This window comes from Strix uralensis, chromosome Z, assembly GCF_047716275.1.
Source record: "Strix uralensis isolate ZFMK-TIS-50842 chromosome Z, bStrUra1, whole genome shotgun sequence".
In the NCBI taxonomy this organism is placed as follows: domain Eukaryota; kingdom Metazoa; phylum Chordata; class Aves; order Strigiformes; family Strigidae; genus Strix; species Strix uralensis.
This window is the reverse complement of record NC_134012.1, coordinates 68,195,791-68,339,969: the sequence shown is the minus strand read 5'-3', so window position 1 is coordinate 68,339,969 and position 144,179 is coordinate 68,195,791. Positions and strand designations below refer to the sequence as shown.

Below are 144,179 nucleotides of genomic sequence, written 5' to 3'. Positions count from 1 at the left end.
TCCTGCTGGCATGGGGCACCCATGGTGAGGTGTTACCCAAGGCAGTTAGCATTTTGTGCCACCAGCCGTCTGTGTGCTCCTTGACAGGCAGGGTCCTGGCTGTGCTGCTGACCATGGCAAAGCTTCCCTGGAAGCAATGGAGTCCACCAAAACTGGCCTTCAGCAATACCATCAGAGCAATGATGCAGCGTCTATGTCAAAAATCTGAGAGTAGCTGCCATATTGCTCTCATTAAGAGAGCAAGGGACTGTTATCATAGAGTAATGGACTCCTGCTGGTCCATTAATGTTGAAGCAAAGCTGGAGGCATTTATGGAAACAATGTGAAAGCCTGGTATTTATTCTCAGAGCAGGCAGCATTGATCCTTTCTCCCAGTGTTCTCCTACAATGTCTTTATTCCTGTTCAAATGGGGGAATATTTATCTAAAGATTTCCTCTGCTGGATGCTGGTGCAGGGAAACAACAGATGTTCTTGACTTCAGCATGGCAAATAGTTTAGAAAGACATCTTGGGTGAATCAGCTATCCAGGTCAGTTTACCCACAACACTGTGTGAGAGGAACCATGGAAAGATGGCAGAGTGTTGTTTACTGTCCTGTGATTACCTAGCTCATTAGCACAAATTTAATTCCAAATACTTTCTGGTTAAACTCAGGAGTACTTTACTGCTAAACTGTCTCTTACTCTCTCCTCAACTCATGCAAGTTCAAAAGCATTATATACACTAGAAGCAGCTACCTCTTATTTTCTAGTTTTCTCATATCTTGCACCTTAATGTATGTTTTGTTATGTTAATGTTATGTTTTGTTAGGAAGCAAGTTATCAGTTCAGATTACATTCCTTAGAAGCACCACTTTTACTTAAACAAAAGAAACTTAGAGCTTAACCAAGTCAAAAGGGCTTGAAAAATCCTCCACCACTGAAAGCCAACTTCTCCTTGGTGTGTGTTGAGACCTACTTAAAAATTTCTTCAGTATCAGAGCTTCCTTAGGAGCAAAATGTTGCCGGTTCTTATATGCGTAAAAGAAATACCAGACGATGGCGTGTGTCATCTTCCCAAATCTGCAGGTAGGTCTGCCAAAGTCTCACTGCTGCCATCAGCTTCAGCAACCATGAGAAAACTGAAATGAGGGAGGGCAGTTACTAACATCGCTCCATTTCAGAATTATGCAGACAAGAGAGGAATAAAGTGATTTTATATTGACACTGCTTGGGAAGCTGAATCTTTAGAAAGATGCTTCATTTTTATTAACAGATATTATTAGTTAAAGTTTACTAATTAAAAGGTGAGGAAGACTGAAAAAAAAAAAAAAAGATAGGGAGGATGGGGAAGATCTCTTCCACATAATTTTTCCACAGCAATTAGGGGGCTGGGAGATGCCCAAAGAGTAAAACCCGTTCTTGCAGCAGAAAAGAGGTCCTTCCAGGGAGATAGAGAAGTTAGAATATCTTTTCCTTTCCAGAGGCTATTGGACAGTGGTGCCTTAAATATTTCACACAGATAATAATGAGAGAACCTGGTCTCCAGGGAGGGTGCATGAAGGTGAATTAACAGTAATCCCAGTACCTGTCTTCTTTCGAGCCAGCTCCATAGAGCATCGTGGTCTTCTCACCCATACATCTCCCTGCATCTTGCAAGATATACCAGATCTACCGCCTACCAATGGGGACCATCCTCTCGTTAGCTAACAGATGGTAATTTTTCAAGTTTTCTCTATTTTTCTGTGACTCCTCCACTGGGTCTCGAAAAATACAATGAATCAGTCCCATGCATGCAAAAAATCACAAAAAATAAACAAGAATTCACTCTCTTCACTGGGTGCAAGTGTCGTCACATTACATGCAGGACTTCAAAAAGGATGCTTATTGTGGAGTTCTTGTTTGTACCAGTCCCACTGTGGGAGCCACTTATATAAGTCATTGTTAAAGTTTGGGGAACATCTGAATTCAAAGATGGGGCAAACGCATTAAAACAATGACGGATGGGGCAAACACATTAAAGCAAGGATGCCTAAGCTTGACAAGAAAGTATAAAGCTTTTTCCATAAACAATTCAAGGTATTTTGCCTCTTAGAGAAACACAACAATCCTTGGATTGTTTAAAAGTAGAAGAGCTGCTGCATGCAAGAGATTGTGAGTGGTGCTAAACTGTGGGAGGGTGCTGGCCACCTCTGCCAGGGGCTGGTGAGGCTGCGTGAATGGTACTCGACGGGAGGCTCAGGACCTCTGGAAACAGATGCCTGAATCTGAGACAGGAGTTATAGCCCTGAAGGAAATTCAGTAGGAATCAACAACCTGAACTCTTGTTGAGAATTGGAACCCCAAGGTTAAGCCCTGCTTAGTTACAGGCTCTCAAGGAGGAAACACTGGGCTGATATGTTGTAAGTGCAGTGACAGCCATCATCAGGGCTCTCCCCTGCACGCAGAACCCTTTCCTCTGGGGTGTGAAAGCATGTCGGCTGCCCAGCAGAAAAACCAGATCATGGTCCAGAGACCTCCTGACACTAGCACTGGTAACAACCTCAGCAACACTACTTCTTACAAGGGACCCAAAGACCAACAGCATGGACCTACAGCACCTCGCTAAAGGGTGTTTGACCTAAACCAGCCATGGGTTCTTGGATGGTGACAATACGTATCACTGGGCCCTTCTGACCTCGCTCATGCAGGAAAGTAAAATAACTATCAATGAGATATGGTCAGGCTTTCAAAAAGCAGGTGAAAACAGTTCTGACCACAGTCACTGCTGACATTCTTGGCATGAACATTTATGATCTTAAGTCTGCATGTGCCATCTGTGTATGTAAGCACATGCTACTGCTTGAAACCTGCCTGGAATCGCCCACGATCTTCAGAAATGTGCCCTTTGCCCTCTACTAATAATCCACAAGTATAACTGCCAACCGAGGAGGGTTTTATTTCTGTTTAACAAAAATAAAGTACCCTGTGCAAGAACAGGTAAATAAAACTTGAGCTCAGTTGCACTTTATGAAGAGTACATGTGGTAGATCCCCAAAAAGCAGGTCTCTCTGGGCAGAGCCCAGGAAAGCAATTTGGTGGCTGTGGCTCTGGACTGTCTCACCCTCCTCCATGTGCAGAGGTCCTGCGGGAGGAGGGTGAATCCTCAGCGCTGCACCACACCTCTCCAGAGCCGCCTTGCAAGGCAGGTGTGTGTGAGACCTCTCCCTCCTTCCACCCCCTCTCGGCCACAGTGCAGTTGAGGTCAGTTAATTTTGGGTTGCATGGGATGTGAGAAACCCTCCAAATGCCAAGTCTCCTTTCATGAACCTACCCACCTCCACCTGCTTTCCAGTAACCTTGTAAGGGTAAATGCCAGCACAGCACCTAAGATTATGGAATCGCTGCTTTTGATTTTAAGTAGCAACAAGGATGCGATTAGATACAACCCAGCATCACGGGCTTCTTCCCAGTTCTCCTTTTGTTATTTTATGCAGGCGCTGGAGCAGGGGGCCTGGCAGCTTCTGGTCCTCTAGGCTATCTGCTGCGGCATGCTTCAAAGTTAACGAAGCACAAACCCAAAGATGCCAGGAAAGCATGTTGTCATCTGACCCCAACAACGCCTGTCGTGACACAATCTTTACCAAAGCCTGCAGTCCCTGATTCCATCAGCTGATGTCACAGGCAACCAAATCAAAGGGGATAAGCAGCACGTTCTGGTTCCTGAGAGGCAGTTCATTGAAAATCCAGTTCCAAACTTAGGCTTTAAAATAAACATGTCAAGATAAACAGGTTGGTCTTTGTTTCAGGCCACACAATCAGCTCAACTGTTTTTTTTCTTGTTGATGTTCTTAAATGTTTTTAATGTGGGATGCCACTTCCTGACAACTGTCTCTGCTCCAAAACCCTGTGCTCTTTTGTCACCTTGACTTTCTTCTGTCTTTTGGGGTTTATACTCCCAGGTGATCAGTTTAACACCAGCTCAGGGTAGCCACTAAGGCTTTCTCGTGATCAGCCCTGTTAAACAGTCATTTTACTCTGTCCTGCACTTGCAGTGAATTACTGCTTGGACTGGCCATTGATATGAGTGGTCAGCATTGGGTAGTAATTCTTCTTTTCCCAAAATGGGTGAACAGTACCCGTAGCAAGGTTAGGGCAACCCCGCTCTTGCAATAAGATGTGGTAGATGTGGAAGAAACCTCCTCCTTCTATCCAGGGAGGGAAACACACAGAGGCCACAGCAGTCCGGCAGGGTGAGCGCTGCAGCAGACTCCTCTCCAACCACAGCATAATCTGGAAAAATGTCATTGCACATCCCAAGGCAAGAGGGACACAAATTCTGTGCAATTTTCTATCTGAATTAAGCAATCCCTACAGTCAGCTTGGAACAGTACAGAAACATGCTGTGTTCTGAGTTAGTGGAGGGAAAGTTTTAGACAAAATTAGGAAATTTCCACACTCAGGACATTAAATCACACTCCCTTTCATTTAAGGGAGGAAAAGAAAATCTTTGGCCTTGTGCTTAATTAGTGAAAAAGAATAGGTCGACCTTCATGTGGGATGTTCAGAAGTAGGTGGCATTGAACTTATTGATGCCTGCAAACATACACTTTTTTAAACACCCTGCCAACATTTACACAATTCAAAATCAAGACTCAGATGAAAGTGGGCCACATCTTTTTAACACAAACTTACACATATCTTGCACGTGTCTGTCTGAATTACCCAGAAACATTGCGACCAAGTTTATTTTAATGAAAGATTGTGAAAGCAACCTGTATTATTTCAGCCCACATTACTCAAGCCTTCTCTTCCTGGAACCAGTGAAGTTCTGCCATTTATTTCAAAGAGATCAAATCACTTATCTGCTTTTGAAGCTCTCTTGTTCTCCTGTTTCTAATAAGGGATGTAATTTTAATTTTGGTGTTGGCATCGAGTAATTCTGAGCTTGAAACTTCGACCTGGAAAATACTGCATTGCTTAGGAGATCCATAAATTAACATTTACACCAACGGGAAACAAAAACAACTGTCTGGAAAAAACTGTCCAGAGACCTGCATGCTTCCACATCAGGGGCTTTCTCCTAAGACTAAGCTAGAAGGGAGGTTTAAACCTAAAACTGTTGCTGTTGGGTTTGGATGCTAGTTCCTAAAGTGGTTGTCAAAGAGACTAGAGCACGTATCCTGCATAAAAACCACAGTTGGGAACTGGCAGCAACGCTGTGAGCGTGGCCGTCTGAGGCAGCTGTCATGCAGCAGACCACCAGCCCTGCACCTCGGGGTAGGGAAAGTGACTCCTTTCCCTTTACAAGAAGTAGTCTCCGGGCATCCTCCTAGTATTTCACCAGCCTTCATCTCTCCACACTAATCGTTTTTGTACCAGTGGTTCCCGGCACATCTTCTGCCAAGACATGGACTTTGTGCAGAAAAAAACCTATTCTCTAGTGCCAAAGTTATTAATCATTAACATTTGTAACACAAAACTGGTAAAACCAGTTTGCTAAAATAAAGCCGGGCATTTTATTATTTTTTTAGGGTTTAATTTAGTCATCGTAAGTTACTCGGGCTCGTATTCGCAAGCTACGCAGGGCAGGGACTTCACCCCTCGTTCCGGAGAGCGGCCGGCAGCGCCACGGGGCAGCCGGGGGGGTGCGCCGGGGGGGAGGCCGCGCGGGGGGGGGGGGGGGGGGGGGGGGGGTTGGGCCGGTGCGACAGCCCCCGGGTCTCCCCGCGGCCGCGGCGCCGGCTCGCCATTGCCCTCTGGAGGAACCGGGCCGCCGCTCCCGCGTCCCCGCTCGCCGCCGCCGGGGGCTCGGTCCTTTCTTCGAGGTTTCCGTGAGGTTTTGCTTTGTCTTGGGGTTAATTCCGCGGGTTTTTTCTGGAAGGTGTCCAGCATCGCACCCGCAAGTGCCGCATTACCGCCGCGCCGTCCGCCCCGTCCTGCGGGGGGCTCCCGCCGGCACCCAGAGGCAGCCCCGTTCCTGCCTCCGGCCCCGCACCCTCGCCGGGCTCCGCCGCGGGGACCCCAACACCCCCCGCGGCGCTCCGCCGCCGTCCCGCGGGCACCCGCTCCGCTCGCCCCCTCCCCATAGACAGGCTGCCTGCGACGAAAAAGCCCATGAGCCAAAAAGAGTCCATTACCGGCCCAAACTCAGGCGCGTAAAGAATCCCGCCGTCGGGGCGCGCTTCAGAAAAAGGAAAAAAGGAATAAAGGAAAAACAAGAAAAAATAATTTTAGAAGGAGAGAATTGTAAACAAAAGAAAAGACGAAGAGACGAGAAGAGAGGAGAAAGAGGAAAGAGAAGATAAAAGATACGGACAAGATCGGCGAAGGCACCGCCGGCCCTGGGGCCGGGTCCCTTCTCGTCCCCCGCTCCCGGCGGGGGCGCGCGAGCAGCGGCGCGGTCAGACCCCGCACGCGCTCTGCCTCCGCACGGGACCGCGGTTCTCAAGCCAAGGGGCGCGCCCGCGGGAGCGCGCGGGGCGGGACACGCGGGGCGGCCCCTCCCCTCCCCCACCGCCGCCGCCGAAGGTGCGCGAAATCCCACGGCGCGCGCCCGCCACCCCCCATCTTACCCCCCCCCCGCCTCCCGCGCGCTGGCGTCAGCACTCCGCCTGCGTCACGCGGCGCGCAGTGGCAGCGCGGCGGGGCGCGGGGCGGGGCGGGGCGCGGCACTGGAGTCCCCTCCGCTGCCTCACCCCCGGCCGCGCGCGCACCGCCCCCTCTCCCCACGTGTCGTTTGTTTTTGCCGTCGCCCCAGCGACGGGGGCGGGGCGGCGCGAGGTGAGGTTATAAGAAGGGCGGCGGCGGCGGGGGCCGGCAGTGCCGAGCGGGGCGCGGCGGTGGCGACGGCGCCAGAAGAAGAGGGCCGGCCCGGCCCCTCCCTGCCCCCTGGCACCACCGCGCCCCGTCCGTCCCGCCCGGCTCCCCCATGGCTGCGGCTCCCCGGGAAGCACCTTGCGCCGCCGCCCTGCCGATGCCGGAGCCGCGTTGCCGGGCGGCGGCCGCCTCCCCGCGGCGCCACTAGCGCCCCGCGTCCCGCTCACCTTCCTCCCCGGTAAAGCACCGAGGAAGGGCGCTCCCACGGCACCACCCCGGCGGCGCTGGGCCGGCTCTCCGCGGCTGGACGGCTCGTCCGTGCCACCCCTCCTCCCTCTCCTCCTCGGCGGCGCTCGGGACGACGACGACGGCGGCGGCAGCAGCTCGGCGCGACGCCCCGGCGCGGATGCGGTGGGTGCCGGGCGCGGCCCCCGGCCCTCCCTCGCCGCCGCCGCCGCCGCCTGACGCCGCTGTGCTCTCCCCACCCGCAGGCAGCCCCCAGGCGAGTGCGAGATGGCGCTCAGCGGCACACTCCTCCCCTCCATCGCCACCTTCGCGGCGGGCGCCGCGGGCCGCGAGAAGGCGGTGCGGCCCGCGGGCCCCGGCAACGTGAGTATCGGCGTCGCGGCGGCGCGGGCCGGCCGGGACGGGGCCGGGACGGGGGCGGCGGCGGCGGGCGGCTGGGGCGGGCGCGGCGCGGCGGCGGGACGGGGGCTGAGCCGTGCCCGTCTCCCCGCAGCGGTGGCGGGAGGAGCTGTCGCAGCTGAAGCGGCCGCCGCCGGCGCTGGCGGCGCGGCCGGTGGAGGCGCCGCCGTCGGAGCTGGAGGCTCCCGCCGCCCAGGCGCCCCGCCGCGACGCTGAGGAGTTCAACGAGCTGCTGGACTTCGACTTCATCCTCTCCAACTCCCTCATGCACCAGGAGCCCGCCGCCGCCGCCGTGGTGGTGGCCCCCGCGGCCGCCCCGGCTCCCACCGCCAGCCCCTGCCCCGCCGGGCCTTTCGCCTACCCGCTGCCCCGGCCCGAGCCCGCCGGCCTCCTCTACGGCGGTGGCGGCAGCCGCGAGGGAGTCTCTGCTGCCGGGCCGGCCGCCCCCTTCAACCTGGCTGACATCACCGACGTGTCCCCCTCGGGAGGCTTCGTGGCCGAGCTCATGCGGCCCGACCTGGACCCGGTGTACCTGCCAGCGCCCGCGGCGCTGCCGCCCCTGGGCAGCCTGCAAGGAAAGTTTGTGGTGAAGGCCGTGGGCGAGTACAGCCACCCGGGGCTCAGCCCCAAGAGCGGCCCCGCGGCTGCCGCCCCCCCGCCCGGCACTGAGGGTGCTGGGGCCCCCTACAGCCCCCTGCCGCGGATGTGCCCCAAAATCAAGCAGGAGGCCGCCCCGCCGTGCACCCTGGCCCCACCACCACCGCACGGGAGCGGCCCCCGAGGAGCCCCCCAGCACGACTTCTCCCTGGGCCGCCCGCTGCCTGCCCGGAGTACGCCGTCGTTGGGGCCCGAGGAGATGCTGAGCGGTAGAGACTGTCTCCCCACCACCCCGGGGCTGAGTCACCCACCGCTGCCGCTGCCCCCGGGGTACCCCCCGGTCCCGGGTTACCCCGCCTTCCTGCCCGAGCAGCTGCCGCCCGGCACACTCCAGTACCAAGGTGAGTCCCCGTGCTCCGGCGGCGGGCGAGCTGGGGTGCCCGCTTCGTGCACTGCCGTGCTCACTCCTCCCTGCCCGTCTCTAGAGCTGATGCCGCCGGGGAGCTGCCTGCCCGAGGAGACCAAGCCCAAGAGGGGACGCCGGTCATGGCCTAGGAAAAGAACAGCTACACACACCTGCGACTACGCGGGCTGCGGCAAAACCTATACCAAGAGCTCTCATCTCAAGGCGCATTTGAGAACCCACACAGGTTAGTCCCAGCACAGGCTCAGTGGGATACCCCGCCTTGAGGGGCATGGGGTGAGCCTCTTGGACAGTGAAAAGGGGGAGCACAGGAGGAAGGCTGGAAGGAACATGTCATAACCTTTCTCTGCTGGGTTTCTGGGCTTCTTTTCCTCTCTCCTTGGCTACTTGAAGTCCTGTGCAGTCTTTGCTTACTGGCTCGGCATTTTGCTTAATGGTTCAGAATGGCTCAGATGTGGGAGCGGGTGGGTTTCTTGCCAAGGCAAAGTTTGTAGCTCTTCTCCTGCTATGTGGCTAGCTAATTAGCAGGTAGTTGGAAGTCAGCTGGGGTTTGTTGCACTAGGTGGTGTTGGCCCACTTCTGAGAACAGCGCAGACCTCTCCAAGATACTGCTTTCTTTGCTCCTGGTTAAATGCTTCGCACATGCATGCTGCTTGTCTTGGCTTGCTCTCTAGTGCAAGAGATCGTGCACCTCTGCAAGCTGCTGTTCCCTTTCTAAGGAAACCGTGATGGGCCCCTCGCGAGTGGGGTTTTAGCTGTGTCTGCAGCACTGATGGGGTACCTCACCTACATGTGGGAGCACATCTTCCCCTGCTCCAGCACCAAAGAGGCAGTTTAAAGGTTGATTGACTGCTGCTACAGTTTGGATAAAATCTTCCAAAGTGTGTACGTGAGCCCAAGTTCAAACTTTAACCTTGCAGCTGAATGTGGTGTTGCAGTAACTGAGCTTGTGAAAGCAGGTATATGTGTGTGGTTTTGCCAGTGCAGGCATTCCATAACAGTGATTAAATAACCTGCAGATTTGCATAATTTAAATCCCTGGATTGTGAACTTGATTCAGAACTTTCTCCTGAAGAGGAGACAGGAAAGGGAAAAACTACAATAGTACAGTAGTTAGGCTACATCTTCAGCTAATAGTGGGGGGGAAGGGGGGAGAAATCTTTTAAGTGAACAGTGTCTGCCCTGAGTCAGTCAGCACCGTCTCTAGTATGTGTAGGACCAGGAGCTTGTAATTGTCGAAAAAACTTGTCTTGCCGTCAACAGTGGTTTTGTTATAGTGAAGACTGTAGGATTGAGTTCTTAATCAGGCTGAGCTATAATGAAAAAAATTTCCAGCTGTGTTTTAATTCTTGAGACCTACAATTACCTAAATACATTATGTCTGCTGAGCTATTTCTGGTTGTTATTTGATCATATAACATTAACCAGCCAAAATAGACTATTATCTGAACTTGTGTGCTCTGAAGCCTTGTGTGCAAGACAAGCAGTGGAAATGAGCATTTTAGTTAAGATTTCAGTGACGCCAACATTTTATAGTACCTATATGTTTTGAAAAGACAGTCTGTTAGTCTTTGTAGTTTGCTTGCAACTGCTTCAAGTTGTTAATTGCATTTTCTTTGGTACTGCCCTTTTTCTTACCCAGGACAACATGTGTTAGTGATTCTTGAAAGAAAAGTGTTAGAGTTTTTTCATGACTACCATGTCTAACTAATGTGCTTTATTTTCTGGTTTGTTTGAAGGTGAGAAACCTTATCACTGTGACTGGGAAGGCTGTGGATGGAAGTTTGCCCGATCTGATGAACTTACTCGTCACTACAGAAAACACACAGGCCACCGCCCTTTCCAGTGCCAGCGGTGTGACAGAGCATTCTCCAGGTCGGACCACCTCGCCTTACACATGAAGAGGCACTTTTAATTTGAAGCAGTGAATCTTTCCCCAACTGCCGTAGAGATTCAGTATTTACAGCACAAGGACTGTCTTCTGCAAGATGGGGAGAACACAGTTTAAGCACTACAGATAATCAAGGTGAAGTCTTCTAAAGAGTGGAAAAGAGGGATAATTGCATACAGACATTGCAACTTTTTTTAGATACATACACTTAAAAGAGAACCAAAAACATTGGGGTCAATGACTGGATCTTCTATCATTCCATTTGTAAATCCAACTTGAATTATTTCCGGACTACGGAATGCTAAGGAGTGACTGGAAGTCACGGATATCAGGGTTAAACAGACTGTGTGTAGTTCGGAGGGTGGGGATATTACACAGGGAAATGACATTCCCTTAATTTTCTTTCAATGCAATAGTAGATGTAAATGTCATCTTGTACTTTCCTTTTTTTTTTCCTTCTAAAAGCCATTATGATGTTAAAAGAGGAGGAAAAATTCAGGTACAGAATTATATTTTAAAAGCCTATTTCATGGTGCTTAGTGACTGTTGGTTCTAGAGGTACCAAAAACAGGAAGCCAAAGTTCTCAAACTGCTGCATATCTGACAAGGAAATATTTTTGTCTTCTGATTGCCGATTATGACCTAAATCAGGTAAATAAACCTGGTTTATTTTTTTTTAAAGAAAATAACTTTATGCAGACAGTCTGTAATGCACTGTGGTTTCGATGTGCAATAGTTTGTACAATGGTTTATTCTCAAATATGCCTTAAGCAGAACAAATGTTTTCTATATAGTTCTTTACATAATAAATATGTAATATAAATTTAAGCAAACTTCTATTTTGTATATTTGTAAACTGCGAACTAAAAAATGAACATTTTGTTGGAATTTGTATTTTGCATATTCAAGTGCAAAATAAGTTTTAAATAAACCTATAATATTTTATCTGAATGGCTGCTCTAATTTTCATCTGTGCATGGATATGTCCAAAGAAAGTTTGTTGAGTTTCCCAAGGCAAGGTGGGGTGGCATTGAAGGCTTGTAGTCTCAAGACTCTTGACAGATAGGATTGTGTAAGTGCAGTGATGATTTAACACAGCTTTTTAGGGAAAAAGGTGTACTGAAAATTTTTGCTCTGAATATTGAATAGCCATTTACCTCACCTGCATGATGAAACTGTAATTTACCATTTTTAATGTAACTCAGTTTGAATTATTTTTAAGAGGAAGTACATCTGTTGGGGACATTAGACTTTGCATATTCAAGGACAACAGATTCTAATAATTTTTTTGTAGTGGTCTTTTCAGCATGAAAATTTTCTAGCTTCATTTTCTTGGGCTTCTCAGATGTGCTGGTGTAACCACTTTAATGTGAATGAAGGAAAATCAACTGAGTAATGTCACAAAGAATAAACTTGACTCAAGGAATAAAGAGTGTGTGCATATAACATCTTTTAACAATAAACTACATGGAGGTGCTTTGTCCTGGGAATTCAGTAATTCAGCAGTATCTGAAAAGCCAAAATTCCTGTAGGAATCCTGGTATGCAGACATAAGTTGGGAAGGCTGACCGTACAATCTCTTCAAAACATATAGCTGTGCACTCAAGGTGTGTTGCTGTAAGGTCCCCAGCATACCTTCAGTTGCACTCTGCTGCAGTTAAATGCAGTGAACCTCCTGCATGCCTCAGGTTGTTACCATTTTTGTTGTAATTAGGGTCCTCACTGCTCTAGTTTCTTTACAGATGTGGAGCAATAAGGTGATTTCAAAGTGAATATTGATGAATAGGACCTGCTTTTCTCACAACTCTTTGTAAACGGAAGAAAGAAAGAATTCTTCCACTGGTTTAAAATGTCAGTCACCTAGGAATTTGGATGTATGTAGCATTCAATAAAGCTGAGCATGGAAAACAAATTACAGCAAAAGCCATTCACATTTTTTCAGTAGTAAAACAAGAGTGGCGATATCAACTTTTTGTTCCCAGATGTGCCTTAGGAATGCTATTAAATGTCGCATTTTGATGTGTTCTTTGTGGGGTGACTGGTGCCATTTCTTTCTAAGTCCATGTAAGTAACATAATGATGTAGAAAATATTTCTCACCTCTTATCTCCTAGGCATGCTTTGTTCAACTGAAAACTATCTTTGTTGGTTTGGTTTATAGGTAACACAGGGAGTAGGGAATGTCTTGTTTGGTTTGCAAATAGCAAGTATTTAAAGCTAAATTAAAGTTATGAGTCATCCTTTATCTGAAGCTTTTTTCATGTGAAAACATTTTACAATTAAACCAGTCATTTTCTACCTCCTCTGTGGCTCTGCCTGTGAATTCCGGATGAGAGATCCAAGGTCAATGTTGTAACTGGCAGGTACTGTGTGCCTGAAGCATGTTGTCCCATCTTGGTAATACGGGAGCATGCTTGGCTAGCTGCAGTATCACCTCTGTCTGTACACCTGCCATTTAGAACCTTTTACATCTGTGCAAGGTCTATGTCCTAACACATCCGTAAGTACTGAAATCAGAAGATTTCATCTGAGAAACTTGTTTCTTTTGCTTTTCAAGTGTTCTGTCATTATGCAGCCTTAAGAATTTTATAAGATTCTCTAGCATTTAGTAATGCATTATCTGCTTCAGCCAACTTCAGTTTCTGCTTGATGGTTTTATAGATCCTAGGTTTATAGTTGCATGAACAATAGCATTCTTGCAACATGGTTTTGTTCTCTTCTTCCACTCGGCTTTTTTTTCTTTTCTTTTTTACCTGATGCTAACCAAGCTGTCCTCATGTATAACTTTATTTCCACACGTAAATGGGCATGGTTGTAGCTTGGTATTTAAAAAGAAATACTGCTGTTCCTTTAACCATTTCCAAAATGCTACTCCTATAATTCTGGGACAGGAGCCAACACAATTCTTGCCATGCAGCCCATGAGAGGCAGTCCTTGTTCTTAAGGGGAGGTCTCTGGGGGAAATACTGAAATGAGCAGTTGCACCAGTTGTGCTCCGATAAGTTAGAGCTAGAAGCAGCATGTTGTGTTCGCCACCTGTTTAATTGTGTCTAGTGTCCTGGAGTTGCACTTAGGTGCAAGATCATACACAGATGCAGTGGAACAATATATGTATCAAAAAGCGTATCTCGTAAAAGATATGTAAAACACCAAGTAGTCTTATAAGGGTGTCTTGAAAAACAAGATTTGTTTAGCGTTACTAACACTATATTCATGTGCTACTTTGCTCAGGCTGGGGCATCTAAAAACAGGCTTTGAGGTTATTAGGGTGAGCACCTCCAGAGCTGCCCCAGAGTACTATTTTAGCTACTCAAGGGAAAAGCTCTCGTGGCAGAGAATGATCTCTGCAGTCAAACTACAGCCATCCTTAATCCTGCTTACCCCTAGCCTGTATCTCTTTCAAGCATACTTAACATGTGAGGATGGAACTGTTTAAAACAAGATGGCACTTGTCTGCCTACCAAGTGCCAAGTATTCAAAAGTGGCATTGAAATAGAAATCTTCTCAGAGCCGCAGCTCCTCCGTGCATTTGTCTGCTGCACACCACAGGCTGGAAGTTTGCACATTTCAGGCCTGGCCATTGATTGTAATCCAGTACAAATGCCTTAAGCTTTCCCCTGCCACATGAAGGTGTACTTGGAAGAGAGTTGCTCTTCTCCTGTAGAGTTTGCCAGATCCTGCCACTACTGAAGTGAACTGCAAATCTCACAAGGATTTATATTAAGCTGATATGAATCAGTGCATTTCATTCTCCTTCTCTTTAATAAGGGGAGATCAGAGACTCCTGTGGTTAATCACCCCAAGTGTTAACGGTTCAACTGAATTAGTTTACACAGGTTTCCTATGGGAGTGTGCTAGGCATTAGAGCTAGCCTGCTGCCACCGAAGACCCTGGCAAACACTTTAATGGCATTTGAGTGCAAGAATTTCCAAATTAACCCAGTTGCAAACTGTGTTCGTTCCTGGGCTTTCCTCCTTCCTGAGTGTGACTGGGTTGTGTGCTCTAAGGCAGAAGGAGAATAGGAATGAGTTAGAACTGTGGACAGACAGACCAGTAGTTACACTGTAGGGCTCTGGCAAGGGTCTGGATGTGGTAGGAATGCTGGCTGGAGGAAGTAAACCCAAGGTATGGTGAGCAAAACTCAGATGAAGAGGAACACCACTGCCACCGTCACCACTGCACCACCACATGTTGACTCATACTTGCCAGGAGAGCTCCCCAGATTAAATAGCTGTGTGTAGGCTCAATATCTTTGGAGACCAAGGAGATGAGTATGTACATAAAAGAGGGGAAGGCCCATCATTCACCGAAATTTAATTGAGGTCACATTGGCTCGCAGCCACAGGGTAACACACCCACATTCCCCTGTCTGCCGTACACCTGGATGACTCATGTTTTGTCTGCCTTTCACTGCTGCTGTGACTTACCAGGGGACGTTTTCATTAATGCTGAGGGCATTGCCACCAAGTGCAGAAGTCGTCTCTGTGGCATGGAAGTGGGTGGTGGTTGTGTTTCCCGCAGCCTTGTTCTCCACCTTGGCTGCATATAGGTAGGTATCTGTTAGTCTCCTTTTCACCTTTAGATGCTTACCTGTGAGCCCTCAAGGCTAGGACCTTAATGGTGTGAAAGACAGGAGGAGAAAAAGTGCCTTGTGCTGTATTAATGTTTATTCTATATGTGTGCCTAGAGTTTTACAGAAGACGAGTGGCCTTAGTAGCTGCTCACAAGACGTATTAGGCAGCTGAAGCTTTTCCCCTTGGTGATGCTTTCTGGACTCTTGGAGCTGTGACTCCTTTTGTAACTGAGATAGTGATTTTCACATAGACTTGGTCAGCTCAGGCTTGGTCAGCCTTGTGACATGCTTATTAACAAGAAGTTTTAGGGAACACAAGCAGCTCCTTTCACTCTGAATCTTGGGTGAGCAGAAAGGTAATCATGCTGCTATCACCACAGCCATCTTGCTGCAATTCTGAAAAGTTTTGCATGGTTTTGCTTTGGGTACAGCACGCTTGTTTATCAAGCACAAGCTAAGGCTTGCTTAAATCTTGCCATTCAAGTTCTCTGCTATTAAAGTTTCTGGCTTTATTCAACAAAATGATACAGCTTCCCTGTATTGGTTGGCTGAAGACCCTTAATTTTAGAAACAGATACCCCGCAGTTATTCAGAATGACTTCCCCCGCTGCCACAGCACTTAGAAATGGTCTGATGGGCAACGTTGCACAACCAGCACACGGGGGTTTATTTACTGGGAGTCTCCTCAGTGGTGTTCAGTGTCTGTGCACGTCCTAGTGTTGATGCCTTCATGGCTGACAGGATCAGAGTGTCAGGCCTGCTTTGTCCTCCCACCCCTATCCAATTTTGCTGGCCTGGGCAAGCAGGCTAGCAGTTGCCACATGGAAAAACTTGCCTCCCCAGGCTTTTGCCACTGGCCTCCCTGAGTCCATCATGTGCTTCCTGCCATGTAGAAATACTGCAGAGAGGGCTTTGCTCACACTTACAAAAACCTGTTTCTCGAGGTTCCTGCATGAGTTTGATTTGCACATCGGGCCTTTGGGAAGGCACCATAGCACCAGTGCCGTTTGATGTCCAGATCTCAGCAGGAGTCTTCCAGCACGAGGGATCTCCTGGGGGCTTAGCATCCATCATCTTATGTTCATCTTTTCTGATAAAAATGAATATCATACATTAATAAGTTAATAAACTACTAGGGGCAACATTGACGGTGATTACTGAAGCATGTTGGAATTTACTCTCTAAGCTCTGGACAAGGTTTTATTCTGTATTTAGGCTCCAAACACACTGAGTCAATAATGCTGTTGGCTACTCAAGGAGGCTACCCAAAGGGATGTGTTTGTCTTTGCACTGGGATATACTAGGTTTGGCCATCCTTTCTCAGTTCGTGCATCACACTATTTCACCAACAGGCTCCCCTGCCTGAGAAGCGATGGCTGAATTTGTTGGCCTTGCAACAGATTATTATTTTTGTTTCAAAATACCGAAGTGCTCTTCAGTAGAAAGCAAAATATTTCACTCCTTTCAGCCTTCCTGCCTCCCCAGTAACTGTGATCTCTTCAGCCTTAGAGAATATTATTATGCTGCTGTCACCTGTACAATATGTTTAACTACTTTTCTAACCAGCATTTGCTTTGACAAAGTTCCCATGTTCACAATGTAAAACTTATTGGCAAGGCTACATATGCAAAGAGACCAACTTGTTATGGTTGGGGCAACTGGGTTTCCTTTTAAGCCTGCTGTGGAGCACAGGGCAGAGCAGTGGCCAGTTTAGCCTGGCCACCGGTATTCTGCTTCAGCCACTGGCCATAAACATAACTGTAAGGCACAAGTAGCCCTGTGATGGGCATCTCTGAAGTGATCCCACCTCACTCTCCCTGGAAAACTCCATCCTGAGCCCTGATGATTACAGGTTTGTTCAAGCTCAGAAGCTTGAGGAGCACAGATGCTTTTCCAGATGTGTTTATTTTACGCTGTAGCTCTACAGATTCCACTTACTCAATAGATATTTGATCCTCTTTGATGCCTTCCTGAGCTTCTGGCTTCAGAGAGACCTTGTGGCAAGGAATTCCACAGTTAATTATGAACTAGCCTAAAAATAGAGGGAGAGGGAGAGGAGAACAAAGTATTTCCTTCTGTAGTTTCTGAGGCTGCTAGCTTCCAGATTCCTGCCATTTCCTCTTTCCTACATACTACAGAGAAGGGAAGGATCTAATCTTCTGCTCTACATCAGCCTTGATTTTGTTGTTTACTGCCAAAGGCTGGAAAGAGTCAAGTTCGTTTGTATTTTTTAATGAATTTGGGAAGAGAAAGTAAATGAGCTTTTTACATATGTACATTTTTACATATGGATGAGTTCATCTAGTCTGTTGTACACTGGAAGAATGCCAGGAGAATTTAGCATAGTACAATATTTCAGTCAATATTTGAAAGATGTTTTGGCTTACTGGTTTTTTAATCGTTGGAACATCTGAGAAGCCCTCCACCATCAGTTTTTTTTGTTTAAGGATGGGTGTTTCTTCACATTTTCAAAACAGAAAAAACCCTACTTTTCACAATCTTCTTTGGATTCATGAATCTTAGCAAGATGTAACACTGTTGGTTAAAACATCTTCCACCTCATGTACCCAAACATCCACATGGGTTGGAATTACTCATTATTTATTTGTACACATTTATTACTAAGACATTGTTAATAATTGTTGGGTTTGCATATTTGCCATAGCTACGTTATTGTTACACGGAAAGGGAAGCTGACCACATCAGTGTTTATTGGTCCAAATCTAACTTTCCCAATATTAACTCCAGATTTTTCTTTTTGATTACACTTTCAAAACCCTTTTTCTGCATATCTTTCCCTGTTGTTGTGTCCCAGAGCAAGTGTCAAAAAAATGGTGTGCCTTTGTACTGGGTACTGAAATTCATTCCAGGTGAGAGAATTTGCTTTCTAAGAAGTGATCAAGGTGTGTCTTAGCTGTCTGGGAATCCGACTACTTCATTAGCAAACCAGATTCGGATGGTTACAGGCAGATCCCCTTGGTGAGATGAGGTTAGGTTTTATGCTGATTTGGGGCTACGCAAATGAACCGCATAGGCAAATCCAAAGCATTATAAAATAGGTAGCACTTTGAAAAAGTTTAAGATCTGAATTGTCATGGTCCAAAACTGGAAGCCATGTGTGAAAGAGTCAAAGGAGAAGGGGAGGAAGGCAGGGAGAGAGGGGTTATGGGAGAATACGGAGCAAATGAACAATTCAATTATTGCCCAAACCACTGGGTAGGTCAGAGGTTTTCTGTGACTGGCTTCTCCCAGCATTTTATTTTGTGCTAAATATAAGGTGCCAGAATTTATATTTAATAACTCTGCCCAAGTTAGTCATTTAAGCAAATATTGACTGTCTGTGAATGCATCGCACTAGGGAGCACAGCAGCATAAGACAGAAATGAAATCTCGTCCTCTGCAGATGTGCATCATATATAAAACTTGATATATGAAACAGCCAAGCTAATAGTTTTGTTTGGGAGGTCGAGCTCTCACTCCATGGCTGGGTACTGTACATTAAGATCCAGCCCTTAGAGTTCCATGGCTCAAGTGAAATCGCAAACCACATTGCTGGACAGAGGAATTGAGATGAAAGGCTCAAAAACATGACAAGAGGAATTGGAAATCAAGTGGCAAGGGGACCTCACTGAGCAGCTTGGCAGGTGCTCTCCATGTCTATTAGATGCAATGATAAAGCAAGCCACACATCACCATACAAGGCCCTGTAGGGCTTCATCTTATTTCCTTTGTTGCAATGAAGAAAACGTATAACATGGACAGGATTTTCAACTTGGGGTGTGTGTGAAAGCTCAATTCTTTCTCCAAATTCAAATGACATAAAAGTTCACAAGGTTCCCAGCACTCCAGAGCCTCATTATTTACTATGCACAAACAAGTTCTCAGCTGATGAGGATTCACAGCAGCAGCAGGAAGGAGAGACTGGAGAATGCAAATAAATGTGTGCCCACCTTCTTGAGGGTGACAGAAGGAGTGAGTCCAAATGAGCACTGGGGCCTATGTCAGAAAGAGGCAGTAGTGAGCTTTTCTTTCTTTAAAATGACGGACTGTGTGGAAAACTCCAGGCAGGTTTGTTTGGTTGGTTGGTTGGTTTGGGTTTGGTTGGGGTTTTATTTTTCCGTACTCTGCTGCAGATGTCTGGTTTTGCTCTGTGTTTTTATTTATTTATAGGCATTTCCATGGCACTCATCACCATAGTATCTGGGCAAATCTTCTTTCCTTTCTTGTATCATGTAATTAAATCTATACAAAATACATATGTTCTTGGCAGAGAAAAAAAAAAGTTAATCTCTGTTTTTGGAAGGGATTTGTGCTTTGCAATTAAACACTGCTTTTGCAATGCTGTATCTTTTCACGTACATGTGAGTGGGGAAATATAGTCTTGTTAAGGCTGTATGCTCACACATCCACTACCCTGGTGTGTAGGATCGCGGCACCTGACTTGCAGCCAGGTGTGTGGGTGGCAGGGGTAGCAGCAGGGAAGCAGGCACTTTTGGGATGGTTGGATTTGACACCTGACTGAGGACCCTGAGGCATGCTTCTGCCTTCCTCGCTTACCCAGGCACCAGTTGCATAACTAGCAGTAGGCTGAAAGGGCACTAACACATGCACACTAACCCTAAATGGGGAAGTACTGAGTCCCCATGAGAGAGTAGCTTGCTATTTTTCTTATATTTGTATAGCCAGGGCTCCTGGAAAGGCCAGCGCATCCCTTCAGTCCAGGGTTTGCAGGAGGAGAAGCAGCACTGGGGGGAGGCTGGAGCTTTCTAGGAGCCAGCAGCATGAGCTGAGACTGCTCACCTCCCCTCCATGTGTGACTCGTGTCCCATCCTCTAAAGGAAGGTGACTGTACCCTCCTCTGTGGAGTATTTCACACTGAAATGTCTTTCTGGTATCTGGTATGATGGTTGTGGGTGTTCTGCAGAGCTGACCTGAAGTACTGTGAGGACAAGTCGATGACAGGTCAAGCACAGATTTGCGCTGGAAGTTGGAGCGCAAAAAAAAAAGTTGAGTCTTGCCAGTTACACCAGTCAGCTCTGTCCCAGCAGGAGCCTGAATTCAACAGGGCTCAGGCCAGCGCAGATGCCTTCTGCAGCACCAGGTGAGGGAAACTCTGCTTTCTTATAAATATACAAACAGATCTGAGCAGGTTGTGCACCAGCTACAATGACTGTCCTGAAGATGCTTCCTGACTCAAGCGGGCGACCAGTGCAGTGGTGCCTGGCATGGCAGTACTTAGGGGGCCATATTCATGCTCAGGTGTTTAGAAATAAGAGCTGGCTCTTAGAGACTGCCTCCCTTCAGCAGAGAAGTCATCCTCCTCCCCAGGGCTGACTGGTATACATCTTAGGTAGGCCTTTGGAGGATGTGCAGAGGTGTGAGTCCCATGGCACTGCCAACTACAGCCAACATGAACACGTTACACATTCCTTTTGGAGGAAATGGCCCTTTTCTCTTTTTGAGAGTGGTTTGTTTCTCTCATTTCAGAAAGAAATGATAGCTACACTGTTTTGATGCTTGAACATCATCTTGTAAAAAAGCCTGGATCTTCAAAAGCAGAGTAATCAGCCACCTCCATAACTGCACATACCTCATAGCACTCTCAGTCTCTAGGACCTCCAACACAGTCAGTCATTTGTGAAAACCTTTGGTTGTGTTTGTGTTCTCCTCACATTCTGTTTTAGCAGGCACATATGTAACCCAGGGTTTGTTTGTCATCCACCAGGTACTGCTCATGTGTTTTATTACCTGGCTGACTCAGGCCCTACAGAGACACAGCTGCCCCTGGTTTCTAAAGGCCACATGAGCAGAATTCGGCTCATCTGAAGCTTCAGCAACAAACAAAGGAAGGTGGGAAAACCCATATGCTGATTTTCAGGAGGGAATAACCACAGTACTAATTGAATGCTGAGAATAATCATGTTTCCAGATGTTTGAGTTGTTGGGTTGTGTGTGGTTGGGTTTTGTTTCTTTCCTTTTAAAACTATATATAAGGCAAACAAGATGAAGTATTGCTGCGAGAACATGAAAGAAGGCATTAGTATGAGGTACCGCTTTCTGGTACTTGGAAGCTGGATGAAAGCCTTTTAGCGAGCATTAACAGATCAGGCAGCATTCACATCTGTCAAGCCCAGAAATACTGAGATATTCCAGAAGCGTAAGTGGGTTTTAGAGTAGGTGCTGACTTCGCCCTAAAAGTCTCTTGCTGCTGACAGAGGAAGGTGCTACAACCCGAGTGCGAATGCCGATCTGGCCGAGCCGGTACCAGCGAAGCTGCAGAGGCTCGGCAGCCCAAGAGCAGCAGCAGCAGCAGCCCATGGGCTTGTCGAGCCCTGATTAATTGTTTTCTAGTGCCACCGTGAGGACTGCCGGCTACGCCGGGCCACGGCGGGCAGCGGGCAGCGCGCCCGGGCGGGGAGCGGCGGCGGAGCGCTCCTCCTGCCAAGACAGTCATCGCGAAAAGCCGGGAGACGCTGGAGGGTGACAGGAGGCAACACCTCAGCACCAGCGATGCGGTGCGGCTGGCCGCGGGGAGCCGTGAGCCCTTCGGGAGCCGCTGCTCCGCGCCGGCGGGGCACAGCAGGGCCCGCAGCAGCGGCGCCAGGCGGTGGCGGCGGAGCCTCCCGGCCGCGGCGGTTCCTCCGCCCGCGGCTCCCGGGGGGGAGGGTCGGCCGGGCTGTTCTCCTGCCCTGCCCGCGCACCACCGGCAGCCCCACGGCCAGACGCGACCGCCGGGGGCCGTGCCAAGGCGTTTTATGAGCATCGGCACCTTTCTCCTTGCCAAGGCGGGCGCCGCCAGCCCCTGCTGACCATCACCCGAGGCGGGGTGCTCTGCCAGCTCAGGCTGGCGGCATCGGTTTCGGTCCCAATCAAGCTGAGTAAACAAATCGATGCACAGAGCTGGCTGCGTGGTGCAGCTGGTGCTGGAGGAAATCTCTGAGCAACCCCAGCACATTCGTGCCTTCCAGCTTTAGAAACCTAGGAAAGAAGATCAATACAGCAATAGGCTACCTACATAAGCCAGTGCCATGCCATAGTTCTTGGCTTTCCGCTGTATGCTCTGCTGATACATAAAAAAAGAGATCCTGCAATTATGCATATCACACAACACAATCCTCCATGAGCACGCATTCAGGCTTGTATCTTATTTAAACCACTTGGAGGATGAAATAAAAGCTGTATTTTTCATCTTACCCTCCAAAGCTGGCCAAAACAAGTGGCAGACTTGTAGTCATTCAGGGATATCTGGTGTATGTAAGTATGTCCAATGATGTTTTGGGAAGAAGTGTGCAGTAAGTTACAAAGAGGTTAAGGCATAGTTTGGAACTCTGGAGACCTGGCATCAATTTCCAGCTCTGCCACAGACTCCCAGGGTGACCTGAAGCAAGCTATTTCCCTCCCAAAACACTTTCATAGTCAGAGAAGGCAAAATCCTACTTCATGTGAGTTTTGCCTTTGACTTCACGGAGCCAGCTCCCACCCACGCGTTTCAGGGTTTAAAAACTAAGTACAAACTTAAGCACCTTGCTGAATCAGTGCCAGAACTTCCCTGCATCTCAGCTTCCTACAGCGAGAAGAGGAACAAAGATCACTTCCCTGTTCCCACTCACTTTGCATGCTTAGGCTGAAGTCTGTTTGTCATAGGACTGAGTGTAATTACTGGGACTGTGCTTATGCACCGGCCTGTTCCCCTGATAAACTGCTGCTCGATCGACAACCAGACTTGTCAGAGGTCTCACGTTTGACTGCCTTCATTTGCACTTGTATGCTGTTGTACATTCCCAGCTTCTTCACACAGAGAGGGGTCTTTCTCCACTGCCAGCAGATAACTGGGAATCAATCATTTGCAGCCCATGTTAATAGAGAAAAACCAGTGTGTCTTCTTAGACAAATGGTTAGATTTCTAGTAAGGGGCTCCCTTAGTTACAATGCCTCTTCATTTTTTTCATGGAGTAGTCTGTTGTGACAGTAGACAGCTAAGTTTATATAACTGGCACCTTAGAGCATTCCCCTAAACAGGATATTCCTGTTGGTGAAGGACTGCGCATTTGCTTAAACCAACAGTTGTAAGTTTCAGCAATCTTGACAGGTACAAACAGGGAACCACACTGATAGCTGAGGGGAGGAGGGATTACTATGCTTAAAAAGAAATAGACTTTGGCATTTACATGCATATCACGGATACACTCTACAAGGTAAACAAATATGGCATAAAAGCATATTTGGCTACTCAAATGACCTGATTGTTCCTATTATGATGATGTCTCCTGGCATGTATTTAGTAACATGCTGATTGACTTTGCATGCATCAGGAAGAAAACTTTTCACTATCTGTTTCAGGATGGTTTCTGATGACATTTTTCTTTCAATGTTTTTTTATTTATGTATTTGGGGGGACTGTTTAAAATTAAAACAGATCTTGGGTCTTGCTGACACACTAGGCTGCTTGTGTCAGGGCTGAGGTTTACTGGGTCACAGGCAATACAGCCAGGCCTCTGCAGGCTGCTGTGAGCAGTGCTGGAGCAAAGTCAGGCATTTGAAGGTCTCTCCTCCAGGTCCAGATCCTCTTCTTGCCCTGACAGTTGATGCACCCGTGGTGGCTCGGCTGGTCCAGGCATACAGCAGTGACTTCTGAGCAGCCTCCACTTACAAACTGAATATGCAAAGCAGTAACCAAAGACAGGCTCCGTGAGACTTGGGTTATTTAAGCCTCGGATACATATGCATGGCTCCAACCTGACGGTTACAGCCAACATTAAGTCAACGAGCACAACCAAGGCCCTCCAGGACATTCAGCAAACTACTCACCCTCCATACTAGGTTTTTGATTTCAGCACTAAATGCATCAAGCAGTTTGTTTAGCTCTTCTGAAGAGGAAGTTAAAAAGTCCATGGGGGAAGCAGAAAGCAAACAGGCCATTCAATTCAGCAGCTTTCCATGCTGGGGATGTGCATTAGAAGAGCAAACGAGATTTTTAGACATCTGACTGATATTAATTCTTCTCTAGTTATGAGAATAAATTTGTCCTGGTCATATGGCGACAGTTGGCAAGCTGAATCATAAGTAGCAAGATAAACACTTGTGGTAAAGTAACCTTTGCCCCCACATTCGAGCTAAGTGGGTAAAATGAATCTAATCAGTCAATTTATTTTACCCTTATTGCGTCTACAAAACTTCTGGGAACTCACACAAAATTTTCCCACGTACTAGTTGTTTAATGTGGCTTGGGGGTTATCTTCATGGAGAAAGTCAGGTAGATGATCTGCAAAGGTTTAGAAAGCACAGTGTTTATTGACTGTGGGGTAATAGAGAGGCCAGGGCCACGCTTCTGCTCCTGCATAGCTGCCGTACCCAGCCAGCCACCACAAGGACCACTGCAGAGTGTCACACAAGGGAAAACAGCAAACAGCCTTCCCCCCTCCTTGGAAAATCACTACCTGAGCTACCTTGTGGAGGTGTACAGCTTGAAATTTCATCAGCCAGTACTCAGGCATGCATGCAACTCCCTTCTCTCACAGACAACAACGTTTTATACTTAATCATGCTAGCAAAGTCTGGTAACATGGTAATTCACAGGTACCCCACAACAAATGGATGTCAGAGGCACATGACCTGAATGAAAACTGTCTTTCGGCTAGTACTTGGGTGGGGCAGGGGGGTTGTTAAACTCCATTTCAGGCCCAGAGTACTCTAACAAGCATGCAAAAAATTCAGCCCTGGTTTATATAACTTGGGGATATGCTGGTAGCTTGCTTTTTAGAAATAGAGCAGAGGTCTTGCAGCCTCTGAAGGCATAACCCATCTTTATCCATAATTGTGGGTGCTTCTTAGAAACGGAGAGGCTCCAGGTACCTGCCAAAATGTCCCCTAGTGCTCCAGGTTGTCCTCTGGGCTGAAGCAATGCCAGAACCCCAGCAGCGCTGCCAGCCCCAGCAGGGACCAAGAAGAGACCCCACACTGCTGCTACCTCTCTTGCTGCACCACGGCAGGCCTGGAATCACCTTTAACATAAGGAAAATGCATTTAGAAAGAAAGTGGGGTGGGGTGGAAGATATGGGGGAAGGAGTTAAAAGTCTGTCAGTGTCTAAGAATGGTCCTCTGAAGCCTACTCAAGTCAGTACAGCCAGTAGCCCAATTTTAAAAGATGCAGCACACTAGCATTTTTGAAAGTGAAGCCCTTAAGTGGCAAGAGCTGTGCATGGTCAGTGGGGCCTTGATTTTGTCTGGGCTTGAAGGCACTGCCATCACATAAATAATCACCAAACATTTCAAAGTCTTTGAAAACATTTCGTTTAATTTAACATTTTAATGCTAGGAATGGGCTAGGGTTTAGGTGTGGTGGTTTCACATATTTTTGGAACCTGTTTATCCATCTTTTATTAAGACTCTGAGAAGGCAGCTCAAAATACCTCAGTGACTCCAGTGATGCTGTAATTTCTGCTTCTTTGTTTTCTGAATATGATTAAGTTAAATTCCTGTCTCCATCTCAAGCTGCTTCCTGGAATGGCACTTAGATGCCAGCATCACAAGGCTTTGTTTGGTTTGATTTCAGATCAGTGGCTGAGCTGGTAAGCAAAGACGTGAAAACCTATTTTATATCTGGCATATCTTAGTCTTACACTAACAACCTACCTTCCAGCTAAATTTTGTATTTTGTCTTCTTTTATTTAAGATGACAAGTGAATAATTGTTAATAAAGTATATCCTGTCCTCTCAATGCTTGGTGTCCTTTCACAAACTGACATATTTTAACGGTAGAAAATTAACAGTGGAAACATCACTCTGACTGGCAAACTTTAAGCCCACATCTCATCACAAGGGCAGGGTTTTTCCCTGGTCTTTGGCCATGGTTGCTCCATCTGAAGCAGCCTGAAGGACTTTAGCATTAAGATACCTGTTTTTTTCCTGCCCTGCTGCTTCTTCCAAAACAAAACGCAAGTGGCAGCAGCTCAGCTTTATTGGCCATCTCAGTATCCACAGAATCACGTGCTTTGAACGGATATTGCTGTCACCATGTCTCTGACCAGCTGTTGATAATATGGATCAGTATGCACAGTTGGAGGCTCGTTACTAAAGCTTAAGAAGTAACTTCATGTGCTGTGCAACACAAGGAAAATGTAAGAAAATATAAAGAATAAGAATTTAAATCTGGAAAAGTCTTCCTCTATTAAGTAATTTTTCTGCCAATATTAGCATAGAACACGATTATCCATTCATCAATCATGGATCCCATGCTACTGCCCACATCACAGATCTGGACCTGTTTGTGGCTTCATGACTAGTCATGGACATAAACCACCAAGCAGGTATTTAAGAACTTTAGCTGTCCTGTGTCTCATTGTTTTACAATAAGTAATCCCAGGTCAGCAGCTGCACAGATACAGCCTCTCATGCCATGCACATCATAAGATGTTTTTCATAACATGGTACATGGCCTTCAAGTGTCACTGTGGATGTTTTTCAACAAAGTACTGCCCACAGGTATTACCAACTCACAGAAACTTTTCCTCCTGTCTGAGGCAGGATATGTACAAAACTGAGATTCTCAAAAGACAAGTTTAAGTACTGCCCTGCTATGAATTAGGACCTTTGATTTCCTAAGACCTTTGGTTCCCTGCCTACCTTAGGTTTGCCAGTAAAATCATCTATTTTTTTGTTGTTGTTCTTTTTCACAAATTGCATCCAATACACTAAAGGGACATGGCAGCTTGCAGAACTCATAACTGCGGGTTGCCACATCTTGGCTGGTGGGATACTAGATCCAGTGGAGATTATTCTGAACAAGAACTGGCATTTGCAAATGAAGAATGAAGTGGAATACATTTCCAATTCCCTCCACAAAATACAGTGTTTCTGTCCCTACACGAGTCACTATAATGAGAACAGACGGTGCAGATGGTGTAAATAAAAGATCTTTATTTTTTAGTTTCCCCTCCCTGGGACGTGGGCAGGCCCAAGCAGAAGGATCTCCTTTTCTAATAACACTCCTTGGAGCAACAAAATGAGACAGTGACCACAGTGTCCCGTGCATCTTTGTGTCCCTTCCTCACTTTGCTCTAAAAAGGAATAAATGAAGGAATAAATGAGTTAACAGCCTGGGAGAAGGAGCCCTCAGCACTCCACAGTGAGATCCTTCTTCACTGAGATGAACAGGACAGTTATCAGCTCACCAGGACAGTGCAGATTAACTTCTGCAAGGGCTTCCCTCTGTGGACTTTCTTTCCTCCCACCTGCTTGGCTCTTTGGAGAAGAGAACACTACCACCTTCAGAGAGTTGGTGGTAGAGCATCTGGAAATGCACACGAGCTGTCTCCGAGACTGGCTGGCTGCAAGAGCTGAAATCAGAACACTGGAGGCTGCTGCTAATTCTTCTCCTTCTGAGACTGGGTGTCTTTAGCTAGCCCCATGCCAACCACAGCAGATCTCTTCTGATCATTCTAGCTTTATGATCAAATGCACTATCAAATACTATTTAGGGATTTTTTTAAAAAAAATTTTTTTTTCTTTTTTAATTTCTTGCCTGTAAATGCATGAATTCAGTTTGAAGGGTATGGGCTTTCCACGGGATGTTTAGAGCCAGTGATGAAAAAAGCCTAAGCTAAAATAGTCCAGCAGCAGTCTCACCTCAGCAAAATGAGATTTCTCTCTGTAGAACTCAGTTTTCAATGTGAACTTTCATGTTCTGTTGAGCTATTTGTTTTTTGTTTACTGTGGTAAACTCTTGCCTGCACAGCAGTGCTTTTGCACCAGGAGGTGCTGGTCTATCATGTTCCCTGTAAGAAAGGCACTTTTTGAAGTATCATTTTACATGCTTTTTATTAGAGCTAACACTACAAAGGAGGAGAACTGCAGATAATGTTACATCCCTTCATATGCTGGCAACCCTGAGTTGTGCAGCATCTAGTGATCCAACCCACGTGCAGTGTGCTGTGCAGATTCAGTCCATGGAAGGGTTATCCCATGTTGGTCATTTGAGACATTATAGAATTTTCTTACAAGAAAACAACTCTATTCATCATTCCTACTGTCAAACAAAGACAATGTTCAAATGAAATCTACTTGCTGCACTTTTAGATAAAGGCAAGGCCATGCAGGTGGTGTAATTGTCAGTGCCAAGTGGGAGCTCCCTGCAGGCTCCCTCATCACCATGAGCTGGGGGAGGCTGCCCTGCGGCTGAGGGATTCTTGCAGCACAGCAGAACCTGAGGCCACACTGGACCTGCGACCTCATGCAGCCCAGTGCAGGCCTGTGCCTCCTGCAGTTAACTGTTACGTGTATCACTAACGGTTCGGTGTACAGTGGTCTTCTGGTCAGTGGTTCAGGAGGTACCACTAAAATCTTATTGTATCGAGCCTTCTGGGGCAGTGACTCTGGAGAAGCCTCAGCCACTGCCTGTCACAATTACATGGGGGAATTAATGAGGAGGAAGCATCTGAATTTTGGTTTCTCTTGCAGGCTTAGCTAAAACACAACCTCAGTGACAAGAGAGCTGCTAAGCTGGCGCGTCTGCTCTAGGGGCAACCAAAGTCACAGGTGGGTTACCTCAAGTCCTGCCTGAGGAACCTCCACCTGGTTTGAAGGCAAAATGCACCTTATCACTAGAATATGATAACCTGTTGATGGCGTATCAACAGGTGCAAGAGGGCAGGAATGGCTGGGGCACTGTGCAGCTGGCCTCAAAGCAGCAGGCCAGCTAGAAGCTTGGCTGTTTCAGAGCACGCCTTGCTATTGCAGGAACACAGACCTGCTGGCCAAGAAAGGACACACTGTAAGCATCGTCCAGTGATCCAAAAGTGCTTCTAGAAAAGAGCTGTTAGGCTAATGCATAATATGCCCTAGAGCAGAGGTCTTGCACCAAATTACCACCTCACACCTGCTGCTGCAGAGATTTCTGTCAGAAAACCTCAGGAAGGCTGTTAATCAAAGTAAATTGGTGTTAGTCTCTGTCTGCAGTGGAGCAGCTTCAGAGTGCTTTCAGCGCTGCAGAGCCATGTGCCAGGAAGGGCGGCCTATTTTGGATGCTGCTGTGTGTGCATAATTGGACGTGCCTGATCTGGGCAGGCTTGCCAGGACCCTGGTGAGGTTTGCAAATGCATTTGGCAAAAACCATGCCAGGAAGAGCTGCTCAGCCTAAATGTCCTGGAAGTTTCACCTCTTCTGGGAAAACCTTCTCTGGCACCTGAAACATCCACCTGACCAGCCACAGTCAGAGCATGGTGGGTGGCAAAGATCAGCAAATCTCACACTTGCTTCTTAAGAGATGCTTCAAGATCAAGCAAACAAAATTCCCAAATCCCATGCCATTCAAATCAACAGCTTTTATAATTTGGTGCAAGGAATAAATGCCCATCAACCTAGAGATAATTTTAGGTGCAGAAATATAACTTAGTTTCTCAGCTCCTGGACAAGACAGTCTGATACTTCTCATTACTGGCATGACTAGCTGAGATTTGGGCTAAGCAGTCCTGGAGAGAGACACCTAAGACCACATTGCCTTCCAGCTTCCTACCCCTGCTTGTTCTAGGAAGGCAAAAACCAACTGTGCAGCTGTGATTTATCTTTGTCATTTCTTACTTAAGAGTAAGCTGGTTGTTCTTATTGCTTTGCTTCTGATGAGAAGAAGAGTCACACCTTATAAAAATGAAAAATGTCATTACAGATTCCTGTTCCCAAGAGTGTCTGCTTTTATGCAGTTATCTTTCTATTTATACCAGCCAGAGCAGATCCCTAACACAAATGCTCCTGCCCCCTCTTAAAGCAACCAAAACATTTCATAGTCCTCTCTTGAAAATGTACAGGACACACCAGAGTTCAAAGATAATTTTTTCTCTCCAGAATACAGCCAAACTGAAACTAAAGTGTCAGTGTGGAAGCCCTGCTTAGAATATTTGTTTGTATTGCCACATTTATGAGGAGGTTTGTGCTTCACACTGCATGACACGTTTTTAATGCACATCGTAAACCTTTGTTTACACACAAACCTTCCCCTCCCTTAAGTAATAACGAGTGTGGAGGCTGTAGCACATGCTGATGAAAGCTAGTAGACATATGCTTCATAAGGCATGCATCCACTACAGCACGTGTCTGATGCAGCAACAAATTTGGCACTTTGAAAAAGAAAAATCTAACCAACCACCAGATGAACAGACAGTCACCAGCTGCAAACTGCCTGAAATGGTGCTTTTGGAAGCAGCAATGTGACTCAAAGCCCCAGGTGAATGAACAGCTTTGAAATTAGCCTGGCACCTGCCTCTGCTGCACCCTGCTGCACAGGACTTGGGCTCATCCCTGGCGTCTACCATTTCAGTACAAATTAAAAACTAATTTAGGGCCATGAAGGACATTCTCCACCCTGTAGTGTGGATGGGAAGCAGCTCTTCCACCCTTGAGCCAAGATCAAGGGTGAAAGACCAATCCTCTGACAGAGCTGGTCTGAGTTGTGTGCTAGCAGCAGAGGTGCAGTATGTCTACACTCAAAGGGCATCCGTGGCATCAGGCACATTCCCAAAGATGAGCAGCTGCAGGGCCAGTTAGCTCTGGCCAGCAGGTGGGTGCGCTCAGCTGCATGGTGTGGTACATCAAGAGTGGATGAAACCCTGTAAAACCCTGTAAAATCCTGTCATATCGTCAATTGACATGTTGCCATGTCTCCTTAGATATACCTTTCCTCTGTGTGGGGCACCAAGGGGAGACTCTGCCACTGACCTGAAGACCTTATGACACAGTGAAAATGCCACAGAATTAGTGGCAGGGTTGGGAACAGATCCCAGCCCTGTTGCCAGCCTCTTTCCGAGGCAAAGTGCAGAGCGCTACACCGCAGCCGCCAGAGCTTCGTTTAGCAGGATGCTCATGCTGCCGCTGCAGTGTTTTCTGTTCCAAATGCACTATGGCTATGCGTGACAAGGACAGGAAAGATCAGACCCACTGCTCTAAGTCAGGCTGACTTTTCTCAGGTCTACAAAAAAAACCCCAGAAATTTTAAAGGATTACTCCTCAATGATCGTGGAGAGTGGCTTCAGCTGTTTGCTTTCCATGTAACTTACAAAAATTTGGAATTCAACTTCTGAATTTAGATTTGATCCTGAATGTCTGCATCCTGGAATTTGATTTGACCAAGGTCCATATTTGGCTGTGAAAGAAAATATCTCCCAGATGGCTCCTTTTTATTAGGTGTTTGAGCATGTTTCAGTGTGGTATTTAGCATATGGGAAAAGCACAACAAAACAAAACAGACGCACTATTTCATCATACTTATCTGAAATTTGTATCTAGGATCTACAAACCAAAAAGCTGAGTGTTTCACAATAAAATATGGCATATGACCACATGAGCTTGGCCTGCTAGTGCTGCCCTTACAGAAGAGCTGGCAGATGGGTGCTAAACCAGCACGAGCAGCAAAGCTAATGTATGTTGAGACTCAGCAATATGCAGTGTGTGGGTACAGATAAGCACAGGCAGATAACCATTAAGTGAGGAGCAGAGAGCCCTGCTGACTCACTGTTCTTTGTCTCGTTTCTGTTATTAATCATACACTGATAAAATCCTCAGATATCAATCTCTGGTGAAGGAAGGCTATGTAGACACACTGTATTGAAATGACATGCACTGTTTTAAGTCTTCATAGTGGTGGCACACTATGCTTTGCTTCTGATCCATCTTATAAAAGGTGGGTGGAAGAGAAGGACCTGTTTCTTATTTGCTTTTTAAAACAACCATTTTTATTTATACAGGATCAGCTCTTGAGTTTCCCAGGCTTGGATCACCTACCCCTCCAGCTTGTGGGCGGAGTGAAATGTCTCTGTGGAGGGAGCTTAGAGCAAGTGCTGCACCAGGCTTATCCCCTCCATCCTCCCTGGATGTCAAGACCATTCTGGCACAACCCCCAAGGAAGGTCACTTGGCCAGCAGGGCTGATAACTCTTGCTATTCCTCTGCTGACACAGCAGAGGTTCAGCGCTGGGCTTTTGTTTACCTTCAAACTCTCATCTCCCGGTGGATTTAGAGAGTTGCTGTGGCTTAATGCAAAGCTACTGTAAAGCCACCAGCCCTTGACATAGCCACAGTTAACACAGAGGTGGTGCCTACATCCTCTCTGGGACCAAGGTGCAGAGATGAGCTTATTCATGACATCCCACTACAGTAGAAGAAAATGGCCCAAGCTGATTTTCCTGAGTTTCAGCCCACTGTAGGATGTTTGAGTGTCTGTTTCTGTGTAGATAGCTGTTCATTGGAAGAGGCAACTTCACACAGACTTGGCATGAGCCTCCTACAAATACTGGACCCATCCAATGCCTGGAAAGGGTGGGAAATCTTTGAGAGGACACAGTCACCAAAATACTCAGTATGGGTAAGACAGCTATCAAGAGGCCGCAGAGCGTGAACCAACACAAATGCAACAGCCAGACAAACCGAAGTGTTCTTAGGAGAAGTCCAGGATCTTTTTTGTAGTGCAGGACACAAAGTTGGAGAGACACTCTCACAAATAGCACTTCACTAGTGGGCCAGACAGAAACCAAACTCATTCTCCCAGTGCATAACTCTCCATGGTAGTGATGGAGTCACAGTGGAGTCATGGCAGCTCTGAATTGGCACAGGGTGTGGAAACTGGAGCCATGCAAATCTGAGGAAAGCCAAGCCATGTATTTCACATTGCATAATGATAATTTAAAGCAAAGGCAACAAAGCACTTCAGGGTTCTCACTGCTGTGATGGCAAGCTACAGCATTTTATGTTACATTTTTGGAAATACGGAGCAAAAGGAGTTAAGGATGTCACTGAAATGTCCCAGCACTCCTGTGTTTTGAGGCAAAATCACTGAATCCGGTTCTACAGACAGGACACTGGGGCAGAGAAAAGTACTAATTAATTGCATAGCAAGGCAGTGATTTGAAGAAAACAACCTAGCACACAAGAATAAATCAGCCCAAGAGCGCATGTCATTCCCCATGTGCTTTCTTCCACTGTGACCAACACCATCTGCTTAAAAAAAAAAAAAAAGGCATATGTTGCTATATTGAGACTTCTCTGAAACCTGACTTTGCTCATTTAGTGTCTTTGGGTATCTCTGCACTACAGCACAATGCAGAAATAATCAATTTTTTAAAGAAGGGCATGCCACATTCTACAGTGTTTAACATCCAACAGAGAAAGGCTTAAGAGGAACTAAGAGGAGCTGAAAGCTGGAAGTGGATACATTCAAGTTAGGAATGAGGGCTACCCTTTTAATGGAAATGATGGATGACACTATAACCAACAGCTGAAGGAAGCCACAGGGTCACTGCCCTGTGACACTCTTACAGTATGTCAGGCTAGGAAGATGTATACAAGTTCAAACTAGTATATTGATCTCACCATATTGGCAGCTGTGTAATAGTTGGTGATGAAGACCAGGGCCAGAAGACCTGCTGGTCCTCTGTTTCAAATTCAGTGAAAAGGTTATCTGTATTCAAAGCATATCCGCTCGCTCTCCTTACTTTTTCTGTTTACCTTTCAGTTGGATCCCTTTTTTGCTGCGCATATGCTCCATGAAAAGGAAGCAGGCATGCCTTCAGAGGGTCTGGGAGTGGTGTGTGTCATATACCTCCACTGACTGGAGCTGTGCATGACATTGTTCCCTCAAGGGAGGCTCCCGATGAGCCCTTGCCCTCAGGAGTGCTGAGGTCCATTCCCACCAGAACTGTATGATTCTCATTACAGACTTTCTGAGTTCTATTTCCCTCTCAGACCAAGCATGAAGAGTGTTAAGTGCCAGCACACTAGTGCACATCAGTGCAGAAGTTACAGAGAGTCTTCGCAGCAGCCCACAGTGAGGATTTCCATGCCTGTCACCAGAGCTGCAAGAGACTGCATGTGGCAACTCAGGCTAGCACAGTAAGAGCCACATAGCAGAAAACTAGAAGGTCCCAACATGTTGGCTGCCCTGTGATCTCATTTGTGAAGTGGACAGTGAGAAGGTGTTGTCTAACTGTGTGCTTCATCATTGTTTTTAATGGCACAGTTGAAGAAAGCAGATTTTTCTGACATCCCCACCAGCGCAGGTGCATGAACACTGTCACTAGATGGGCCTGACCTACTGGTCTGGAGGAGGCAGATGGGACTTCTGTGTCCAGGGCTGACGATTTAGAAACCCCTGAAACACTTGGATTATGCAGGGCATGGGGAGAACTCACTGATGCGCAGTTCACCCCCAACCCCAAACACTGTAAAGTAGGATGTTCCCCCAACCATCCACATTTGGCAGTCTGAACTGGAGCATGCATACTTGAAGCAATCCTGGTATATGAAGCTTAACTGAAGTAGAATAGCCTATTGGCATTGGAACAACAGAATTATTTCACCATTCTTTCTCAGGGTGGGACATCCCTTTGCCTCACACATTTATGAAGAAAATTAATCCAGATCCTTCATAGACATCAGTAACGGGACAGCTGCCACTGGGACCAAGCTCTTGGATCGTGCTCCCAGCTGTTATGACCATGCAAAGGTATAGCTGGCTGCTGTGGCATTTCATTTTTATTTATTTTTGTTTCACAGAGGAATTTAGTCCTTTGTTCTTTAGCTCTGTTAACTCCTCAGTGTGAAAGTCCTTGGTGAACCCACAAAAAAGATAATGTTTCCCAGTCAGGCACCATCAGCGGAGTTGACGTTTCTCCACAGCCCAAATAACCAGCAAACCAAGCTGATATGCAAAAGCAAATCAGTACAGAGAAAGACACTATTTTTGCTACTGCAGACTTTTCCCTAAGATTTGAAAACAATCATTTGCCAGTATCTGCCTTAGAGGACTGCTTAGGTGATGCATGAGACCATAAACCCCACCTGACAGGACATCCAGAGAGGAAGCAATGAACAATGAGTGTAGCTGGCAACCTGTTCTGTAGCTTTCTGACACAGCAGCTTTAAAGACCTCTTTTTTCCTTTGTGTTGCTTTTTCAGAAAGGCACGCAATGCAGCTGAATGCCACAAGCAATAATTTAATGTGATGATGTTCATCCCAGACATGCTGTGAGATACACCACAACTGAGCAAGATGACATTAACCATATGACCTTGGCTGAAACCGAGGCAAGCAAGAATGGTGGGGGTCTATTTCTGACTGGGCTGCAGACCTGCTGTAGGCATTGCAGGGGTAAGATAACAACTCCTGTACAGAAACTGTGATTTGGGATGGGAGGTGACTTGTGTGAATCACATCATCCAATTCCCCTTGTAGCCCTGTGATTTCAGACTTGCATCTGTACACAGCCGGGGCTGCCTTTTGCTGCTGGTATGCACAGTTGCTAGCATAAGGTCACCCAGCTTGAAATACAACTTGCTCAGGTCAGTTGTCAGAGTGGGTGAACAACCTGAGAGGTATAACCTTTGCCCCTTCCCCATAAGCATCTTCCTCTACTGTTGGTTTTTTGGTTTTTTGTTTTTCTGTTTTTTTTTTAAATCTTCCTGTTATATTAAAGGCTCAGAATAATTATAAACTCCAAAAAGCAGCAGTTTTATTCCCTGTTACCCCAGTGAATGCCATGAGCACAGTAGCATTGCTGGCTGCATCCTGGAAGGGCTGCTTCAGCAAAAATAGGAAGATAGGTATGTATTCATTTTAAGTGATTCTTCATGCACATGGAGCCCAGTAGAGAGATTGGATTAGAGACCTCTAGAGCTCCCATTCCCTGTTCTGGGATTTTGTCAGTGACACCAAGTAAGGCAACCTTTTTATTACCATTAATGGCACATGCCACAGCTCCAGAGAAAGTGACAGTACTCAAGCTGGCATGGGGATGAAGAGACAGGATCTGTGATAGCACACAGAAAGTATAAGGTCAAGAAATGTTCTTTCACAGCAAAAGCAATGTCATTTGTTTGCTATTTGTTCAGCTGGTAGAGCAGACTGTCTGCCCACTTGGTAACATTCCCAACCCCGGTGCACAAGAAGCCTGTCCCTTAGGAAACATTAAATATGCCCTTGAGTTTACACATAGGATGTGGGACCCCCTCACACATGTCACTGATAAAATTTATGCCAGCCTTTTCAATAGCCAGCATGTACAGATGGGCACATCCAATTTGGAAATCAGCAGGCTCACAGTACAGCATCAGTTTTGGATGAGCTCTATCCCCACAGCATCAAAGGCTGAAGAAGCTTCAAGCCTGGGGAAGAGCTTAGCCTACAGCTCACCAGCAATCTAGCTAAATGTTGGAGGTTGCTGGAAGCACCTGGCTGTGAGGAGTACTGATGAGGAGACGCAGGCAGGGCTGCTGGGAGGCGAGTTGGGTGCCCTGGCACAGACTCAAGCAGAAGCTGCACAGCCACCAAACATCACCTACTGTGATTCTCTCCAAGCCAACATATGCACCTGCTTGGACAGCCTTCTTTCAACACCCCCTCTGGCTCTGACGTTAGATGGCTTTCCTTTGTGTTACCGTATTTGGTCTCCTGCATGCTCCTGGGATCACATGGGGGCAGATACTTGGGTAAGGCACCAGGTGAATGTAATGATAGTGAAATAAGCAGAGTCTGAGATGGTGGACCTCCATCTGAGGACTGGAGTAAAGCTACCTCACTATGTTAAACCTGGGTTACAGTAAGACACTCCTCAGGGATTACCAGACATATTACCACTAAGACGTCAGATCTTTTCCTCACTTTCATCTTTTTGGATATTCAAAAAAAAGTGTTCATTTGTATTTTTACAGCTTCGGCCAAATTCTTGCTTTCTGTAACAAATAAGATAAAGTTTATTCAAGTTTAAATATACAGTTTAACCACATATGTGCTCAGTGAAGCTTCAGGTCTTTGGTCAGGAGGAATCTCAGTTAAGGAAGCAGGCCTTAGCAGCAGCTTTGACCCATGCCATATGGCAACATTTCCTCATGCTCCTCCCAGTGTAGATCATGCTCCAGTGTCACAGCACAAGTATCTACATGGTTGTTAAATAGGAAGATATAAGGGTCCCAAAGACATCCCTTTACTATTCTGGGCTACCGTCTCTAGGTTCTCCTCACTGCTGGGGGTGTTAAGAGTCCCTGCCAGCAAATTAGCTTTGGACCAACGACTAGACTGAGGATGTGGGCTGAGCTGACAAATTATTTCATCCTCCTAAACCACACGGTGGACAAAGTTCACCCACCCCAGCTGGTAAGGGAGGAGAAGCAAGTCAGGGACCTAAGGACATCCTTCCCCAACCCAGCTTGTGCTAGGACAGCAGCTGCCATTGTCCTCACTGCATTATCCCAGTGTCCTGCCACTTCCTTGCTCCAGATGGCAGTGGGGACAGTGCAAACTCCTGGGCAGCACTGTAACCCATGCAGCCCATGGCAGAGGGAGGCAGAACTGGTCTTCATGGCAGGCTTCTGACCGTGGTGACTTGCTCTGCTGGTAGATATCATGAGGTGCCTGCTGAGAAAAAGATCCCCACCTGTTTTCTTACATCTTGTGGTGCCTGGGTAATGAAAGATAAGAGAGATTACCACAACATACCTCTCTGCTCAGCTGTTTCTGAGGTACATGTTAACTCAGGCCCATGTTTCACAGAGCCATCCCAGGAACAGAAGCCCAAGCAAAGATGCCACTGTGGGAACACTCACTTTGAAGCAGTTTCCTACAACTTTGTACCAAATACTCTCATGTCTCTTCCTTTTTTTGAGCCCCTCAAGCATCCCTGCATCCTTTCACTGTCTCCAGCTCCCTTTTCCTATGAAACCACCCCCTTTTTAAACTCCTTTACCCCTCAGATTAAACAAACAGAAGCTGATTCACAACAGGCATGCTGATTCACTCGCCAGTGGGATAAGAGGCTGTTTCACCAGCCTTTCCACCGCCTCCTGTGAAAAATCAGTTATGATACAGAGTTCACATGCTCTAAGGCCATTTGCTGTTGGGTCACCTGTGGATGCAAATGGATTCAGAAGTTATTCAGGAGTAAGCCCTCAAAGACAGAGATGGGCAGAGTGGGACGGGCAAGGGGAATGCCTAACCCCTGATTTCCTTAGGAAACCATTTTAAAAATAACTTTGCATCTAAATAAGTACTTTGGTTTTCTAAAGAGCTAAGCTCCTGAGAGAAATTGGCCCAAGGTACTGCAAAATGCTGATCTCTGCAATCAGCCAGAAAGAAGATACTGGAAGTCCTGGGGTATCACCACCTACCTTTGCCCTTAATTGTGTATCTTACATCACTTATTCCTTGATACAGGGTCATTACGAGTAAAGGAAGGCTGCAGAAAGTGCTCGTTTACATTATGCAGACTCCTCCCTCTGTAGTTTGGCTAATTGATGCATGTCATGTTTAGATATCTCACAGGACTCGAAAAGAGGTTCAGTAAGCACTAGCTATGAATTGCATTTCCACTTTTTTCCCCCCACAGTGGAGCTGGCAAATTACAATTGGAGGAAACTGGAAAACAAAGAAGCACAAAAGCACTCCCAGCGCAGGCAGCAGAGGAGCCTGAAGCCTGTTTGCTCTGTGAATTTTAAATGTGGCAACAACTGACAGCATTAAGCAGGGTTTAACACCTCTTGTGACCTTGCATACACACATGCAGGTACAGCCTACTGTGAGAGCCTGCACACTGCCAGTCGACCCCTTCAGCCATCCTCAGGACACACAGGGGAGTGCTTCACAACCACAGAGCCTTTCACAGATAATCCTACACATTCCATACATGCAACATGCACACAGGCGCATGCACACATGCCAATTCCCTTGTCACTGAAGCAAGCACGGCGCTTCAGCCATAAGAGCTCTGAGCAAGCTGATACAGTGCTGGCGTGAGTGACCTCCAGCCAAACAGACTGCTGCTGGGGAGGATTAACAAGGGGACACCCTTCTCCCCCACTTAACTGTAGCTGATCGAAGGACATCTGCAGTAGAAATGAGTGCCTGGTGTAGGAATGTTCGTGCTTGCAAGGAATTACAAACATTTTCTAATTCTGGAAGAATTTGCAAACGGTCAGCACATAAAGTGCCACCACTAGCTTCAGACTAATGACTCTTTCAGGGAGCAAAATAACAATTGCTTCTGGGATATACTGACAAGAGTCTAACCAACATAATTAATACCAGCCAGCACACCTTATGGAATAAACTTTTTATTTCAATGAGATTACTCTGTTGGCTTGATACACTTTAATTTTTCAAAGTGTTCTACCTCACAGTCTGTTGTAAGATCTTACATTATGGAAGTTTAAGAGGATAGACATGATATGAATAAACACTCCAGTGACAGGTCTTCCAAGTTCTGTGGTTGCTAATGAGATCATGAGAAATGTGTGGGTCTGTTTTACCAACAGCCCCAGATGCAATCCTTGCTACAATATTGTTTTGTTTGACTACCCGCTATCTAGACAACAATGCCCAATCTTTGCAGGTGAACTCTGTGGATGACTCAGAGCCTATAGGATAGTAAAGCCTAAGGAGGATGAGTCATCCTTACAGAATGATCTGAAGCGACCAGTTAATGGTCACAAGACAAAAAACCATATTTTTGTAGAGCTAAAAGCTATGTACTGTCTCTGGGCACAGAGCATAAATAATACTAACGGGGTGGGACGCTGTCCTGTGCCTCCTTATAGCTAAGCTATGTCTGTCCTCTCTCCAAGGAGCTTGAAAGACAAAGATAAGCAAAGAGGGCTCATAACAGGACAGCTACCGATAAAGGTGCAGAGGGAGAATGGGAGCTACTGTGACTGAGACACATCTCGGCTCAGACACTGGCACATCAGATACTAGAGAACATCACATGCTTGCCAACAAGGACAGCTGCTGAAGTGGCTAGCAGTTGAAACTATGCAATTCTTAAGATAAGGGCTATAAGTTTACATGTTACCAGCTATCCATACTGGCCTATTTTACCCTGGAATTCTGAAAAACACTGCAAAGTTCCTTTTTTTGCCCACACATCTCCCAATTTTTTAACAAGCATTTGGTGCTTGAGTTCAGGTAAGGGAAGCACAGAGGACATTAATACCAGCCAGGACTTGGTGCTGAGAAGAAACATGCATTCATTACACTTTAAGAAGTAAAAAACCACTCAGACTGTTTATAGATGTGAAGAAGAAATTACTTCCTACTGCAGGTCATGTTGGCATGGCCACAGCAAGCAGGCTGTTTGAACTTTGCAATAAATTACATGGATTGCCAGCACAGATCACGTGGGTAAGTCTCAGAGATCAAGTCACTGGGACTTCATCTTCTGTGCTTGGCATAATTTAATCTCCAAAAAAGGGTAATACCTTTGTTCAGCCTAAAACTCTTGGCAGGAGACCAGGAGGTATTTTATCGTAATGCTGACAGTTTTGCTGGTTTCCAGCTCTGCAGATCTTTGTGACAGAGCCTGAGTGACAGGACAGCTGGGTGGACCTGGGGATTCAGAACAGCCCAGAAGCCCTAAGGACTTACATTTTCAAAAGTAAAGCATGATTTCCAGGAAGGTAAATACGCAAGGCCTCAGATTTTCTACAAATGTGCCTGGTACCTCCTGGTAAACTCCATCCAAACAATTTGCTAAATGCACTGCTCCTTCCTGAAAATATGGCCCATTACATTCTTACTTCCGAACTTCACTCTGTGTCATGCAAAATGCTGTTCCCTTTCCCTTCATATGTTTTAAACAGTAACCCCCAACTATGGATTGCAAACTAATGTATCTATGATGTATCTTTTTTGGAAAAAAGCTTTCAGACTTTCATAGGAAGTGCAATCCTCCAAAAAACCTCTATCTAGAAAACAGGTCACAGATGCTTAGATTTTTGTGGTCAGAGTAATTCATTATGCCATTCAGTCTCACCCCCTACACTGCACAGGCTATTGGAAAGAAATCTCAGGCCTCCTGGAAATGCTTCACTGGTTCAGCTCTGGAACTCAAACAACTCACAGATTTCATTTTCTATTCAGCACTACGTGGTTTTGCAACTATTTTGAGACCCTAAAGGACACTGGCCAATAAGCACATGACTGTTCATTCTTTTGAGGATTATACCTCACCCACACAACAAAATTAAAGTAACAGTTTTCCACTTAAAAAGCATTTACCTCAGACTCAGAAACACATCATCAGTCTGTGTGCTAAAAAGGCGAAGGACTTAGCTGAAAATGCACAGGAGATCAGTGGTGAAGGTAAGCACTGGTATTTCCCCAGCACTGAACCAATACCCTACCTTTTAAACCCAACAGCTCCTCAAATGCTTTATGTTCACCAGTATGCTCAGATTAGCTTCAAACTCCAATGATGCTCCAAAGGTGTCTTGCTCATTACTTGGTACAGGCTACAGCCGAGGGCTGTGAGTCCAGCAGTGCATGGAGATGTTTAATTTCATGTATGACTACAGCTCCAAGAAGGTAAGGATGGCCAGACATGCCTCGCTAGGGAGGTTCATGCAAGGGGTTAATCCTAAACTCCCAGCTCCAGGGACCAGACTGGTGCTCTGCTCCTCACTCAGAACCCAACATCAGCACTTGCAGTATGTGTGAATCCTGCCCTCAGCCACAGGAAAGCAATTAAGACTATATTCACAGGCATGCTTTGTTCCCTCAGCTTCTGAGCTCTTGAGGGGGAAAAAAAAAAAGAACCTTTTTGGATCAAAACTCTTTTCTGATCTGACTTTCTTTCTGAAAAGACTTGGTTACCTAGCATTAAAGCCCTATTTTCCCTTCCCTCCCCTCTACCTCCCTGTCCATCAAATCTAACAAATAAGAAGCTTATGGAAAGGAAACCACGCCTCTGCTGCTTCCCACAGGTTAAGTGACATTTTGGTCTCAGTTCTGTATAACATTGTCCCCATTTTGGAGGGCTATTAAAACAGTAAATTAGCTATCTAGCAGTCCTTGTGGATGTCTGGTAGCTTCTAAGGGTTTCCTTTGGAAAGGCTCAAAACTTCACTTCTCTCTTTCCATACAGTGCTACATCCATATCGTTTGACAAAGGGCATAATACCTTTTGCAGATGGCTTTATTAAGGCTCAGGAAGAACTAGTTGTCTACTGTCAATTGGAAAAGGTCTTTCAAACAGCAGCATTTCCACTGTTTATACTCTCTTTTGGCTCAAAATATTCTTGAGCTTATGGGCCACAAACCTTCCTTAACCAATGATGGCAGTTCCTGGTTTTTTCTATTGCAATAGTGGTGTTTATTATGAAGATGTGCAGTCAGTATCTTCAAACTTTTCACAGAATCATCTAGGTTGGAAAAGACCTTGAAGATCATCTAGTCCAACCATTAACCTAATACTGACAGTTCCCAACTACACCAGATCCCTAAGCGCTATGTCGACCCGACTCTTAAACACCTCCAGGGATGGGGACTCCACCACCTCCCTCAGCAGCCCATTCCAACGCCCAACAACCCATTCTGTAAAGAAATGCTTCCTCATATCCAGTCTAAACCTTCCCTGGCGCAACTTGAGGCCATTCCCTCTTGTCCTATCGCTTATTATTTGGTTAAAGAGACTCATCCCCAGCTCTCTGCAACCTCCTGTCAGGTAGTTGTAGAGGGCGATGAGGTCTCCCCTCAGCCTCCTCTTCTCCAGACTAAACAACCCCAGTTCCCTCAGCCGCTCCTCGTACGACCTGTGCTCCAGACCCTTCACCAGCTTCGTTGCCCTTCTCTGGACACGCTCGAGTCATTCAATGTCCTTTTTGTAGTGAGGGGCCCAAAGCTGAACACAGGAATCGAGGTGCGGCCTCACCAGTGCTTTTGTTCTGCTGCTTCTTGCATTCTTACCAACATGCTTTAGTCTGTCCCTCATGTGGTTATGACACACTCGGAAGTGTTTATATATAATTATTATTATACTTTCAACACTCAGAGACTTCAAAGGTTCCAGGTGAAATGCTAGGTCTTCACATCTTGGGCCAGGCTTTAATGACGGACTCCATTTTTGGAGGCACAACTAATTGCTAGCATAGCTAATTCCTGTAGTATGTATATCTGAGCACCTCAGAGCAGCCGTAATCCAGGCAAAATCATCTAGGTAAGCTGAGAGCTGGAGGGTTGAGCTGTGTTACATCAACAGGCAGTAGGACTTACTTCTGCAGATCTCTCATTTGTCACATCCTGGTGCCTTCTATATCATCCCTATATGAAAGAAAGAAGTCACTGGGCTGCTTTTTACCTCTGAAAGCTTAGTCCTAGATAATGACTAACCACATAAGGGTCACTCTGTGAGGTTTGAGCCTTGCAAATATTAGTCTGTTTAGGTTTCTCTTCAATCATGCAACCAGCTCCCTGAAACAAAACTTGGAAACTAAGGAAAGGAAGAGAAGTCCTCAAACGCTTAAACATGACCACAGCCACCATCACATACTGCAGATGAGTGGCTTTTCCATACAGGGCTCCTCTCAGGTGCTTGCTGCTGAGATTTTTGCCTGTAGAGCCAGTGTGTGGGGAAGCCCAAGGCTGAGAAGTGTCTGTATTTCAAAAGAGGGAGCATTCAGAAGCAGATGTGGAACTAATGCCTCTTGAGCTTCTCTGCAACACACATTCCTTGCGACCCTTTTCAAGCTATTTAATGCTGGATCTTTTCAGGATAGTTATGGGCTTAAAGAATCAGGAACAAAGTGGTGGTTTCTGAAGTTTCTAAATACCTTTGAAAAATTACACCACACTGTCATTCACATCTTGAAAATCTGGCCTTTCATTTTTGCCACTTATCCTCAGCTAATGATGGGGACATGCAGAATAATGGAGACACTATTATTCCCCAGCCTCATCACACAACAGAGAATAAGAGTACCAGAACAAGACAGAGTAATCTACTGCTGACTGAAGTGCTCAGACATGACAGGGACAAAGACCAGAAAAGAAGAATAAAAAGGGACCCAGACCAACCAGTTTCTAGGAAGGAAAGATGAAAGACTTACTCTGACTGACATTGGAGTGGAAAGACTCTCATTGACTTTAATGGAAGTTAGATGAAGTACTTGTTTGTGCTTACCTTTGTGACACAAGAGACATGGATGCAAACCTGCAGATAGGCTTCGGAAGCATCAAAATCAGACATAAAGAAGGGTTCACTGCAAGAGCTGCAAGAACAGGATTTCTAATCCGGTTAAAAGGAAAATGCTAGACCCCCAACAGAGTGTAGAAAGCCACATACAAAACTTCAGTGGGAAGTAATGGAAGCAACATTTGTCTCACAACTTTGGTGGAATCTAGTGCATTTGACACTCAGGACTAATTAGGCTGAATTAGGCAAGCTATAGTGCCCCTTGGTTGGGTCACATGTACCTACTCTCAGAGCTGTACCTGTAAACCAAGTCACTTGAGTCTTCTGAATATAAAATGCACCGGTAAATATGCTGTACAAACAACTAGGAGTGTTAAACAGGTTTAATTAGCTGTCAGCCCATAGGGCAATTCTATTGACCTCTCCTCCTTCCACTCCCCCGCCCCATGCAACTGAACTGGACTATTATTGTGAGAAAAACAGTAGAGGCAGAGAGAAAGCAGATCCCTATCAAATTCAGCAGCAGTAAGACACCCTGCTCCTTGCAAACTTGGCTGTGTTAGCCTGGCCTTCTTCAGACACCTGCCTGGGACTGAGAATGTCACCTACACATATAGAAGTTGGCTATCCTAGAATGAGACAAAACAAATCTGTCATGTCTTTGACTGATGAATGACCAGTCTGCATGTTCTGGCAGGAGCGTCACCAGCCAGAAGTTAATTTCAGTCTTTCATTAATACCCAGGAAGAAATGCACAGCAAAGTAATCTACTATTTGGAGAGGGGAAAAAAAAAAAAAAGAAAAAAAAAAAAAAGAGAGTTGTTTATTAGCAGGTAATAAGATTACACTAGAATTTCCAGAGGACCTTAAATCTGGTTTTCAGAATAAAGCACTAGAAATTACACTAGGAGACACCAACCTAGAAGAGAGAGATGAAAACACAACAGTTCTGCATTTCATTTTGCTCATGTGAGTAACCCCTTTGAAGTCTAAGGGCCTACTTCATGAATATTTGAGCATTTGCAAGAGCAGGGCACTAATTTGCACTTTCTTAACATTATTTCATCTGTAAAGCCAGTAACTACAAACAGAAAGCCTTATATTTAACAAGACCACCTGCCCATACAATCATATTACTTGTACCAACAGTCACTAGGACCCCATTTCCAAATTAACTACAAAGTAGGCTGATTCCGTTTTGTTTTAAAGTAGGCCTTTAATGCCCCATATATCAACCTAAGCAGATTGCTTTTTTTAATGTTGCTTTTTTGTCTCCCTCAATGTTGATGCTGTAAATCACTAATCTATCTCAGTGACACATTCCCAGCTGGGATGAAGGGGTATGAATCCTCTGACCAGTAAAACTATGATAATTTACATCAGCAGATGCTCCGGCCCTTGTAATATCCTTTGTTGCTCTACTGCAAAAAGAAAATAAATGGCTCTGTCAGTCCTCTGCACTCTAAACAGTGTCTGATTCTTATTTACACTTAGCCTTCCTTACAGAGCTCTGGCTTTGGAAAGAGGCCTCCAGGAGAACTGGAATTTCCAAGAGGGAACCTCACAGTTTTTGTTTCAGTTCCTCCTGTTCTGCAAAGGCCTGGAAAAAAAATCAGTGTCATCTGAAACTCATGCAGCAGCTGGCATGCCGTTGTGAACACTGGAACATTTGTAATACTGCTTTCATGGACTGCTGACAAAACCTGCAGAGGGGTTAATGGGAAACCTGGAAAAGTAAAAAAAAAAAAAAAAATCTGAAATGTAATTATGCAACACAGAACATTCCATGCTTTACCCTGAAGGTCACTGCATCTTTATCAGATACTTGAAAATAACAAAGACTTCTTAAAAAAGCCCTACTTGGAAGGGAAGTTGGGAAAACTGGAGTAGCTGAGATACCCATCAGCAAATAAAAGAACTGTTCAAGAATGACTATTCATCCAAAAACCTTGGATGGGCTCAGGCATTCAGTGTGGCTGAAAGTGTCCAAAATGGCACACAGGGAACTGATGGTGACAAGTTCATATGTCACTGAGGATTTAGGGTTCAGTTCTAGGGTTTGGAATTTTTGCTAAGTTTCTGAAGAGAGCCTTGTTTCCTGAGCAGCTGTATCAATGAGATTGATACATTCAAGTATGCTGTGGTCATATGTATCCATTTGATCATCCCTAATCCTCCCCCAAACCTAGTCAGCAATTTGACTGGGACACAGGTTTGCACACCTAGGAGGCCAAGCAAAGACAAATTCATCATGCTACAGAAATACAGACTGTTGTGCCAACTCATCCACATGTATTTAGAAACCAAAAAATTCAGAAGAGTAAAGTTTTCTAAACATCTCAACACAGGGAAAAATTCTATGAGGGCTCAATGTATGTTAGGAGCCACAAACCACTCACAAAACCAGGCTTTATTATTTCTGGCACTCAACTACTTGGTAGGGGTTGTTTTGTTTTTTGTTATTTGGACAAAGAAAACCTACTTCCCCAGTTCACTATTTCACTGCAGTATGTGCATTCAACTTATCAGATCACCACAGACAGCTTGACTTTTCGAACTAAGACACATTCATGTTCACATGACAAGCAGAGTCAGTGACAGTGCTGCAGTGTTTTCTGAGAAGGGCAATTATCAGCCTACCTCGGATCTAAAGCAGCCTAGCAGTACTCTACCACTGCAAACTGCTTCAGACAAGTGCAGAGATGATGCACGCTAACCTAGTTATAGGTGTACAGATTGTGCTACGTGTCAGTTGACCTGTTCTTTACAAGTGATCTTGTTCGTTGCTCTAGTTACTAAACCTGTAAGGGTAATTTCTAATTACACTTCTAAATTCTTTCTTGCTGTGATTGATGAAAGTCACCAGTGCCCTTCACAAATGACCCAGCTGCCAAAAATTCATAGGAGGGGTCCACTTTCAAAAAAATTTTCCAGAGAACTGAAGTCTTTCTGAAGAAACCAAAACCTCTCACCAAAACCCCCACAAAGGCTGAGCTGTCACTTGGGCACTGCAAGTCCTCCACTTTATATGAAGCATAAAACTCAAACTTACATTCAAGCCGAGGTGTAATTCAAGTATCTCATACAGATCCCCACCTAGCTTGGAACCACACTGGTAATCCCATCGCAGGTGACAACTGTCACAAGCAAGAATACCTACAGATCATCTTGTTCCTCATGTGAGCAAGACTTCCGCAATGATTACAGGAGACCTGCAGGGATAATAGGAGATTTAACATAACAGAGGGTCCAGGGTCCTTTATGACACACTGTAGTACAATATAGCCTTAGGCCAACTGATGTAAATCACCCTTCCATTTTTATTTAGGCACCACCATCTTTTTCATAAGGCAACACCAAAATGCAACAGAGATCGTTTGGGGGGCACCAGGGTTATTTTGGACAGGGAGGTTGAGAAAAACTTCCTTCTTCCCTCATTACATCAGTTACACTTTCAAGTCACCACAGAGTCTCCATTTATTGTCAGAGTGATTGTTTCAAAGGCAATCTCCAACACTGGGTCCAGAAGAGATGGAAAAAAGGAAAGCAGTTATAAGTTATTTAATTTGCTAATACAGTCAGAGATGTACAGATAACAGGCACCATGCAAACAAGCCACTGCTTTATAGTGTATAAACATCTAAAAAGCAGACAAGAGTATTTTCAGGCTCTCAGACTGGCATCAAAGAGTAACCTAGTGTTGTGAAAGATTTATTCCTGTACTGCCAGAATATCTGGAGTCCTTCACAGCATTAAGTACATTGTTCTCACACAAACAACAGCAGCATTATCACTATTTGTTTTCTCTGTCAGAAAACCATGTACAATATGATACTGTCTGGTCAGCAGATGGCTCTTTCATTTGCACTGAGTACCCAACCAGTGTGTGGCTTGTTTCTTTCAGTTACTGCCTCCTTCTCAGTCTGCTCAGGCTCAAATTTGGACAGAGGCTGGGTAGGCGGGCACTCAAAATGCAGACCTTCATTCAAGAACACAGAGTACTCTCTTAGCCTGAACATTTCTTTCCACATCCACTGCAGAAAGTACTGTTCATTGGTTTGTCAAGACACTTACGGCACTCAGGAATGAGCTCAAAAATCTATAGGCTTGAGATAGCTCAGACTGTGCATTAGCAAGAGACATGGGCTTGAGAAGCAAATGCTTTATTCTATTCCTCTGTTTTCTCACAGCTAGAAAGGTGCATGGTAACTTCAGGACAGATAATGAGGAAGTCCTTTGAAGTGAAATAGTAGACAGATAGTTACAGCACCTCCTCTGGTGCTGTCTCCTGCCCCGTCATTCCAGAACAGGAATCCCTCCTCCCACCCCCAATCTCTTTTAATTGTTCAGATTATGAGGTGACAGATCCTCTGAGAATCTTTCACATGGACACGCTTTTTCATATTGTCATTTTTCATTGAACAAAGTGCTTTACTGGCACGGAGACCAAAGCAGTTCAAACTTAAAGGACTGGGAGACATTTTAACAAGCACCTCTCAAGAAGTAAATGCATTACTTCTGTGGATGAAGAGGAGTTTTGACCTTCTGGATCCTGAAAGTCTTGATATACACCTTGTGGACTGACAGACTGATTCAGGGTAACGAGAACCTCATTTTTCATTGTAGACAGCTGGAATGCTGAAGTTCCAAAGCATAAAAACCTGAGGAGATGTGACAGAAGTAGTCACTGCACAACGAGTAAGGGGTGAAAGACTGGTTTTGTTTCTAAATTTTCAGTACAAGCTGTTACAAGAAGCAAGACAGATTTCCACCTTTTCTCAACTTCCAAAGAGATAACTTGTTGACAAAGAATATTAACCCTGTTTAGAAATGCCACTATGCTACTTCCCCCTTAATCATCAATGTTACTAGCTGAACTTAAAGATATCCCAACAAAGAAAATTAACCCAACCTGGCAATCCGTCATGGCAGTCCCACAGTCAGAGAATATCAAAGGAAACAACATCTAGCTAGACACCAACGCAGAGCAGAAAACAGGAACAGAAAGCACTGGCTTGTGCAACTCCTTTGTTCCACACTCACCAGAATGGTCTGAAAACCCAACACACTGGTACACTGAGAAAGATTACCGTTTCTTTTGGCACATAATTTTGAAGCACTCCATGTTACAGCCTACAGGGACTCCGCTATGTGATTTCTCCCACCTTCTGACAACTCACCCAAGCGACTCAACTGGTTTTCTCCTCAAGGCAAGCCTGAGAGTCTAGGTCACTGAAATCTTTATGATATTTATGATTTATTCTACTCATTTCTTCCCAATCCAGAGTGAACAAGATCGTTGAGCTGTATGGCTGATCTGAAAATAGTAAGGGCTTTCTAGCAACATCTTCTAAAATTAGTTCAGTCTACACTTCTAGAAAATTCATGTTCTTATTCATCTGGATGATCTGTTTAAAAAAAACCTCACACAAGTTTTTTGGAAGGGCTTTTACCTCTTGAAAAGACAATTTTTCACAAACACTAATAGATGCTTTTAGCTGGAGGAGGACAGATGGGAAAGTAAGATCATTGTGAAAGCAATGTTTTTTGAAAATAAACAAATGGGCAGTTGTTTCCACACCAGGTAAAGTAGGCCAGACAATTTTACAGTAAATAATACAGAGATGCATAGAGCATTTATACTATACGCCATTCAAAAATCCTTTTTTCAATTTATGGTAATGTCTCACATCATCAGATAAGAATTGTCAGCTAACTCTACCCAATTCTGCAACTTGTTTTCTTCACACATCAGAACCAAAGAAAGAACTAAATTTAAGCCTAATCTAACCTGCACTAATTTAACCGATGAATTCTTAAAGAACTAACAGTGTCAGCCAACCTTGCTTTGTTAATTCCTACACGTCTGCTTGAACTATGAAGAGACACAGGATGAATGTGGAAAAAAACAAACAAAAGGAAGGACAGGATATGGAAATTGAGGATAAGCCTTTACAGAAATTATGTCACCATCATCAATCAGGAACCTCGGGAGATCCTTAGTCCAACTTCCTGCTTAAAACAGGGTCAGCCATAGGATCATACCAGAATGCTCAGGGCTTCCACCCATCTGGACTTGGAAACCTCCAAAGATGGAGACAGCACAACCACTATGGGCAATCTGTTCCACCATCTGACTTGCATCTTACTTCATTATATCAAGAACAATGTCCTCCATTACTCAAATAAACTTCGACACAAATGATCCCAAAACCTAAAATAATCCTGTGTGAACAGAACACCCGTCTGCCAACCTGACCATAAAGCTAAGGCTGTCTGGATGAAAAACTGATTCAAATTCCTTCCTTTCATGGTTTACAGACAGTGGTCAAAACCACACAGACTTTCCACTTCATCTAAAGAAGCAGCTTCTAACTGTTATAGGATATTATCCTTCAAGCAGAATAGCAATGAGAACAAGATGACAGAAACTTTGTTAGTAGCCTTCACAGATATTTGCTGACAGGAGAGGACAGGCAATGCTCCAGTCTTGGGACTAATTTCCATTGTTGAACGTGCCATAGCTTGGTAATTCATACCCTGTGATCTGCACAGTATCCACAAGCAGTCCCACAAACTGCTGCCAAAGAGAAATGGAACATCTCAAAATAATACATAACCAAGGAGAAAAAAAGTGAGGAAAAAATGAAATTAATAAAAATGCCATCAACAGAGAGCTCATTTTACATACTTATAAATGAAAGATACTGTAGCAGCACGATATAGTCTCATTTACTTTTGTTTGCTTTTAGTCCAAGTGGCTCAAAAACTCTGCCTCTTTTAACCAAAGCCTGATTCTCTGTGCTCCCTTCCTTTCCAGATTTCAAGTGCTCTAACTTCTCACAGCAGTCAAGAACAGCCACCTTTCCATGCCTACAATGAACAGGTGGCCTGTGCATGAATGGTAAAATCAGCATAATCAGAATAGGTCAGATAATTGTTTATGTACAGACCAGAAACATTATCTTAATACACGGAAGCTCTCAAATTTGTTGACATGGGCATGATGGATACAGCCAAGACTTTCAGACTTCTTGCATCACAGAAGCTCTGCCTGGGCACTGAACATTGGAAACCAAAGAAAAAAAACTCAGCACTCATAATTTTTCCTCTTCCTGGCCCCAAGCACATAGGTGAAAAAAAAGACAGACCATGACCAAGAACTAGATCTCTAGTACCTCTGCTCAGTGAAACAATTTGGAAAAACTAATACATTCCCTTTACCCCAATATTATTTTCCAACACAGCAGAATTGTTTTTATCTGAAACGTGTAAAAAAAACCCCAAAACCTACACAAAATAAACCAGTCACAGGCAGACACCAAGCACATAAAGTTTCTTTCCAGATCATTTAAAGATGAAAAGTTAGAAAAAACTGATCAGAGGATCTCAGAATACAGGATGTAAGTCAGAGTTTCAGTTAGTGAAGTTAGCTTTCTAAAAAGTCCCAGAATGGCAAATATTTTGAAAACCCTCATTCCCACCTCCTTCGTAATCATTACTTTTTTTGAGTGTAATTGTTAATCCTTTACACTACTTAAGCTGCTCAGATCTGCCAAACAGCCTGTACAGTGATCAAGAACAGGACCAAACTCTAGTCTATTCTCTCAAATGACTGTGTTTCCCACCTCTACACTCAAGCTCTCTGCAGTTTTATTTGCTCTCAGATTTACATATTCAGATTTGGGATAACAGACTCCATTAAGAACTAGCACACATTCTGGCATGATGAGGTTACACTCAGTGTGCATGACAGAAGTGATGCAATTTTGAATAGAAGTAACAAGTTAAGTCCAACCCTGATACTGCAAGCTGCATATACTTCCATGTCTATAAAACCCCTCAAATCAACAGAGAGGTTTCTTCAAGTTATCCACTCTCTCTAGCCACCTTGTTTACATGTTGTTAGACCCTGTAACCTAGGACTTAAACACCACAGTCTCAGCAGAGCTTCTCAGACTGTTATAGTAACCTGGCAAACATTTTACCTTCTCTCGCCCCACATGGAAAATGAATCACTTTGTTTCTCCCCTCTTCTCACAGTTACCCTGAAACAAAGAGCTTCACTCAACAGTTAGAATTGAGTATAACTGTTCAGCAGGTATTCTTTATTCGCAGCGCTGGGATCGCTCCACCCCAAGTGCCACACTTAATAACAAAACACTCTAATACACACAAAAAGCATACGTATGCATTAGATTTCTTAGAAAAGTCAGTCTTATGCTAATGGATTCTCAGAATTCATTTACATAGTCTGAGCATGCCTAGTAAAAATAGAGTGAGGGTCTTCTCCCCTCCTTAGTGGTCCATATAGCCTTCCTCACACTGTCTGTTAGTTGAACTTGAGGTTTCCTGTGTCCATACATGGTCATAGAGTTACCTCATCTGTCCTTCAGCTCCTGTTTGTGTCAAGGAGGTTAGTCCAGACCAGCTTCCAGTCGCTTATGACACTGGCACCTTCTTAGACACTTGTTTTTTTAGGTTCCTGCTATCAGGGATGTACTCAGGGAGTTTTTCAGACTGTCCAAGGTCTGTCTTATCTTCACTAGGCAAGGAGTTAAAGGTTTTAAAACATCTTACAACTGGGTAATGACAACAGAGGGTAGTTAGGAGAAAGTGTAAATGAAATTACATACATTGCAGTAAAATACAGGAAAAATAAAAGCTAGCAAAACACAAGTGATGGTTAATGTTAAAACTAAATGTCCTACTTTAGCAATTTCAAGTATACTTGTAGCAACTTCCCTTCATCCCTGTAAGTCAGTCAGACAAGAAGCCTGGTCAGGTTTGTGTGACCTCTACCTACACTTCTGTAGCTGCTAATTTAATTTGACAGCTGAACTGTTCATTCTTCATTTTCATCTCCCAAGTGTAGTTCAATCCCCAATTACAAAATCTGAGTGTTAACATGAAGACAAGCAACACTGTGGCTGGGGTCAGAGGTGAAGGGACAGCAGGATTAAAACTTAAGCAACCTATACTTTCATCTGATTAAGGCCACTGCATAATGATGACCCTGCTACTGTTTCTACTAAAGAAAAAAATTGCAGCCATTTTCAGGGCACTGGAGTGTCTAAAAACCACACAAGACTGGAGATCAGCAGAAACTAGCAAAAGGTAAGTACGCAGAAAACTTCATTTCATTTGTTGTAGCATTCTAAATAACTTGTTTTCTTCTCACCATAAAGCAAAACTCCCAAGGAGAAGCTACCTGAGAGGGACAAAAACAATCTTCCAGACACTTGTAAAATACACTAGTTGTTCCATGCAAGCTATGAAGATGATGTGACAGCCAAGTGGTGAAAATTTTTTCAGCTGGAATGAACAGTATGACAAGCTTGCAGATTCTCCACCTACAATCCACAATCATGCAAGTAACATCTTACCATTAAGACCTATTTATGTAACCACAGGCTTAATCACTTAGATAGAAGGCATTCAAAAGGTATTATTAGGGCATGTTAAGGCTTAGTAAGGCTTAATACAGCAGTTAAAGACACCACAAACTCCAGCAGTGCAGCAATGAAAAACTGCAGCAGCAGTGTCTTCAATTTCATAATCTAAATACACAGAATATGGCAGAATTCTGCCTATGCACTAGAAGCAGCCCCATTAGTCAAACTTACTTTTCTTGCCACACTAGCTTCCAACAGGGCATTCTCTTTCATTAAAAACACCACTTTATCTCTGCCACCTGACAGCATGAACACCAGATAGAGTGCATCAAATGCATGACTTCCAACTTCAGCCTCACTTTGTATCAGTATGCTTAAGTAATGTGACACTTGCCAAAAAAAGGCTAAGGTCTTATCACTTCATGAGTGACCTTCTCAGTTCTCCTCACCTGCATTCTCAGCTTTCAACTAGCCTCTCCTTTAAGGGGTGTAGGATATACAATTCACAAGTGACAACAAAGGTGATGCTTTAATAAGCTTGCAAAGCAACAGATCCTTTCCAAAATTCTGAGTGAATTCTGCATTCAGAACACAAGGCTACCGTCATCGCTAGGAGCAGCCAACAAAGCCACCATTAAATGCTATTTGCATGCCTCCCACAGATAGTCATGCCAAACAGTTGTATTCAGCAGTAACAGCTCTCCATTCTGCTATCCTGCATGTGAGCAAAATCATCATTCTTGTTCAGGGCAAACTGAGATTCAGTTTTAGGAATGTCAATTAGCGCTGATTTTCAACAGCAACCTAGGCACTGCATACACACTTTAACCAGGTGTAGAAAGTGGTCTTTTGTGTATTTTACTTCCTTAACGTTTGTGTACCAGTGAGCCAGTTACTTCAAATTCTGAGAAATGTGAAAAACAATATAGTTACGTACTCATTTAGCAACAATTTAATTTCTTACTGCAGCTGAAAAAAAAAAATGGCTCTGCTGATTTATGGGCTTATTTCATATATTCTGATAGTTTCTCATCTTAACATTGCTGCTCTTCTGATATTGAGTATTCCCAGTTTTTGTGGCAGCTTCCCACAGGTCAGAGTTTACAATTTAAGACACGTACTCATGGGTCACGAATTAGATTCACACTGAAGAAGCATAATCCCATCAGAAGCAGTTATCCAGATGAACTTTGCAGCATTGCTCCATTGGTATGCTGCATAATCCTGCCCTTTGCCAAAGGGGAATTTTATATTTTATATGGACATACAAATAAAGCAAACAGCAGTATTACTATGAAATGCACACTTTACGTGGATCACGCATTTCTCTCACTTCAAAGAACAGAGGCTCCTGAAGAAACTCAAAAAGAGCATCAGGTCTTAAAAATGAAACATGTAGCTAGAAATAAAAATCAAATTACTTTTTTTCTCCATCTTTAAACAGGAGCACTCCAGTGCAGTTAGACTATCCAAAACTACATGTTGTCTGTGAGATCTATGCCAAGGTACAAACTGTTTTTTCTTTCTATTGCCCTCTGTGTTCCGTAGCCTCTTTTATCACCTCTCAGAGCTGGTTTTAGAAGCGAAGTGCTAGACAAAGAGCTGTTGGCTGGCTGAAAAGGAAACCATCATTTCTTTGTCTTTGAAGTCTCCTTGAATATGTTAATCCTGTTCCTAACTTCTGTATCAGTCTAACTCTTGCTTATTTATACATGCAGAGTCCCACCAAAAGTTTGCTCATAAGCTGTCTCTCCATTCGGTCCTGTCACACCGCTCCATTCCTTTCAACCTTCAACATACTGTGTTCAACATACTCTTTCAGGCATTCCCTCTTGCAAACACTACTGCTTCTTCCAAGTACAGACTCCTCACTTCAAGGTAACCTCCCTGCAGAGGAAATCTCTATCCCAGGTACTCAGCCCTCATTGTCTTCTTTTATATCCCACCCACAAGACCGACCGTTTCCTTATTCAACACCTCAACTCCTGTCTCTGAAATTTTGTTCTTCCACTCTTAACAGAGGCTGACAGCACTCCCTTTGCAGCTTGCATACTTTCCCCAATAGTGATGAGAAGAAAAAAAAAATTGGAGATTTAGGGTAAAGACAAGAGGGTGGGGAAAAGAAGGAACATGCTTAATTCAAATACATAATTAAAAATACGTACCTGAATTTACAAGATTTTGACCAATTCTACAGATACAGACACACAGGCACTTGGGAGACACTGCCCCATTTTTTCATCTTTGGTTGCTGCACATTCAGAGTCACATGCTTCCTGTTACAAGGATAGCAACAAATCCTTCCCCTGGGATGGTAAAGAGAGCTGCCTGCTAGAATATCTGGTTACTCCTAGTCTATCACATCTAAAATCCCTGTCTCACTCAAGAATTTAAAGGATGTTGCTCCTTGCCTTCTGCAGCACACAGTACTCCCATTAATGTGTTGAGCTATATCAAAATAGAAAGGTACCTATTCTGAAAGCAAAAGAAACACTGCATTCTAGGTCTCTAGGCACAGCTGCCTAAGTATACACAACACAAACCCTTCACTTAAGCACTACTTTTAGTACTAGACTTTGAGCAAATGAAAGCATATAGCAGATACTGTTTCATAAGAGTTTACTGAAGAAAATGCCAAAGCAAAGGGATGAAGTGAGGATCTTCAGAGTCTACTACTATTTTTCCAGACTATTAGTATTACTGAAGACTATGCATGTGTCTTTATTAATTTCATTGCAGTCTGGACAGGAAATATCTTCATAAGATGTGCTGTGACTAGAACCGGAGTTAAATTCTGTATTATTAATATTTATTTTTCTTGCCTAGCCAATAAGTATTTCTCACCATCAGTATGGAGGAAAGAAGTTGAGTGCTAACAAGAACCAAAAAGGTTAATGTCCTTTTTTTCCTTGCAGGTCATATATTCAATGAGGAAATATATAAATACAGCACTGGCATCTGACAATTAGAAGTCAGCAACATCAGCTACAGCCTGCAGATGTGAATTCCAACCATCAGATGGAGTAACTCTACTTTTCTGGATAGTTTAGTGAAGTCACAAAATTTTATAATTTGTGGCTTCATAACCTATAGTATAGTTTTGTTGTAAGGGGTCCTAGACAAGACAAGCATTATGATCACGAGTAAATGTAGAATGAGACTCCCAAGAAAATTCTCGGAAGTTTCAAAAGGGGGAATTGTTGAAAGACAGTTACTAATTTAATCAGCATGGACAGTTTGTGCCATTTAAGCAAAACAACCGTATCTTGGAAGGTACTTAAGAAAACTCCTCAGAACTAGATGAGTAATCAAGGACTGTAACAAACAGAACCAAGAACCAAGGCCATACCACATAAGGAAGTAGTCAAAGGTTCAGACAAAGCGCAAGAAAAGTTCCTCTTCTAAAAGACCACTAATTACTGCCAAAGACCCCCATCGAAGCGCCTCGGAGACCCAAGCCGAATGCATAATGACTACGTAGATATGATAACTAGTTCCTCAAATTGAATGCATATGCATATAACAGAGTGATGTAAGCTTTGGCTGAGGCAACATACAGTGGACATGTTAGGTGGAACGATTCCCTCATGTCTCTGACCGACTAAAGTAATGCCTGCTCATTAATATGAAGCCCAGCATTAAGGAGTTTTATTTCCTGATTTCGGTGACAATTTCAGAACAATGTTTTTCAAAAGACAGTGTGTTGAACACTTTGTTGGCATCCCAAACCAGGCAACGAATAACTAAAAATGTTACTGACAAAGATGTTCTCTCTTCACCTTGTTTCCATTGAATTATACATATTTTCAAGTGCAGAAATTCTATGTCAGTTTTGTGCACAGAGCTGGGCTTGAAAGAAATCAGCACAGAAAATTAAACATGAACATGCATGCCTCCAAATCTCTGTAAAACCAATTGAAATATCCAATGAAACCACCAGCAGCAGGTCTGCTTACATTATTTGAGAAGTTAAGCTTTGTCTCCCAGTTTCATTCATTCATGTGTATTTCTGAAGTAAACCTCAACCCGACACTTCAAAATCACAGCCATAGTTTGACTTCATGAATGATTATCTCACATTCCTAAAAAGTTCTTTTAGTGTGGTAAGAATAAAGCATGTAATCAGTTCAATCTCTTGAGTTTTAGCTAGATTAATGAGGCTTCTGGATAAGGTTAATGAACCATAGCATTAAAATGCAGCTGTACAGAGGACATAAGAATAGGCTACTGTAGAATGAATATGACTTCAGATTAATTTTTTTAATCCAAACTAAAAGTGCATCATGAACAGCTTTTCATTAAGTAGATACTTAGAAGTTTTACAACAAAGGTAAGGACCCCAATACCAAAATTTAGGAAGAAATACTTGATTTTCTTAGCTACTGTTCACAAAACCCTGCAGAGTCTGCTCCCCAAATACCTAAGAGATCTGCAGCAAACAAGCTGAAAAGCACTCTATGCAGACATCTGGTAGTACTTGGCAGAAAATGAGGCACAGCACACCTAGGCAACTTAGGCAACTTGTTCAGGTCACACGTACCTTCTCAACACCGTATGAGTTCCATATATTCTTCCCTTTCAGTAGCAACTACAAAGAGACACATGATTCTCCCTGGCAAGTATCCCATTATCGAACAGGTAACAGTTTTTCCTAGCTTATGAGGTCAGACACCTGTCGTTCATCAGAAGTCACAGAAAGACTGTTCCACTGATGAAAAATGAGAACAGAATTACTAGTAAGGCTTCAACCACAGCAGGTATAAACCCCTCAGTCACTCAGCATACAGAGTTACTACTAGCTTTTTTCACAAAGACCAAGCTCAACAGTCTTTAATTCAAATACATTTATATTAAGTAAACATTTCAATCAAAATTGGAGGGGGCAGACAGAAACACCCACAGACATTCTTGCTTTACTCTCCATCCTCCTACAGAAGAAATGGTTATTTCTGATAGCAGTTTGATCAGTACATAAATCTCCCACAAACAAAAACTTTTGTCTTAGGTATTAGCTATATAGTAAAGTACATTCAAGAAGTCACTCTATCAATTTGGCATTTTTCAATTACCAGGCAGCTGGTCCTTTTACAGATAATACAGCCGTTTGCCTGCAGAGTGTTAAATCAAAATCCATCTCTTCCAGTCCATAAGTATATTGGGAATCCTATTTAGCTAAAGGTACTGGCTGACTTGGATATTAACTTCTCTAAAATGAAAGCATTATGAAAAACCTATTTTCTATTGAGCAATATCACACCTCCTACTGATAGATTTGGATTGTGCTACTGATCAGATATTATACACCTATGAAATTTTAAAAGAATAAAATCTGGATAATTAAAATACACAGTATCTGGAAAAACACCACAGATGTCTGAAGATAGAAAGAAAAAGCAAAAGGCTTTAATACACATCACTATTTTGTGCAGATAATTATTTAATAGATTATGGCCAACCAATAAAGAAACAAAACACAAATACAAACATTTCAGTCTTTCTCGCTCTCTTTTCTCAAGACACTTGACTTGTACTTTGAGCTTTAGTAGTAGTTAAGTAGTTAATCCACTGATACACAACCTAAGCAGAAAATAATTTCCTAGTTGTAGCACTAAATCGTTAATATCATTAGTGGTACAACAGCTCACTGCTGTACCACTAATAATATTTTCTTGGTTACTGTAGAGATAAATTTGTAATCTAGGTAACTGGAGTACAACAGTAAAAACTCAAAACATCCCCAGGCTGTATTCAGGAAATGTTGCACATCATAGCTTTAGATTAAATTAGAATTTGTTTTCATTGCTAGCATTGCAGTAACGAGCAAAATTGTCTCTAAAAGTCAATGTATATTAAAAGGAAGGTTGTTACATTTTATGATGACTACACAAAATAATGACAATTAGGTACCAAGGAGTAAGATTTAAAACTCTACAACCAGAGATTATTTTCAACAGAAAGGTATGAGTGAAGATTCTTTTGGGTTGGAATAACTTGATTATTTGATATCTCAAGTTATGAATTTCTCTTCTTCATAAAATGAATAAATCCAAAAAAGTCCTTACTGAACAGAAATAGTTTGATCATTACAATCTACTCAAGAGCAACAGAACACCAATATGTTCAGATGCTTACAGCTATATTGTAAAAGCTGGTTCAACAAAGGTGAAATTTGGTTTGATAATGTCTCATTACAGCAGACAAAAATGAAGCTTTCGTTTTGTTTGCTGGCAGAAAGAATATTGAATTCACAAGACCACTTATAACAAAACCAAACATGCAATCTATTGTTTTTAAAACTTTTACTGCAACGTAACATTGAAGTCAACAGTAATCGAAAAGATGTAAACAGGATAATAATTTTACCTGTATGTATATAGCTTCTCAGATCATTTGAGGGGCATAAAGGAGGGGGTGGTGTTTCTCAATAATTGAGACACTTTTAACTTAAATGGGTTTTCATTTGAAAAAGAAAGACAACATTGTTTTAATCCAAAATTAAAATATGTGCTTCTTGCACCCCTTTAACACATCTTAAAAAGCAAAACAACTACTCATATTTTGGCATTCATGTTTACATTTGCTCAGATCTTTTAGATTTCAAAGCTGCTATCCAGTGTTGCCATGAAATACAGATTGTAGAATCTAGGTAGCACAGGCTACTTCCAATACCAATACTAAGTAGAAAGGAACATGAAGCAGGGCATTACATTACACTTCTGAACTAGTACAGTAAGAGTGAAAACCTAGAAAAAGTTAACCTACAGTTTATAGAAGGAACTAATTATCTGCAGAAGCTGATTTTTGGTTGTATATTATTTTACACTGTGATTTTTCTGCGTCTGCTAATTTAGAGCAGACATACTTGCTGCTTTCTTTGCTTTGTTTCTTATATTCTCCCCCCCCCCCCCCCCATATACCATACACCAAGCATTATGAATATAAGCCCAAATATCCCAGACAATCCAGTGAACAAAGTTAGTGTAATGCACTGGTGTGAGGTGTGAAATAAAAAAATGTCTCTCAATCTTCATCAAAGTTCTGTTGTAGAAGAAAGTTGGCAGCCAAGTTTTCATTCTTCTCACAAGCAAAATACGCCTGTATCACAAGTCCTTCAGGAAATCCTAATGCCTTTAACTGAAGAAAAGAAACACATTTAGAAAGCACATTTTGTATATTAAGATTCTTTGTATGCCTAGTACCTTGAGATGACACTTAAGCAATCACTGCCTTCTTGAAACAAGTATTGCTGCCTAGCTCAATACAGCCTTCAGTGAGCAAGGAATAAGAAGGCATTGCCTCTGTCTTTAGGAAACAGAATTCTCACTTGAAAACGTGATTTGAATGAGTCTCATGAAGCACCATAAAACATGTTACTTTTCTTTCACTGCCACAGTAAGCCACTAAAGCAGACTTGGGTCACAGTAACGTCAGGAAGTAATGGCACATTGCACTGTTGCAGAAAAAGCCCTCAAACAAGTCCATTTTAAACTATTAGTTATACAAAGCTTAGGGTTTTTAATAAAAGTTGCCTGGAACAAAAGCTTCCAGCCTGTGATCACTATTAGGTAGACCAACACATCACATTAAGCCATACTTTCCATTGTTCCAACTGGACCTTCACTTTTAAAAAAAACTGATTACACACTGCAGCCATGAGAAGTAAGTTGAGAGCAATCTGTTTTTCAGAAGTCAAGGAATTAATTAATGTCTGGGACACAACAACAACAACAGGGGATGAGAATACTAGAGAAGAGCTTATTACTGTGCTGAGGGAGAAAGGTTTAGCCTGAACTTAAAAACACGCAGCAAACCAATCTCTGTTTTAGCCAAAGGCAAGTACATACAACCATTAGGTGATTTTCTTAAAATCCTCACAGCACCTGCAAGGCAATTTACATACCGGGCAGATCCAATCTCTGCGAGAAACTATGTCCTATTACCCCTTATCCACCATTCTTACATTTAGATTCATGCTTAAAGAGAACATGAATGTGTTAGCTGTAATACTAAGACACCTAAATTTTGAAGTGCATCTTTCATGGAAAGAGGAAGAAGCATATAGGTCTCTGTTGGGTTTTGGAACAGGTTGTAGGGGTAATGCTCTACTGCATAAATGGTTTTAAAAGGAAATGCAGCAGACTAGAGAGGATGATCTGTGAAGGAGTACACAGACAGTTTTATTAGAGTAATTTTATTAATCATCCATTTCCTTGAGATCTAGGGAATTGACACCTGTATTACAATTGCTCTTTTCTGATAATCCTTACATAACCTTTTGCTTTGCCAGTTGAAAAACAATGTCTTCAATATACAAAAGCACTACCGCAGTATGACACAAATCTCTGCAATTTGCTCTACAAAAAATCTCAGAGGCATTGCCACCTATGCGAATCCATATTAAGTCATGGTTACATACAGTATTTATGAATGCAATATACCTACCCCGCTATGTTTTTATAGGTATGTTGACCTATATTTTTAGAAAGCTGTAATTAACTAATTCTCATTGATAGACAAATAACTGGGTTAAGCAGTGACTTCAACTAATCTACTTAACTATGAGAGCTCTTACTATCCAAGTACTTTGCAAACAGTGCTCATGCAGACATACCTCTGTACCTGAAAACCTAACACAGCACAATCTATAATAGTACTGTATGAGGCTTTTGCAAGAGGAATTACTGCTCAAGTTCCCATTCCTGAGGGAAGCCCATCCAATCATCAATTATTACAGACAGCCTCTGATCACTTAAAAAGCTCTGCATCTTCTCAGTAAGGCAGATTCAAGAGATTTTAGACTCAATTGCTATAAGGCAAGAAGAGATGTGATTTGAAACAAGACTACAACAGCTATGCTATATCACATATCAAGGATCCAAAATGATGCAGAACCACTGAGCATAAATAAGCAAAGTTTAAGTTAAGGCATGTCTTAAGCATGCACTGGAGTCAACATCCTACAGAAACAGCCAAGCAACACTGCAAAGAAGAAAGGCTCACCCTTTCTATAGCTTCTTTTTCCTGAGGTGTTACTTGAATGTAGTTCATATGACCATTTCCAGCTTCTGCTACTCCTCCAGTGCCGGCACCATCATCACTGCCACTTAAACCTTGGCGAGACTCTAGAACTGGCTCATTCAGCATATGAATAAAATGTTCCTGGTGTTGGCTTATTTGCTGTGATGTATGAGAGAATAAAAGAAATAAATATATTGAAAGAAACCATATTTAAGCCTGCCAACAGGCAAGTAAGAATCTTTTTCAGTGAATTGAGTAGTCAAAAGAATATGTAAAAAGTGCATAGAGAAAAATGATTACATCTGACCATAAGAAATACAATTTCATGTTTCAGTTCAATTGCAGTGGCACTTCCCTCTTCCTGATGCCCTTTGCACCTCTTAGAAAGAGAGTCAGACTAATTTCTAATATCACAGAAAATATATTCTGTACAGCAGTAACTGCTGTTAACACACTATCCCAAATAACATCAACATATCCCTTTCTTGTAAAGCTAAATCAAAATTAGCAACATTATTTTGTTGTTTTCAGATTCACCTGCAGTAGTTGAGGGTTCTCCCGTCCAATTTGCTGCAGCAATGCTGGTAACAGAGAAGGATTTTGCTGAATGATTTGTCTCATCTGCTGGAACTGCGGCTGATTTCGTAAAAACTCAAGTGGATGTCCTGAAAACCAATGAGATAACATGCTTTTTAAAAAGTTAGCAAGATTCTTAATGAAATACATATCTACACTGTAACCGTAGATAGAAACAGGACATGAAAGTGGACAATACATCCCTCACTGAAGAACAGAAGAGCTTGCTTCCTTCACACTTACTCTAACTTGAAGCAAGAACTCCATATACTGAGGTTAAACAATGCATTTCCTTTTCACCCAGCCTTCTCTTAAAATCCAACAGCCTTCTGTCCTCGATCTCCAGCACTTTCCTCTTTAGGTCTCATCTCTGAGCAACCTCATTCAGAGACACCTACCCAGCCTACTGTCTTGTCTCTATGCCTACAACAGAGTTCTCTACCTCCTGCAATAGGTCAGTTCTGTCCTTCTCAGGTGAGTCTCACCTTCCCATATATCCTATACTGTTAGGCACTACCTCGAATGCAGCAGTGTCTAAAGTGCTCTGAAATATCCCATTCCTCCCATCCTCTCTTTATGGATGATGTCATATGTGCCTGTCACTACTACCTGTACATTTAATACACAAACAAAGCTTACAACTGGAACACCATCTCTGCCACAGCCTAAGACAGACCTTTCCTACTCCTTGATTATGTTCTTTTCACCCAATTACTTCCCTTTAAGACAGACTTTTCTTCAGCAGGCACCAACCACTCTGTCCATGTACTGCACGGCTAAGTGGGGAGTCCTAGGTCATGGATAAGCCTCGTAGGTGCTACACCTCATGGCCTTATTCAATGTTTCTCCCTTGATATTCCAACTTCCAAGCAGTGAACACATCAGTACAGTCACCGTCAACAGTGCAGTTAGCCACAGCCATAGGAAGCCAGAGTTTAAGTAAGAGAAAACACAGCCCCCTCCACATTTGTGGTCTCAAGTCCAGAATACTGAATCAAAGGAATTATGCAAGTTTGCAGCATTTTTAGAATGCCAGATATATCCACATACAACAAGTCATTTGTTCCAAGGAAGTACCACACTTGGAACTTCAGTGTTACAGATCTTATTCATTTGATGAGTTCGCAAGCACGAGGACCTTAAAATTCACTGTGTCTGTTTATCACATCCTCGCAAATATAGCCTTTCTTACCTGCTAATGAACTAGTAGTCGTCGGTATAGTTGCTACGGCTGCTGCCACTGCTGAAGACTGAGAGGCACCAGTGGTTGCTGCTTGAGGGGGTTCAGCCACAGCCTGATTATCTCCGGGTATACCCTAACGCCATAAAAGTTCACATAATTACCTACAGAATGCTAAAAGATATTTGTTTTACTGCACGCATTATTTAGTTTTCAGAATAAAAGGAGAAAACATTATCACTTTCACTGCAAATACAAAGCAAGATGCTGTGACAGGTATGCATTTACAACTGGAAGAGAATACTGTGAAAAGAGTAACTTATTTTTTGACACAAAAAATGTGGTTTGTATAGTGAAGTAGTAAAGCACGCACTGCATCAGTTTAAAATACATATCATTCCATAAAAAAAGACTTGCTTTGAATCCTGTTCTAAGATATTTGATATGAATAAAAAAGTTAAAACTAAATAGACTGTTACAATATGGTATAGTGTTACGTAAATGAAGTTATATTACAGCAACAGAACTGTAGTAGACAATGTTAACAGTGAGATTATAGATGCCATACATCTGGCAAGAAATAGGAGAGAGAAGAACATGGCTCTTTGGACCGTCCTCCTCAATGCAACAGCATGACAACTGTCCTTTACTATATCTTAAGTGTGAAAAGGCCTTTATGTTATCAAATTTTAGCAGTTAAAAAAAACAGTTAACTTGCATTTTGTTTATTTGCCACATGCAAACAACTTGATATAGGAACTAATTGCTCAGAGGGATGAAATCGACAAATCTAAAAAAGAACTTAAGAGTAAATTAGAATGTGGGTTACACAACCGAGACAGACCTTACTCTATTACCCTTCTCCTGCACAGGAACCCTTCCAGCTTCCCACCCTAACCATGCTTTCCCTACTGCCTCTGAACTCCTGCACCACATCTGTCCTTTCCATCCTTCTCCCTGAAGCCTAGAAAGTTAGGCAGCTTGGCATGGGACAGACACCAAGAAAGATTCCTGTATGACTACAAGCCCTGGTGGTACAGGCAAGGGAAGCTGCCCGACAGGAACCCAAAAGAGGTAGACTCCACAGAACAGTAAACACACAGAGTAACAGTGGGGGGAGCTTTATTAAACCCAATCCCAAAGAGGCACAATCCTCTACCTCACGACACCCAGTTTCCAGGGTATCAGAACATTCTGTTTTTCTCCAGTCTTCCAGCATATTTAATCCAGGTAAGTCTGAGAAGGCAGAAGCACTGGTATAACTGAATGTATTTCACTTGCATCAGATGAAGAAGGCACCCTTCACTTTGGGAACCACAAAACTTAAAGAAAAGGGTGGGTGGAAATAATCACAGAACTTCAGTGTAACCAGACAATTAAGAGGTTTGGCAAACCTACCATAGAAATCACGTTCTTCACATGATACATTCATTGCTGTAGCTGAACAGAAAGGACAAACACACAGCTAATATAAAGGCCACCATCTAGAAAGGGAGAACTGGACAGTGCTCCAGGCAAAGATCTGCCTTACCTGTGAGATAATCAGCACATCAGGGTATAAATCACCTTATCACGAAGTCCACGTTTAAGCCAGTCAGAGAAATAAATGCAAGTTTTTCTCTGTCACACACTTCATTACCATTATATGGTTGGGTCAGCTTGCTACACATCTCTCTCTCCACAGAGGGGGAAGAAAATTCCCTTCCTGAAATACTTCTGAGTTACCTCTCTTACCAGTGCCTTACAGAGCACTGCTGAAATATCTTTTCCCATCAAATCAGTCATTTCTGGGAGTTTAAGTATAATGTAGGAACTTGGGTTAATCTTATGAAATTACTGGTTGATTTCATCTATTCACAGGCATATGTTGTCACTGCAATCTGTGCCCTGATCCAACAGCATATACTTGTTTAAACCTTAAGTTTGCCCTTGAATGGCAGCACTATGGAAACTAGTCTAACTAAATTTACTTAGAGATGATTTGTCATCTTGAACACCATCTTAACTCTCAAATACAATCTTGAAGTATCACTCTCCAAATAACCAAGACTGGGTACAATTGTAATCAGATGAGACTAGTGAGGTGTATGCACCTTGTTCATACAGCTGTTCAACAGAATATAAGTATGATGTCAATTCACGTACAATTAATTTTGAATGCAAACATTGCTTGGACAGCAAAATGGCCATTTTTGCCTCATGGTGGGTTAAACAATTGTTTCCTGTTTAATTGAGCAACAGAGCAGTTTTTAGCTGACATTGCTCTCCACAGGGTAATAATAATCGCATCAGGCCCAGCCCAAGGAATGTTCACATTTAAAACACAATAGTTCCTGTTGGAAGGGACCTACAACAATCATCTAGTCCAACTGCCTGACCACTTCAGGGCTGACCAAAAGTTAAAACATGCTATTAAGGGCATTGTCCAAATGATTCAAACACTGACAGGAATGGGGCACCAACCCCCTCCCCCCTCTCTAGGAAGCCTGCTCCATGTTTGACTACCCTCATGGTAAAGAAATGTTTCCTAAAAATTTCCAGACTAAGAGGCTGCAACCAACAGTCTGGTTGTTGAGGGAAAGACAGGACTCCTTCCTAATTAAGGGTTAGGAAACCCTTGTGTCAAAGAGATCTGAATCTAAATGCCTCCAAAGGTGAGTGTGGGGCATAGAAAAAGAAACAGCATTTTTTGGAAATGAGATCTCCTTTCATGACCACAGCCCAAAGATGGAGGATTACATCTAGATCCTCAGCCATAAAGCTGTAAAAACTGCACAGCTTGTCATGTGAACCATGGGCAGCAAGTGGAATCTTCAGGGCTCATTTACGGAACAGCTACTCTTTAAGCACATACTCTCTTGTCATTATCTTTCCAACACTCTACGGGTACTTTTGGTGTACTGGTTCTTTAAACCAGGACAGAGGTATACACTTACAGCTCTCAACAGCCTAATCCTACCCTGCAGATTATACAACAGATAACACTTATGATAGCTTGGAGGTGGGTAAAGCAGAGGGTCAAAGAACAGTGTCATCAATGGACTGGTGTTAACTAAGAAGCTTTTTTGATGCAGCAGGATGGTAAGGAACATGTTTAGACCCCATCAGATCAAGAACAGTTAGAAAGACCATTTGCAGCAACAGGATTCTTCCAGAAGGAAGTCAAGAAGTCTGCCAGCTAATATGGTCTCTACAAGCAAGACTGTGCCTCCCCACTCCCTTTTCCAGCAGGAAGAAGAGGAAGAACAAAGAAAAGATAGTCTCAGTAAAGGAGAACATGAAACAGAAAGGGACCACCTTATATAACAGAAGGACCCATTTTAAACAGAGGACCTGCTGAAGGAGTAGAAATGAACTGCTCAGACCAGTCAGACTTAGTCGATTTGGCAGACATGTCATGTGTTGAACTCCATCACAGGTATGCTCTGTTTCTATTCAGGACTTCTTGAACAGAAATAAGCTAGAGCATGGAAACACCAGACTGAGTGTACAAGCACTGCACTCTGTACATGACTGGCACAAGCACAGCAAGCCCAACACTTACAGGAGGCACTGGATTTATGGTATATGTAGATACTTAATGAACAACATTTTTAAGGCATGAAAAACAAACATTTGAGATTCCAGACTTCTGCCAAAGAGATGGGAGCCACTGCATTCACCCTTAGGGCAAGATGGTATTTATCACCTTTAGTTGGCCTAATACTAGATGAGAACTAAACTTTTTACATTCATGTACTCACAACATTTGTTGTCTGTTTAAAAGCTGCAGGTTACAAAGTCTTGGTATCATTAATGTAAGTAGCAAGCACACCAGTGACTTGTCCCTACTGAAGAAAAACTTACATTAACAAAAGGAAAGTTTTATAACTGGAGACAGAGAGGTCAATTTTCTTATCAATCTATCAGAAATTCAACCCGCATATATTCTGCAAGGACCGGTTCAAGATATCTGGCTTCAAGATTTTAATAAAAATGGTATGCTAGAGTGAAAACTAAATGCACCGGAAATACTGATTAAGCAACAAGTTCCCAGACAGATTCTCTGGTGGTTACAATTCACCTGTTGGATTAAGGTAAACAATGAGAAGTAATCCAAAGAGCCCCTAAAACAACTCACAAGATTTCCATTAAAGTGAAGCTACTCTTCTGTTTCCTCTCATCCCAATGAAGTTCATTTCACCCTTCAAACTGTATTTACCAAATGAGAAATTGTCTCTTCTCCAAAACACTGCTTTAAATTAAAACACCAGTTAAATTAAGCACACTTCAAAAAACTCTCAAACCTTTGTTTAGAAAGTATATTATTAAGAACACTGTGCACTATTAGTAAAAACAATGAACTGGAACTTAAAAAAAAGCACCTTTGTGACATTATAGATACTAATACAAAAATACAGCTAATGCTATCACTAAGATGTGACACAAAAATCATTCCTTGAGCCAGCTGTTGGCAGTTAAAACTAGCACTGTTACTGGACATACTTTATATACATACCCATACAAATCAACAAAGAATAAAAGCAAAGCAGTGATAGAGGTAGTTTGAGATGACTTCAGTAGTTCCTGTAACAGATTATGACCCTCAAAATCCGTATCTCAGCCTTCCAGATGCTCTGTTTAGAGATGATGTTCCTCTGGGAACATGCATTACTCTCACTGATTGATCATATTCAAGTAAACCATATTCTTTAGTGAGAACAAAATAAAAAGTGAAAGAACAAGGTGTAGGTAAAATAAACTGCTCACCATTAAAAGGTATTCCACTGCTCTGTCAGGATTGTTGAAGCTGGCCCTCAGCGCCGCAATTACTTGCTCTCGTTCATAGCCCATTGACATGATCTCAGTCACCATATTCTCATAGGACTGACCTGTCACTAGAAGTAACATGACCACCATTTTGTGGGATTAAGGCAAAAAAAGTACAAAAAAGTTTCAGCAGGTAAATTTCATTTCTATCCAAATTTGAGTCATTCATTGAAGAGTAAATAGCTCATATTAAACTTGCCATGGTTCTGTTGCGTTACCTCCCAATATATTCTGGTGATTTCCTCATGCATTTGACTGGAATAGCAGAGGGTAAGGAACACAATGCAATCTCCTACTGAAAAAAGTAGCACTTGTGATACTTCTGTACTCCTAATTGAAATAATATTTGCTCTTTATGCTTTCATCTAAGGTCAAGGGCATCCTCACAGCTAATATTCAATACACATCAATCACATCAAACCCCCCACCTCTTATAGCATAAATGGACTAAAACTGGACCACCCCTATAGCCATCAAGACAAAAGGGTACACACACTATATATGGAGCAATTTAAGGACAACTGATCACTAGACTAATGGTACCATAAGGAAAATTATTATCTTCTCTCATAATCCAATTTCCCTTCCTTAAAAGGAGACAGTAGGTTTAACAATTCAAAAAAACCCCAACTATTCTGTTATAAATTGTAATTGAGCAACATCTTAAAGGTTATCTTCTTCCCACAGAAAAAAAAAATCCAAACCCAGCCAGTAAAATACCATCTCCTTCCTTGGATAAAGGTATTCCTGATCCCAGTGGAACCCTGCTACTGACTCTGTAACACTAACAAGGCAGGAGAGTTAAATCATAAACAGTCATCATAAAAAACCACAGATTAAAAAAAAGTAGAGGAAACAAATACTCCTGGAGCTACTCTGTTAAGACAAGTAAGTCAGTTAAAAGAACCAAAGAAAATACCAAGTTTTACTCCCTCAGGGAGAAGGTGTTTAACTCAAGTCAACATTAACACAACCACATTGCTTGATTTTTAAAGAATGCTTCTAAGTAATCAGTGGATATATGACTGAGGGCATCATACTCAAGAACAACTAATACAACAGCTCTAGCCCAAGGATACCTGTGCATTATCCATAGATATATATAATGGATTTACAACCCTTGACTCATTTGAGTATTTATTGTTTGGACTTCAAAATAATAGCACTAACCTGAGTTTAAGGAACGGTAAGATCATGTCTTCATATACAACTACCAGATCCACCATTTTACATCTACCTTCCTTTTTTCAAAGCCATAAAAAAAAAAAAAATCATCACATAAACTTTGCTCCAACGATACATATTTCTGTACATATCTTCAGAGAAGCAAAAAAGCCAACAATTGTCCCAACACATTGATTCTGCCAAACTTACTGCTCATGGTCTTTCTTACAAAGCACTAGTTTACCCTTACTATTGCTAACAAACTAATCAAGGTAAACAGCAGGCAGAACACCTTTTGATCTAATTAGTTACTACTTAAACATTTCTGTAGTGCTCTTTCAATATAAGCTTGGTAGAGGCTAGAACAGCATGAGAGATTTTGTACAGAAAAGAAAGATGCAAGAAGGTTGACTTTGTCTGGACAGACTGGTACATAAGCTGTAATTAAAAGCCAAGGCAGGAAACAGCATTACTGCAAATTTAGGCACACATATTCCATATACAGTCTACTTACACAAGTTGTGCAAAAGTAAGACCAAGAATAATAATTCAGGAATTGCACACCAGCAATGTCATGATACAGAGTCAGGCCTATCTCTAAATAGAGCTACTGGGAATGTACGAGGTCAGTGCTTAACTGATTCTGCTCTTCGCTTTTATCTTTCAAGTAATATTTTAAAGCTGGATTAACCTTCAAATCCAGTTCATCACACTCCCCACAACAATTCTCATCCCATGCCCTAAAGAAAGCTCAGGCTGCTCCGGTGAAAGATATGGTCGCACAGGAACTGCAAAACATGCAGATCTTTGTTGTAGCACACAAAACCACATCGGTTTTCAGTCAGCATATCTAACTGAAAACAAAAACAAATCAGTAGAAACCAATCCCTGTTTTTAAAGTGAAGTCAATTATCTTCTGGCTAATTGAGAAGCCACAGGAAGAACATGCCTAGGATCCTACTTAGGATGTAAAAGCATACCACATGAATTTGTGACAGCAAATTCCTTTTAAAACAGCTTCTAAACAAAAAGAACCACAGAGATCATGCTTGATGCCTTTGAAAATTTTTCAGCATATAACCCTTGCAGTATGCTTACCCAGATAGTACACTCGATGCCTGTTATTTCCAAACATAGGACTTGTGGACTTACTATATCAAACACCAATCAAAGAACTTTCTTATAAAATGGATAGTGAGGTGATGCTCTCCTGCTACATTGAAATAAGATTTTTTTTTTTTCAATTCTGAACATAATTGAATCAAGACCACCATCTTAATTAACATGTTGGTCATTACCGTTAACATTGAGTATCTGTGATGACTACATCTGGGCCACTAATGTATAATGAATGGTTAATGAAGCCTGCAGCACCTTTGGCAGCAGTAGTCACTTAAAAAATTTAACAGAACTCAACTGGTTGTCTCCTACAGCACCTTTCAGCTCTTTCAGCTCATACGTTTCTTCAGCCTAAAACAGTATGGCGTAACATAAAGGCTAAGCTGCAGTTAGCCAGACTAAGCCTGGTGACTACCACCAATACACATAAAACATTACCACTGCTCCTACATCACCTTGGGCTGCTTAATCTCAACACCTGGCTCCCATAAATCCACACACCTCTCGACAAAAATGTAAGTGAAACTCTCCAATTAATTTGACTTTTTGTACCAACTTGCAGTCTAATGTTTACAGAGGTAAGCCAAAATAAAAAAACCCACCTCTCCCTTACTTCTGTGCCTTAATTTGCTACATTCTAAAAAAGGAGTAAAACCCCTCCAAAAAATTTAAATAGGAGTAAGGAGTTGTGGGTTTGCCTTGTAATTTCCTAGCTACCAGAATCAGCATAAATGAGGAGCAGAACTTCCTACTGTTTTTACCCTGGTTATTCCACTGAGAAACAAAGACATTTAACTGTCAAAAGAAAAGTGAATTGACTATAAGTATACAGAGGCATTCATTCCTCAACCCAGATAGCAGCAGATTTGGTGAATTTATCTAATCTAAAAGTGTCAAAAGACAGTACTGTCAAAGCTGGAACACAGGAGTACTACAGGCAGCCATTTTATCAGGCCTGCAGACTGGGAAGCAAAGGTGAAAAGAAAAGCATATACATAGCTACGTCCAGCCACTTCAAACTGAACAGTCAGAAAAGAAATTAAGGCAAATGGGGGGAAAAAACCAGGAATGATAAGGATCTTCCTTTTACACAGTAAAAATATATGAAGTGAAATATTCTTCAGTAAAGAAGTTCTTGATGCTGGTTCTAAGATACCAACTTCAGGACTTAGAGAAGAGTACTTTGATTATAACTTTAACAATGACAGATACAGAAGAGAATGTCAACATCTGCTAATCCGTCATTTGTTTCTGCTGCATCAAAATAATGTCTACATTAAAAAAACACTCCACTTACCAAGTGCACTTATAGCATCCTCAAAAAGATTTGATCGAGATGTATCACCTGTTGTACTGTAAGATGAAGACAAGTGCAATGGTAATTACAAAACTTTGGAAATTTTCCTGTTTTTAAAAAAAAGCAGCAGCAGCTCTAACTCTAATAGCCCCTTTTGTTTCTAAAAAACCAACAGAGCTTTCCAAAGAGCTCATTTAGTCTTATAGTGAGACCAGATTTCACCACCTTACAATGCTACCAGTTTTAACACAAGGCCAACCTTCCCCCCTACCCCCCAATAGTTTGGCTCTTGCCCATCTGCTCAGGGATTAGCCATCTGCTTGCTTGAATGCTTTAAAGGGTGGGAGAACAAGGTGGATTTTCAAGAGCACACAGCAGTCTCACTAACTGCTTCCCCAGTCACTGGTTTGATCTCAATGAGGACTCAAGAAGGTCAGTGGCAAGCACTTATTAAAATCCCTGTATTCCTGGGAAAGCAGGATACTAACTGCTAACATTTGCAATGACTTCATCTCAAATTATCAAAGCTGTTAAATTACAGGATTAAAGGCTCACCTCCATGAACACCACACAGGCACACCACCAGGCAGAGGAGCACCAGTTAACTCAGCCAGAGCCAAGGATGCCCCTTTCCTGGCTCCTCCCAGGGCTGCAACTTAAAGCATTGGGCCTCCTGGTCTCAGGGTGACACCCCTCATGGGTCAATGGGAGAGGGTCTCCAGGTCTCCTTACACATCAAGGGCATTTCTGCCAACAGGGTGGTGTGACTCACCATGGGGTGCCAGGAAAAGCATTTGGGGATTGTGCAAGACTAATTATGGGATATCTAGGGGAAGAACCAAGGGCAGGGAAAAGGAAGCATCAAGGCACGCCACAGATGAAAAGCATGGGTAGAGAACAAAAAGAGAAGAAAAAGGGCCAGTCATGTAAACAGCACCTGCCTGGCCATGCCCTGCACCTGATCACCAGTCTACCCTGTCTTCTAATTAAATTCCATTTCCAACTATTTTTCATGCTAGGGCGGGAGGGCCTCTATTCTACATTCATGTGTGTGTACAGAAGTCTAAGGGCCCAAAACTGGACAGGGAAACATGAGTCACAGGGATCCACACGTCTGTGGAGCCAGCAGTGGCAGAGACCAGACACTGTGGAAGCTGCAGTGCCAGCAACTGGAGAAGGGGCCACAGGGGTGCATGTACCTGGGGTGTCGCCAACTGAAGAGACTAGAAGTGCATGCATATTCTGTGTGGATGCATATGCTGGCGTGTGTGTAATCACCAGCAAGCATCAAAGCTTTACTACCGTGAGCAGGGTAAAGACACTTAAAGCTGGGTATTGAATGGCTTCAAGACAGACTCAGCTGCTGGAGATACCAGAGGGTCTGAGAGAAAAGCTGCTGGAAACACTGTCACATCTTGGGGTCAGCTACTAGTAAGATCATAGGTTCATCATCATAAGATCATAAGTTCATGTGTCCATGTATGAGACAAGATACTAGGTTCAGTGCATGTCCACAGCCAGTTCCTGGATGGATCCTCTGCATGTGCACATATGAGTATGTGTGCAAAGGGAATCTGAGTATCAGCAACTGGAGCAGGGTTGCAGGGCTCAGGCAGTCACATACCTAGGTACCAAAAACTTAAAAGACAGAGATCTAGGAGCCAGCTATTGGAGTAGACTGTCTAAGGACAGCTACCAGAGAAATCTGATTGTTCATTTGTATGTTTGTACATATGTATTTTGCACTAGTGGGCTTTGCCTTGAGTAGCCAGAGGGGAACAGGATGTGACTGCTGGTGTCATATGGTTGCTTGAGTGCTCTTTCTTCCTGCCTGTGTTGACCTATGCAGCCAGCCTTATATATAGGTATATACATACTGCGTGCACGTACTGGGAATACATGTTCCATCTTGATACCTGATATCGACCTGGGGACATGGTGTTGCAGCAGCCTCACATCTATCAGGCTACCAGAGTTGGCAACTCTTACCAGGAAGTAAAAGATCACCACATTAATCTGAATCAGTTTTCAGAAGATGCACTAAAATTCTAACAAGGCATTTACAGAGATGCATTTTTTTATGTAAGAAAAAATTTGTTCCAACAAGAATGCTTCACTACTATCTATCCCTAGTAAGATTTACAACTGAAAAAGATCAAAGGTGAAACAGGACACCAGCTTGCTTGGCCATGGTCCAATAAATCTTCATCAGCCTTAGTAATTTAACTTCTAAAGCAAATCAGAAACAAGCAGTACTCACTGAAATCAAGGCGGGTGGTAACTACAATGTATTTGTTAAATTATTCTCTTGCTTCCTGTTAAGTATGTACACTGAGGCTCCCTTACTGCAGTTTTACAACACCGCAATCTGTACAGGGAAAACCTGGAAAGCACTTTTTCAGTATCAAAGATTTAATCTAATCCTTCAGCCTACTGGACAAACTGAGCAGCAAAAAAACCCCACCCATTAACACTAAAAAAAAAAAATCTAAGTTATTCAACTGATAAATGAAATTTCCATTTGTATTCCATTTTAAAAAGATGTCCATTTCTTATAATTGCAAAATTAAATCATCAATTAGATATTCAGTGCAAGAAATCTGTGATGACATTTTCAAGATATTAGGCAATTGCAAGTTTTGTACCCTTATCATTAAACCAGTATTTGATGGTGTTTAAATACAACCACTTCAAAAATTAATGGCTTGTGCCCCCGTATTCACATAAATAACACACAAATAATTGAAAGCCAGTGTATGAAGAATGAAGACTTGATGCTATGCAGCACTTCAAGGGCCATTAAATTACAGTTAACATTTTTATCTCATGAAATACTTAAGCAACTTAAAGTGAGCAAAAAAAGGCTACAGTATACAACAAACCTCTAACTTCCATTTTATTTTTTTAAATGTAGATAATGCAGGTCAAAAGCTATCTCAGCTTCCACAGCTATCTGCAAATGGGCCAAGGAGCATTCAGAACAAACAAGCCTGTAGCTTTAAGACATTACATGATTAAGAGCAATAATATATCCTACATTTTGGAAGAAAAAGCTCTTTCCAGAAATTAAGACACTCTCACAGCAATAAAGAACTTACAGTTCAAATCTAACCAACATGGTTCAAAACAATTGGAGGCCTATGAACAGGTCAGGACAGGACACAACCCTCTGAAGCGTTTAAGAGTTTTGTGAACAGTATGGGATCCCCACGCAGATGAATATCCTCGGCCTGAAAAAAAACTTGCGCCACACTAACTCTGAAGTGCCTAATGGGAGCACAAGTCCTGTGTCATTTAACTCTCCACTCCATAGGTTTAGTTCAAGACCACACTTCCCACAGGAAAAGGTGTAAGTGGGGAGAGGCACTTCTTACCATCAGTAATGTTATACCTGAGCCAGTGACTGAAGTTACAGTAAAGAAAGGAAAAAATTACATATAGCTGAGAAAATGACTGGACTAACACTGTAACAGAAAATTCAACTTAAAATCAAAACTAGAAGCAACAGAAATGGACACAGAGGCCATTTTTGGAGGCTTATTCATACCTGTCAGTTGATGATGGGCTGACAGCAGCTGGTGCCTCAGATGGTTTTTCTTCTGGTTTTTCTTTAGGAGCACTCACAGGTCCAGATTCACAAGCAACTGCATCTGGTGCTGGTGGTGGAAGGACAGGAGCTGGCACAGAGGCAGCAACAGGGATTGATGCAGTGACTGGTGTGGGAGCTGCAGTTGTCAAGCTAATAGCAGTAGTAGCACTTGACTGCTGAGTCGCTGCAGCTGCTGCTTTGGGCTACAGGAGTACAACAGAATTCAGACACAGCACAAAGCTCCTAAATCCATGCTTTCTACAGTTAACACATTGATGAAACTCTGTTAAGAACATGTGGTTTGACATTGCTGTCTCCACATCAAGGATAACATTAAAACATTGCAAGACATTAAATCTATAATGCCTTTTACTGTGTTTAAACAGGCAACTGATAGTGTCACTAGAATACTTATTTAGACACCTCAGCAGTCACACTATTTGAGTATGAAGTGAAATGCAAAGGTAAGATGTAAATATTTACGGACCACAATACTCTAAAGGTGAATACCATCTTGTGTTTTTACAAAAGCACATTTTTCAGAAGAAACTAAAGCAGTTGTCAAAAGACACCTGACAAGCGCAATAAGCATTAGGTTTTCTCACCACTCAAATTTGGAAAAAAGTGATAAAGACAGAAATCACATTTCATTATGAATGCTATTTGCTGGGAAGTGACATGCTAAAAAATTTAAACTTAACCTGCAACAAGTTTTACCTATGCACTCTCTACATTCAAAGCTCCACATAAATGTCATGTACTTAAGTTCTGCAGTGAGCACCAAACATCCAGCAGAATCAAGGACTACCAAATATACAGCAACAAATTTAGAGTGGGTAATACTTACATATAATCTTCACACTTCTATCGGAAACATGAATTTTGCTTGGATGTAGTATTAATCCCATTATATAAAATTACATTTTTCAGAATGCACGTAACTTCCAGCTAAGGTATGGAGTTACATTTTTGAAAGCTGTATCACTGTAGTCCCTTACCTATGAATATTCTTAAGGACTGACAAGGCTGACCCCCCCCTCTCTGCTTTACTGAGAGAAACAGCTGAACTTTAATAAAACACAACTACTTGTTCAAGGTGAATCTCTTTTCAGACAATGCTTGCTTAAACTAGGAAAAATGGATTTCCTCCTCTTGTCTGAAAGGAAAGGAAAGGCTGGGAATGAACAGCTTCCAACACAACAGGCAAAACAAAGATCATTTTAAGAAGCATTCAGTGAAAAACACTGGAACATGTCTGAGAACGAAAGTTAGCGGTTGTGCTTACATGACAGGGCATGTATTATCCAGAAAAGAATCAAGAAAAGGGAAACTGAACTTGAAGACTTAGCAAAAGGACCGTAACACTGAAGAAATGCCCAGCTCCAAAACACAGGTCATTTAATATAAGGAGATACTGCATTTAGCAGTTCTTCATGGAGGTCTGTGTTTCTTCTGCTATAAACAAAAAAAGCTCTATTCCGAAATCCCATCTGCACCTGTCCTCTTGTACTGATAAATGCCTCCTCTCCAGGCAAGCCACAGACCAGAATGTTGTTTGTTAACGAAGACAGCAGTAACAGTTATGTTCAAACAGAGAATCTAATGAGCCAATACCAGACAGAAGTGAAGGAAAAGTGAAGATAGGTTTTATTTGTCAGAAGGAGGACCTCCAACTCCAAAATTAACTTCACATCTCAAGACAGAGACGCAGCCAGTTTTATTCAGATCCCAAGGGTCTGGAATGCCTAGAAAAATCAGTGGCTTGATTCCCAGAAGCAATCTGGTGACTGATTCAGAGGAAAGACACTTCAAATACATGTCACAGTCATTCCTTTTAATTTGCCATTGCAGTCATTCAAAACTCATGGGTTTGTTGATTGGCATATGTATCCTTTCTCTACTGGTTTAAGCTGCTGAGCTCAACAAAAGAAACAGCCATGAATTTTGAAGAGCAAGATGACAAGACTGAAGAGTTCTGTACAGAGGATTTAGTAACAAACTATCTAGGTTCCCTTCTTCCTTTTAATAATATCTCAGTGGAGAAATAACACAGAGAGACAACAAGGAAGAACAGTAAAATCAGCCACTGACAAATTTTTTCTTTGATATAAAATTCAGCACAGAACAACAAAAACAATCAGCATAGGCAAACTAGGACTGTGAAGCAGTATTTTGTATCCACTCGCAACAGCATTTATTTTTACTGTTGACCAAAACCTTCACATGATCAAATTCCACTGGTTTTAAGGATAGGTATATCCAATCACTCATCGCAATGAAAAAAAGAATGAAATGAATGCAATTTCCTTTTTAAAAATAATGACTACTCACTTTTGTCACCATAACCACCACAAAGTTCTTCTCATCTATTTTGTATTCTTTAAGAGCAGTATCATCATTAAGGATTTTACCTGGCAAATTAAACGGATACAAATTAAGAAGACGTTATTTAACAGATCATTAGATAATCTTGGGATTGCATCATATAAACGCATTTCCAAACAAAACCATAAAAACACGTTTTATGCCCATTTATAAACATTAGTAATCCTACAAAAAGTGTTTAGCTATTAAGTTTTGGCAGTAGAACTACAAGCAGTTCTCCTCCTATGATGTCTAATTAGCTTGAAGGCTGTTGCCTAAGTGTTGAAAATGCTTCAAATCATTTGAAACAAGTATTAAATCTAGAAGAGTTATTGGACCTTTATCACAGATAGAAGTAATGTAGAGGAAAGGCTTTAGCATACAATAAGACTAACTGAATAACTTATGCCTGCTTACACACTCTAGACACAGTAGGAAAACTCTTTCCTGCTTATCTTGTTTGCCCTTGAGATGTAGTGAGCTACAGTTCCTGCTGCAGGCTAAAGTTATCTGCATTAGGTAAGTTTGTGACTTTATAACTTTAACAATTTGTTCTTAAAAGAAGGCTAAAGCATTAGAAAAAGCTAGAACTATTCTGTATCCTGCTACCTCGACAGAAGGAGGAAAAAAAAACCCAACTGATCAGACAAAACCAGAAACATGTTTGTTATACTACCACTTTCAATGTTTCATAAGTAGAGATTGTACTGTGACAAAGTAGATTTGCCTCATGTCTACAAGAACTCAGATACACATTAAACAACATTGATTTTTTTTTTTTTAGGATAAGATCATTTAGAGGTGGTACCACAAATCAGAAAATTAAATATGTATTTCAGCCAGTTTCATAGCACCTACTTCTACTACAGAATTTTCAGGAAATATTTTACAATTTTAATTGATTCATTTTCTGAAGATGTGCCAAGGACCACGTCCCTATTTCAAGAGCAAAATACACATTTTCATAACCATTCTCAGTGCTAGTGGAATACATCACTTAATTGCAACTAGCAGGACACATCCTTATTCTGATGATTGCAGAGAAATCAAGCAATGCATATGCATTACAGCACCTGGAACACAAATGAGGTGGCACTGCCCTACTTTCAACTGGTTCGACCAGTCTTGCAGGTCAAATACTCAAAAAAGTATTGTATGTACTGTAGTAGTAGTAATACCTGTAGCAGATGGTGCAGCATCCGACTCAGAACCTGCACAGGTTTACTTACAATTTTCTGCTTTATAGGCACTTCGGGCTAAGAGCCTGCACAATGTATATAGGCAGACATCCTATCTTCTCAGGACACACCACTGTCAGGGTTTCTAGACTTTACCCTAATACAGATGACAACACAACCCAACTACCTCACTGTTGAGTAGCATAACCTTTTTTAAAAAAAATTTGCAAGCATTTTTAATTACAAATGCTATACTTTTTATCAGGTTCAGTTGGGATATCACTCTGCTTAACCAAACCATGAAAATTCTAAAGCTCATTTTAATCAAAGTAAAAATGTCATCAACACACCCTTGTTGTATCTCCCGTTCAAGAAAAAAATACAGTCAATCTCTGGATCTAAATCTTATTTCCTACATTTCTACTGCTTGTGAGAGTTATACAATGCTGCAGATAAGTTCTGGCTTCCAAAAATACTCAAGCCAACATCATAGGATCCCTTGATTTTTTTAATCACAGGAACATAATATTAAGAGTGTCATGCAATTACACATATTGCACAAGGCCATCTGCCTCGTTCATATTTCTTTATTATACATATGACTTTGACCTTCATGTTCTTGATGTGCCTTCCCTTCACTGAAGTACAAGGGACATAAAACTTGCTAAAAAACATAGCCCTGAGGAGTCCGTATAAACACGGAGAGACCCTCAACTTCTCTGCCATTATCATCTTTTTGTTGTGATCAGTGGCTTTAGCTTATTAGAAGTGGAAAACTACTACTGTTTACAAAGCAGTACACTGAAGAAATAAAAAGACCACCAAAGTTTCCTTCAAGCACAGTTTGAGAGGAAAAAGCACCAGAGTCAGTATTAGAACTTTTAAAGTTCTGACATGAAGTGAAAACAAAAAACTGTATCTGTGTATTAGTGCAAGTATGGACGAGTCAGGTAGAAAACAGTAAAAAAAATATTGCCAAAAAAATTCAAACTGTGTTAGCTCAAATAAAGTAACTTCATGTCTTTATCTGACATTAGCCTGCTTTTTGCTAGCAGTAATACATGTTTCTAATGACAGAGCTTAAAAGTATTGAAAGTACCTTTGTGTAGCAAAGATTTGGTGGTGGGTTTTCTTTTGTCAACACAAAAGAAATAATCTGATTTTTAATTCTCTGACATATATGTAGGAATGCTTCAGCTATACACAGCATATACTGAACAAAAGACAAGAATTAACCCAGAACATCAGATGTGATCTGCTTAAATCCCTATTTCTTGTAACAAAAGCTTTTTATACTTCACTTAGTATACCCTGTCCAGGACTAATGCTGTTAGCATATGATGCTGTAAGAGAAAGATAACAAGACACACACGTATTATAACCTGAAAAATTCTGATTCAAAGTTAAAAGTTCCCTTTGTTTCCAAGAGTCTCCCCTGTTGATTTGTTTTTCTGTTTGGTTTTTGGTTTATAACCTGTTTGCATTTCAGTACTTACAATCCTTAGAAGATTTAACATTCACATCAAACATAAAAAATAAGCTAGATTCAGATACAGTATCTTCAGAATATCCATTACCTGCATAAATTAGTTTTTGGCCAGCTACTGGAAAAACATCTTTTCCCCTTTCTGATTCAATCTTCTCTTTCAGTGCCTTCACCTAAAGCACAGAAACAGTCTTAATGAAAAAAAAAAAGTTTCACCATACAAACCTAATTAAGTACACTTTGTTCTAAGTTTTAAATACTAAAAGTTTTCAGTCCTATCTTGATTATGTCAAGTACACCAGTCTTCCAATGACGTCATTGTAACCACTTGCAGAGCAACATGTTCCCTTCCCAAATAACCTCTCGTCCTTAATCAAATTAGGTAAGTGATTTCTCCATGAGAAGTCTTTAAGTACGAGATTACAACACACTGAAAAAATGAGACATTTGGGCAAAAAATGCTTTTATCTACTGACCCATTTCCCTTCTTCCCCTCCCTTCTCTTTCTCTGAATGCAGGGGGTACATAGCTACACACAGCTGACGGTTTCCTTCATAATGACTCTTCAGGGAATGCCAGGTTTTTTGGTAAGGTCACCATGACATTCGATTTAACTCACTGGAATGACTCAAAGCCTCGATATGCAATACTTGTGCAAACTGTCCAGTTCATTTTAAACAAGTAGTTTTCAACTCCTTTCCCTCCCCTGTAATTTCTGGAGCTTTGCATAGCAATTTTAAGCCTACACATGAAAGCATTTTACCTTATTTACTTGCTTACGCAGACCACTGACATACAGTCCACACTTTCAGAGCACCACATACAATAGATCAAATGACACTGTGTTAGTTGTCATGTATCAGAATGCCCGTATTCTCTGGAAAGACTGCATAACACTATCCTGAGGAGATACAGGATGTCCCTGTAGAAGCTCTTCTGTACTGATACATCTGAAATCCTATTTTAAGACAAACTGCCTGTATACAAACATCCATTCTTCTTGCTTCCTGACACACTCCCAATATATGTAAGGCAAAGACACCAATCTGTTATGAACTTACTACTACAAACCAACTCCATCTTCTAAAGTTTTTTTTCCCTGAGAATTCATGAAACGCTGAAATCAAGATGCATATACCTAGCTATTAAACAGCTAAGCACATGACAATGCATTTATCTTGACAGCTTAATAGGACTAGCAATAATGTGTGCCATAGGTAGCTGTAGTATTACCATTTTTTGTTAATTTTCAAAGCTGTAGTTCACTGTTAGGGTTGCGTGAGTAGTAAATATACTGAAACGGTATCTTCAGGTACTAAATGGTATATATTTACTGAGCTTTGTGATTCCTGTCACCCACTTCTCATGCTTCCTGGCTTCACTTTATTCTTCTGTTAATCATGTCTTAGACCTTTGTGTTACCTTTCCACTTTTCCTTCATTGTCCCCTTGCTTCTCCCTCTTCCTCTCAGATTTTATTTCTGTGTTTCTTTATCAATCTTTTTAATAGGCTCATCCTTTCAGTTTGGATAAACCAAACTGACACTCTGTCCTGATTTTGGCCAGGACAGAATTAACTTTCCTTGAGCTGGGAGGGAGCACAGCTGGAGGGCCGGGCCTAGATTGGCCACTGGAGTATTCCATATCATGTGGCATTAGTTGGGATCGATCCTGGGGGCAGCCAGCATACTGGTCAGTGGGTGGTGAGCAGCCACATTGTGTACTACCCATCTGGACTTCCACTGTTACTGTTGTTTTGTTACCAACACTAAACTGTTGGGGTTTTTTTGTTTTTTTTTTTTTTTTTTTTAATTCAACCTGCTGCCTTTTTGTCGCTCCCCTATTTTACTGGGGGGGGGGGGGGGGGGAGGTAAGTGACTGGCTGCGTGTTGGCTACCAGCTGAGTTCAAACCATGATACACTCACAATGGCATTGCATCTTTTCAGCAGTATACATAAAAAGGAGTGTTTGTTTCACCAGGCTTCATGACCCAGCAGAGGAGGCCTGCAGAACCAAACCTCTTCTCTAAGTTTATATCGGATGTAGGTGGTTAAATCACTAACCACAAAAGGATACAGAACACAATGACTTCTGTCTACAGGGCTACTCCTAAATAGGAAGCCAACTCTTCTTTTTCCTTAGCAGATGGAAAAAGGATGCTTTTGGTATTAAAATAAACATGCCATGCCAGCCCCTGCTAAAAGCTTCAGAATCAGTCAGTCTCCAGCCAACCAGCTGCTTTTCCATGGCAAAACAGCAGCTCACTGCCATCCATAAGTCTTCAGGCAGGGTCAAACCATCACTCATTTTAGTAACAATTTGCTGATAGGATCACAATTCACATGCACTTACTTTATGAAAGTCTGTTCTATCCCTGGATTTACATTTATTTTAAAAGAGTATTTCCTTGAAAACTAAGAATCTAATTTGTGAATTCCTCCCCAGTTATTATTTAAGGCTGCAAGCCACTCACAACCAAACAGGCCCTTCTGGGCACAGATAAGCCATCAAGCAGTTTCTTCTGAATTTCAAAATACTAGATACTTCAGGCAACTCCAGTTAAGTGTCCTGCACCCACCAGGGCAAATTAAACCCCTGAATCGTGTTAAAAGCCTGCTATGTTTTCAAATGCCTACTTTTTAAACACATTGCTTACCTGTTAATATATTTATGCGCTTGTACTCATCACTCAAAAGATGGATGTCTCAAAGCTTCCTCTTTCATTCACAGTGACTGTATTTGTTATGGATTTCTAACAAATATCTCTAATGTGATCAGCTGGTATAATCTATTTTGGGGGAGAAAATTAAGGCTTGTTTCATGCCCACTGCACTCAAATCAAGCTACTGGTTTCAAATGTCTGCTTTGTCTTCCTCATGTTTTACTGTTTGAGTTCTTTTCCAGACTACAGTGTTTTTCCCACAAGTAACAAACCCAAAACCTGTTCTCTCAAATAAAAATGTATGAACAGCTAAATGTGATAGTTTAGGTCAGGACACACTAAATGTATGTGTTAATTACTACACAATAATTGGATCCATGCGAAAAAGTTAAGATATTTACTGTAGTAAAATATTGATGGTAAAATTCCAATGATCCATTTGCCTTTGCTGTCCAGCTCATGGGCAGTGCTTCCCCATACTACAATGGGAGTGATGTACTGCCCTCTTCCAAAACCTGATGTATAAGTCTGAAACAAATGACAGGGCTATGCTTTCATCCCTTTGGCAGGTGGCACTCCTCTCCAGACATTGGCAAACTGCAGTTTACACTTTGGGGCCAAGGGAATTGAGAAAAAAATGTTATGATGATGGTTAAACACAAGCAGTATTCATAGAAGAGTTTGGACTGGAAGGGACCTTTCATGGTCATCTAGTCCAATCCCCCCTGCAATGAGCAGGGACATCTTCAACTAGATCAGGTTGCTCAAAGCCCCGTCCAACCTGATCTTGAATGTTTCCAGAGATGGGACATCTACTACCTCTGTGGGCAACCTGTTCCAGTATTTCACCACCCTCATTGTAAAAAACTTCTTCCTTACATCTAGCCTGAATCTACCCTTTTTTAGCTTAAAACCATTACCCCTTGTCCTATCCTAAAAAGTCTGTCCCCATCCTTCTTATAAGCCCCCTTTAACTATTGAAAGGCTACAATGAGGTATCCCTGGAGCCTTCTTTTCTCGAGGCTGAACAACTCCAACCCTCTGCCTTTCCTTCCACGAGAAGTGTTCCATCCCTCCAATCATTACTCTGTCCCTCCTCTGGACCCACGCCAACAGGTCCATGTCTTTCCTGTGCTGAGGACTCCAGAGCTGGACACAGCACTCCAAGTGGGCTCTCACCAGAGCAGAGTAAGAAGGGCAGAATCACCTTCCTCAACCTGCTGGCTATGCTTCTTGTTATGCAGCCCACGATACAGTTGGCCTTCTGGGCTGCAAGCGCACATTACTGGCTCATGTCCAGCCTTTCATCCACCAGTATGCCCAAGTCCTTCTCCACAGGGCTGCACTCAATCCCTTCATCCCTCAGCCTGTACTGATACTGATCCAGGTGCAGGACCTTGCACTTCGCCTTGTTGAACTTCATGATGTTCACAGGGGTCTGCTTCTCGAGCTTGTCCAGGTCCCTCTGGATGGCATCCCATCCCTCAGGTGTGTCAACTGCACCACTCGGCTTGGTGTTGTCTGCAAACTTGCTGAGGGTGCACTCAATCCCACCGCCTATGTTGTTTATGAAGATATTAAACAGTACCAGTCACAATATGGATCCCCAAGGGACACCACTCATCACTGACCTGTCACTGATCTCCATCTGGACATTGAAGCATTGACCACTACACTCTGGGTGTGACCATCCAGCCAATTCCCTATCTACTAAAAAGCGCACCCATCAAATCTGTATCTCCAATTAAGAGACTGATGTGTCAAAGGCCTTACAGAAGTCCAGACAGATGATGTCTGTAGCTCTTCCCTTGTTCACTGATGTAGTCACTTCATTACAGAAGGCCACTAGGTTGATCAGGCAAGACCTGCCCTTGGTGAAGCTGTGATGGTTATCTCGAATCACCTCCCTGTCCTCCACGTGCCTTAGCATAGCTTCTAGGAGGATCTTTTCCGTGATCTTCCCAGGCACAAGGGTGAGGCTGACAGGTCAGTAGTTCCCAGGGTCCTCTCCTTTCTACCCTTTTTTAAAATGGGTGGTATGTTTCCCTTTTGCCAGTCACCAGGGACTCCACCTAACTGCCATGACTTTTTACATATCATGGAGAGTGGCTTGACAACTATGTCAGCCAATTTCCTCAGGACTCTGGGATACATCTCGTCAGGTTCCTTAGACTTACGTATGTTCAGGTTCCTGAGGTTGTCACAAACCTGATCTGCTCTTACAGGGGGAGGGACTTTGCTCCCCCATCCCCCATCTTGCAGTCATCCACTCGAGAGGTGTGGGAAGAGAGATTGCCAGTGAAGACTGAGGCAAAAAAGTTGAGTACCTCTCAGCCTTTTCCTCATCTGTTGTTACCAGTTTGCCAGTTGTGTTCATCAGTGGGGGGTACACTTTCTTTGACCTTCCTTTTCCAGCTGATATAGAAGCCCTTCTAATTCTTTGCATCTCTTGCTAAGTTCAGCTCCAGCCACAACTGCGCCTTCCTGACCCCATCCCCACACAACTGGGCAGCATCCCCATACTCTTCCCAGGATACTTGTCCCTGCTTCCACTGCCTGTGCATTTCCTTCTTGCCCTTTAGTTTGTCCAGCAGGTCCTCCCTCATCCATGCCCTCCTCTTGCCTTCCTTTCCTCATTTCTTACACCTGGGGATTGAGAGCTCTTGTGCTCTATGGAAAGCATCCTTAAAGATCTGCCAGCCCTCTTCTGCTCCCTTGTCCCTGAGGGCAGTTTCCCAGCAGGTCCTATTGACTAACTCCTTGAAGAGCTGCAATATTGCTTTCCTAGAATTCCTGACTTTTATCCCTCAGGATTGCAAACTCCACCAGTGCAGGATCACTGCAGCCCAGACTGCCTTCAATCTTGATGTCACCAATTAGCTCACTTGCCTTGGTGACCATCAGGTCCAGTATCACATACCCTCTGGTAGGGCTGTCTATTACCTGAATTGCTTATGGCACGCCATGCTACTTTTCCAGCAGATGTCAGGGTGGTTGAAGTCCCCCAGCAAGACAAGAGTCCGTGAGCGTGATGCCTCCTGTAGCTGGAGTAAGAAGGCTTTGTCAGTAGGCTCCCCTTGATTGGGCAGTCTGTAGTAAACACCAACCACAAGGTTGCCTTTGTTACTTCAGTCTTTAATTCCCACCCAAAGGTTTCAACTTGCTTGTGGCTATTCTTCAGAGACAGCTCTTCACAATCTATGTACTTCTTGACATAGAGGGCAACCCCTCTGCACCTCCTTCCTCATCTGTCCCTTCTGAAAAGCCTGTAGCCATCAACAGCTTCACTACAGTCATGGGATTTGTCCCATCAAGTAATGGCATCTAGGTCATAGCTTTCTAGCAGCATGGTAGCTTCCAATTCCTCCTGTTTGTTGCCCATGCTGTGCACATTGGTGTAGAGGCACTTCAGCTGGGCTGTTGGCCATGTCATCTTCTTAGAGGAACACACCTTAATTCCTTTGACATATTTCACCAGTGTTTCCCTGTTGTTTCCGATTACCTCAGGAGCCCCTGGCTCACCTTTGTAAGACTTCAAGTGTGCTGCAGTGTACCCAGCATGTCTCAGAGCAACACACTGAGGGTCCTCACTGGCACCATGTCCCTCTAACCTTGGCATGTCGTCACAAGCAAGCCTGGTATTATCCCCCTCCCCCTTCAAGTCTAGTTTAAAGCTCCATCAATGAGCTCCACTAGCTTGTGAGCAAAGACTCTCTTCCCTCTTTGAGAAACATGAATCCCATCCAACACCAGCAGGCCTGGTACTGTATAGACCATCCCATTACCAAAAAAAATGAAGTTGTAGCAGTGACATCAGCCATGGAGCCATGTATTAATAGACTGGGTCTGTCTATTTCTTCCAGTGTCACTGTCTGCAACTGGAAGGACAGAGGAAAAAGTTATCTGTGCTCCAGATTCCCTTACCAACCGTCCTAAGGCCCTGAAGCCTCTTTTGATTGCCCTTGGACTACATGTTGTGGCTTCATCACCACCCGCATCGAAGAGCAATAACGTGTAATAGTCTGAGGGCTGTACGAGGCTAGGAAGCTTCCTAGGGAAGTCCTTAACCCAGGCCCCAGTGAGGCAGCAGACTTCCCCAAGAGGAGGATCTGTCTGGCATATTGGACTCTCTCTTCCGCTCAGCAGGGAGTCACCTACAACTATAACTCGTCTTTTCTTCCTCACAGGGGTGGTCGTGATACAAGGGTATGCACTTCTGACTTTGGCAACACCTCTCGTGTAGATGGACCACCATCCAATATCATCCACTGACTGACCTTCTACATCAGAGCCTCATATCTGTTGTATACAGGCACCTGGGAAGGCGACATAGGCAAGGAGGGGATTTGCTTGCCATCCCAAGCGTGGACTTGCTTACATTCTCTCCTTTCCTTTAAGCTACTGCCTTCTGCCTGTTGAGGGGAAGATACAGGATCCCCTTCGTTTTTTGTTTTTTTTTTTTCTGGTGGCTGTTCCTGTTTCTGTCTCGGGGAGGGCAAAGCATGCTTCCACTAGTCTACCTCCATCTCAGACTCACAGATGCTCCTTAAATCTTTCTACTTCCTCTTGTAGCTCTGCCACCGGGCTGAGCAGATCATCCACTCGGTCACATATCACACAGCTGTTCTTACTACTGTCATCCATTACTAGTGAAAGCCGCTGGCACAACCCACAGCCTGAGACATGGATGGCTGCATGTTTTTGTGGGAGCTCTGTCTGGGTTGCCACATCCATTCCGGTGAGTGGAGAGGACTTCGCTTTCTGCTGGTGGATACCATTGCTAAGCTCCTTCTGAGATGATGATGACCATGAACTCAACTCACATCTTGAGCTTGTAGGGTGACGACACCCTTTCTGGGCGCCCTTCTGCATGAACTGCCATGCAAACTGACACACCATGCTCTGTTTGCCCACTCTGGTCACAGTGCTCCTCGTCATGCCCACTCCCTCAGCTGCTTTTTATAGGGGCGGGGGGGGGCGGGGGCAGTGGGGCTGCCATTGCTCTGGCAATGCAGCCAGTCTCCTGTGAGAGCTGCCAGCTCCTGAAAGGTCTCTCTGCTGCCCTGGCATTTCCCCGACTCAGGAAATCCTGCTGCACATCAAGAGCTGCCACTCCGCTGCAGATCAGACCAGGTCAGGTCCAGAGCAGCTCCCCTCAGCGTCAAGTTTATACTGCAGTTCTAGCACACCTGGTACACGTGCACTGTAGGGTGATTACCTCATATTCAAACCTCAATAGTAAACAGTTAACTTCCAATCCCCACTGGGTTTTCACACAAGGTGACATGGTTGTTGAAGGGTGAATGAATTCATGCAACCACTCCTTGACTTTCCAATTCTTTGGTATGACCACGTATGGGACAAAGTTTATCTCTGTTGGTCGAGGATTGTAATCAGTGATCCACCTGAGTTGCAGTCAGTGCTAATCAAAGTGATACCTGCAGTTCTACTACGAATGCTCCTTCTAAGAGGTCAGGCAGTTGAGGTATCAAAGGGGTATCATTACTCATTTCCACAGTAACAATGCCAAATACTTAATGTCCTTATGGATCCTTAAGATATCCATTCCTCAAAAAAGTCAGTGCCCAAGATGCAAAGGTAAGTCCCATTACAACATCATGAGGTTTACAGATTCCTCTAGTGAGACTGAATTCAGCTTCTACTACATGAAGCTTCCGCTGGCCTATATAGAGATAATGTTAACTTACCTGTAAGTTACTGTTACCCTACATACATTATTAACACACAAGCCCCAGTAGGAGCACCGCCTGCTAGACCCATATCCCGAGTATGAACCCTCAGGTTCCACAAGATTACACCCAGGAAAACTAACTTGGCAGCCATAGGCAGTCATGGACATTCAAGAGACCACACTTCAGCTGTAGAACCCCCTTCCACAGCCCAAAAGCTCACTTTGGATCACATTCCTGACATCACTTTTATTAATGTTGTGGTTTGGGTCCAGACAAGCTAAACACATACATTAATTACTGTGCAATAACTGGATTCATGTGAAGCAGCTTGGTATTTATTGCCTTGCTGAAGTAGTTCTTATTAATGCAAATAACACCACAAAGTTACATGAAAGCAGTCATCTCTGCCTCCCCTTTGCTTTCTGACAGGAGCAGGGCTGCGAGCAGTCAGGAGGAACAGTGTGCTGGGTTGGTGGTGCCAGCTGCCTTTTCTTGGAGCATGGTGACTCCAGCTGTGCAAGCTTGGTTGCAGGCACCCCTAGAGGGCCTCCACAGCCAGGTGTCACAAACTACAGAATCACAGAATCATCTAGGTTGGAAAGGACCTTGAAGATCATCTAGTCCAACCATCAACCCAACACTGACAGTTCCCAAATACACCAGATCCCTCAGCGCTATGTCAGCCCGGCTCTTAAACACCTCCAGGGATGGGGACTCCACCACCTCCCTCAGCAGCCCATTCCAACACCTAATAACCCGTTCTGTAAAGAAATGCTTCCTCATATCCAGTCTAAACCTTCCATGGTGCAGCTTGAGGCCATTCCCTCTTGTCCTATCGCTTGTTACTTGGTTAAAGAGACTCATCCCCAGCTCTCTGCAACCTCCTGTCAGGTAGTTGTAGAGGGCAATGAGGTCTCCCCTCAGCCTCCTCTTCTCCACACTAAACAACCCCAGTTCCCTCAGCTATTCCTCGTACATGTGCTCCAGACCCTTCACCAGCTTTGGTGATCTTCTTTGGACACGCTCGAGTAATTCAATGTCCTTTTTGTAGTGAGGGGCCCAAAACTGAACACAGTCATCGAGGTGTGGCCTCACCAGTGCCGAGTACAGGGGTAAGATCACTTCCCTGTCCCTGCTGGCCACGCTATTTCTGATACAAGCCAGGATGCCATTGGCCTTCCTGGCCACCTGGGCACACTGCTGGCTCATGTTCAGCCGGCTGTCAATCAACACCCCCAGGTCCCTCTCTGACTGGCAGCTCTCCAGCCACTCCTCCCCAAGCCTGTAGCGCTGCTGGGGGTTGTTGTGGCCCAAGTGCAGCACCCGGCATTTGGCCTTATTGAAGCTCATGCAGTTACAGTGGTACTGAACATAGGAATGAACTACACATTTGCTCCTCAAAGAACAGAGGCAATCTTTGGCCAAACCCTGCCAATACAGTGGCCATGACTAGCTGCTTAAAGGAATTTGAAAAAAACAAAAACGCTGAACAGAGAAGGCCATTACAGTTTTCAGTACTGGTCTTTATTCTCTGTACTTGCCATATATGTCAAGCCGTTTAAGAACAGATCACATACTGAAGTCAAACACAAGTTACTTTAGTTCTCAGATACATTTCTCCAGCTAACAGTTTACAAAAATCTAAAACAAATTTAAGCTTAACATAGCTCAGGTAATTTACCATATTTTGCTAACTGTATCCATAGACACACTGCCACTTGTAAACGCAAAGATCATTAACTGAGGCCTTATTTAAATGAACTCTACTATTCTCTCTACTATGAACTTTTGCCAAAGATATCTATATGTTATGGTGACTGACAGTAACTTAACACTAGAATCATAGAACAGTTTGGATTAGAAAGGACCTTAAAGATCATCTAGTTCCAACCCCCTCTTGCCATGGGCAGGGACACCTTCCACTAGATCAGGTTGCCTAAAGCCCCATCCAATCCAGCCCTGAACACTTCCAGGGAGGGAGGGGGCAGCCACAACTTCTCTGGGTAACCTGCTTCAGTGTCTCACCACCCCCATAGTGAAGAATTTCTGCCTTATGTCTAAACTAAATCTACCCTCTTTCAGTTTAAAACCGTTACTCCTTGTCCTATCACTACACCCTCTGATAAAGAGTTCCTCCCCATCTTTCCTTTAGGTCCCCTTTAAGCACTGGAAGGCTGCCAGAAGGTCTCCCAGAGCCTTCTCTTCTCCAGGCTCATCAACCCCAACTGTCTCAGCCTGTCCTCATAGGGGAGATGCTCCAGCCCTCTGATCATCTTCATGGCCTCCTCTGGACTCACCTGAGCAGGTCAATGTCCTTCTTATGTTGGAGCTGAACACAGTACTCCAGGTGGGGTCTCATGAGAGGGAAATAAAGGGACAGAATCACTTCCCTTAACCTGCAAGCTACACTTCTGTTGATGCAGCCCAGGATACGGTTGGCTTTCTGGGCTGTGAGCACACATTGCTGGCTCATAGTCAGTTTTCCATCCACTAATATCCCCAAGTCCTCTGCAGGGTTGCTCTCAATTTACTCATTGCCCAGCCTGTATTTGTACTCAGGATCACCTTGACCCATGTGCAGGACCTTGTTGAACTTCATGAGGTTTGCACAGCCCCACCTCTCCTGCCTGTCCAGGTCCAGCTGGATGGCACATCCCTTCCCTCCAGTGTGTCGACCACACCACACAGCTTGGTATCATCCGTAAACTTTCTGAGGGTGCACTTAACCCCACTGCCAAGTCGCCAACAAAGACGTTAAACATCATGAGCTCCAAATTATTAATTAAAAACTCCATAATGTGGTTCAAGTTGTTCCTATAAATTTGAAAATACATTAAATGGTCAAGTAACTTCCATAAAATACATTTCGGAACACTGTTTAAATGTTTTATACAGAACAGTAATTTACATAAGGGAATCTGTCATATCTCAAATGAATTCACTTAAGTGACCATACCTACTCTAAGGAGCAAATTTAAGTACTATAGCTTGAATCTGCAAGATAATGCAGTCAGCTGCAGATGTCAGCATTCTCCTGTTAGAGGCAGAAGTTCAAGAAACACACAGGCTAAAAAAAGTTTTTATAAACAGTGCCTGCCTGTTCTTTTGGCTTTCATCACCACCTAGAAACACTTCATTTGCAGAGGATACAATACTAATTCTCAGAATAAAAAAGGAATAAATAACATCAGATACATCCAATTTAACAGTAACATGCTAGTGGCATAAATTTCCTCTTGCAATTCTAACTGGAGTGATGGAAGACTTAGCACCCACTAATGAGAAGATACTCATTCCCTTAATTCTGCCAACAGAGAAGAATACATGAGCTCTTTCTAAACAACCTGTGTGTGGGACACAGTAGTCTGAACCACCTTCATTTAGATTTAAACTGTAAATGCTACTTTTTCAGGGAGACCAAAAAAAAAAAGCCCTCTCACTGCTCTTCAGAAAGGCAGCTGCATTTTCCAGCTAGTGGTACAGTAAACTGCTGAAAAGAGCAACAACCCAGACTTTGCCTCTAGCAAATTAGGTTGCAAAAAAATCTGGACTCAGCATCACCATCAATTTAGGGTTATTAAGTGAAAATTCATTTCAGTAAAACACACCCAGCACACTGATCTGTCAAACTCAGAAAGCAGGTTTAACATATACAGTCAACCTCTGCATCCATAACATTATGACATATTTTTCCTCAGAAATACAGACCCATAAACCAAACCTTCAGGCCACCTAGCTTTATTCCACCTGATCAGAATTCAAAATACATTTCAGTCCTTAGAGATTCCCATTTTTCTTCTGCTCTAATAAATTTTGCAGCAGAATAAAGGGAACTTACACTTTATGACAATACCCTTAAGAGCAGCATCAAATCATCTGCAAAGACTTACCCTAAAGATTTAGAATTGCACACTTAAACACTACAGTGCCTAACCTACAAGACGATTTTCTTCTGCCCCCTATGAATTGTCATTACAATTAAAGAGGAAGTGGTCAGAGACCTGCTACACCACTTGGATGCACACAAGTCTACGGAACTGGATGGGTTACACCCAAGGGTGCTGAAAGAGTTGGCAGATGTGCTCGCCAAGACGCTTTCCATGATTTACCTGAAGTCATGATTAACTGGGAGGTCTCATTGGACAGAGGGTAGCAAACCACAGAATCACAGAATCATCTAGGTTGGAAAAGACCTTGAAGATCACCTAGTCCAACCATTAACCTAACACTGACAGTTCCCAAATACACCAGATCCCTAAGCGCTATGTCAACCCGACTCTTAAACACCTCCAGGGATGGGGACTCCACCACCTCCCTCAGCAGCCCATTCCAACGCCTAACAACCCATTCTGTAAAGAAATGCTTCCTCATATCCAGTCTAAACCTTCCATGGTGCAGCTTGAGGCCATTCCCTCTTGTCCTATCGCTTGTTACTTGGTTAAAGAGACTCATCCCCAGTTCTCTGCAACCTCCTTTCAAGTAGTTGTAGAGGGCGATGAGGTCTCCCCTCAGCCTCCTCTTCTCCACACTAAACATCCCCAGTTCCCTCAGCTGCTCCTCGTACGACCTGTGCTCCAGACCCTTCACCAGCTTCGTTGACCTTCTTTGGACACGCTCGAGTAATTCAATGTCCTTTTTGTAGTGAGGGGCCCAAAACTGAACACAGTCATCGAGGTGTGGCCTCACCAGTGCCGAGTACAGGGGTATGTAATGTATTTCTTTGTACCACCCATCTACTTGTACTACCCAAGATGTAGCACCCATCCCATCTACACGAGAAGCAGAAAGGAGTATCCAGGAAACTATAGACCTGTCAGTCTGACCTTAGTACCAGGGAAGGTCATGGAGCAGATCATCTTGAGTGCCATTACAAGTCATATAATGGACGACCGGGGGCTCAGGCCTAGTCAGCGTGGGTTTATGAAAGGCAGGTCCTGCCTGACAAACCTGATCTCCTTCTATGACAAGATGACCCAACTACTGGACGAGGGAAAAGCTGTGGATATTGTCTACTTGGATTTTCGAAAAGCACTCGACATAATTCCCCATAGAATTCTCATGGAAAAACTGGCTGCTCATGGCCTGGATGAGCGAATGTTCTGCTGGGTCAAGCACTGGCTGGATGGACGGTCCCAGAGAGTGGTGGTCAATGGAGTTAAATCCAGCTGGTGGCCAGTCACAAGTGGTGTTCCTCAGGGCTCGGTGTTGGGACCATTTCTGTTTAACATCTTTATTGATGATCTTGATAAGGACATAGAGTGTATCATCAGTAAGTTCGCAGATGACACCAAGTTAAGCGGGAGTGTCGATCTCCATGAGGATAGGGAGGCTCTACAGAGAGACTTGGATAGATTGGATCGGTGGGCCACTGTCAACGGGATGAGCTTCAACAAGGGCAAGTGCCAGGTCCTGCACTTGGGCCACAACAACCCCATGCATTGCTACAGGCTTGGGGAGGTGTGGCTGGAGAGCTGTGTGGAAGAGAAGGATCTGGGGGTTCTAATTGACAAGCAACTGAACATGAGCCAGCAGTGTGCCCAGGTGGCCAAGAAAGCCAACGGCATCCTGGCTTCTATTAGAAATAGTGTGACCAGCAGAAGTAGGGAGGTGATAGTCCCCCCGTACTCTGCACTGGTGAGGCCACACCTGGAGTATTGTGTCCAGTTTTGGGCACCTCAATACGAGAGAGATATCGAGGTGCTGGAGCGAGTGCAGAGGAGGGCAACGAAGATGGTGAAGGGTCTGGAGAACAAATCCTATGAGGAGTGATTGAAGGAGCTGGGACTGTTTAGCTTGAGGAAGAGAAGGCTAAGGGGAGACCTCATCACTCTCTACAGCTACCTGAAAGGACACTGTAGAGAGGTTGGTGCTGGTCTCTTCTCACAGGTAATTAGTGACAGAACAAGGGGGAACGGCTTTAAACTGCAACAGGGGAGGTTTAGACTGGACATTAGGAAAAATTTTTTCACAGAAAGAGTGGTTAGACAGTGGAATAGGCTGCCCAGGGAGGTGGTGGAGTCACCATCCCTGGATGTGTTTAAGGGTGGTTTAGATGAGATGTTGGTGGATATGGTGTAGGGGAGAACTTTGTAGAGTAGGGCTGATGGTTGGACTGGATGATCCCAAGGGTCTTTTCCGACCTGAATGATTCTGTGAATTTAGATGTGAAATTCTCCCTACTATTCAGAGACTGTACTGAACACAATGCCCTGAAGAACAGATGCCATGCAATCTGTTTAATTAAGAGTCAGAGTTGATTGACTCCTAACTGAAAAACTGAAGTCTTCCAAAGAAATACCAGCCCCTAACTACATCCTAGCTGGGCACCCTAAAAACAGGCTACATGAAACTGCTAGTACTAAGCTGCCCAGTTGGTCCCTACAGTTATTTTAGTCAGCTAAGCAAGCAGGGCAAGCTGGGTTACACTTAGACAAGTAGTTCCCACAGTTCAGTACATTGAGCAAACTCCCTACATTCCCTCTCACACATCAATTTCCATTTCTCTTTCCTTATACACTACGTTAAAAGAGGAAAAAAAAAACCCAGCTGATTCAAAGACACCGTTCATAATTCCTAACAAAACAGCCAACAGTATACTTCCATCAATTTGAATTTATAATTGCACAGGCTGTACAACACAGGCAAGATAAACTTCTGAATTTCTTGAGATCTGTGAGAAATTGAATATAAAACTGAAAAGGACCCCTTCTGACATCAAGCCACTAACCCGCCTTCCACACCACAATCTCCATCAGGTATCTGATCCACCTGCACCTATAGACAAGTTAGGTCATTTGCTATTTCTTCTACCACAAGGCTGCTACAATGTTTATTCTGATGTTGGAAGCCTTTTCCTAATTTCCAGCCTAAATTAATTCATAGACTATTAATACTCACTTGTTCTTATGCTGATGTTATAATTCAAGCATGAACAGCCTTCCCACCTGTCATGGTGCTTACCACTGTATCTATACAGTATTATTAAATCTTTCTCCCAGCTTGTGAGCTAAGCTAGCCAGGGCTCTTTAGTCTCCTTTCACATGGAAGTCTCAGTCTTCCATACCTTCCTAGTCACCCTTTCTTTCTTCCACCTGCTCTGGTGGAAATTCATTACACCTGGGAACAGGTGACCAGCACACATGTAGTAGAGTGGCATCACTTCTCTCACTGCAAATTCCAGGATCTGTGAGCTTCAGGGTTTCATCTTGCAGTGAATCCAACTCATTAATCTATGCTGTTTACTGGACAGCCATTTCCAAAAGACTCACCCTCAATCAAGCAGCCAAGTACAAACATTAAACTTTGCATTCTTCAATTCCATCATGTTTCCATCAATTTGTACTCAAAATCATCAAATTCTTATCAAATTAATAAAACAAATAGGAAGAGACGGATCCCAAGATTAACTCCAAAAGACCTTCACTATGAACCAACCTACATCTGAATTGTTTTTCTCTTTTCAAGAAGAAACTTCAAGCAGAGTGTTTTTTTTAATCTACCTTGTAATCCTCTACCAATCTCCATCTCTTCTGTGATCGACTAACAGGTTTCTCCCAGACTTTGAGAAAAGTCATCGTTTAGACAAGGCAAAGGCTTTCACAGTCCAAAGGGCTTTGCTCTCCTCCTCCTCCCTGAGGGAGGACATGCTAGTCTAAACATGTCTGTTTAGAATTTAGGCTTAATATTCCTGAGTTTTCCCTCCCACTGCCCTTGAAAACATATTTACCACACATTATACTGCCATACAGACACTGCTCAAAGTCAGGTGAGGACAATGCAGTTGTATCAGACAATAAACCGGCTAATGAAGCAACAAACTGCCCAGTGCAACAGGTTTTACTACCCTTTATCAAACTCCGTGATCAGCAACAGATTAATTGCATATATTCTGCCTACTACTGAAATGTCCAGAGGATAAGAAGCTACTTAGCTCATCAGTAAAGCTACTATAAAGCATTTACTTATAAGAACACATTTTGTTCTAGCTACTTTCTTCTACAAATAATAAAACCAGATTTTGCTAGCACAAACCTACATTTACAGTAATTTCTTGTATTGTCTTCCTAAACAGGATGCTCCTCCTATTTAGTCAGGAGACCACCTCAACGGTTGCATGAACAGACTACTGCCCTACTTTGGATCCCAAAGGTATAAGAAATAAGAACGACAGCAGAGGAATAATCTTGTGAATTCAGTCAGGTTTACGAGTCTACTGAGTGACTGGGAAAAAAACCCATTTGTACTCAACTAAAAACAAGGCATTTAAAATTATTCCAATATTTAAAAACAGCCTCACAGACAGTGCAAAGCATTCATAAACTTCTGTATTTACTGTATGGATTTACTGTGAAAAAGTTGGTACACAAAGAAAGAACCAGCATTGTCTGGAAGATAAATAGTCTGGAATCAGCAAGGCACAAATCCAAGTTTAGCTCTAGCATTTGCCTTCCTGAGCAATTACCTCTACAATTCTAATTTCGTCTCCATAACCGAGCTCATCTACACCTAGGTGAAGTTTATCAGTCTAGTAGTTGCTGTTATACATTGCCCAGAGATCAACAAAATTAATATCTGATCTCAAAGTTGACCTCTATGCACTGCTACCCTGCATTTCAAAATTGATCTAAGCCCTGTTGAAAAGGGGGCACTAGGGCCAGTTTTCTGATGCTAAACAGTGACAAAAAGAGCTGCATACGTGGAGCTTTGTACTAACACATGAACACACAGATTTCAACATAAAGCAGAGCTTTAAGCAACAGGGGGAAAAAAGCTCACCAACCTGCACTTTTCAAAAAAAGCAGAAAGATGTGACTACTGACAGCTCTGAGTACCCCTATGAAGTCACAACAGCTTGTTTTAAGGAGAAAGCTTACCTTCTGAGTGGTGACTACTGCATGGCCATGTTGATCAGCATAAACAACCCTCCAGTACCATTAAACTGACAATTTTTACAAGGATGTTCTCCACAAACTGATTTACAAGTGTAAAAGCAATATAGTGGCTTGAAGATGAACAAAATTGGCAAGACATTTTAAGTAATTACAAAAAGACACTTTAAAAAACCCAACTTTCCCAATACTGATACTGACAAACCAGTTGGAGGAGTAAAACAAGTTTTATTTAGATATGCATTAATGGCCTTCATTTAGATAACCAAATAAAAAACAAGTTAGAAATACAAGGTGTGAAGCTCAGACGTTCAAGTTGGCAGGGATGGGGATAAGGATTTCCACCCCAGTTCTGCTAGAAGTACAAGTTTAAATTTTTCTTGCTGACAGCTGAACTGGGTATGAACATTCCAAATAAAACAGTTGTAAAATGATGGTCGTAGAGCCAATGCATTTGAAAAATGGCTAATGTGTGAAAACATACTCTAATACAAATAAAATTAGTTGTATTCATAATTTATGCTATCTTAACTTTTATTTTATTAAATTTTAAAGAGTGTGTGTCATCCCTTCAAAGTTCTTTGGAAATTATGTTAGAACACTCACTGGAATTTAAGGAATATATTCCTGAATATGTCAAAGCCTAGCCTTCTTCAGCCAAGAACTAGAACAACTTCCCTTGCTTGAAAATCCTAACTCTAGCCAGGAAACAGGGAAAAAGACTAAATACCAAAGACAAACACTAGCAAAAAACCTTACACATTTAATAAAATAAACATGAATTATCAGAGAACGTAACTTGAAAATGCTACAGTCTCCAAAGGAAGTATAAAAGTAATGAAAAAAAAATGCAAACGGTCCCTGACACTCTTATTCTGGTAATCTCTGAAGCTACCATTTTTGCAGAGTCATTTATCAAACCTCACTACGATCCCTTCAAATTCACACCTCCTCTGACTCCATATGCAAGTACATACACTCACCAATAAAATCCTAGGGGATGCAACAGCAATGTAACAATCCTCTAGAAGAGGAGAAAGATACCTGCTGTAAAATCAAAGAAGAATTAGAGAAAAATATCCGGACTTGAAACAGAAAGACATCTTTAACCTAGAAGGATATTTCTGGATTTTGAACAGGATCCTGAGAGCACTTATCCTCTAACCACACCAAGACTATAAACTTTCAGAGAAATATAAAAATTATCCTCTTATCAGCAACAGTGCAGGATTAACCTGCACTGAAACACACATAGGAGGAACGTCAGTTAAGTTCATACTTCCTCATAGCTAACAAGCCTCCAAGTCAGATTTTACCATTTCACCCACAAATATTCTCTGGCTCTTGCAGAACTGTTTCTAAAGTTAATTCTTCTGACAAATACAATAATTACAGCAAAACTAAAGTGACCAAAACTAAACCTATTGCTTTTATATCTTTTTATATCAGGAAAAAAAGAAAATCACTTTATGAGGTAAATGTACTACTATTTACAATTTATTCCCTTATACGTTCAATTGTGTTAACCCTTATTCTTCACTAATGCTGCTAGATCAGGAGGTGCTTTTCCAAAAGAAACCCAGTTTACCAGGAGATCTCTAAGAAATATGATCAATACCTTTTACAACAACCCATTATTTGTTTCCATGCATCTTTCCTAGCCCCAGACAGAACAAGAATTGGTACAAAGTCTGCTGTAAAATTACACAGGCTTCCAATAGTCATCTCCTTTTTTCATTAGATGCTTTAGTATAGCTCTCAATATGCTGAATAGGTACAGATGTAACCAATACAATTTTGTGGGTTCACAAATAGTATTCACTTTCCTATGGGTTCACAAATCATACTCTATCCATCCAGACAATAGTCTGCACCAATTCAGAAATTTATCACTGCACTCTCTGAAGAGAATTAAAGCAGCTTGCCATCTTATCACAGACACCCCCCACGTACATATTAAGTACCATCTCCCTAATATGTACCACGTCACTGTTGCTACATAGCCAAAATGTTTTTTATATCCCCTACAAATCAGAACATACAAATTCTTTGTTATGACATCGTCTTTTGAAAAATGAGAGTGGATCTCTTCTTCCCTGTAGTATACCTGTTTTATCTGGAAAAATTAAATGAAAAACCTCACTTTTTTCTTATTACATACCCTTTGGATCCTGCTTCATTTTTGCTGAAGCACACTCCCCACACATTTAATATAGCTTTGGTTAGTATCTAGCCTAAATTTCTCACCTTAAAAACCAGGAGGTTCCAGCACCAAAGGGGCATAATGTTAGCATCCAAAAATCCCCATACACATGTTTAACATAAAACATAAACACACAGAAGTTCAAACTTCCACAACTAGGTGTCTTGTTGACACAGTGTTAAAAAAGCAGGCACTTCCTGCGTGTTCAAACATTGTGGCAGGACAGTGAAATGTGAAAGCCCATATTATGTGACACAGAGACTACAGCCAAAAGCCTACTGACATCCTGAATATTCCTTGCACTTCTTTGCATTTTGACAGTCGGGTTTTTAGGTTAACAGCACAGGGAAGCTGAAAAAGCACAGACTTACTTTCAACTGGTATCTCACTTCCAAAGAAAAAGAATGTTTGTTAAGACTTTTTAAAAGCCTATTTCATGTCTACATAGTGACAACTACAACAGAAGCACTAGATTTAGAAGCCTGCAATGTCATCTCTGTCACCTCAGACAAGAGATGTGGCTACACAGGTCCACATGAATTTCAGACAGGGCTTATTACTTGCTCCTAACACAACCTTTAACATATTTACTCTCTCACAGTCAACAAACTCAAGAAGCAGCTTGTACAGATAAATGCATGCTTTGGTTAAGTCGAAATGCTCAAGTACTGAACTGCCCCGTTCGGAACACTTACAACAGTTACGCGTAAATCCAGTCCTCTACAGAGCACGATGACTACAACATTGGTTCCCATGCACTCCAAATGTTTTTCCCCCAAAACTTAACAAAAACAGACATGCCTGCAAAATTTTCTTCATTTGATAACCCTTCTCAAATAACAGGGCCCAAGGCTAAATCTTTCTAACTTTTTTAGCCAAAGTATTTGACAGTCGTCATCCAGCACTTTCACACAACAAGAATACTCTATGCTTCAAGCCTAATTTTTATTCAGTCAAAACTGTCAGTGGGCCAATACTTTAAAACACAACTAAAGCAAAATTAAAGTCACATGATTAAAAGCATGTTTTGAACTTTAAAATGCAACTCTCTGATTTAGCAGGGAAAAAAAAATCAGTTGCTTGTGTAAAAGGTGTAACAAGCCCAATTAGTTATTAGGAGTGTGTTGCTTCAAATTCTTACTGGCAGGTTTGTTTAAATATTCCTTACTATTAATGACAGCTTTCAGTTACAAGCATAAACTCTTGTTAGAACACTACCTCGCACTGTTACATCAAGTCTCTTCGAATTAGTTTTGTATTGAGAGTAAGGGGACAAATTGCTAGAACCAGAATCCAATTTTAGATTAACAAGTCTCCTGAGCCTATCACAACCAGATGATTTTTGGCCTTGTCACAGTATAGGGCACAGCTCCAAGTAAACAAGCCTACCTCTAGCAGAGAGACACACTTCTATAGTTCAAAGACTGAAAGTAATGTTTCCTGAACTCAGCGAAACAGACACATTTGTTTCAAGATGTTAGAAAATTAATCTAAGAAAGCAGTGCACTTAGCTAAAATTAGTATTTTTTAAAATCAGACTGAGAACTTTCAAACATACACTTGTGAAACACTTGCCTAACAGATTACATTTCAAAGCATTTTACAGTTTTAAAAGATTTGGTTTCCAACTGAAGGCTCAGAAGTGTTCTCTTTGTTAAGTCCCACAATTTACACTTTCAACAGAACTTCTCCACATTTTCCTAAAAAGTAGACCAATACATTTTTCACCTCCACACCTCTAGAGCTAGTAAGATCAAGGCTTCACCCTGCTGACTTTAAAACAAGGTTCTCCTCAAATCCTACTTGCATTTCCTCTATTCTAGCCAAAACCTGAAGCATCATGCCCATGAGAAGCATTCTTGTTTCCATTACTGAGCTACTGTAGCAACTACAGAGAGTACAGTCTGATTTCCCACAATCCAACTTCTAGCTAATGCATTTTGCTGTCTCATAACCTGGTGACGGTTTTGACTGGCAACATTCCTTCAGTCCTCTCCTTGATTCCGACCTTACTGAATACAGACAACAGGAGAAAGGTTAAAAGAGTGCTTTTCTCAGTAACAAGACTCATGTTTTAAATCCTTGTAAGGTTCCTAGCTTCAGCCAGACATTTGCCATCTCTCTCTGCCACACTGTTCAACTACATGAACTCTTGGTCCAACTTGAACGGTCATCCTTTATCTTCCTTAAGATGGTAGTGGAAGAGGGTAAACCAGCAGACTTTATAAAAGCAGGTGCAATGTTCCACAGTTTCCAGAGTTTTGTTGCCCAGATGTCACATGAAAGGCTGCTGCAGACACACCTTCAGATGCTAAACTCCCCAAATCTTTCAGAAGGCCACAAGGATGTCTGGACCTGGCTATCAGAGGCAACCATCCTTGCTCAGGCAAGTGACAAGGCAACTTCTAACCCTGTGAACTCACTTAAGGCCCTTCCTCTCATCTCAGAACACTGTATTTCCCTAAGGATTTTTCGGCAGACTCCCATCTGCCAATACAAAACATTCACCTGCAACTAAAACACGTCCTCTCCCCCCTCCCAGTCTTGTAAGTACAAAGATATTCAGTCACTGCAACCTGCCAATAAGGGAGACTAACTCTATTATAAACCTCACCACACACCCAAATGTTGGCTCTGCAGGAGACACCAACACTCACCCTACAGCAGTTAGCAGAACCTCACATGTACTCCCTCACCTCATAAGCACAGGTTAATCACTGGAGCTCACACTGTAGGCAAAACAATAACGCCTCCCCACAACCACCCTCCTTCAAACACAATATAAACTTGCCTAAGTGTATAGGGATGCAGCTAAGAGCAAAAGCTCACGAGCTCCTCTTCAGTATACACTCCTGCAGAGAACAGCCCAACACCTCTCCCGACATTGCCTTTCTAGGCAGGAATCTGTAGAGAACAAGCACCACACCTCCCTTCTGCTGCACTACGCCCCCCCCGCAAGAGGTCACAAACCACTCCCAGTAGTCCCGATACAAAACAGCAGAGATTACTACTTTGCCTCATTAACCACCAACGCACGGGTGCGGGCACCTACATTCCTCAAAGAAAAAAGTTTAGCTTCCTTCAGTCTTCTTGCTCCTCTCCTCCAGAGTACAACGTAAACAATTCCTCCTTCTACCTTCTGGGCATTCTTCTCCAAAATAACGAGGAAAGTCCATCCGCTGGCGGACTGGACACAACAGTCCCTTTCCTCCCGCTACGGAAAGTCACTCTCACCCAGCAGGAGCCTCCTGTGCATCCCGAGGAAACGGCGTCACCCCACGACCCCCCGCGCCCCCCAAAAAGCGCCCCGCTCCTCTCCCCCACGGTGGAGCTCATAACCCCCACCCCCCCGGCCGGTCCCATTCCCCCCCGCCCCGCCAAACTCCTCCCGGGAGGCCACCACACCACCCCCATACAGCCCCGGCCCCAGGCCCTCACAGAGGCTCCGGCGACCCCTCCCCTCGCAGGCGCTGCCCGCCCGCCCCCCCGCGGAGGGGTCCGTCCTCCCCTCCTCCCCATCTCGCCCCCGGAACCAGGCCGCGGCCCAGGCCCAGGCAGCGCTCTCTCCTCCGGGAAGGGACGGAGCGCGGCCCTCCCACGGCCTCCCGCCCCCGCGCGGGCCCGCACCGTCTCCTCGGGGTCGATGTCGATCCGGAAGGTCTGCTGCTGCAGCGTTTTCAGAGTGATCTGCATGGTGGCGGCTGCCGGCCGCCCGTCGCGGTCGCGCTCCTGCCCCCGCGTCCCCCGCAGCGCCGCGGGACAGGCAGGGAAGAGAAGAGGGAAGAAGAGGAGGAGGAGGAGGAGGAGCAGCAACGGCTCGCCCTGTGCCGCGCGGCCCCAGGGCGCCAGTCACACTCACCGCGCGGTGGCAGGCGGGGTGGGGGCGGTGCTCGGCCCCCACGGCTCGGGCGGCGGCAGGGGGAGGGAAGAGCGACCGCAGCGGGGACGGGACGTGGGGAGCGGCGGGGGCGCAGCCGCCGATGGGCGGGAGGGGGCGGGCAGGCAGCGTGCGCCTCAGCGCGCTCGCCGCGTCTCTCCCTCCCACCGGGAGCCGGGCCGGGGGAGGGCCGAGGCGCGGCCGCGCATGCGCAGACCCCCCGCTGGGTGGTGCCCGCCGGCCGCCTCGTCACCGCGCCGCCGTCTCGCGCCCGCGGCGCGACCCGGAGCGCCCCTAGTGCGCGGGTGCGGGAACCTGCGCGGCGGGCTCCGGCCTCACTGCGCAGGCGCGGGGGGCGAGCCTGGGGGCCTGAGACAGCGTGGCGGCTGGGGGGCGGAAATACGGTTTTGTATGTGTACATCTATACACCGCTTATAAGTTATTGTTACAGGTTTATTGATATATACATACGTGTTTTTAGGGGGCCTGAAGGCTGCAGCCTTCAGCAGGGTGGCTGCAGTTGGTGTCGGGTCCTTGAGGCCATGTGCCCATCTGTCCATCCAGCAGGCCTGTGGTGGCTGGGAGCTGGGGTTGTTCAGTGGCTCGTTGCTAGCATGTGTAGTGTGAGGTGACTGCTGCTGAGCGAGCCAGCTCCTTACGTCAGCACACCGAAAGGTGCGGATTGCTTTGTTGGCCTGTGTATGTGCAGTGCCGAGTAATACTTCCTTCTCAGGCTCCCCACAGCAATGCTATAAGACAGTGCTGTTCAACCTGGGCGCAGTTTGTTACCACCGTTGATTGGCATGCAGAAGCCTCAAATGACATGTTGGGAAAGATGCTTATCTGTCACCACAGCAAATCTCTGTTTCAGCATGATGAAAGACTTTCCTGAAAAGGAAGAGTCTTCTGAAAGGTTACAAGCTTCTTGGAAGACCAAATGTCTTCAAAATTGTTGACAAGCCTTACAATGCACCTACTGGAATCATGCTGCGAAGGCTGGGCATATGCGGCGCTATAAAGCTTTTCAGTATGTTTTAACTGCTGTTGAAGTACTTTGTCCAACAGCATCTCCTGCTGAGAGTGGTTGTCCAATGAAGAATGAGGATGTGGCTGAAATGCCAGCCCCTGTACCACCAAATGAAACAACTTCTCATTTTTTTCTGCTTTAGATTCATCAGAAGAATCAGAAACATTAGAGCAGCTAACACCTTCCACAGGTGTGGAGGAGGGAGTGTCAATACAAGATGTTATGTTCACAGATTCAGCTTTGGAATATGTTAATGGTTTTATCTAACATGAACGGAACAATAGCACCATTACCTGGTTTGATCCCAACCTCTTTTCCTGATAAAAATACTGTTTTATTGTTAAGGCAAGATTTCCTGTTTCTTTTGAATCCTACAGTTAATGCTTCAAGCTATTTAGCTGGGGCAAGCGGCATGGGCTAGTAAATGTCACCTAGTGCTGGACTCTGATGTCCCAGAACAATACATAGTGACCACACGTCCCTCACTGCTTAAATTCAGGCACCGAGTCTCACCCAGCTGGCTTGTGCCCAAACTTCAGCTGAGCGAGGCTGCAAGGCTGGACTGTTGAGCGAGGCCTTTGGTGCTGGTGTCGTTCTCGGGCAGTTGTTCATTGCAGCTCTCCATGTCCGACCCCAGAGCCATCAAAGGATTTTTGCTGGCCCTGCTAGGTGCAGACAGCTGGAGCACCCAGGAGGCACACTTGCAGGAGCAAAGCTATGCAGGGACACCTCACCCTGGGGGCCTGGGAGGATGTCCTTCTTGAGGGACCTGGGCATTTCTTCCATACCTCCCTGGACCAGCCACTGACTGTGGCCTCTCTTCATTTTCTAGCATGACACCAGCCGCTGCAGCACCGGTGGGAGGGAACAACTCAACATCCCCAGCTCCCCCCAGCCCACCGCAGCACATGAAGAGTGTGGCCACGGAGCTGGACAGCCGCTGTCCCATCTGCCTGGACAGCTGGGAGGAGGCCAGCTACGGGATGCCATGTCTCCACCAGTTCTGTTACAACTGCATCCTGCAGTGGGCTGAGACCAAGCCTGAGTGCTCCCTCTGCAAGAGGAGGATCACCTCCGTCTTGCATTTCATACAGGCAGATGACAATTTTGAGGAGCTTGTTGTCACGCCATCTGTAGCACCACCCGTTGTTGCCAACCTGACAGCAGGCTCCTGGCCATCCAGCCGCCAACAGTCTCCACTGCCCTGCAGCGTCGCAACCACCAGCTGCGAGGCCAGTGCCCAGGGCTCCTGTGGCTGGACTCCACCCCCACAACTGGGCGTTCATCTTCTGGGAGCACCCAGCTCTGCTTCAGCGCCTGCTGCCCTGACTGCGACAGGAACTGGAGCCAATCTTTGAGGGTGGCTGCTGGGAAGCTGAGGCAGCACACAGTTGTGTCCTGTCCAACCTGCAGCTTTTTTGGCCTGGACAAGGAAATACTGTTCTGGCTGCTGCAAACTACCTTGGGCTGGCACACGAGGATCTTTTTCTGGCAGCTGACTGACACCATCATGCACCGGTGCAGCGAGGAGGCCCGATGTCTGATGGGCTCTCAGGAGACCCGTGCTGCCGAGGAGCAGGAGGGCAGCCACGCAGCTGCCCCCAGCCTCGCTGCCTCCCACAGTGGCTCTCCTGCCCCCAGGTCAGCCCTTCATGGTGGTCCCTCTGCCCCCGTTCCTGCCCGTGGAGAGCAGGAAGAGCCACAGGAGCATCCAGAGGAGGCTGTGCCTGGGCCCTCCACTCCCGGACGGGGCAGCCAGCACTCCTCTGGGGGGCCCGGCGAGCTTCTGAACAAGAGGCCACCCTGCCGGCAACAGTAGGAGGGTGCCTCAGGAGCTGGGCGAGCAGCTGGGGCACCCACCAGCCCCTAAGGGGACCGGGAGATTGTCGTTATTAGTCTAGCTCTAATGATCAAATAATACAGTAAATGTATGAAAACTACAGAAATAGTCTTGGTATTTCTAACAATGTAGTTGGCGTTGCTATCCCCACCCATGTTGGTTTCTCATGTGGCCAGAAATGGCTACCAAGAGGACTTGCTCCATACTTTCCCCAGGGGCAGAAGCAAGGATGACTGTCCTGGAGTTCCTCGGGTCATCTTCTTGCTGTTTTTAAAGATGGGCTGCAACTTTTGGCGTTCTCTAGTCTTTGGTGTTTTCTGAGATCATGTAGGGGACTGAACAGGCAGCAACTCCATTTCAGGATTTATGCAGTGTTTAGTTGCATGTCTGGTTACAAATACTGGTGGTTACAGTAAGGCTTACTCTCTGCTACAATTGTCACATACAAATAAGATTATGAGGAGTGCAAAAGGCTTGAAAGGGATAATTTATTTGAGGTGAGAAGGACTTCAAAACTGCCAAGCTGCACATAAACTCATTCAGTTTGAGCAAAGGGGCAAACATCAAATCAGGCAAAGCAAGCAGACTTTATCCAAGCTTCAGTGAGATGCAATGGAGAGGTCGTACTGTCGTGGGGGTCATGGACCTCGTGGCTATGGGAATGTTTTAAAACTTTGTTGATCGTTATTGTTAGTATATCATTGCTTTTACTTATACTGAAACATTGTTTAAGGAAAATCATGCCTGTTAAAAATACTCACGTTTTGTTGCTTACAGGCAAATGGGAAAGGAACTCCCCTGAACAGTTAGGATTGGTGGAAATGGAATAATTTAAATGGAGTGATCTGATGATCACAGAATGGATATGATACAGGGCAACGTTAGGCTTTGGCCTGCGCAAGGCCTTGGACCTTGAGATTACTGTTGCTAAGACTTGTCTGTGTCTCTTCACTCTCAGCACAGGTCAAAGGTTATACAGAGCTGGGGAGCTAGGTTGGTGGTACCTTCTAGAGGAGAAAGTATAACCCAAAGGTTATACTGAGCTGGGGAGATAACTCAGTGTTCCAAAGACCTCAAAATTGTCAGATGCTTCAAGGACGCTTTCTGCACAGAAGCTTCCACCTTAACCATCCGTCCTGGGGGTTCCCCTCTTGCTTGCATTCTGAATCCTGTACTCTTGCATTGATGCTGTTCTACTTCCCTGTTCTTTCTAATTTTCCATGTATCCACTCTTAATAAATACTCATGTTATACCTTAATCTTTGTCTGTTTGTGTATATGTATCTGTAATTGGGACTGGCACTGGGGGAAGTTGAGCCGGGGGTGAGTTTTCTTAGTAGAGCTCACCACAGATTTTCACTGTCATCCATACTTGACATAGTTATGGTAACCCGGAGTGCATTTCAGTGTATGATCGGCTGGCAAGCCAGGTCTCATGGCACTCCATCAGCAGGTGTGGGATCTCCCAGTGCATTTTCTTTGTAACCATGGCTGTCTTTCTGCAAAAGAGGATGCTGATGCTAGGGTAACTTAATACTGTAATGTTATTGAACCCCAAATTTCTCACCATTGTGTAATGCCTTGTTAAGTTCTACTCTGCCACATTGTGAACGTAGTGTTTGAAAAAAACCACATCTTTTAACTCATTATTACAGTAAGCTTGACTTCATAACAATTTCTTACCAGCGGTGCAGCGGAGCAGGGGCCAGCAGGCTGCATTGCAATACAAAGGGAAAGTGGGAGACTCCTCTCCCTTCAGGGGTGTATGATTGTGTTGCACACATGCAGCTGGTGGTACTGCTTCTGTCATCATCCACCTCAGGCTCTAACACACAGCTGCTAGACAGCCAAAGCCTCTTAGGGCTTTTGCAACCAAAAAGAAACTGCTGACTGTTGCTAGTAGGAATCCAGCGTTCTTGGCAGCATGGAATAACTTGCTTGCATTGCATAGAGAGACATTAAATAAAAAAAAAGGCACAAGATAAAATATTGCTTGCTATTTTTTGCATGAGCAGTTACAACTTAAAATACACTGCTTGTTCACTTCACTATTGCTTGATACCAGATCTAATTCTGTACTTTGTAGATGAAATAAAAGGGATTTTTCAAACTTTTCATTCATCAGTCCAGCATATGTAAGTGCTGAGCTTCACATGCAAATGAAAGTACCTCGTGCTGAGGGGTTGTGTCCATTTCACTGCTTTTTTCTGCTCAGAATACGTTAAATGTAAACTACTCGTTCTGATTTTTGTGGTGGTTGGTTATAGCATGAAACAGTGTTGCCCAGTTTGTGATGGAGTGAGGGTTCATTTATGTGGTGGCTGTTTAGCTCTGCTGTGAGGGCTTGTAAAAGCCTCAGCATAACTGGGAATCAACTCCAAAAGCTGTGAACTGCTAAGGATGAAGTTTTTCCTGACCATTCATGTGAACTTTGAGCAAATGGAATGAAATAAAAAAAGCTGTGATTTTTTTTTTTTATTTCCCCTCCTGCTGAGTGGTACCATAACATAGGACAACTCACTGTATGGGGCCCAAATTAAATAAACAAGTTCTTGGTGCTTCCTCTAGTTCAGCCCCTTCAGCTCCATAAAATAGGTTGTGGCAGAGTTTGACTCTCCAGGTCTTTCTCCAGGCTGCTGCCCATCAGTTGCAGGACTGAGGGTTGGAGGTTTTTTTCCCAGAGTACTCTGGTCTTTTAGTTTCATAGTGCTTCTCACTGACAACCAGTGCTTGGGTTTTTTTCCATTTTGTGTCTGAAGTACTCTGGATAATTGCCCTGTGTTCAGACTGGAGTATCACACTTAACAACTTCATTTAAACAGTTTGTGTGGTGACTCAGTGAGTGCACAAACCTCTCCTATGCAAACAGAAAAACTTAAATTGACTTGAAAGACATGTGAGATGAAGCCTGAAAGTTGAAAGAGATTTTGATGGCAAATGCATTACAGCGATTATTGCTTGTTCTTCAGAACTCCTGGATTTTCATTACCAAATAACTTGATCCCTCTGGCACAGTTATCCAAACTTCAGACCACCATGGCTTTGTCCTGCTCAGCTCTTTTCAGTTGCCCATGATTCCCCAGTGTCAGGGTTTGAGCTCAGAGGAAAACTGAGCACCATACAACCGCTCAACTCCCTCCTTCCCCCGCAGCACTGAGAAGGGGAAAATAAGCAAAGACGCTGCTCACTCCCCCCTACCACCCCCAGTACTGTGAACGAGGAAAGCAAAAGACCCAGGAAATTGAGATAAGGACAGGGATGGATGACCCCATCCACAGGCAAAAGACAGGCTTGTTAGGGGAAGGAAAAAAACATAAATTTAATACAGACACTAACAACAACAACACTTAACAGACCAGGGCCATGAGAAGCATTACCACATGTTGGAAACACCTTCCCCCACCTCTTCCTTCTTCCCGAGATCAGCTTTGCTCTCAGTACCTCTACCTCCTTCTGCCCAGCAGCTCAGGGGTCAGGGAATGAGGGGTGCAGTCAGTCCTGCCGCTTCTTCCGCCTCAGAGCAGGGGGAACTTCTGGCATTCCTTCCCTTTCTAGTGTGCTCCCCCTCTCACAGGGGACAGTCCTCTGCAAACTCTCTCCGACATGAGTCACTCCCATGGGTGTCTGGGTCACCCCCACATGTTGAAATCCTCCCAGCACCAAACAGCAACAGCGGGGCCTTCTTCCCATAGGGTCCCAGCCTTTTTCAGGTGCAGTCACCTGGGTCAGCATGGGCCTCCCCAACAGGCCACAAATCGGTATCTGTTTCACCACAGACCTCCATGGGTGGTGGGGGGTGGCCCTGGCGTCTCACCATGGGATACAGGGGAGTCTCTGCTCCAGCGCACTTCCCCCTTCTCCTCCTTCCTTCCATTGACCTTGGTGTTCACACAGACATTCTCCTCACAACTCCCACCACTCCTCCCAGGTTCCCCTTTTTAAATACATAATTGAAGAGGCGCAGCTAATTGGCCCAGCCTTGGTGCAGAGGTAGGTCTGACTTGGAGCTGGGGGAGCTTCGAGAAGCTTCTCAGAGGGGGCCACCGCTGTATCCCCTTTCCCTGCTACCAAAAACACCTGCCACTCACTCAAACCAGGACACCCAGTAAGTGTTGTCTCCCAAATGGAGGTGTATGTTTTCATGTCTTAAGTTACTAGGCGAAGCCATTAATTACAGCTGGCTCTTGCAGACAGGGAGGAAAACAGTGCAATCAAAATGCAGTAGGGAAGCTAACTGGAAGGTATTTGTGCCTCTGGTTCACCTATCCCTGCAGCTAGGTTTCCTTACCTAACCCCAGTGCTTCTGGAAGTTGGAAAGATGCCCACATTGAAACCACGAAGAGATAGGGGCACGAGTCACTGCTGTCCCCTTTCTGAGTGAAAGAGTTATCCAAAGCTTAGGGTCTTAGTAGTTCATCAGAGTGTGTATACATGCTGTGGAGCCCACAGGAGCTAGCAGCTGGAGTCTGTGACCTCCTAGGTCTCTCACAGTAATGTTACGTTTGAGAGAAGGAGAATCTGACAGCCAAGAAAGTAAACAGGTCTGATGCAAGCCTGCTTATTTACAGCACATGCTCAAGGATCTGATTCTCTCAGCTGCTGGTGGTGCAGTGAAATCAGTTTTGCTGATGTTGGTAACAGACCACAGTCCTTATGCTAACTTTGTGAGTCCAGAGGACCAGGGTCTGTTATACTTGTTGACGACTTGTGAGAACTTACTTTGTGAAAGGAAGCTTTGTAATGGTGTCTCATGTTATGATATGCTGTTCAAGTATAAGGTAATAGCAAAGGCCTTGAAAACATGGGTGTGGGTTAAAAGAGCATCCCCAAGGCTATAAAAAATTAATGAGTACTCAGTTACTCGTCATGGAAGTACAGCCTTGAGACCCGAGAAAAACTGCATCATAAAGAGAAAAGAGAGGAAGAATCTGGGCAAGAAAAATGTTGAGCAACAGGATGTTATGCCCGACAACCTGGGAAAGGAACACCTTCAAGCTTTGCACTTTCTGAATTCCATCAAGCAGAGGCCTAAAGCTAAGACCCTGCTTAGAGAGTCTAACATCTTAAGATCAGATCTCACCATTGAGTGAATTTTCTCACTACACATACTGGTTCAAAGCTGTGAGTATACTCCTGGCTTCAAGGACCCTGACTGTTATGGACCCTTAGACCCAACAGCATTGTCCACGGTTGTGCAGAACAGGGTTGTGCCTTTTCATGTCAGATTATGTGTGTTTCACCTCTTCAACCACCAAAAAAATCCCAATTGCATGTTACTGTCTAGATACTCTCAGTAAAATGCTCTGCAGTTCCTCTGGCAAACGTCGAGGCAAATACTTGCATCAGTCAGTGCTCACAGTAAGTCAGTGCACTCAATCTCTGCGCTAACCTGCAATAAGTGCCTACACCCTCTTACCTGGGTCATCCCTCTGTCTTAGATACCTGTCTGCTATTAAGGCTGCCAATCATTATTAGCATTACCATACTTTTTACAAGTCCTACCCAGATATTAGAACTGATGGCAGATAAAGAATGTGAAGGTGGTTCTCGCCCCAAAGAACTGGCAATGTAAGGAAGCAAGGAATGAAATGGTGCTTTCAGGAAAGCAGCACATTCATAGCAGAAGTTATGTTTCAGACCTTTTGGAGGCAAGTGCTAACTTTTCAGTGAGAAGAGACAGGAACAGTAGTGTGGCCCGCACAAGGCCCTGAAGGTGGAGAAAGCAGGTTGTATTGGCTATGCTGAACTGGGAGGAGGAATGCAGAGGGCAGTACTCCTGGTGGATGCCTGTGAGGCTGGATACCAGCAGATGAGCAGCAGCAGAGATACGGGAGGAAGAAGGAAGATTCTGAGCTTGTGATGGTGGTTAGGAAGAGCTGTTACTGAGGTAGATGTGCAGAAGGACTCCAGAAGGGCAGTACAGTCTGGAGAAGCTTTGGATCAAATGGAGCACACACTGGTAATGGAGAGGTGAGAGAAAGTAGCAGAGTGACTGGCAGCTGGTAACATGAAGAGCTCTCTCTTTAGCAGTAATGAAAGGCAGAACTTATGCCTTTCATAATGAGTGACCTAACCCAGAAGAATGTTTCAAAAACAGGCATATTCCACTGGCTGTTGACATGAAATAGGCACGAATTAGTGTGAGGTGTCTTACAATGTAGTGTTTGGTTTTCCATTAGGCTGAGATTTTCCATTGAGGTGACTGTTCTCTGTTCCACATACCTTTATACAGAGCTCCCATTCGCTTTCTCTGGAACATGTATTAGCAGAGAATGTCAGTGCACCTTTTGGGAAGGCTGAACCAGCTGCAAGCACATTGCTGCAATAGGTGTTAGATTCCAGTTTGCAGTAGTTGATACAGTGTAAATTAATTCACCCTTAATCTAATTCTGCATGCGCTCAGGAGCTTTGTCTGTTTCTTCTTGGCAGCATTATTTCTTTCACTACAAGAAGAATTTGGATGTTTACTTGAGGTATGAAACTGGTACCAACCTCCCGCAGTCATTCTCATTTATTGTGCAGGACAACACTGACGCAGCTTCGCACTGTGTTTGTCATGATAGTAAAGAGCAGCTGCTCAGGTTAATCAATTTACTAGCCCGTAAGGTATTAGGCAGTGACTGTGGGAGTGATGGTAACTTGCAGCAAGGTAGCTGTAACCACTTCAGCCTCTACCCGCTGCAGGTAGAAGAGAGTCTGGATGTCACTTTTTGTTGGCTTTATTAGTGATCTCTCATGTCTGCACGCCCTAAGGTCTGAAAAATATCAATAGGGACTGAAGCCTTCAGACTTGGAGGCTCTGAAGCGGTGGTACTCCCTTGGATGAGGGAAATCCTTGTGTGCATTTTCAGCAGCACACCCAGAAGCATGGAAATTCCCATTGAAGTTTCCATCAGCACTTGGACACTGGAGTCTGTGTAGAAGCAGCTATAGTTCATACACACTGACATAAAGTTAGTATGAGATAGAAATGAAACCCAGCCTCCCATGATAAAAGGCCACTGAAATTTCTTGTAAGCAGGGATTCATATGGGGGGGTCTTTTATTTGGAGAGCAATTGCTTTTTTGTGGCTGATTGGCACTCAAAGCTGCCAATAATATGGGGAAATCACTATAAAATAACAGCATGGCGAGTACATTAGGCTATCATCTTGACAGGCTTATGTATTTATTACACTAATTATGTGGGTGTGGTAATTAACTTAGGGATGTCTAGGTGATATTTCCCATCTGTAAAACCAATAGCAGGCATGGAGAAACCCACAAAAGATTTCTCAGCTGACTCTAATCTGAAAATTTCCTTAAACATACCATAAATCTTCTCATTTGGTAGCAAAACCCTTGATTTTAATTTTTTTCCCCTACCCAGAGATTCAGGTGCAGTAACTGTAGTAAGTACCTGAATTCCTGTTTTGAAATCACTGTTAATTCATTTTACCCAATTTATTAAGGAAGCAAGGGACAAGGGGTGGGAAGAGGAATCTCAGTTTGGGGAGGGGCTGCAAGGCATTGCTGTCTCTGAAAGCTATTCCTAGAGCATTGCCTCTGACAGTCCCACTTCATGCCAGCACTGTGCCTGCAGTTAGAATCCAACCCCTTCGTATATGTTTTTTTTGTTTGTTTATAGGCTATCTTGCAGTCATATCAGTGTCATTTTGCTACTTCAGGATATGAGGTTTGCCAAGAAAGGCCATATGGGAGCGTGCAGTTGAATACCAGGCTGCATACTGTATGTTGCCCAAAGTTTTTTAAAGCAGAGATCATCTTCCAGGCTTGTAACAGTCATGGTTAGTGACTCTGGAAGCTTAGCCCATTGGTGTCGATGCCTGGAAGAGGCTATTGACTGGGCATCGGAATTAAACTAAATCTGCGTATGCTTAAAAAATACTTCTCAGTGAGGAGAAGAAAGTATTGAATTCTGTATGCTTCAAGAAATGCTATGTGGAAATCCACAATTTTTATCTGCGAAGAGTTTAATTATTTAATCAGTGCTTTCTTTGGAGTGCTAGACGGTTGAAAGGGAAGGGAATAAAAATTATTTGGGTTTGACAATTGCCAGTGTGTGTCTCTGAGGACAGTTATGTGATGGCTGGGTCTGTTAGTGGGAAGGGCTGTTGTTGCTGTAGAAGGATTTTACAGTGTTTCAGAGTGCAGACTCTTTGCCAACTATTTTAATATTTAGGCTTTGTTTGAGCTTCTGTCCTGTCTTTGTCCCTGCCTGTGCTGTAATAACAAGCACAAATGGAATCCGGAAGCTGCATATTGGCCTTCTGTAGTTCTGCAAAGCTGCTATGGTAAGGCCAGACGTCTGCGTATTTCCAAAGCAAGGCCAGTTAATGCATGAGACGTTAGAGTGGCAAATAATGAGGTCAGCCAGGGAAGCCCATTGCTATTTCTGCAATTTGACCGTGTCACAGTGAGGGTCTTTCTAACTTCAGGGTTGGACTGAGCAGTTGCAGAATGGGTTATGGAGTGTACTATGAAAAGCTCCTACGGGCATGACATCAGAAATTGACAGCAATTAATCTGGAAACACTGATTCCAAGAATAATATTTGTCTGAAAAATAATTAATCAAATCCTACAGGTCTAACTGGACCTACTATGAATAAATTAGATCAGTTTATTTTTGTATGAGTCATTAAACATATTAGAGCCATTACTGCAGTTACCTGAAAGTATCTTAATTTAATCAAAATGCAGTTAAAACTCATTTAAAAAAATTTAGCCTCAGTTGTACTGCCCCACACGCTCACTGATCTTTTTGAGCATGGTGTGAGGAATTAGACACCAAAATAAATCTTTCTACAGAGATCTGGCTATGGACTTATGCATTACTTGATTTTGAGCAGGCATTTTCCAATGCTTTGCGTTCTATCCTGACTGCTAGATAAAAGAGAACAATGTGCTATGCTCTGAGACTTTTGTCACAGTGTTCATAGCTTGTGCAGGCCATCTGCTGTGGAGTAATGTAGCTGCTGCAGTACATTGCTTTCCTAGCATATGTGTAACCTGACAGCTGGAGAGTAGGAGCCCTCTGGATTCACTTGTATGTGTAGCTACTCTGTCCATGTAAAGCCATATGTAAAACAATACTAACTCCTAGGTCACAGAGACTGCAGAAGCATTGTAGTTTGCAGGAAGGTGAGTAGCTTCTAGTCCAAACTATTACTTGGAGTGGGTCAAGAATGAATTCAGACCCTGGTGCTCAGAGCTTTGTCCAGCCAGACTTTGAAAACCTCCAATGACAGAGCTCCCACAGCCTCTCTGGCTCCTGCTAAATGCTTAATTAGTCTCTTTTTTTTCCCCTTCTAACCATGAACACGAGGATCTTTCTCCAGCAGCTGACTGACACCATCGTGCACCGGTGCAGCGAGGAGGCCCGATGTCTGATGGGCTCTCAGGAGACCCGTGCTGCCGAGGAGCAGGAGGGCAGCCACGCAGCTGCCCCCAGCCTCGCTGCCTCCCACAGTGGCTCTCCTGCCCCCAGGTCAGCCCTTCGTGGTGGTCCCTCTGCCCCCGTTCCTGCCCGTGGAGAGCAGGAAGAGCCACAGGAGCATCCAGAGGAGGCTGTGCCTGGGCCCTCCACTCCCGGACGGGGCAGCCAGCACTCCTCTGGGGGGCCCGGCGAGCTTCTGAACAAGAGGCCACCCTGCCGGCAACAGTAGGAGGGTGCCTCAGGAGCTGGGCGAGCAGCTGGGGCACCCACCAGCCCCTAAGGGGACCGGGAGATTGTCGTTATTAGTCTAGCTCTAATGATCAAATAATACAGTAAATGTATGAAAACTACAGAAATAGTCTTGGTATTTCTAACAATGTAGTTGGCGTTGCTATCCCCACCCATGTTGGTTTCTCATGTGGCCAGAAATGGCTACCAAGAGGACTTGCTCCATACTTTCCCCAGGGGCAGAAGCAAGGATGACCGTCCTGGAGTTCCTCGGGTCATCTTCTTGCTGTTTTTAAAGATGGGCTGCAACTTTTGGCATTCCCTAGTCTTTGATGCCTCCCACAAGCTCCACAGAGATGGAAGACAGAGATGACAGAGAGCACTTTAGAGTGACATCAGCCAGCTCATTCAACACTCTCAGACAAATCTCATCTGGATTGACAGGCTTGTACAGGCCAGGATTTCTTAGGAGACCCCTGAAGTGTACATCCTCTGATATTGGAATTCCTCTGCTCCTTGATCCCTGCCTCTGGGCTAAAATGCCTGGGAACAGTTTCAGCGAAGACTGAGATGAAGAAGGCACCAAGTACCTCGGCTTTGCCTGCATTTGCTTTTACTGTATCACTCAACCCATTTGGCAAGTGGGCATGTACTTTCTTTGCCTGATTTACTATTTACGTAGCAGCAGAAGCCCTTCTTGTTGCTTTTCATATCCCTTGCTAACCCTGGCTTAGCTTTGGTTTTCCTGATCGCACCTCAGCAGCATTTCTATATCCTCTTTCATAACCTGCCCTAACTCCCACCACCCATGTACATCTTTGTTTTCATTGCTCTGCCATATGAATTCCCTGTTTAGCCATGCCAGCCGCCTGATACATCTGTTGTGCTTTTTTTCTTGAGCATTGGCATGGACTTTTCTTGTGTTTGTGGAAGATTATCTTTAAAGGCCTGCTAGCCCTTTTGAGCTGCTTTGCCATTCAGAGTTGCCTCCCACAAGAGCTGCCTCCCACCCTACCTCTTCCCTGAATAAGCCACAGCTTTCTCTCATGAGGTACAGGGCTACTTGCCTTCCTAAGCACCCCCAGGATCTGGAACTCCTCTGTATCAGGATCACTACAGTCACAGCTCTATTCACTGTCACAGTCCTGACCAGGTTTTCCTTGTTCTTAAGTAGCCCATCCAGGACAGCCTAACCCCAGGTTGGTCCATCCAGCATCTGTGCTGTCCTTGACATCCTCCAGAAATCTCCCTGATGGCATTTCCCTTGCAGCAGGTGAAAGTTGAAGTCCCCCAGGAGAACCCATGCCAGTGACCAGAAACTGAGCCATGCCAGGAACACTGTAGTTCTATGTCCACACATGGTGCTTTAGCTCAAACATAGAAACTAGCAACAGAAACACCCTCTTCTGAAACTGAGTGTCTTCCTGTCTCTGCCATAAATATACTTGTGATCAGTTTAAACCTGTTTGATCTTGGGCCAGCATGGCCATTCAGGATTTCAGCATTCATACCGTATTCATGTAGAGTAATTGTACTCCTCTTGCCTTTCATTTTGTTAGACTAAATATGCCAAGCGTCTCTAGTTTTGCCTTCTTTCCTGGGATTATTTTAGTTGTCCTTCTCTGCACCTGTTCCAAACAGATTTAATCTTTCTTGGACTTGAACTGGACCCTACACAACATCTCACTGGTATGACTTGTGCTTCTGGATCTTCCTTTACACCTGTCCTGTGAAAGCACTTGCCCTTCTCACAGCACTGTCTTCTTAGTGACACGTAGATCCATTAGGACCAGTTATGCACACTTGCCTGGCTTCTTGGCAGTTTTCAACCACTGATCTCCATCTTAGAGCAGAAATTCTTGCTACTGTTGCCAAAGGGATAACTTTGGAGCTTATACAGCTTACATCTGTATACCTTCCTTCAGTTCTCAGAGTCACATCTTTCCACGTGGACAGTGCCTGTAAAATTTGAGCTAATCACTAAGTTTCTGCATGGTGTTTCCACTTTTTGCAACACAGTCATTAAAGGAAATTTGCAGTAAGATGTGTCCAAACAGCAGTCCCTGAAGAATTTCTCAAATAACTTAACTTGCAAGCTAATGATCCCCTGCTGCTATTACAGATCCTTCTGTGCCTCTTCCTCCTATAATCAGCTTCTTACCTGCTATACCGCTAATCCCCATTTCTGCCAGTGTCACTAATTATTTGTAAGATGACATCAAAACAAATGGATACTGTTTCTGCTGTGCAAAAGACGTCAGCAGAACATGCAATATTTTTTGATGGCTCTTAGCACTCAAGGCTATTTTTATATGGCTACAATGGAAAGTGGTACAGCCTAGATTGTGCTGTCAAGCACAGGTCTTGGGTTGCTTCAGATGACTTGGGCTGAATGATATGGTGTGTCTAGACACTCCCTTACACACAGGTGGATACACACACACAAAGACACACACACATGCCTGCTCTGTACTTCTACCTTCCCGTGTGCATTGTCATGGCCATTTTTCAGCAAGGCATTCACAGATACTGGCATGCAAACTGCCATAGCAAGTGTTTGAATGCTAATGGGGCAGCAGACTCACCGGGAATGTGCCTTGCTTTATTAGGTGACCAAAAAGTATGCTGGGTGCTATCTTTTAGAAGAGATCTGTGCAGATTCTTTGCTGGCTGTAGTATACACTCCAGTTGAGCAGTACTTACTAGCCAAATTTCAAGGTTCAGCAAGCAATTCAACTAGGCCAGAAGGAATAATTACAGAGCCCTGAAAGGCTGAAATGTAAAACAGATGAACAGATTGTTCCCTCCACCTGCCAACTTCAGGGAGAAAAAAAATCAGCTTCTAGATAATATCAAACTCTCTCAGCTCGAAGGGACCTTCCCTCCTTTCCAAAACCATAAATGACAGTTCAGTGTCAAATCTTCAGTTAGCATGTTGTATATTTCTAATACCCAGTTTATCATCAGGGTTCCTGTGCTCATGGTAGCTGGTGCAAATACTAGGTGCCTGCAAAATACCATGTCTGAGGGTGCTGTTGCCAAACTGAGCTCTACAGAGTCCGTCAAGTCTGTTGCTGGACTTGCCTGTTCAACTGGCTATTTCACATTTAGGGCTGGGTCACTACTGAACTCCTCAGCTAAAGCCTTTTCTAGTGTTAACTGAAGCAGGGATATGTCACCTTTAATTCATATGCCCCTTTCCATACAGCTTTTCTGGCTCTGTCTGCACTGTAGTGATTGCAGTACATGCGAGGATACCAGGTTTGGCTCTTATTTCACATGCCTACCAGTAAAATGAAATATGGATAAAATGGAGGGCTGATTTCCTTGGGATTTAATAACATGCTTTTCCTTCTTTACTCCTAATCCATTGTTTTTTCTTCAATCACTGTGTTCCTAGTCTTCCAGCTGCAAGTTTAAGAGGTAATTCAGAGCAGTGGGTAGGGTCTCTGACTGGAAGTAAATAAGACTGCCTACTAATCCTGCCCACAGTAACCGCCCAGCTCATGATTTTGATTTTAGCTGTGTGTGGTTTTGTCCTCTCTGTGGGGAGGACTCAATAGATCTGCAAAGTGCCATGACTTAAAAATTAGCTTGATAATATTTTCTTTAAATTAAAATGAAGAAGCAAATTAAATTACCAGCAGTGAGAACAAGAAATAACAGTCATCCACTAATTGTTTGTTGGAAGACAGGTTCAGTGAAGGGGAAAATCAAATTAGCTAGGTATTGCTGGGTTTGTCTTCATACTTTCTCAGCTAAATGGTGTTTTCTGAAATCAGGCAGAGGACTGAACAGGCAGCAACTCCATTTCAGGATTTATGCAGTGTTTAGTTGCATGTCTGGTTACAAATAGTGGTGGTTACAGTAAGGCTTACTCTCTGCTACAATTGTCACATACAAATAAGATTATCAGGAGTGCAAAAGGCCTGAAAGTGATAATTTATTTGAGGTGAGAAGGACTTCAAAACTGCCAAGCTGCACATAAACTCATCCAGTTTGAGCAGAAAGGGCAAACATCAAATCAGGCAAAGCAAGCAGACTTTATCCAAGCTTCAGTGAGATGCAATGGAGAGGTCGTACCGTCCAAGTTAATCTGCACTGAGCAGAGAAGTTAAAGGAGATATCAGGAGTTATGAATTATTCTTTCTTCTGCTCACTGCTGTTGCATCACTGCTGTAAGAGGAGAGACTGAACGGATTCTGCTTCCATAGAAGTGCACACTTATAGAAAGGAGCAGTGGAGACGTGGTATTAGAGGTAAATGGAGTAAAGCTGATAATGGAGAAATACTAGTACATGATCAATAGCACTTCACATTGGGAGGCAGTAGAGTAAATTTGGCCATAACTCTCAGCAGTGTGTTGCTTCTTACAAGAGACAGGGCTTTCATTGTTTTCCAGCTGAGGCACCAGCGACGTGGTTCACATGAATTACATGCTTTTGCATGTATATGTGCTGCCCAATGCACTCAAGATGCACTTTTTACCTGCTGAGAAGACAGGACAGAGTACATGCCCTGTGCATGGAAGCCCAACAGTTTTTAGCCACAGCTATTCAGCACAGCAGCCACGCATGACAGCTGCAGCCAGTTGCCATGGCTCAAGCGATGCTGTGGTCTCATCAGAGATTTCCAGCAGTGCAGAAGACACTCTTAATTTCCAGCTGGTTAAAAGGGGAGTGCAAAGGACCATGCAAAAGAGCCAGAAAGCTCCACAATCAGGACTGCAAGGGAGATGAATTGGCTTAGCTAGAAGCTTCATGTCTGCATTCTCCACAGAAAACAACAATAAAAGTCTATGTTGGTCATCCCTACAGTAAGAATGTAATTTTAATATGATAAGTGATGATTTTGTTAATCTTAATATGTAAATCTTGACTGTATTGGGTTTGGAAAAATAGTTAGGTCCTGCCTCAACACACATTCCTCAAGCATCTGATTGCTGCTTCAGAGAGTAGATTCCCAAACGTTACTGCTCACTTATTACACTGTCTCATTATTCTCTCCCAAGTGACACTGCTATTTGCTCTCTGAATTGGGAGTGTCCCAGAAGACTTACTGGTTTGCATATGTTACAGTATTTAAAGCTTGTCTGTGTAAAAGTCCAAACATGCAGAGCAGAAATCTAGTCTACTTAAACAGATGAAAAATTCGCCCTTGTGGGTCTTCAAGGACATAAAGTCCTTCAGGAATCTTTTATCCCTTGAGTCTGATTTGTCTGTCTCCTGTGGTTTGCAACTGAGATTTAAATCTTAAATCAGCTGTCCTTGTAGTTTTGTTGTAGTTTCTTCTCATGTGTCTCATCCTTGAAGAGTAAGTCCTCTTGCATAAAGCTAGACTTAAGTGCTAAGTTTAGGGCCCAAACTGAGAGGTTACTGCCTTGAAAGTTGTCTTGCAAGAGAAACATTTTCAAAAGATGGGAAGTTGGTGTCCACTTTCCTCTTTCCTGAAATGGTTATTCCCTCCTTGCATGGAATTAAGATGTCAGTTTACCGGTTTACGTCTTCTTTTATTCATCTTTCTTCCATTCCCTGGAAAGCGGCCCAGTCCCAAGAAGGGTTTGTTTGCTAATTCTGAAGTTATCTTGTTAAGTACCAGCAGTTCTGGGGACAGCCCATCCTCACATTTCCATGTGGCAGAAGTACTACCTAGACGTGTCAGGCCCATTGCATTCTTTTACCCATCCAGCAGATGGCATCGAAGCTCTAGAAAAATGGGTCCTGCAGCCATTCTTCATTTTTTTCTTTGACATTTTCGATTTAAAAGCTAATTGTGACAAGAGGATTATTTTAGGAGACTTCAGTATAGTTTGCTATTAACTTATAAAACTTAGGATGGTAGTATATGTATATATTTTTAAAAGTTGGTGATCTTTTCCTGAAGCCTTGCAGTCTGAAAACTTTAATTTTCTTCTTCAGTGTACTTATAGTAAGTTTAAGAAGAACTTATACTGCTTTCAAGTAAGGTTATGTTTTGTTTCTCAGTTTGAGCCTGATTTCTCATGTTCATTATTACACTAATGTCTGTACTCCAAATACATGCAGTATTCTGGCTATTGTGAATACTGACATAGATAACATAGCAAATGTTAATCAAATGTCTTGAAATATCTTCTAAATCATATTGCTTCTTGATGTTCGATTTCATGGTGGTGGCCCAGTATATGTATAGCATTCAATAACTTAGGAATACTCCGTTCAAAACTACTGCTTATATGAATTAATAAAAAAGCTGATAAAAATTATGACTATTATGACTATAGAAGGTCTAATGAGTTCAGTTGCACAGTCATACATTTCTTGACTACAATTTCTATACCTTGTTAGGAGAAAGGAATTTGTAATTATCACTTCAGTTCTTACAAGAAGTAGAGAAATAATCCATTTGCTCTTTCATTTCCTGGATGGCAAAAGACAGCTGACTATCTGTGTCTAATCCCCGCCCCACACAGTAGTCTTCATAGAAAGTCTCTTGTGCCAGTTTCTTTCCTAGCAAACACTTCTCCTGGGTTCCAAGACAAGAAAGAGTACTACATTAGTGTTTTTTTTTCTGTTGTTCTTCTTTTTAACAAAATTATTTTAACACTGCCAACCACAGGAATATTGAATTACGTATCACGGTGCTCAAAATAATTCTTTCAGTTCAATGGGAGTCATGTTTGGTGAAAGATTTTTTCTGAACCCCAGACTATGCAATTCAAATAGTCCTTTAGCAAAAAGGTATTGAGCTATTTATCCTCAGGTACTGATGAAATAATTGATAGGCAATTAAAGCTCATCCCTCAGTGTAAAATCTGAAGGCTCAAAGGTAAAATATCTTCAGCCTTTGATTGGAGTCAGCCTTAATGTTGAATCATCCATGCTATTTAAACAAGTCTGTCTGTGGTACTCAAATACCTTTTTACATCATCCTGGTAGTAACAATGAACAATTAAGTAGAGAACAGAAGTTTAAGAAGTGAAGTCCATTTTCCCCATAAATAAGATGGCAAGCTACCTTTTCTGGCAATGGGATTTTACCTAACTTTCTTAATCACAGATTGCTCAAGCTGTACCTAGACACTGGGTAAGTAATTTTTTTGCCTGTTCTCTGTCTATCTATTATAAATTTGTTTACTTATGCTGATAAAACATCAACATCTGGACCAACAACTCTTTATACCTCTCAGTGGCATGCATTCTAATCAATGTATCTTATTAAGCATTTCTTGAAGTATTGCTCAGGTTTTGAACAGAGATTATATAGCACATTCTTCAATTCAAATGTCTTCCTCTGTGATTGTTTTCCACGTTGTTGAGAATTACATCCAATATTAGTTCTAATTCTATTTATTCTCAACTCTACTCTTTGTACTTACTTTAGTTCTCTATGCCTAATTCTTTTTCACTGAGATTATCCATACTGGTTATCAATAGGGGTTTTTTCAGATATGTAATAGGACAGAATTTATCACATTCCTTGTAAATAAATAATATATCAGGTATTAATAATATTCCTTTAATGCATATCTACATGGCTGCATACTTTACTCTTTCTTAAAAGACACTTCTAAAAAGATTTTAAATTTTTCAATTACTCAGCAGACATTCATTTCATTGATGCTCCACCATTAAGGTAAATAAAACTAACAGCTGTAGAAAATATAATGCAAAATGCTTCTTGTTAAATATTTAATAAGTACTGAAAATTATCAGTTTAAGGGATCACTTGACTGACTCAGGAGTTTGCCACTGGAAGCCAAAGTTTATTCTCAGAACATGCAGTTCTGAAAAAGAAGGAACAGCAGGTGGGGGTCATTCATCAGGATCGGGTTTTGGGTTAGACTGCTGGACAAGGTCTCACTGCTTGCATTCACTGCAAGCGGTCCAGACCAGAGCCACTGGTCTGTCCAAAACCACCTCAGAGCTCCAAGTGTGTGAGTCCCTGTGGCAGGACAGCTCTTCCCCAACACTACTCCCACAGTCTGCTTGCTCCCTCTGGATGGCGGACTCTCTGGGACACGGACTTTACCATCTGAGAATGGGCAGAGAGCTCCATCTGAACCCTTAGTTGCTGCTGCAATACAAATAACAATGGGCTTTCTATTGTTCCAGCAGAATTCCTGCTCAGATGAAAGCTTGCATTTTTATGAGCTGGAGGTTGGTAGTACCCATGGCCAATTCTGCTGCAGGAGAACAAGTTGAGTTTGCTAGCACATTTGAGCTGCAGGCTCTTTCTTTGCCATCATCAAAGTCAGCAAAATTGTAGGGAGGGTCAAAGAGAGGTGAGGCTTGCTTGCAGCCAAATGGTACTGATGTCTCCAGTTTATTTCTTTGTCATGGAGGCAGTGCAGCCTGGCTATCACTAAGCATAGAAGGCAAGGTTCAGTCAGCTTTCATTGTCTCTTTCAATGTCAGATGTACAAAGTAAATGACAACTAAAAGGCCTTGTCTGTTCCTTTAGCTGGTAGCTTTAGTTTGGAGTCCTCCTATTCCCACCTTAATTGTCAGTGAAAAGGATCTTTTTCTCCTGCATGTTTTGAAGTCTCAGGTGTTCACCTGCAGCCAAGAATTTGGATTAGGTCTATCTTATGTATCAATGATCAGCTCTCAAAACACCTGACTAATTCTTTGTGTCTTGACCTCAGTTTACTAGAGAAATACCATATAGATTCACAGCAAATCCTGCACAGACATCCAGGACAGGCTCTGTTCCCATGCCCATCAGCAGTTCACTCAAGTGGCACATGCAAGCAGCTTCAGCTACCCGGGTGTTTGCTGGGAAAGCAACAGAGTGATGCACAAGCAATCTACAAGCAATTGCTGCACACACTGACTAGTAGTGGTACCCTACTCTTTACCAATAATGAAGACTTTTTTTGGCAGCTTTGCCTACAGTGACTGTAAGATTGTGAAATGTAAGGTCCTGAAGAGCTTGAGGAAGACAAGTAGCAGAATAAAGACCCTGAACCCAAGAAAGGCAGGTGTTAGCTGCCTCATGGAAGTGTTAGGAGACATCCCATTCCCTTGGAGGGAAAAGTTGCTCAGGAGTACTGAGAGATTTTCAGAGACAGCCTTCTCAAAGCACAAGAGTGGTCTACACCCTTCGTCAGAAAGAGGAACAGTCATAAAAAGAAAACAGCCTGGTAAAAAAGTGAGGGAGCTCAAATGAAGAAGAGAAATATAAGAGAGATGGAAAATGTGAGAAACCCAGAAAGAAATATAGAAATATTGCTCCCGCATGCAGAAATGTAGTTAGGAAAGCAAAATCTCAGCCAGAGCTCAAACTAGCAAGATGTCAAACATAGCAAAAAAAGGCTGTTACCGGTATGTTACCAAGTGGTAACATAGTACAAGGCAGCTGTAGGTATGCTGCTGAATGGGGCTGGAAGGTTAATTAAAAATGCCCACAGAAAAGACAAAAGTATTCAGTGCCTTCTTCACCTCAGTCATTATGGGTGAGATCAGCCTCCAAGTCTCTACACTGAGAAGCAATGCCAAACAAATGTGCTTCTACCAATAGTGGAGGAAAGTTGAAGTAGGGACCATCTCCACAAATTGAACACCTATAGACACTTTCCCCAATTTCAGGGGAAATTCTGTCTGGATATAGGGAAAAAAAAAAAAAAATCACCATGAGAACAATTAGACATGGGAGCCAGAAAAGAGGTGGGCTTTTCCACTGATGAAAGTATTCAAGACTCAGTTTGACAGAACCTGGATAACCTCATCTAAGGCACTGCTTTCCACAGAAGGTTCAAGTCCCCTGCCAACCTGGACCTTTCTGTCATTTTTATGATCGTCTCAGGCTTCTGGAGCAGGATTACAATGAATGAGAAACAAGTGATCTGGTTACAAAACTGTCCTCCGTCTCTAGCAACCGCTTTAATAAACACACATATGTAACTCATCCCTTCGGCTTACACTTGATTTCACTTTTTCTTGCGTCCCTCCCAGTCCCGTGCCCCTCCACTAAAGATCACAGTAGATGCTGTAAAGAGAGAGTGTTTGTTCCCCAAAACACTGAAATTTTTATTCTGAATGATTTGCTCATAATGTTCAACCTCTGGCTTCTGGCAGTGGCTATTGCCTTCTGTTTCAGGGTCAGTGAAAAAACACCTAATGATAAAATTTTGTTGTAATTTCTGGTATTTGCAGCTACTCACCAGGTTATGCCTTATAGAACAAGATGTGATAACTTCTTCATAGCTCCCACTTGAATAATTTCTACTTATTGCTCTGTTGTTTCTGTACATCCATCTCTGCATTTTTAAAAGCTTTTCTGCTACCACACAGAAAGAGCAAGGCAAGCATTTGTATCTCCATTCCAGGAAATTCTGTCCTCAAAACTCTCCCTCAAACATTTTGGCACATCTCCTGACTTTTGAGGTCTTAGTGAGGAAGATCTGAATTTCCAGCCTGAACCAGAACAATATCCAACTAACTTCTGTGTTTTCCCAATAGTGAATAACGTTTGCTTCTCTAAGGCATACTGGAGCTGATTAGGGTGTCACCTGACAGCACTGGTGTGCTTACCTTCCATGTAGGAAAAGGCTGTGCTGTCACTAACCTGCAGATACTCACCTAGTCTCTCTGTTTTGAGTCCCATTGAGCTGAGTCCCAGTTGGTGCGATTCCAGGCTCTGCCTCTGTCTCTTCGACATGCCACAACCTTTGTGGCAAGAGTTTCACAGGCCAGCCTCCAGGACTGGTGCTGATACTCAGTGTGCTCCAGCTAATTCCTTCCTGCAGCTGCAAGCCCAGGAGCTCTCTGAGTTTACCACACAGTTCTCCCAGGACACACACGAGTTCCAGCAAGCCTAGTTACTTTTTGGCTGATGCAAGAAATACAGAGGGGTAAAAAACACCAAGAAAAGAACAGCAAACTGTGCACATTGGCCTGCCTCTGTACTGCTGTTGCAAAGCAGCCCTAAGGTTTAGATTAGAGGTTTTTGAAGAGTCCACACTTCCCCCTTCCCCTTTCCCTCCTGAAAGTGCTCTTTTCCTCTACTTCCAGCAGCTGTTTTTCTGCTCCCAGTCTTTCTTAATTTTTAGACATGACTGAAGAGAGAACTCTTCCTGGATTGTCAGTAGTCTCCTTGTCAGGAGCCTCCCAGATCAGACTTGTCAGATGTTCAGAATCCATCACCACCTCATCCGCAGCTCACTTGTCACGCTGCCGAGTTTCAGATTGGAACAATTAGTTTGCCTTGAGCCATTGCCAATTATTTTGCTGCTGCATGATTAAATGGACTGTAATTGAATAGCTGATCACCAGGATTTAATGACCCTCCACTGTTAGATCTATCCAAGTTAAATATTTTTTTCTTTCTGTCACCTCCCAGGAGACTTCAACAGAATCTGGAGGCAAAAGGTCACAGAGGAGACAAGCATGCCCAACAATGAGAACAGAATTTGCAATGTGAGATAGAATAGCATAGAGAGTCCCAAATATCAAAGTTTATAAGCAGAGAGTGGTTAACAGGTTGTTTTGCGTGTGCATGCACACACACACATGAATTAGAAAAGTGCAAAATGGACTTGCTTATAAGAACTACGTCTTCTTTCCTAATTAAGAAACCTCTCTTATTTAGTATACAGTCCAGTTGGACTGAAGCATACTCTTAAACACAAAGTTATATGCTCAGGAAAATGGATTCTTCATCTATGGCTAAGATTCTTATACTAAGAAGCAAAGTGTTTGTTTCCCCAGATCTACCTCCCAGGACTTAGACATTTGTCATCTATTTGTAAGTTACCCCTCAAAAAAGCGTCACCAAAAAAGGCACGGTCTGTTTTTAATGTGTCTTTACCAGGTTTTTTTTAATATGTATGTAACTCAGCTGTTGAAACTGTTATAACATTAAAGAATATTTTTCAACTCTTGGATGGAAGCATTGTGGGCAATAAATTTACAGTCTGGACCAGCACATTTGAGCACATCAGGAAAGGATGTTGACGGTTCAGTGTCTTGTTTAGAAAAGAAATCATGATGTCCCTATAGTGCAATCTGTTAAGCAAAGCTTTCAGCAAATGTTTGTTTGTTGATGATCAGCAGCTGCACTGATGTGACTTTCACAGTTGGAGTGTAGATCTGATCTATTAAATCAATCATGTGCATGCAAAGCAGTCCCTCCAACATTCCTTCACATTGTGAACAGCCAAGCAGTGATTCATCAAACCAAACTCCTCTTTATGAGAAAACTGAATCATGGAAGAGCTTCAGTGTTCAAATTAATGAAGCAAAAGATGCTATCATTCACATTCACACTCTTGTGGCATCTGCAATGTGTATGCATGTAAAAGCATGTTCCTTGCCCTGAAATGTTCCTAGTTCAAGGGACAGATTTTTCCAAGTGTACTCACAATGATTACAGTGTGAAGGTCCTGGACCAGTGAGGTAAGCTCAAGCCATATATTTTCAGCTCATTACTGACTTTTGTTGGTTCATAAGTGACTCTACCAGGATTGACAGGACTGTTTCTGGACTTTGGTTTTTTCTCAAGGCTTCAGGACAAGTTGCTAAGAAGAAAAACAATCAAAAAAACCCTCACAGTTGAAACATACATATAAAAAAACAAATTTGATTTAGCCAATGTTCAATCCTATTGAACTTGAAGAGGAGAAACCTAGGTAAAGAAGCATTGAAATGAGGTACAGTGGGTGCATTTACAGACAAGTCATACCATGAATAAACGAAACCCCAATTCCTATTGTGTTTACCTGCGTGGAAGCTGCAATACCCAGTGGGGTAAGGCTGTGCAGCTGGAGGGATACTGACATGATTCTATCTTCCCTATCAACCCACCTATTTTCACAGATCTTACGGTTACATCGTTGCCAAGTTTGGATGAAAGTGGCAAACAGTTCTGGAGGTCATACAGACTGTTTCCACAGCAGCTTAATCCTAACAAGACCTAGTTAAAGCAGGTCCACTACACCTGGAGGTACTTCTGCACTAATTTATTTTTGCTAATTACAGTTAGTCAGAAGCAGATACAAACACCCTTGGATTTAATGTAATCACTAAGTAAACCTGGGTGCATCTTCAGAAGTTGATTATGTGCACATACATCTGTGCAAAAGAAATATGATTCCCTCCTGCAGACAGCTGATAAATATCATGTCAGCTCTCCTCAGCTGCAGAATCCTTGGCTGATCCTGCTATCTTTCTTTCATTGTTATTCTCACTGGCAGCAGGACTTCAACAATCCTTGCTTTGGGCCCTAAGTGGAAAGTAATGTGTGAGGCACTCATTCACACCACCCCCAGGGCGTATCCTCATCTCTGTTTCACCGGCACTGGGAACCTGAGCACAACACTTTGTGGTCTGCTGGCTTCTTCTCCACATTTTTTGTTTCTCTTGTCTATTCAGCCTATAATCTTTTCAGAGGCTGGGACTGTCTCTGACTGTCTAGACACACAGGACCTATTACAATGGGACATTGATTTGTGATGGGGTCTCCATCTGCTTACAGTATTGCAAATGATTACTTCTAACTTTAAAAGAGCTAGCTACATTTCAGCATCAGTATTCAGCAATGATAAGAATGTTTGGACTTTATTACAAAGTTAAATAATGCCTTGTACTAATGAACAGAGAAAAAAATTATTTCAAAATCATAGAAGTTTGCAGTTTAAAGGTGAATTACATGTCTTTCATGCTTGGATAATGATGTATGCTTTCTTTCTCTGCTGTCAGCTGAAGCCAGCTGAAATGTCTGACAAGTTGCTTAGGTTTTTTGTTTTGGTTTTTTTGTTCTCATCACTGTGGCCTCTGAATGTCTCAGAACAGCTCAAGAATTTACCCATGGTACATAGATGTTATTGGACCATTTTACAGGCAGAAATATAGAGGCATGAAGTGATCCACAGACATGTAAAAAATATGTTGCTCTTCTAGGAAGAGAAATCAGAGGCCCTGTCTAATACTTTAATCATGGGTCTAGTCTTTCTACAGTACACGATTTTATTGCAAAACATTAATGAAATCTCTCAAGATCTGTAATGTCTCCTTGACATATGAAAAATATGAAGTGTGATTTCTGCCACGATTGTTTTTTTGAGTTGACAAAACCATTGCCATCTCAAAACAGTTCTCAGAATTGTATCTTTTTTCTGATTTTTCACATCCTTTGCTTCTGCTTATGCAGACAGTAAGAGGATTTTGAGAAGGTGTATCTTCCTTTAAAAATATTCCCTTCTCCCCCACTAATGTGGCCACCTGGTAGAGCAAAGGAGGGACACAGGACAGTGAGAAGGATTGGCACAGGGTAGACTAGTGGCAAGAGATAGCCCTCTGCCTCTTTATAGGGTAACAGCTGCAATACCACCACAGGCTCTAAGAAGACACAAATAATGTGTCTGTGGTCCATTGTTCAGCCTTGGCAATTGACCCTGGAGATTCAGTGTTAGCATCTATTGATACCAAGAGCAACGTGCTCCTCCTGCTTTTGTAAGAGCACACTTTGGATTACCCAGGGTGATCTGCAATCTTGCTTTTGAAACATCCTGGCTTACCAGTTATCCCAACCTAGAGAAAAAAAAATCAGCAGAGGCTGCTATGCAGAGCAGCATTTGAATAGTCAACAGCCAATTTGCCAGCACAACAATTCTGCATTGAGCTGATTCCTAGATATGAATATTCCTTTCAGAGCTTCCCAAATGAGGGAAATCCAGAAGCTGATTTTTGAGAGTGAAATTCCCTGGGAATTCAGCATATGGCTTTGCCTGGCAACGTTCCCACCCAAGAACCAACAAAAAGCAACTGGCTCTAGTCCTCCTCCTTATGTATTTTGGCAGCTTTCTTCCATTTAAAAAGAAAATAAAAATAAAAGTCCACCTTGCTCCCATATTGGAAGAAGTCCAGGATACACACATTGGGAGTACAAGAATTGGCATTTAAAGTCCTCCTGACACTTTTTATGGTGGGTCTTTGATCACACAGAAAAAGGCTGTTTATTTTTGCCTTTTACAGTCTTAAAACAAAAAGTCTTGGAAGCTTTCTGTAATGCAGTTTGGTGTTCAGCTTCCTATTAAAACTGTTCTAAATAGAGCTATAAAACAACAAACACCCCAACAATCCTGATTCTGGCCTCTCCTATGTCTCTTCTGAACCATGAATTTCGTTAGGATTAAAATAAATGTGAGATCAAAACTGGGCCTTTCTTTTTGTTTTGTCATTTGTGTGACTATTCAACAGTCTCTCTAAAATGATTTTTTTTTAAAAAAACACCAACTGTTTTGGAGTTCAAGACTAAACTGAGATACAAACACACATGCTCTTAATGTCGTAAGTGCTAATTCTTTTCAGATAAGATGAGGTCTGAGATAAAGCTATGGGGAAGATAGAGTGTGAGATGATGGCAAAAAGCCATTTATGCCACTTCTGCTGCTCTTCAGGCATGCTGCCTGCAGACAGGCATGTCAGAAAATCTGATCCAAGACTTTTGTAAACTCTGCTGCTATGTCCAGATCTGCTCTAAGTGATGTGTTATCTCTATGAGGCATTTAGTTATGCAGAATATTAGCTCTTACTATTTGTTGAGAACTTGTGTTTACTAGGGCACTTTGATCTCTATATGCGAACAAAACCAAGAGATTGCAGTTGTCCAAGTGATTTACAGTAAGGATGTTATGAATTGATATTAAAAATAGGTATCACTCTCGTGTAGCAAATATCAGGCCCTGCACTTCATCAGGTATCACATCGTAATTTGGCTGTTAGGGAAAAGTCACATCTTAACAATATGAAATAACCTTGTTTATCCCAGGAGTGGTTTTTGTACAGCCACCAACAGATAGACCTAGAAGGGCAATACTGAGATGACCAGCTTAAAAGATCAAATCTTCAGATGTTGTGATGACCTAGAATTAGTAAAAAATCTGAGTTACACCTACAGAATGTCTAGTGAGTGTGGAATTTGAAAACTCTGGAATATAACAAATTAGAACTAGAAAACACTGGAGAGAAAGGTGTGCCCTACCAGATGTACTGGGCAAGAGTCAGCAGAGCTCCTTTTACATGGAAACTGGCAACATATGAGGACTGAGATCTTGTCTAGCAGATTTTACTACTCAGACAAGAAAGGCTAAGTTGGATAGATGAGCAATGGTCATGTCTCTCAGCATCTCTGACAGGGTTGTGTATTCTTTCTATGCTGGTGCATTCTCGCCAGTGGAGCTGTCATTGGTCAAGTAGTTCAGTAGATGGAGGAGGCCCACATTTTGACTTTCAGTATGTTGCTGTGTTGCTGTTAGGGATGTGATTTTTGTTAGATGAAGGACAATTGGTCAGGTGTGACGAAAAAAAGGTGTAACTGATACAAGTAACAGAACCAAACTTACATGAGGACATTTTCTCAGCATCTTGCTATGAGAATCAATGAACAAAAGCTCAGAGCAGTCCATGATCTGGTAAAGATCCAGTGGCCTGGAAGATGCTCTCCTCCTTATCAACCTAATCCATTTCTGCCTAAAAGGGGGGACAGCACAACTCTGCCTTAGGGAACACCTGGCCGTGGAGGACCTCCAGGGATGCCTGGGACCAAGCTCACATGGCTGAAGCCACCATGATCAGCACCCTGCTCCTCCCAAGCACTGAGAGCCCCGCTCCTGTCCACAGGGAACAGGTCAATAGACATAACTGCTTTTCTACATGTAACCCTGTAGCATTCTCTGCCCTATTCACCACTCTTTCACTGAGGTGATAAGCACTCAAGCTCCTTCACTTGGATCGTGTAGCAGTGTAGTAATTAAAGGGTGTGTTTTGTCTCTCCTGACTTAAACTATAAGACAAGGATAAAGGCAACAGAATAAAATGAACCACCAGCAGAGGCCCCAATTCATGTCACCACATACCTTGATTGGCAGCAACTTTTCACACCTCTAGTGGAGATCTCACCAAGCATGGTCTGAGGACATCATGCAATAATTTTGCTGTTTCATTTGCCCAGTCATATAGGCAGATGTGTGTATTGAAAGTTGCAAGAGGTGGGGACTGTTCTGGGGTGCAACAGACAATGTAGTATTAAGTCTAACCTCAGGAACACCCCAATCTGCTTGAGCTAATCATCAGAGAAGTAGAAGCAAAGCCCACAGACTGCACAAAGATGAGCCTGCAGGAAGGATGGCACATGGCACACCCCTGCATATAACCTCTATCCTGGATGATAGACCTGATGCGGTATACAAATGAGGGGATGCTGCTTTGAAGGATAATCTGGGGTGGTGCCTTCAGACGCACTATCAATATGGCCAATGAAGAACTGTCCCAGCAGAAAACAAGGGGTCCTACCACCTGAAATTCTTGGCAGCATCCTTCATTTGTGCTGTACGTGCAGGTTTCCTTTGTGGTTTCCTCTTCATCAGTAACATTTTACTTCTTCCAGGTTTAACTGACTACTGCATGTTTTCTTCAGACATTTCACTTGCCAGACTTACTGGTTGAAAGTGCTTTGGATCCAGATAAAGAGGCAAAGAAATGAAGTTCAGAGCAAAGGTGCAACACTTTGATCTGGAGTTCTTTTGTTCTTCTGATCGACTGTATTAAAACTTGCCGAAAACTGATTCCAGTGTCCCAGAGCTGTAAGGCTTGAAGCCCATAGGTCACTGCTGAAAGAGCAGTGATGCTTGTCAGGCTGATGAGAGTTAGGTACAGCTCAGCTTCTGTCTTTTCCTGTAGGGCAGGGAGCTCTTCTTACAAGGTAACATTGAATCATGCAGGAGATGTTCTTTCCTTCTCCTTCTGGGAAGAAGTAAACAAATCTGTGAGGTTGTTCAGGGCAAGAGACAGCAAGTCTATTTGTATTCCAGCAAATGTCCAGGTGAGTACATAGCAAAAAACTAATGGCATCTTAGACATGGTCCAGTCTAGATCTCTGAGTATGCTGTGCAGTTTGGAAAGGGCAGAATTCCCAACCTGGAAAGAAAATATTATCTGCTTTGACCCAGTGGTACTGGTTTTCCAAAGCACAGGCTGTTTCAATGGTACTTCTGATCTCAAACACGCTGATTTCTCTGTCTGCTAAGTATTCTTTTCTATAATAAAAATGTGTGGTGGTTCAGCCCCTGCCGGGGTCTGAGACCACGCGGCCGCTGCCCCTCCCCCACAAAGGGAGTGAAATACAAAGCCCCAAGACTGAAATAAGGAAAGGTTTAATACAACAATGCAATAGCAACACAACCAACAACAACAATAACAATAACAGTAATAGTGATAGCAATGAACAGAGCAAAATAGCTACCAAATACAGCAGTTTGAAGCACGATGTACAAAACCACGAGTGCCCCGCGCTCCGCCAGGAAAATGTGACCTGCCAGGATGTGACGTCCGCATGGTATCTGAATAACCCGGCTAGAGCTCCCCCCCACTGCTGGGGAAACTTAACCCTATCCTGGTTAAACCAGGACAAAATGAAATATTTTTTGTAAAACAGCATTGGGCAAATAGCTTGTTCTGAGATCTGATCCTGTTCATCACCATTTGGATTGTGCTGTCTCTCATACTCTGCAGCATCCAGAACTGCACTGAAATACTGGTTTCACCATACAGCAAGTACAGGTCTAACTGTGCAGCACAGCTGTCTCAGTGACTGGGACTGAACTCTGGTTTCACCTCTGCAGGTGTAAATCTGGAAGTTTCATCTGTCCAGCAAAATGTGGCTGCAGATTAAGATGAAGGCCCCCAGAATAGGTTGTGTGGTATTACTTTCTAACCTCATGTCAGTGACAATCAAATCATATTTCACAATATCTGCCAAAGTAACACTTTCAGCAGAACTTTTCGTAGGCATCAGAGATTGTATATTTAGAGCAAAACACTTCTTGAACAGTAGCCAGTAGTGAAGGTTCAGCTGCTTTTTACAATAAGTACAAAAACACCATGGGGGAAATCAGTGGGCTCTCCAGTGCATCAGTACACTTCACTTAATGTGCAGTACCTGGATAATCAAACCCAAGACCTGCTATTACTTTTCTAGTCCTCTGTGCTGTTCTGCCTGACACTGGTCTCTTATTCAGAAACTGTCAGGACTCCGACCAGTGTCTCCTCTCCATCCTTGCTGGACAGGGGTTGAGGTGCTGCTTACTTTCAGTACCCTGCTACCAAAGGTTTTCTGCTTCTGTGAAAAGGCCAGCAGGAGGGCACATGTGTCTTTGTTTCAGTTCTCACCATTCACAGCGCAGAATATTTAGTGGCAGGCAAAGCTAAAACCCTGACTGAGAACAGAACAGTGGAGGCACAGACCTATGCTCTGGTCTCCTTCTCCAGTAATGTGGACAGTAAGCTCCTGTAGAGAAATCAAATTTTAGCCCTTTCAGTTATGGATAAATTCTCTGAGACACGAAGGAGATGTTAATCAACACAACAATGCCTGCTTCACCTGCCAGAGGTCCTATGACAGGGAATTAAGATAAATTTCCTTTTACTCAGTGGTGTAATAGCCCAAAGCTATCAGTTCTCAGAGAGTCACAAGTTGCCATCCTCTGTGTCAATGACCTGTTTGGATGCTTTTACCTGCAGTAAATGCAAGGTAATACAAAGTACCCTATGTTAGAAGAAAAGTGAGCAATTTCATTTGCTGCAAAGTGCCATGGAAAGAGCACACATACTGACAGTTGCTGCAGAGTAGCAGATGTGTGATACCCATTGTATGGCCAATGAGCCTGCATTTTAGCAAAAAGAGACATAATCACATTCTGAAAAATCTTCATGATTTTAGAACCTCTGCTGGATTTGGTTTGGTATGTAGTAAAGTTGCCTCACCATAAAAAAAGATGTCACCTATTTTAGACAGCTACAACTGTTGAAGGTCTGAATAAAGATGGAGTACAACAGGTGGGTCCCATGCTATCCTATGTCTGATTCCTGCATGCTTTTCTTCCTGGAAGAAAGGAGAAATCTGGTACACCACTTCTTTAGGAAGAGAGCTATAAGGAATAGAACTATAAATGTTGTGCCATGCACAGTCCACTTTCCCTTGCTTAGTAAGAGCTCCTCTCTTTTCCCATCCCGCACACACAGAGAACCTGTGCTTTACACCCTGGCAGTCATGATGTCTCGAAGTCAAAACAGAAGCTGCCAGGCCTCAGATTTTTGAAGTCTTGACCCCTTAGTCATGAAAGAGTGGATGTTCATGAGTCAGCATGGAATCACCTAACTATCCCCTTTGTTTTTCCTACTTCTTAACTTGTTTCCACAAAATACTACCCACTTAATTCTCAACTTGAAGTAAGAATTGATTTCCTGCTGTGTCTAATAGAGCCACACTCAGTGTGGACATGCTTGGATGTGTCTTGCTTGACTGATGTAGATTTTGAAGGAATTTTACTCTTGGCTAGCTCTGCCACAGGGCAGGAGCAGTCAGAGCACTGGACACTGCTGCTCAATGGGAGATGGCAGCTTCCAGCTCAGGAGTGGTAACTTCAAGCTGTTCTTATAGTCCTTGCAGCTTGATTGCTCAAAACCTTCTGATGAAATTGGCACCATGGAAAGAAATGTCAGAAAAAACACTGCACTTGTTTTGGCTCACGTTCCTTGTAAATCATGCTTCAATTTGCTTTTGCTGCTAACAATCAGTTGGACTGTCCCACCAGTGACGTAAATCAGAGGCCTTCCCCAAGCCGTTCCCAGCTTTATAGGCACCAGTGGCTGGAACAAATGTCCTGGGAGAGGAGACACTTACGCCCCTAGGTCCCAGTGTGGTGATGTTCTCATATACTGGATGTCCTATACTTATTTTCAGTAGGAGGCTCATTCATAGGATGTACTGTGCTCCAGGAGAATTATTTCTAGACCATAGCCCTGCGCCTCCTCATGACATTTGACGATGCTATTTTTGCAGTGGATTTCTTCATTTCAGTGACTGTAAAAAGGAAACAGCTGAGTATAGCAATTTTGGGCAAAGGACCCTTTGTGGAGTTCCGGAAAGCTTTTTTAAGTGAGCCTATCTTAATGATCTCTTCACTGTCTTCATGATCTTTTCAGTTTTGTACCTTTGCAGATCTACCTTTTGTTGGGATTGCAGCCTTGGCAGCTGTCAGTGAACTCAATAGCTCTTCTTCCGGTTCAGCCGGGGTGCTTAAAAGCTCCAGGATTTGGCTTCTATCCTGCAGCTCAACACAAGGTAACAAACTCTAACTGGGGAGAACAGGGCTCTGCACCAGGATCTCATTACATGTGTTAGAGTAGCCACAGAGCTACTACTTGAGACCAGGGGCCAGTTGCCACACGAACATCTGGTAAGAGGCAGCTCCTGCACACAGACCTTTACAGCCTACGCCAACGCAGCTTGCCCAAGGAGGAAGTGGCTTGCCCAAAGCTGTGCAGATGAGGCCACATCACCTCTGCAGGTCAGCATTGCTGCTGGCAGGGCATCTCTCTGAATTCCAGATGTGTGCCTCTGTCGTTTTTGCTGCAGTACAGCTCCAGGGCCTGGCCTCCTGTTTGTTTTTCTTTCTTTCCTGTGGAAAATACTGAAAGTCTTCCAAGAGATTAGCAAAGTGTTATCTTGCAGAACTGCCAGCATACCAGGTAGAGAAAATTTTATGAGATCAAACAGCCCGTAGAGCTTCCTGCCGGAAGCTGCTTCTGAGAGCAACCTGTAAAACTCAGTGCTGATGACTGTGAACATGACCCCTGGTCTTGCTTTGGTCTCAGTCCAACACCAGAATCATCACCTACACCTAATCCAGACCCAGCCTGAGGTTTGCAGAATACCCCGGTCTTCTTATCTGTACAGCATGCTAATCAGAGTGTGTATAAAGGGCCAAGAAATTGTTAACATTTTTGAAGAACTGTTCCCCCTCCTTTTTTTTTTTTCCCCCCCTTGAAATTAGATTAGTAATTCCCTTCAGGATTTCAGAATGTGAAAACTTGAATCAGCTCTAATACTCACACATCATAATATATTTTATGTCCTTATTTAGGGCCAAACACTGATCCATGTGCTCAGTTTTCAGACAGAACTGCTTATTCCTTGGCATAGCCCATCTGTATCACAAATACCCAAGCAGAGTAGCCTGTCAGCCAGAACCTGGCATTCCTGTAGGCAATAAGATGAAGAGGGAAGAGAAATACAATTCTGTGATAACTACTGCTGCAGGCAGCTCAGAGAGCCAGATTGGAAGAGAAGGAACAAATGAGAAAGAGCCAGAATAGGGCCAAGAGCTGATAAATTTTTTTCCCTGGGGTGAAGGCAGGGAAAAATAAAGTACGCTCACAACTCTGACTAACAGTCTGCTCCCAGGCAGTGTAATTCAGTGTTGCTTCTTACTACAGGCTATCAGCAACACCTTCCTACATACACATGTATTTAACACTGATTGGTCCCGAAAGTCATTAATTTTGATGTCCTCCTGTCCCATTCACAAGCATGCCAAATGCTTAGTGGCAGAAATCGTGAGCTCCTCTTCATCCTCCCACTTGATCACTGGAATTGCTGTTGCAGATAAGAAAGAGTAATGCTCATACCACTTCTCCCAGTACGAAGTTCAGTAAAAAGCTTCGCTACATTTTGAGGCAGTTCCTATAACCAATTCCCTTTACTGTATTTAGGCACTTGCTCATTTTGTTTGTATTCACTGTGTTATTAAGAGCTCATATTAACTTTTTAAAATAAAAGGGAAACTTTAAAGGGATGCTCTCCCCTCAGTGATGTAACATTGCTAGGTTTGAGGCTTTCTCTTTTTGCCTGCTTATTTTACAGCCCTCAAAGAGGAAGAATATGGGAGTCATCCTGGTATCCAGAGCAGCCAGTCTGATACCCAGAGATACACCAGAGGACCAAGTCTTCTCTGCTACCTATTCCCTGCTGCTAACGGGACTCATTACTGGTGGCCTTTAACATGAGGAAATCCTACTTCCTCCAGACTGGTGAGCAAATAGAAGAGTCAGAACACTGGCCTCTTCCTCTCTGCTTCTTGCAACACTGTATTCCTTCTGAGGTCCTCAGGTCGACCCTTGCTCCTGTGAATGAGCCTTTGTCACACATTAAACCCCACGAGTGTCAAGTCTGAGCATTGTTCAAATGATGTTCCAATTTCCCTTTGTCCCGCTCCCACTCACCTTTTCACCTCTGTCCTCCTCCAGGTTTGCCTCATTTCCTTTTCCTGCACCAGGCACCCATTAAATGGGAACAGAAAAGGAAAAGAGATGTCTTGTACAAATAGTCATGGAGATGGGTCATAACCATTGAAAAACCAGTTAAGTAACACAGCAGCACTCTTACGGGGCTTTCCTCTTCCAAGTGCTGTGATTTTTCAGCTGGGGGGTAGTCAGGTTATAAATTTGCTGTTAGACATGTTCATGGCAGTGTAAGTGATCAACAAATTAGCACCATTTAATTTCTTTTCATTGCATCTGTTGGGCACCATCCCATTCTCAGAAAAGAGAAATGGGTTTCCTTTTTCCTTTTTTTTTTTTTTTTTAAAATAAATCTTGGAGTGTTCCAAGGACTACAGCAGTACTGCATCCAAGTTCTGGCATCACACTGTGCAGACCACATGGGGAGAAGAGGTCAGGGTTGGGCGAGCGCCAGATTCTTGCATGGTGCCAGACAAGGCTGATCGGAAATTGTATTGGCAGAGCTCACGCCTCTCCCCCTGCTTGTGGGCCCCCAACCCCTGTGCCCACGGAGCCCGGGTGACTCTTCCCAGCCCCCTTAGCAAGCAAAGGCCTCCTTGCCCTGGCAAGTGGGACAGGTGCAATGGTGGCCTTCACTGAGCCATCAGGCAGCTCCATGCTGGAAGCGGCTGTGGTGGTCCGAGCCAGCATGTTGCCTCTGCATGAGCAGATCTGGTAGATGTTCATATATGGCCTGCCAAGTGCCTCCAAATGGGAGGGTGTGAGTCAACGAATCCCATGCAACAGAACAATGAGCTTCAACTTGGTGGCTATGGCAGGAGGGTGACCCCGACTACGAGTATGCCAGGTTATACCCTTTCATCCTCCATCTCTGGTGCCTCACCATAGAAATCGTCTGAACTTTATCGATGTTTTCCTATTTTAATGCATCAAAGTGATTTCTTTCTGTTTGTAGTGGAATAGGTGTGATTTCCACCTCTTTAGCAAGGGTTAAAATCAGACCTGCCCTTGCAAAGTTGCTCAAGGATTTTGGTTTATCTTTTACAGCTGTTGGACATTTTGTTGAGTTCTAACCATGTCCAAGTGTGTCTTCTTTGATTGCATGTCTTGCTGGTTGACACTGGTCAAACCAAGATGAAAAACAGGGGCTTTGGCTTTGAAAAAGCTACATGGTCGAGTGAGCAGGAGCCTGGTAAAATTTAATTTACTTTACTTTTGTCTCCAGCTCGCATTTAAATAGTAATAATCTAGAGATGAAAAAATTCAGACAGAGCCTGGACAGACCCACAAAGTACAAATCTGCTACTTTGTCTGTCTAGGTTGTATTTTCACCATTCTGCTTCAACCAGCAGATCTGCCAGGGACTTTCTTCCTAAACAATGAGTAAAGTGGCCAAAGATTGTCAGATGGGAAGTTGTTAAAGTGTTCAGAAAGAAATGGTTAAAGGTGTAGTACTACAAAGAAACAGTTTGACTTGTTTTTTATTAAGCAGCTAATATTCTTGTCTTAGTGCAAAGTGCACTAGAAAATAAGTTGCTTTGGGATCCTACCCTAGATATTTGCCAAAGGGGCTGAGCTGCAGTATCAGTCTTGCAATGTGTACCCAGCAGCAAACAGCTCTGATGTCAGGGTAACCTGGTAGTTACATGACCAGTAAAACTGTCGAAGCAGTTAAACTTTCAGAACACAGAAGTTATGAGGTAAATTGTTTTGTTCCGGAGAAAAAAAAATTATTCTTGTATAAAAGCACAGATGGAAGGACAGTATCATTAAGACGTGTCCCACTGAAGTACTAAATCTGCTGAAATGGTACCTTGTACTTAAAGCACTGCCCCAGGTTAGCTCCTGCCCCTGCCTCTTTTTTTTCTCCAGTGTAAAACTAGGCAAGTTAATCACTCTTAATTACCCAGCCCTAGGACTGGATCAGTGTGCTACTGTCTGACATCCTTTCTCTTGGCTCTAGAGACCAGGGACTTTTATTTTATTGTGTACCTCACAAATCCTAGCGCTGTAGAGGCCTGAGCTTACTTGTGGTTTCAGATGTTACTGTTATAGAAGTACTGTGATTGGATTTTGTTTGTTTTTATCTTTGTGCTTAAATCTTCTGACCCAATGCAAGCAGGACATACTTGCAACGTGTCTGCTGCTCGTATGCTTCATCAGGATAATTCAGCTGTATTAGGGAAAGATGGGTCACGTTAACACAAGCTTTGAAGTGGGTTTGAGAAGGGAACCTCAGCCCAGCATCAGAAGTGGGCAGCAAGAGCTTAAAGGGTAAGCTAAGGGTAAGAACAAAATATGGGGTTTAAGCTGTCATTTTTTTTTCCACTGGCAGAGATCTCTTCTGTGAGCTATCACATTTTCCACAGTGTCTGATTGCATGTAATAGGAACATACCTTTCCCACCACTTAAACCAAAAGAGATTGACTAACTACGAGTGCAACAAAAACACAGGAGCAACAGCGTGTAGTTGAAGTTGACATTGCACTGCAGTAGGTTGCAGAACCAAAGTAGCCCCTTTTGTACCCCAGGAGGAGTGAAGAACCAACTTTCTTCTCCTTTCTCTCCCTTCTGTCCTGTTTTCTTTGTGATGCATATTTTAATGTCTGTGGTTAAGAAAAACCCAACAAAACCAAGTGATTGAGCTGGCATGTACCAGCAACCCTCATTTCTAAATTTCACATTCTCTCTTTAGCATCTGTTTCTGCTGTAGATACTCAAGTTTTGCTGAGTGAGCTACGAAGGGGAAGCACTCTCTTCCATGAGAGATATGGGCAGTGGGTTTTGCAATTCTTGAGGAGCATTCTGAGGCTTTTTTCTGCTCAGGATGTGGAATTTCTGGTGGGGTGGTGGGAAGGCTAAAGGCTTCTCTAGACTGAGACAAAAGGTGTACAGGGTCAATGCACTGGAACATATGTGTTCCAACATGTGTAAAAGATCTTTCAATACACATAGCAGCTAGGAGAAAGACCACTTTTCCTAACTTTTTTATATTTAATTGCCAATTCCTGAGATATCTGGGACTTGCTTGAAAGTCACTAGATCCAGGAATTTAGGTGAATTCATGAGAAATTTCAGCAAGCCCCATTAAAACCTCAAAACACAGAAGGCAAATATATCAAGTATGCTGGGGCCATTGTGTTTCCCAAGCCACCTGCGGGCTCCTTGAAGACTGTGAGCTGGCCTCAGAGAGAGAACAGATGTCCACAGCTGGAGGGGTGATGGGTTCAAGCTGTGGCACTGAAACTTGGACTAGACCTGAAGGGAAACATTCCTGCAGCAGTGCAGCAGTAGGAAAGGTGGTGGGGCCTCTATCAGAGGATGTGTTTAAGAGCAGGTTAAGCAAACCTCCACTGGGAATGATCTAGATACAGCTGAGTCCATCTTGGGCCCATAAGGTGGACTTGATGTTATCCTGCTGTCTGTCCTGAAAGACTTGTTTGCCTTTTAGCAGGGGTGACAGCAAGAAGTGCAACATCTGGGCCATTCTAGATAGGACCAGTCACTAGGCTTAGTTTGGAGTTCAATGTCAAATATCCCCTTCCCTCCCGCAACCAGCCCTTCTGTTGGATAATGCTGGATATACTGCGCAGTGTGGAGCACACTACTGTTTTTGCGCTCACAGAGCTGCTTTCTTTGGTTTTCTAGAGATGGATCCACATCCCTGAATTCACCCTTGAACTGCTTCATGCTGTGCCAGCAGGGCTAAGGATGTGACCATTGTCCTGTTCTGAGTGGATGACAAAAGAAAGAGTAGGACTTAAATGTACTGTGGTATCCTTGTTTCAAATAAATATACTTTTTCTACAAACCCAGTGTTTAGGAGAGACATTGTGGGTAATTTTTCCTTCCTTCCAAGGGTGCAGATGAGCACTGTGTCCTGGGCATAAGGAGATGGAAAGCCCTTTTGCACTCACATAACCCAGGATGCAGTGGCAGCGATTCTGTTGGGTTAGAGGCTACTGTCATAAAATATGCCAGTCTCCAAAGCACTGAAAGGACTCACCAGGCTGAATATGTTCAAGCTTCTCACTGTGTCATTACGCTGGTATTTAATGGTATTTAATGGTATTTAAAGTAGCAGCATGGCAGTGGCAGCAACCACATTAATGTCTGTGTCTTCTATCACCCACCAGCACAAATATTTTAACCATTGTTATCTTGAAAATAATGTTTGAAATATGTGAGCTCTGTCTAGAGAAGCTGTTGCCTCATTGGATGTCTCTGCTGCAAAAAGCACATTAAGTTTC

At 43.5% G+C, this 144,179-nt stretch overlaps 2 protein-coding genes across 4 annotated transcripts; one reads left to right on the top strand and one right to left on the bottom strand.

The window, feature by feature from the left end:
* The first annotated feature begins 6,790 nt into the window (after positions 1 to 6,790).
* KLF4 (KLF transcription factor 4) lies at positions 6,791 to 11,284 on the top strand. Its single transcript, XM_074856439.1, is given in 5 exon segments — positions 6,791 to 7,260; positions 7,263 to 7,385; positions 7,516 to 8,419; positions 8,504 to 8,668; positions 10,182 to 11,284. Coding segments are annotated over 5 exon segments (1,446 nt in total). The 5' UTR covers positions 6,791 to 7,182; the 3' UTR covers positions 10,358 to 11,284.
* A 47,366-nt stretch (positions 11,285 to 58,650) lies between these two features.
* On the bottom strand, positions 58,651 to 104,424 carry RAD23B (RAD23 homolog B, nucleotide excision repair protein). 3 transcript variants are annotated; one of them, XM_074854988.1, is made up of 11 exons: positions 104,087 to 104,422; positions 86,619 to 86,719; positions 81,105 to 81,186; positions 78,317 to 78,396; positions 75,944 to 76,188; positions 72,397 to 72,452; positions 68,757 to 68,884; positions 64,020 to 64,143; positions 62,789 to 62,916; positions 62,234 to 62,410; positions 58,651 to 60,367 (listed from the first exon to the last, which is right to left on the bottom strand). In XM_074854988.1, the coding sequence occupies exons 4-11, from the start codon at positions 78,326 to 78,328 to the stop codon at positions 60,254 to 60,256; spliced, it is 984 nt and encodes a 327-aa protein (XP_074711089.1). In that variant the 5' UTR covers positions 78,329 to 78,396; positions 81,105 to 81,186; positions 86,619 to 86,719; positions 104,087 to 104,422; the 3' UTR covers positions 58,651 to 60,253. The 3 variants fall into 3 exon arrangements, with proteins under 3 accessions (XP_074711089.1, XP_074711090.1, XP_074711088.1); XM_074854989.1 differs by lacking the exon at positions 104,087 to 104,422 and adding an exon at positions 103,251 to 103,266; XM_074854987.1 differs by lacking the exon at positions 86,619 to 86,719 and having other exon boundaries at positions 104,087 to 104,424.
* Positions 104,425 to 144,179: the final 39,755 nt, after the last annotated feature.

Excerpts from the sequence above, each read along its gene's own strand:
- RAD23B (XM_074854987.1), bottom strand. The coding sequence starts at position 104,152 with ATGCAGATCACTCTGAAAACGCTGCAGCAGCAGACCTTCCGGATCGAC. Across the intron at positions 81,187-104,086 it reads ACATCGACCCCGAGGAGACG|GTGAAGGCACTGAAAGAGAA; the intron begins GTGCGGGCCCGC and ends TCTGTGCTTTAG. Across the intron at positions 78,397-81,104 it reads CCAAAAACTAATTTATGCAG|GTAAAATCCTTAATGATGAT; the intron begins GTAATGGATATT and ends TTAATTTGCCAG.